Source organism: Petromyzon marinus, chromosome 34 (genome assembly GCF_048934315.1).
Source record: "Petromyzon marinus isolate PM22_M1 ecotype Great Lakes invasive population chromosome 34, UKy_Petmar_22M1.pri1.0, whole genome shotgun sequence".
In the NCBI taxonomy this organism is placed as follows: Eukaryota; Metazoa; Chordata; class Hyperoartia; order Petromyzontiformes; family Petromyzontidae; genus Petromyzon; species Petromyzon marinus.
This window is the reverse complement of record NC_133700.1, coordinates 12459755-12569965: the sequence shown is the minus strand read 5'-3', so window position 1 is coordinate 12569965 and position 110211 is coordinate 12459755. Positions and strand designations below refer to the sequence as shown.

At 48.3% G+C, this 110211-nt stretch overlaps 2 protein-coding genes across 6 annotated transcripts; both read left to right on the top strand.

Annotated features, from left to right (window-relative positions):
• The first annotated feature begins 2851 nt into the window (after positions 1 to 2851).
• On the top strand, positions 2852 to 22857 carry BARD1 (BRCA1 associated RING domain 1). Of its 3 annotated transcripts, XM_032965762.2 has the most exons (12): positions 2852 to 2997; positions 4811 to 4867; positions 9451 to 9641; positions 10136 to 10812; positions 11136 to 11297; positions 11920 to 12000; positions 12375 to 12547; positions 13204 to 13315; positions 17336 to 17462; positions 18806 to 18901; positions 19438 to 19559; positions 20621 to 22857. In XM_032965762.2, exons 1-12 carry the CDS (start codon positions 2915 to 2917, stop codon positions 20954 to 20956), a joined length of 2217 nt encoding a protein of 738 aa, XP_032821653.1. In that variant the 5' UTR covers positions 2852 to 2914; the 3' UTR covers positions 20957 to 22857. The 3 variants fall into 3 exon arrangements, with proteins under 3 accessions (XP_032821653.1, XP_075927839.1, XP_032821654.1); XM_076071724.1 differs by lacking the exon at positions 4811 to 4867; XM_032965763.2 differs by lacking the exon at positions 4811 to 4867 and having other exon boundaries at positions 2855 to 2997; positions 9497 to 9641.
• Positions 22858 to 37310: 14453 nt separating this feature from the next.
• Positions 37311 to 109901, top strand: LOC116948735 (zinc finger protein Helios-like). Of its 3 annotated transcripts, none has more exons than XM_032965760.2 (8): positions 37311 to 40715; positions 70204 to 70265; positions 71979 to 72065; positions 92464 to 92718; positions 94542 to 94709; positions 95249 to 95380; positions 101862 to 102002; positions 103639 to 109901. In XM_032965760.2, the coding sequence occupies exons 2-8, from the start codon at positions 70214 to 70216 to the stop codon at positions 104397 to 104399; spliced, it is 1596 nt and encodes a 531-aa protein (XP_032821651.1). In that variant the 5' UTR covers positions 37311 to 40715; positions 70204 to 70213; the 3' UTR covers positions 104400 to 109901. The 3 variants fall into 3 exon arrangements, with proteins under 3 accessions (XP_032821651.1, XP_032821649.1, XP_032821652.1); XM_032965758.2 differs by lacking the exon at positions 37311 to 40715 and adding an exon at positions 62180 to 62544; XM_032965761.2 differs by lacking the exons at positions 37311 to 40715; positions 70204 to 70265; positions 71979 to 72065 and adding an exon at positions 82014 to 85260.
• The last annotated feature ends 310 nt before the right edge of the window (positions 109902 to 110211 follow it).

Here is a 110211-nt window from a genome sequence, read left to right as displayed (position 1 = left end):
TAACATGTATTTATACTTAAGTAAATAAAAAATGACTACAAGAGATTTAGAATTGAGTAGATGGAAACATCACAGCCAGTTATTACTTAAACTGGTTGATGACATCCAATGATTACCGTGTTCGTCGTGCACATAAGGCAGATTTTAAACACGGGAGGACCCCAACACTTCAGCCGTGGCTGATCATTGTTTTAATGCGGTTGGCTCACGAAATTTATTTCTCTAAGACGAAGGTACTTTGCAAGCCCACTGGCTATCAACAGTGATTCGTTCATGAAGCCATCCATATTTACAGACACAATTTCAACCGAGAGGATGGGTACAAACTCAGCGATCATTGGAAGGACGTCATCAACCAGTTTAAGTCATAACTGGCTGTGATGTTTCCACCTTGTCACCTTCCGATGTTAGTTTTATTTTACTAAAGATGGGACAAACAATTCCAGTCCCTGCGGTGTCGCCCTTGCATTGGGCGTACCACAAGTTGTTCAATTCTCCACGGCTCGTGCGTCTACCCTTTTCTTGCTCTCCGATCTCACATTCACATAACCATCACCGCTTGTGCTGGTCCCAGGGCACTTGTGCCCCGCCCACTTCGTTCTGATACCAGGACACTTGGGTTACAACAAATTGTTAATTAACATAACCATCACCGCTTGTGCTGGCCCCAGGGCACTTGTAGCCCGCCCACTTCGTTCTGATACCAGGACGCTTGGGCTACAACAAGTTGTTAATTAACATAACCATCACCGCCGGCGCTGGCCCCAGGGCACTTGTAGCCCGCCCACTTCGTTCTGATACCAGGACGCTTGGGCTACAACAAGTTGTTAATTAACATAACCATTACCGCTTGTGCTGGCCCCAGGGCACTTGTACCCCGCCCACTTCGTTCTGATACCAGGACGCTTGGGCTACGCCCATTATAAATCTTTAAAACTGTTTCCCCCTTTTTTACACCTGATGTTGCGATCATAGTTTTTTGTTTACTTTTTACTTTTTTTACCTATCTACGTGACTTACCGAAAGACCCAAAGAATATGAATTCCTGCAGTCACGAAAGTCAAGATGTAATCTCTTACACATTAGCCATGGGTGAAATAAATTTATTTTGTAGGATGGTACAGAGGGGAAAAGAGAGGCATAAAGTTCGCTATCCCAGGAATTTGGCAGGAACCCACTGACCACTCAAGCAACTGCTACTTCTACATGGTGGACCCTTCCAAACGTCGGACTGGCAAGAATGCACCTGCTATCACGTATCCAGACCTTCCTTCATCCATCCCCCCAGTGCCACACTGCCATGAGCTCCCTGTACCCACTCCTCCGGAGAGAGAGCAGCCGTCTTTAGAAGAGAGCAGCAAGTCAGAGAGCGAGGAAGACGTTGTAGATCCAGATGACAATTTCAGAGGTGGAGCTGAGGAGAGAAACCCATACTACCCCAACCAAAAATACCTCAACGACTTGATCAGAGATCTTGGTCTCAACAAGTCCAATGCGAGCTTTTGACGTCTAGTCTCAAGCAAAGTGTGCAAGTCACAGATCAGAGGAAGCGTCACCAACCTTATTACTGCAGCTTCTTCACCCGTCAAGATGGGCTCTGCTTCTGCCACAATGTGACTAGTCTGTTCGAGGCAATCGGAATCGCATGTAACCAGAATGAGTGGCGCCTCTTCATTGACAGCTCATCCAGGATCCTCAAAGCCGTGCTGCTCCATAATTGTAACAAGTACCCGTCTCTTCCCCTGGCTCACTCGGTGCACCTAAATGATGATTACAACAGCATGAAGACCTTACTGTATGCCTTGAAGTATGATGAGTATGGCTGGGAGGTCATCGGAGACTTCAAAATGGCGGCATTCCTGATGGGTCTCCAAGGCGGTTTTAGCAAGTTGCCCTGCATCTTTGCCTTTGGGACAGCAGGGACACCAAGGCGCACTACCACAGGCGGGACTGGCCACAGCGGACCGAGTTCTCTGTGGGGAGGAACAACGTCAAGTGGGAGCCACTGGTGGACCCCCGGAAGGTGCTGATGCCACCACTGCACATCACATTGGGCCTTATGAAACAATTTATCAGAGCTGGAGATAAGGAGTCGGCAGCCTTCAAGTACCTTCAAGACTTCTTCCCTAAGCTGTCTGAGGCAAAGGTCAAAGCTGGTGTCTTTGGCGGACCACAGATAAAGAAGATCCTGGAGTGCAATGAATTCCCCAAGAAGCTCACTAGTAAGGAGAAAGCGGCTTGGAACAGCTTTGTCGCAGTGGTTCGTGGCTTCCTGGGCAATCACAAGGTCGAAAACTACGTGGAGCTGGTTGAGACTCTGGTGAAGAACTACGGCACAATGGGCTCTAGGATGTCCCTCAAAGTCCATATCCTTGATGCTCATCTTGATAAATTCAAGGGGAACATGGGAGCGTACTCGGAGGAGCAAGGCGAGTGCTTCCACCAGGATAGACTGGACTTTGAACGCCGCTACCAAGGACAGTAGAACGAGAACATGATGGGAGTCGACATTTGGGGGCTGATTCGTGAAAGTGATTTACAGTATAATCGTAAATCTCGACAAACTACTCACTTCTAAATCTTTTGTTTTTTCTGACTTTATGTGAACGAAAAGACACAAATTCGCCCGTTTTCTCATTGAAGATAGGTAAATTTCAAAATATCACTGTCCTGGTCACAAAAGCAAAGTTTGTGGGGAATAATAATCATTTTCTATGCTTTTTAGGCATAAGCAATTCGGAAATAACACTTACTACCCAGGAACAAAAATTGTGTACCAGAGTGTATTTGCTCAGAGGTCAAAGTGACGATATGACGCCACTGCGCATGTGTAAAATGACGTCATGTAATACATGGGGTGACGTCGTTCTGCGGGGGTTTTGGCGCGAATGTCACATTTTAAGAAACGGCGACGATGATGGAGTCAACGATCATCTCCTGGGGAGCCACGGCGGGCGCGCTCGTCCACCTCGAGGAGCTCTTGGGATGCGCGCTCTGGTGAAGTCGCTGAGATTTTCATTATTCATTCGAATTTTGATCGATGCGTCCAAATGGCGAATTGTTTTTTGGGGTGGGGAGGAATAGCGGCGCGCATTCTTGCCTAGTTCTCCCGCGGAGTTTGGTCGCCCGTTTCCGGCTAAGCCGTAGGCACCACGTCGGTGTAGGCCTGACCCGTCTCCCACTACAACGCAATCGCTGTGTAGCAAACCTCAGTAATTATTAGCACAAATGGTCACAAGCCTATTGCGAAAAGTAGTGTTGTAAATAGTGAAATACGACTGTTGTGTTTAAGTATACACAACTCAAACCGCAATACGCTGACGTTTTACCGCTTAAGCCCACTTTAGAAGTTACTGCGATGTCTATGAAAAGGCAAATTACATAAGAGCTGTAGGGTGCATGTACAGTACTCGTGTAACATACTTCAGCACATTGAGAGTATCAATGTCGTAGGTATCGCTGCTATTGCTGAAACTTGCAACACGCATTCACCGCATCTGTTTGTGGTTTATGTTGATGTCAATATTAATCAGAATGCATTTTGCCAAACATCCCAATGCAAGACTCTCCTGGAAACGTCTCTTGGCTCATTGAGGCCTTTATCGACATATAAATGATAATAAAAATTACGCCCAACTTACGATTAATGGGTTTTGAATTGCATTAACTGTACTGTACATTGATGTTTTACGCAATAACGGTAGCGTGACGTTTGCATTGTTAATGGAGCTTAACATTTTACCACTAAGTTATGTTTAAAGTAAGGGGTTTTAGAAGCAATTTTCCGTATCTTATCACCAATGCCTTCAACACCAGAGGTCGTCACTTGCACAACTAGAAGCGTGATGTCAACTTTTTGACACTGGCACTATCTTTACATACATTGACATTGTTATTTAAAACTAAATGTGTTATTGCGTTTCGATTTCAAGCTTTCGTGACTGCAATGATTCATCTTCTTTGGTTCTTTCGGTAAAGTCACGTAGAATGAGAATAAAATAATAAATTGATAAAATAAAATAACACAATAATATTCTCACGACGTTTCGGCCACAACACAAGCGGCCTTCATCAGGTGAAGGGACGAGACTGTCTGGTAGGACCTGATGAAGGCCGCAGGTGAAGGGACGAGACTGTCTGGTAGGCCAGCGCTGTCCTACCAGACAGTCTCGTCCCTTCACCTGATGAAGGCCGCTTGTGTTGTGGCCGAAACGTCGTGAGAATATTATTGTGTTATTTTATTTTATCAATTTATTATTTTATTCTCATTCTACGTGACTTTACCGAAAGAACCAAAGAAGGTGTTATTGCGTTGTTTTAACAGTTAAATATGTTCTTGTATGCTTTCAAATAAGGCTTAATATTTAGCATTTTACAGGACTGGAATTAATTACGAAAGTTTTACCAATTCTTTTTTAAGGATTGTTTTGTATGACAGAAATCCGAGACACCCCGCTGGCTGTACTGTCTCCTATCCACCTTGCAGCTCAACTACTTAACAGATTTGGGAATTTTATGAATCCCAAATTCCCAAATCTTGTTTGTAAAGCGTTGGATTGCAGGCGTGCGACCTTCACGCCCGGCTGAATGTGGGCGATAGTACGGTACTTAACTGCCACCTTGGCAAATAATTCATGATGAAACAGGGAAAATGCGATCCCAAATAATTTCCAACTAAACATCAGGGCTTCTTTTTGTGCAGCTGTTATGTTATCTTCGTCCAAGTTTGGTTGCATTAAAGAGCATGCATTTCCTACGGATTCATGCTTTAACTTACTTCGTGACGCCCGTCTGCCTTGTGGCGTGCCAGTGGAGGCACGCTGTGTGAGCCGTGCAGCTTGGGAGGCTGTGAACACGTTTTCTGCCGGTGAGTTTCATTGATTTCTTACACGGCTTCATTGGCACAACTTTTGTGCCTCCCATTGAATCCAAGCAAAGAGCAATGCCTATGCTCGCTTCCACCTTGTATTTCTTCCATGTCATTGTTAAAACGTGATATGGTAACATTGTTTTGGCTGTCATTTTATTCAGTGTTGGGATTTATTGTTACTCTTATGATGTAAATGTATAATATGTTCTCCAATGCCAGTCATCTTTCCCCCATGATTTGTATGTTAAACGACTATCTCGTTACTTGTATGACTTAATTGCTGATAAAGGAGAATCTTGTTTTGCATTACCGGTCACCGCGTGAAAAAATGGTAAAAACAAGTTAACGATTTGCAGCACATAAAGGAGCTTCTGTGGTGTAATGGTTCACACCAATGCATTGAACCCAGCTGGTTTTCACCGCTTAATTTTTGGAGCATCAACTTGACCCTCTATCTCTTCTTGTGTTCCTGGTAATAACTAAAAAAAAGTCTGCAATCTCTCGTGCGGTGGTTCTCGGGGACCACCAGTGATCGGTCCGCGACGGTCCTCCACGTGGTTCTTGGGTTGTGATGCAAACGCAAGTTGATTCGGAAATAATGACAATGTTTATACCTTTTGTTTCAGACGTTAATACATTTTTTACTTTTTATTTTAAATTAAAAAAAATGAAGTTGGTAAACTACTCCAATAATAAACCTACCATAACCCATCTAAATCCCCCCCCCCCCCCCCAGAAAAAAATTAGAGCTGCGTTTAAAAGAAAGTGTTTATGTTCCAATAATATGCATGATTTCGTATTACTGAAATTTATAGAGATAAGTGAATGCGTTTTGACACCAGCGGTGGGGGACTGGGTGGTCCGTGGAAATTTTGAGATCGGCTGAGCAGTTTGAGAAGCACCACTCCAAACCAGTGCCACTCGAGGCCACCTTGACCATTATCTCTCAGTCACGAGGTGAAACGTCTTATGCACAGCTACTTACTAGGGCAGTAAACGAATCTGCACGTCGTCGAAGCAAGGGTTGAGGGTGAGAGTCAGTGATATAAACATAAAGTCCAGATGCACAAAATAGCGATTTGTAATAGTGAATTGTTAACTAGCGATAAGTAGAGGCGACTACACAAAGATTGAGATAGTCCATCAGGTAGATATGAAGGATGCTGAGCGTTGTATGTTATTGCTAACCATGTTTGTATTATTTTATGTACTGTGCTTTAGTGCTTGCAATTATACAAACACGACGACCAATAAAACATAGCAATACACACTGCACAGATTCCCTCATCTTTCATGATTATTTTATTGATTAACATGTAAGAAAGACAGCAGTTAATTCTATAAAATGTACATGAAAAACATGTATTGTCCTGTACAGCGCTTTGAGATCCTTGATGAAAAGCGCTCTATAAATGTAATTATTATTATTTAACTATTTTACAGTTTGTCTTTGCGTCTCCCTTTGTGTCTCCATCTAATCGCTTCTTGCAAGTTGCAACAAACATGGGAAAAACACAAGCCTCAAGTTTATCTATGGGACCTTTTTGCCAGTATCCAAATGATGAAAAATAAGAATAGGTTTACACTTTCTGGCACTGAAACAGGTGTTAAGATGTAAAAAATGTATTAGGTGTTTGAACATCTTAAAACCTGTTTTATTACCAGAAAGGGTAAAACACATTCGTATTTTTCACCTCAACTGTAGCCTACATGGTCGCATGAACGATAAGCTACACGGGAGTTCTTTTTTTCGAATTTAATATCTAGATGTGAACTTGTTCAACCTGGTTTTTGCAAATGATGAACCGAAATCGAAATTTAAAAGGCCATTTTGATCTAATTGAACCGTATCCAGTTCATAAGCTTGATTCCCAAGTTTGCACGCTACACTTACAAAAACATCCGCAGACTACCTGCTGGATCTCCTCTCTGTTTCAAATAACAAATTTGACCTAAGGTCTTTGCTCATTTACCAGCTTCACATTTCCTATTGCCGTAAAAAACTGGAGGAAGGGCCTTTGCTATTAATGCCCCCAGGGTCTGGAATGAATATTGCCAATGAACTGCAACTTGAATCACTACTTATGAGATCTTCACTCAAAACTGCTCTTTGGGAGTTGTACACCCCTAGCTGCCACTGCTATTCAGTGGCCTAAAATTAAATAAAATGTTTCGCTCCGGATGACCGCTGCAAAGTATTATCTGTGTTTTGATTTAGTGTGCCTGTCTTAAAGGTGCATTGAAAAATGTGATACTCCGACCGATGCTCCTGTTGTTGTGGAGCGACTCATGCAGCAGGCTATGGCTCCAGGATTTGGTGGTACAGTGAGGGGAAAAAAGTAATTGATCCCCTGCTGATTTTGTATGTTTGCCCACTGACAAAGAAATGATCAGTCTAATTTTAATGGTAGGTTTATTTGAACAATGAGAGACAGAATAACAACAAAATCCAGAAAACCGCATGTCAAAAATGTTATAAATTGATTTGCATTTTAATGAGGGAAATAAGTATTTGACCCCTCTGCAAAACATGACTTAGTACTTGGTGGCAAAACCCTTTTTGGCAATCACAGAGGTCAGACGTTTCTTGTAGTTGGCCACCAGGTTTGCACACATCTCAGGAGAGATTTTGTCCCACTCCTTTTTGCAGATCTTCTCCAAGTCATTAAGGTTTCGAGGCTGACGTTTGGCAACTCGAACCTTCAGCTCCCTCCACAGATTTTCTATGGGATTAAGGTCTGGAGACTGGCTAGGCCACTCCAGGACCTTAATGTGCTTCTTCTTGAGCCACTCCTTTGTTGTCTTGGCCGTGTGTTTTTGATCAGTGTCATGCTGGAATACCCATCCACGACCCATTTTCAATGCCCTGGCTAAGGGAAGGAGGTTCTCACCCAAGATTTGACGGTACATGGCCCCCCGTCCATCGTCCCTTTGATGCGGTGAAGTTGTCCTGTCTCCTTAGCAGAAAAACACCCCCAAAGCATAATGTTTCCACCTCCATGTTTGACGGTGGGGATAGTGTTCTTGGAGTCATAGGCAGCATTCCTCCTCCTCCAAACACGGCGAGTTGAGTTGATGCCAAAGAGCTCCATTTTGGTCTCATCTGACCACAACACTTTCACCCAGTTGTCCTCTGAATCATTCAGATGTTCCTTTGCAAACTTCAGACGAGCATGTATATGTGCTTTCTTGAGCAGGGGGACCTTGCGGGTGCTGCAGGATTTCAGTCCTTCACGGCGTAGTGTGTTACCCATTTGTTTCTTGGTGACTATGGTCCCAGCTGCCTTGAGATCATTGACAAGATCCTCCCGTGTAGTTCTGGGCTGATTCCTCACCGTTCTCATGATCATTGCAACTCCACGAGGTGAGAACTTGCATGGAGCCCCAGGCCGAGGGAGATTGACAGTTATTTTGTGTTTCTTCCGTTTGCGAATAATCGCACCAACTGTTGTCACCTTCTCACCAAGCTGCTTGGAAATGGTCTTGCAGCCCATTCCAGCCTTGTGTAGGTCTACAATCTTGTCCCTGATATCCTTTGAGAGCCCTTTGGTCTTGGCCATGGTGGAGAGTTTGGAATCTGATTGATTGATTGCTTCTGTGGACAGGTGTCTTTTATACAGGTAGCAAGCTGAGATTAGGAGCACTCCCTTTAAGAGTGCTCCTAATCTCAGCTCGTTACCTGTATAAAAGACACCTGGGAGCCATAAATCTTTCTGATTGAGAGGGGGTCAAATACTTATTTCCCTCATTCAAATGCAAATCAATTTATAACATTTTTGACATGCGTTTTTCTGGATTTTGTTGTTGTTATTCTGTCTCTCACTGTTCAAATAAACCTACCATTAAAATTATAGACTGATCATTTCTTTGTCAGTGGGCAAACGTACAAAATCAGCAGGGGATCAAATACTTTTTTCCCTCACTGTTTATGTCGTTTATTGTGAAAATTCGGTGACAGTTCCTTTGATCACTGTTACATTGCCTTTATGGCTTCATTTTGGTGATTTCGAAAAGTTTTTTGGTTTGGCCATGTTTGTTGTAGTACGGAGTTAGACTGATGGCCTTAATCTAAGTTGTCTTGTGGTTGTTGTTGTTTGTTTGACTTGCATCTCACTGGGATTTTTGCACACAGCGTTGGTGTACGGTGCTTTTTCTGGAATATTTTGCTGTTTTTTCCTGGATTTTCTGTTTGCACAGTCACATAGTCACTTTAAGATGTTATCTTGTTCATGTTTTTTGTTTGTTGCGGTTGCACCCGATTCAAGAGCCGATGGCTCACAGGGCTATACCAAATAAATGTAACTGAAACTAAAACTGAAACACTTGCAACCCAGAGGTCGCCGGTTCATTTCCATTGCCTGTTGCGGCAGTGGAGACAATGGATGGATGCCATAACTCAAACTCGGGTTACTATGTTCACAGCACAGCCACTCCCCACAATGAATGTGTTATCTTGGATAATTTGCGTCATGATGTACATGTGAATTTTGGCAAACATGAAAAATTTAATGGAATAAAAATGCACCTGTGCAGTCGCTTAAAGCCATGTCCCTTCCTGTGTTCATGAACGAATTCCTCAGGCTTTGCGTGAGCGATCATGTCGGCAACAGCTGCCCCATCTGTCAGGCACCGTCCTGGGTCAGAGATCTGCAGGCAAATCGGCAGCTTGCCGGTATGGTGACCCTGTGCCGGCAGCTGCGTGAGCTCCTGGCAACCGACACTCCACCCTCTGACAAAGCGTGTTCACTCTCCCTACAGCAACCAGGGCCACGTGAGTTTAAACATGCATATATATCCATTTACATGGAGATGCTGGCAGGTGGAGTGCAGGGCAGAAACATCTGTTGTACTGAACTAAATTAATCCTGCGCTCGCTGCCTTCACCAACCCGGACTGACCAGTGTGGTGAGGCACGATCAAATTATCCCAAGACCTGTACGGTGTGGAGAGGCCCCTGTCCATCATTGGTTGACAAAGGGCTGTATGTGTACTGTTTTGCCTAAAATATTTTTGCTTTTATTTTATACCATAGTCTTTTTAATAAAATATTTCTGTTGAGTTCATTGAACAAATACATTTAACAACATTGAATGACCCAGCAGCAATTGAATGTAAAATACATATATTTGAATCAGAATGTTAACTGTATGAATTTAAGTAAATTGAGATTACCAAGGGGAAGAGATGTATGCAATCTCATCCTTCAGAGAATGGGAGTGAATCACTGTGGATTCGTCAGATGTGACACTCGTGTTTATTACACAGGAGAGAAAGATATCAAGCCATCACCTGAAATTATAAAAACGCCGGAGCTGACCAAAAAAGCCAATGTGGTCAGCATGCAGTTCAGTCCCCGCAGTGGGCAGGTGCGTTGCCACATCAAAAAGCCCACTCGGCCACTTGAGGACAAGGAGAATGCCAAGACCAGTGCTGCAGATGGAAGTTACGCATCGGTGTACGACTTCCAATCCTCCCAGTCGTCTCCTGATCAGACACTGATTCATCCACCACAGCCCAGGCGTCTAAAAACGGTACGGAAGAGGCTATCGGCCATTAACAAGTCATGGGGTTTTGGCAAAAAGCGGAAGAAGAATACAAGCGAGAGCACAGATGTTGCCAGTAAGATAGAAGTTGTACAAAAAGATCCGGCTGATAACCGCCTCATCTCGTTTGGCCCCGAGCAAGTGTTTCTAATCGATAGCAGTAATGTGACATGTAGTGCTGTAAGCGGGAGTGCCACTCCGTCCCCGGACGCTAACAGTGCCGTGGCCGCTGGAAGCACAATTTTCCAGTCATTGTGGAGCCCAACGATGTCGGGAGAGTCGGTCGAGAGCAACCCATCAGGCAGAAACTCGGAGTCAGAGAAGACGACAACTGACTCTGCCTTGGGAGCGATGAGCAAGCGGGCCTTGGAGCGGCCGAGCGGTGCAAGTCCTTCCAAGGTGCGGCTGTTAGGCGCACAGTTGACAGATACAACGGTTAAACTCATTGCATTTAGATACATCATTTGATGTAACTTAAATGCTAAATTTTTTACATCGTACATTAACACCTGTCTCATTCTCACTGCCGATCAGTACTCTTGTCACTGCCTATACCTCGCTATTAGAAAATATAAAGTAAGTTTATTTTTGTATTTCATTGCATGGAATTTCACTCGTACTTATAAATGTAAAGTGAGGTACGTTGACCAAATACCACTAATCCCTCAAGGTCCAGGGGTTGCTGTGTACCAGTGTAGGCACTTTTTTATTTTTTGCTACAGAAAGCAAAGAGTTGCTGGAATGGAAGCATTCTGCAAAAGTCGCCCCCTGGCGTTGGCGGGAGGAGGAAGGCCGAGGGGAGTGTGGCTGGCTCACCCGGGACCTCGGAGGTCCTGAAGAAGAACAGAAAGGGCGAGACACCGCTGCACGTCGCTGCCATCAAGGTTCCCAGACTTAAATAATACTTTATTTCCTCTAAGATGAACAAATGTTCGTTACTAACTTTACACATAGAAGCCACGGCATTCAATTTCAAGCACTTGTTTTTTGTTACTTAACATGGGCAGATTATATCGAGGTTGTGGATTAACTGTTATTGCAAAATAAAGACCAAGAAATATCAAATCTGCAATTCCACGCTAATTCGTGCCTTTTACACATGCTGGTGCTATTATTAGCTGCTTGCTAACTCGTGTCAATTACCTTACGAAACAACACAAACGACACATTACACCTTCACCCACATATTTTGTAGATAATGGGCGTTTTACACCCGAGTTAACATGTTTGGCATTGTCGGGTTTTTTTTAGCCATGCTATCCCTTCCCTCCATTGGCCCAGATAATTTTGAGTTTACTGGAGCATTTTTGTGTTAAAAGTGTTTTAAGTGCCAATGTTAAATTTTGCTGTCATGGTTGGTGAGCAGATCTGAAATCGTGGGAAACTTCACAAGCAAAAAAAAGAATCCAGTGCAGTAAATGACACTGCAATGTTGTCAAGCCCTCGTTGGCAGGCCCTCGTTTCAATCTGTTGCGTTGCGGTCCACTAATGTGTCTTGTGTGGCAGGGTGATATTGATGGAGTTGAACACCTTCTTGAGAATGGTGCCAATCCAAACATCAAGGACAATGCTGGATGGACCCCTCTGGTAAGTTGAGGAGAAAATTATCGCTCTATGATCATTAAAGCCAATAGCAAGTTTATGTAAACCTTCTCCATTGTGTAATATTTAAAGCCACGTTAAAATTAATGTGTGGTGCTGTTTACCAATGAGGTTAAAGGTATCTCTTATCATTATACTGTATCATATTTACTTCTGAAACTATAAATTGGACTGTATCACTTTGTCATCCTATACCCAAATGGCTATATATATCAACAAAAATTCAAATGTTTGAACCTCCATACATGGCGTCATCCCCTCCACGTGGTTTATTTTAATCGCACTTGTGGATGCATTTGTTTCGTTTCATAATTGTTTTATTCTGTGCGCACGCGCGCCCTTTCATGCCGCCCGCACAGCACGAGGCGTGCAACCACGGACACGCGCGGGTGGTGGAGCTGCTGCTGGACCATGGCGCGTTCATCAATGCTCCGGGCTACGAGAACGACTCCCCGCTGCACGACGCCGTCTCCAACGGGCACACGCACGTGGCTGGCCTGCTCGTGGGTCGCGGGGCCGACCAGCACGCGCTGTGAGCGAGCACGCACAGCACAACCCTCACTACCTCTTTTTTCCACTGAACCAACCCAAGGTGTGCCGTGCCAGTCCTATGCCGGGTTGTTTTCCCACTGCTGAAGCGGAGGTGTACCGTTGACATAACGCGCAATGATCGAGTCCAGACACTAATTAACTAACTATTTTTATTTTACCACTAAGGCCCACTGAGCTATGTAGTTCTTTTTTTCAGAAGCGACCTGGCCACAAATTATAGGCCAACAAACTGGATTATCATGTGGACATTTATTGAAACCAAATAAATACTCTAAATGTAAGGAGATGACAGCAATAATAATACTTTCATTATAAATATCGTCAATCATGCCAACAGCATCCCACAACGCTGTACATACATTTTACATAGACCAAATTCCATATATGCGGTTGGCTACATATGGTACGAAAGAGGGCCAACACACATACATACCAAGTAAATGAAAACTCTACTGACAAGGAAAATACTTTTTTTTTATAAACAAGTTAAGAAATTGCATCAAAATAAAACGCTTAAACAAAAAACGTTTTCACAACAAGATTAGCGCCACAAACATTTATTTACCAACTGACTCCTCATGTCTTGGGTTTCACGTTATTTTTTGTTCAATGTAAAATGGATTTAATCCTATGCAGGAACATGCTGGGCTTGAAACCGCTGGACTATGCCAATAGCGAGGAGATGCGCATGGTGTTCACCAGCCAGCCGTTCGAGCCCAGCACGCCGACCTTCAGTCTGCCCGCGAGCGTACGTACCCTCTTCACACAGCCTCCCGATGCCTCATCTCTCCCCACAGGCAGCGAGCACTGTAGCGTACAGAAGCTTGTCCGGGATGGCTCAATGCTGACTGCTGTTGTTATAATTTTTAATCATCGTCAGCCATTGTATATCCACTGCTTGATGAAATGCCTTCCCCACGCCATTGACATCCCTCATTGTCCAGGGCTATTGCTATCCATCTCACTCCTGCGCATGAGCTGAGCTCATTACTCCATCTCCATGATGGTCACCCACTTGGGTGCATTCTCTCCATCGGCCATTTTTTTCGTCTGCATTCCTTATGATCCCAAGCTCTGTTCTCTAATCCGTATGTTCCATATTCTGTCTCTCAGTGTAATTCCAAGCATGCATCTCTGTAATGCATACATATTTCGCATAATTACAGATATCAATTGCTAAGCCGTATGAATATTCAGGTACTGTAGTGCAGCAGTCATAAAACCACAGTACCAGAAGAGACCGGCAGAGGGGGTGTGCTTATTTTTACCGCGCGATAACAAGCTGCCTGACTTTAATCTGAAAGTGAGTTACCGTTGAGGATTGGTAGACCAGAACAACTGGTTCCGGTTGTCGAAAATGTCAGGCAGGCTGCTTTAACACGACGTTTGGAATTGATTGGTACTGTAGTAAAATAGCACTAAAGTTGCACCGAATTTGGCATAGCCAAGGATTTTATCGGAAAGTTATGATTTAAACATTGCATTTAAGGGGTCGTGTTGGTGTATTTAGTTTTGTGCAGCCATGCACCTCCCATTATAACCAACATTTAAATGTCTTTGTGCACGCACGTCTGTGGTGGACACTGTGAAAAGATCGTGAAATAGTGCCGTGTTACACCTAATAAAGCCGCCCATTACCACTGTAGACAAGAGGAGACAGTGGAAAGATGATACGTGTTGCTTTGAGAAATAAACAATGCATTGATGTCATGTGGTGCGGATTGATGCATAAACCTCTGGGAAAATCTTTTCCATCAAATTTCTTAAGCCGCCCATGAATAGCCTGTTGCATTTAGGAGTAAGGCAACTGCTTACGGGAGAATCACATATTTTGAACACGGTAAGTGGAGCGCAAGTAGCCAGAAACAAATGGCTACTGTAGAACCAGTTTGTTTTATTTCGACAAAATAGAAAAGTTGAAGGAATACTGCCGTTCCAAGCAGCTGGTAGGAGGGTGAGTGTACACCATATCGCCGGCAGTACTGTAGTTCCATGTGATAACACAATTCTTTGTACAATGACAAGTAATGTAGTTGAAGCTTGTGGATATTTGGAGTTTAAAATAAAAATTTGTCTGCAAATTATCCCTCACTACGTCTAACAGCTTGTATTTTTATGCATCGACACAGAAAATATTACATGACACCTCACTGACTTTGAGAATCAATCATGAGTTTGATAGTTGACAATTTAATGGCCTTGTCTTATGTGCTCAAGTGGTTCACAGTCATTTTTACAGAAACATAATAGCTGGAATGAAGGTTTTTCTTTTTCAATTATAAACATATCACCTGTTACAATCTATGCGTGGTGAAGGCCTACGCAAGCTGTCTCCATCGCTTGTGACCTTGCGGCATCACAGTCCGTTTTCACGTGGGCCTATTTCTGACTTGTTCGCTCCTTTGGCTGCCACTCCGTCGTTATCCTCAACCATCGGCCAGCAGCGTTTCATACTGGAGCACAATTACCTTAGTGGCGTCCTTGTTGAGCCCAGCCATGTATCCAGACAAGGAGAACGTCGGGTTCTCTCTCCTGGCTCCAGTCTGGGATTCCCTTCCTCCGCACACTGTGCACATCCACCTCTCTCACTGTCAGTGTTGTCCCTCTGTCAGACTCTGACTTTTTCTTGAATATATTCTCCCACGCCTCTGAATGTCCTTTTGAAGTTAAATTGGTGTGTTATAAAACAGTTAATGAATGCCATATACTACTGTATTTATTTTGAAAGGATGTTTTCTATATTATGCTGTTTTTGAATATCGTTGAGCACTTATATATGCATGTGGCTTTGAGCATGAAAAACGAAGAAGATATCGCCCATCCTGAATAATTGCATCGCCCCTCAGTTAATGACTTCAGAGTTTAAACGATTCGAGGATACGAGTTATATGATATGACAAATTCAATATTTGAAAGTGCAGCCTGTTTGGAATCTAGACAAATATATTCCTTCCAGCCACCTGGCCGGACACATTTCTAGTTTATGTTTAGTATTTAATGGCACAGATGTCAAACATTGAAATTCTACCAAGGAGTATGGTAGCCATTCTTGTTTGTACTGCATTTCAATAAGATACAAATGTGGATACATTTTCAGTTAATAAAACAATCAGTATTTAATGTTTTGAACTAATTTTAGTCATTATTTGAGTCTTTAAAGTATCTCGATTGTGTCTCGTGATCAATATTGAATGCGAGTGTTTCCACGTCACCTAACTTTGTTCATAAACGTTACATAACATCCATTTACATTTCAGGTATATTACAAAGTATATGCATCAGTTTTCCAATTCATAATTTGCAAACTTAACCAGAAAGATAACTTGAGAGTTGGAGAAAAGTGACGATTTTTTTTGTTGTTGGAAATCTGGCACATAAGACGAGGTATCTTCCCAAGACTATTACTTAGTTTGAATGTCAACCATCTATAAATAGTTCTAAAGATACTTGTCATTATTTGAGTGTGTATGGGCTGTGAAGATCAGTAAAATCAAACCAGAGTCGGGCGTGGTGACACACGCATGTGTAATCCAGCACTGGAGGCAAAGGTTGGTGGATCGCTTGGATTTGTAAAACTTCCAAACTGTAAGGGGGCTAAAATAGTACAGTACAGCAAATTAGATTGCCAACCTACCTGGACATACCTTAGTGTGTTATCTTGTATGCATGTGGTTTCTCTGGCTACTCCGGTTTCCTTCCACACAAAAAGCAAATTATAATCAAATTATCTGATCATTCCATTGGAGGACCCTCCTGAAAATAATCTTGATACTCGGTGAGGTTTTCCTGTATATTTATATATTTTGTAATGATACTGCTATTTATTAAGTGTGTCATGGCCACTCGATCGTGTGCCTTGATAGCTGCAGTGCAAGATGCTGATATTGGTCAATGTGGCTGAAAGACCACCCAAACTTTTGCTTCACAGAAGTTTGTCCAAACATCGCTACGGGTCCTCCTCACCCCTCTTTCTTGGCTTGCCCTCGCTGAACCACAGTAGTGTAACCTGGTGGGCAGCATCAATTCCATAAACATTTAATCGGCAGCATTAAAACTTTCTTCTCAATTATAGAATCAGCTAAGAAACCTTCCTCCATCGTCTTAGCGAGCCTGATGGCATTACAGTTGTGGATGTAAAGTGTAAGCACATAAAGTGTAGCCCTAGTGGCAGCTCGGGTATTTTATCGTTTTTTTTATTGCTCATGACTCCACAAGGTTACGTGCAATAAGTAACCAGGCAGGTTCTGAAACCCGGCCATGTGGGCCCATCTTCCCTATCTTAGCCTTGAAAAGGACATGGAAGAGACACACCCAGTTTTTATTTTTACGCCTACGATTTGAATAGATTGTGTGGGCTGCTGAAGTGTACCACAAAGCCCAACACGAGATGGAATTTTTGAGATTGTAATCACTGCCCAGCTCATGCCAATTCTGAATGTAAGGCAGTTCATTTTACTTTAAAGGTGTATGTGTGTGTGTTGGTATGAGTGGGTGTGTAATATGTGTGTGGGTGCGAGCAGTAACACAGCATGCTGTCCTGCAGTCCCAGTCAACTGGATTACATGCTGTACCAACAGAGTGAATTGATAGTACTTGGCACAAGCCTTCTCTCAGTTGACCGTGTCTAAAATGGGCATGCAAATGCCAGCGACATTGAACGTCTCCAATGTATGCATTCCAATCAGATGTTCGCTGATAGCATACATCCAAATAGTTTAACCAGGATAAAAAGGTTAATGCGTGTGTGTTTGTGGTTGACCTGTTTCAGCTTCCGAGTGGTCCCATTGGCCCCATGGTTTTGCTGGACAGCAGACTATCCGAGCATCAGAAGGAGTCCCTGAAGAGAGTTGCCACAACACTGGGAGGACGAGTTGTCTCCACGTTCAACAACTCTGGTGCGCTATCTCTCACTACAGTCTGCAGTCTTGAGAATTCCTGTTGTTAGCAGAGGAGGTTGGGTGCCTCGCGGGCTGTAAAGGAATGTTCGAGTATTGTGCCAGCACCAATCAGAGCTTGGCTTTGATTCCTGGGCTCCCACCCACGTTTGAACTAGGTTCAAAAGTATGACCTGTTAAGGGTCTCATCTCGGTCAATGATAAATACGTAACATTTCCCGCATCTTTCTTTTTTGATTCCCTCTAGGAGTAACGTTTCTCCCAGCCCCCTCGGGTTCCCATGCACTGCTTTCTACAGCTCGCCATCCTTGAAAAATCCTTCCATGCACATGCTCCTACAATTCGGGAAAGTTATACGAGTCACTGGGAGCCAGGTCTGGAGGAATAGGCAGGATGCCTGGTCTCCAGTTTCCTTGAAGCGGCCTCTTTCACTCTTGCAGTGTGTACTGCGACACTGTCATTCAGAAAACACAGTGTGCTTCTCATCTTTCCGTGGAAGTTTTCTTTGATCAATTCATGTGGTCGGTGAAGCACGTCTGTATCATAGTGACCTTTAATCATCTTCTCAAAGTCAATATGAACTGCACCTTTAGCATACCAAAATTAGGTGCAAGTGATCTTGACTGCATTGTGTGCTGACTTGGGATTTCTTGCGTGTTGGAGAAGTTGGATATTTCCATTGCATCGACTGCTATTTGGACTTTGGAGTCATAATGGTAAATCCGGGTCTCATCACTGACAATAAATTGATCCCTAAAGCTGGCCTAGTTTGCCTTCCATCAGACCAAGATATTCATGTGAAGTTATCAGACGCTCCCTCATAGTGTCACGTGTCAGCATGCTGGAGACTCGTATTTTTAGTCGGCATTCGGAACGATTTCCTTTGTTTCATGTTATCTAGCGTCATACATTTTATGACAGGAAGATAATGGACTTATTTGACATTTAGCATCTATCATTGTTTACCTGCAATAGATGACATGTAAATTATGAACAAAACAGTCCAGAATGTTGTTCCCAAGTTGTTTGGGTATACTTGTGGACTATAAGTAGCTGCGACATCGGTCGTCTCTGATTTTACTTCTGTATTCGGCTCGAACTTTTTGTACCACCTATGTCAAATTATAAGAAAACTCGGCAAGCTTTTGCACATTTGTAGTAATTACATCTGATACACACAATGGTCCAACGATTAATTACAACACAATTTAATTCACGGTCAGATTTTTTGTGGAAAATGTTTAATACCATATATCTTCGGGCTGTATACATAAAACAGTTTGAATGTACCTTCATTCTTCTTTGTGTAGAACTGTAAACCTTTGTCCTTTCCCTGTCAACAGCAACTCACGTCATCGTCGACTCCACAATGCAAATTCCCCGCACCATGAAATGCTTCTTGGCCATCCTCAACGGCTGCTGGATTATCGGCTTCCAGTGTAAGCATCACCTGCACGCCTCTCCAGTTGCTCGCTGTACAAACTGAGCGCGTTTGCTCTGAAGCTAGGGGCAAAGCTTGGTTCACCGACTGCTGCTGCGTTGATCAGGGAGTTTGCACGCTGCGGCACTCTTGTGTGGAGGAGCCAAGCAGAAATGCACAGTTTGTGTGTCCAGAGTCTTAAAGGGAAGGTCATCGGAGGATATTGTCTAGCTCTGTGTGCAGTGGACATTTGTGGGCTCCATTGTTTGTCATGGGATGATCCCTGTAGGTTTAAAAGACAAACATAAGTTAGTTTCAAAATCTTTATTTAATCGTTCTGTTCTTAATACATAATTTTTGAGGTCACATTTTGCATTCAACAGTTTGTGCCAAAATGTGCATTGTTTGCTATCGAGCACTATGCATAATTGCTTAAAGCGGACAAACGATAACATTTGAGATGCCACATTTTTTTGTATCCCGTATAAATATACATTGAATTAAGTAAATTTAAATCAAAGGATTCCTTGTCATCGTCACGTTTGTTTGTTTCAGGGGTGCAAGCCTGTCTGGCGAGGCACGAGCGCGTGCCAGAACAGGACTTCGAAGTGAGGGGACGTGACGGCTCCCTGCCGTGTCGTGGTCCGGAGAGAGGGAGACTCAACAAACTTCAGCAGGTGATCATCATCATCAGCCGTGGTCAATCCACTTCTAGATGAAGGCCTTCCCAAGCATCTGCCACCTCCCATGATCCTGCCATGCAATAATCCACCTTGGACCTGCATTTGAACTAATTCGGTGAACATGAAAATGGCCAAAATGGTCTCTGGTGACGTCGCAAGGGATTGTGGGGGTTTTCTATGATGCCGTATCCTTAAATATCTTAAACATGAGCATGTGTTTCAAGGCATTACATGCCAATGGGTTACTACACAATTATACATTTATATCTGGGTATTCGTAGTGACTTGCAAATGGCCTGTTGTACTTTGGCCTGTCATAGTCGGGCGTGGTGGCGCACGCCTGCAATCCAGCACTTTGGATTGGAGGCAAAGGCTGGTGGATCACGCACACTTCGCCTAAATTGCTGGCCTACGAGAATGACCATACAGTAAATGTGTTCCTGAACCTACCTCTGCAGACCTTATGGTGTGTAAGATTCTCAAAAGTGTCAGTTTCCAACCACACGCAAAATTCTTCTGAAAATGGAAATCGGGCAAATAATCCTAATGCTGGATCCTGATGAATAATAGCCTTGAGATTTGGTTAGACTTCTAGTATAAATATATAGATGAACTTTATATCCAGTAAAAAGACCATTGAAACCATAAGTCTCGTTTTTAATGAACATAAAGATAAAAGCTAGAGGTACAGCCCTACAATTCCTTGCTCATGACACTGCTGGCACAGGGGACTCCACTAGATGGAGCGCTATAGAATCCCTCGAGAGGGTATTTGACCTACTCTGCACTGACTAGATGTCTGAGAAGAGGTGGGAATTTTCCACGCTTTTCCCCACCACACACGATCTACCGATCGACCAACTCTGGGTGTATCCATTTAATTTCTGCGCCTGTAGATCAAACCGACGACATCTGGATTACAATTCCAGCGTGCGTACAATTACAACCGCAGCAGCATATTTTTTGTTCATGAACACCTTGGAGACGAAATAACCAGAACAAATAAAGAAAAACAAATCCGAATGCTGCGCTGCCGGTCTTGTGCGCGGGCGCAGCTTCCGGGCCTCTTCGACGGTTGCTACTTCTTCCTGGGTGGCCCCTTCGACGAGCCCAGCCGCTTCGACTTGTCAGAGATGGTGCGCGTGGGCGGCGGGCGCATGCTGTCGCGGCAGCCGAAGGCCGACAGCGACGTGACGCAGAGCGTGCGCCGCGCCGCGTACCACGCGCGCCGCCACTCGGACCAAGAGTTCTGCACGCACTACGTGGTGTACGACGGCGCGTGGCTGGGCGGCCTCAGCGGAGTGTCGCGGCTCGGCAAAGTGTGGACCGTCCCGTCTGGGTGGTTGGTGGAGTGCGTGCTCGCGTTCGAGCTCTTGCCGTTTGACGTGTAGAGGGGAGAAGAGGGGGCGTCACGAGAGTCGTTGGGTGAACACGGAACAAGCTCTGTGGTGACGGATCGATGTTATTGGGTTGTTAAATTTCGTGTGCACGAAGCCTGCCAACTATTTTTGTCCTTTTGGAAAATTGTCTCTAACTTGGCTTTGACCATTAAAGGCAGGTGATAAGCACCTGGTTGTATGTTGAACTTCTTTCATACCGTACGTAGCCAAACATTGCTAATTGGAGGTTGGCTGTTAAAAAGCAATGATGGATTCATCAATTGATGTAAGACGTGCAAACTCTACTACGTTTAAACAACATTCCACCTTAACCACACTTTGTTCAACATTATCTGTGTCGTTAATCACTTCACAGCTTGGAAAAAAACATGAGACACAAACCTGAAGTCATGTGATTGCAGTGGGGGTATGTGCAGTGCATCTGATTTTTGTTATACATTATTGTCACGTGATATTTGTGTGGAAAAGGGTTAATGAAGATCACAAATTACATACTTCATAGTAATACAGCACTGCTTATCAGAAGTTTTGACATCACATTTCCTACATATGCGATACACATGTCACAGCCAGGCTATTGATCTGCTTTATGTAGGAGTACTGAATTTATTATAAAACAACATTTAGGACTTTAAAATACATTAACTCGAATGTCTTTTATCTATGCCTAATTTACCAGTAGTAACTTGTTTTGTCTGGGTGTATTTTGAAGTTATTTTGCACCGTGCTAATCGGAGGTGTCTGGATGTCCACTGAGGAGATGGAGCAATGAAATCAGCTCAGGTGCTAGGTGGAGTGTTACATCTCAAAGCTCTTTGGAGAGGCCTTCATCCAGCAGTGGATTGATAATGGCTGATTGTGATGACAAATGTCTTGTAATTACTTTGAAAATCAAGCTTGCACTTCAATAGTAATTTCCAGCTCTTGTCAGTCCACTGCTAGATGATGGCCCCGCCCCACTCTGTGTCCAGTCATGGGGGTTGTTGGACCATACCTCACCAAGCTGGTCAGTGTGGGTGGGTGATGAAACTCGTACAGTACTCTGTACTGAATATTTTACGTTTGATTCATTTTTACGCCTGGAAATTGTCAGCCGACTGGCCGGTTGCCCTGCTGCTGCTGCTGTACAAACCAAAGTGGAAGTCGCTCAGGCTCCGGCAGCGATATCCCACCACAGGATGGCTGAAACAACTTTTCCAATGGAAGAGTTTGACGGTGCAGAATTTGCAGCATGTTTTTTTGAGGTTTTACAACTGCCAAGGCAAACTGGCATGGACAGCAAGTCAGGTGTGAATTGGGGTTTTTTTCCATGCATTTAAAATATTTTGGAGGTTTTTATCTTCGTGTTTTACTTACTCAGGTTGCCTTTTAACCAAATACAATGTTGGAGCATTAATGCATAAAATGCATAATAAAAAAAAATTGCGTTTGGAAGTGACTTTACTCATACAGCTGGCATTTCGACACTGTCCCTAAAACTTGACACAAGCTCCCACGTGGGGCACATGGTCATCAACAGCCATGATCAATCCACCGCTGGATGGCTTCAGAACATCATTGCTATTCGTCAGTCTTGTGAAATGAATCTTGTTCCCACTTCAGCTAATCTCATCGCTGCATCTCTGCTAGTTTTCCTCTTGGCTGGGTCTTTGCCTGCCATGATCATGTGTCTTGTCTATATGACGTCATCCCTCTTAGGATGTGTCCTGCCCAAGCCCTCTTTCCAAACGGTCAATATATCTAATTTGTTTTTCTCTGATGTATGTGTTCGACTTCATCTGAAATTTAATGTTGTCCATGTGTCAGCAGACAATTTGCAGTGATTGAAAACTTTCCTCTTTAGGCACTTTAGTGATTTTTTTTGTTAGTTTTCAAATAAAGTTTTAAAAGCACACCCTGCCTCTGTTTGATTCTATTGTATTTTGATCACGGTTTGCCTTCAATCATTCATTGGATGTGCAGTACCTCTACGTATGCCGTGCGTTTCCATATTGTTCCTCCAACTTTTAATGTATCAAGTGTATTCATACTTGTTATTAGCACTGCCCTGTATACTTTACAAATCACTGGGTTTCCAATTAAAATAATCCATAATACAGGTTTTGGGTTAGATCGCGTGTGTGCTGTACTAGTGACGAATTGGCATGTTCTGTTTACGTGACAACCAGGGGCGGAGCCAGGATTTTGACTTTGGGGGCTGACTTCAATATTGAGATATCCAGTGTTTGTTTTCCAATGGGCGCCACGAATGTATAAAACACATTTTATTGGATTTGAACACTGAGTTAATAGGTCGGAGCCGCTGATGTGGCTAATAAATTCGATAAGTTCGAAAGGCTGCCGCTCAAGCAGCCTGCAGGGCAGCACGAGGTGGCAGCCTGCAGGGCAGCACGAGGTGGCAGCCTGCAGGGCAGCACGAGGTGGCAGCCTGCAGGGCAGCACGAGGTGGCAGCCTGCAGGGCAGCACGAGGTGGCAGCCTGCAGGGCAGCACGAGGTGGCAGCCTGCAGGGCAGCACGAGGTGACAGCCTGCAGGGCAGCACAAGGTGACAGCCTGCAGGGCAGCACGAGGTGGCAGCCTGCAGCATTTTGCAGCAGCCGGATATCCGGTTATCCCGATTACCGACTTTCCCAAAATTTCAGGGGGGGCTCAGCCCCCCCCCAACCCCCCCCTGTGGCTCCCCCCCTAGTGACAACCCATAATGGTTGGCTGTGGCGGGTGGTGGCAGGTTTAACGACACATTTACGCGATCTAACCCAAAACCTCTTATGGATGATAAACCAATTAAAATAAGTTAAAGTTTATTTTCTTTAACACGCTGAGAACTCAAGAGACTGTGGTGGCGCATGCCTCTAATCAAACACTGGAGGCCAGGGTTTTGGTGGATGGCACAAATGTGATACTCCCAGTGGGCGTTGAGGTGCCATACCCTGGCTCACCATGAGAAGGCAGTAAAGCGAGTGGACTGATCGCCATCTGTTTCCATCGCCACCGGGATAGTGTTGCCCCCTTGCGTGTGTGGGTGAGCTCCTGTTTCCTCCCACATGTAGAAACACGTCAATTGGCTGAAAACATCTTAAAATGAATACCCAAGAATTCCTCCAATTCAGTGGAGCTATCTTGGGTAAATAAGTAATTAAGAGACGGATCAGGATGAGTTTCATTTGAAATAGTGACGGGTTACCAAAATCAAAAGCAATATAAAACAGTGCAACAATGTGGAAAAGAAAAAACTTACATTATAAGTCGAAAATATTGCAGAAACAAATCAACATTAAATAATAACTTGCATGGTTTAACCTATCGTGAAATTGATTAAGTCGAAACAAAGTGCATAGGAATAAATGTTGAGGTTTCAAGAGTTAGGCTACGTACGTTTAATTTATCAGAACATTTGCAAAAACCATGCAACAGACGCCCATGATCAAATCGCCTTGAATACGCCAGATTTCGAAAAAATACTGCTAGGATGGGCGACCACCAATGCATACCACAGGTGACGCAGGCTGCTGCGGGACTTGTGGGTAACAGTGCAACAGGGGGAAAAACATTGTACTGTACTTCTGTGCTCCTGGACTTTAGCACCAACCCTCTCTGGCCGGCGGGTGCAGTTGGGTCAGATAACCACTCACGACCCGCGTACGGCGTGAGGAGGCCGGATCGACACAAACGGTGCAGCAGCACGATACAGCACTTACCAAACAGCGCTCAATGCGAGCAAATTATCTCATTGGATCCCCCCCCCCACTCCGATTGACGGAGTTTCCTTTTGACCACGAGTAGAATGAATGAATGAATTGGGAACGGGCATTGGTGCTGCTAACGAGCCGAGAGGAATTGGGCGTGAACCATCCAAGTGTGGGAGCCACGACCGGCGCTGTGCGTGCGAGGGAAGGAAGCGCGGGGAACGACGATCTTAGTGGAGTGGCGGTGGAGGGCGGTGCCACGCGGTCCACTCGGCGCCCTCTGAGCCCCGCCGGGACGGACCCCGCTCCACCGCCACAGCCGGCAGCGGCGGCGGCAGCAGCGGCAGGTGCAGCAGTAGCGGCGGCGGCGGCGGCAGCGGCAGGTGCCTCCCGTGCCTCCCGTGCCGTGTGCCCCCCGTGTCCCAGGGCTGTTCCGGGAGGAGGCGGTGGGAGGCGTCGCGCTCTCGGGCCGGGGCACACGGAAGTGCGGCGCGTGCACGGCACGGCTCCGAGGTACGACAACGGACACTCACACATACACTCACATACACTCTCACACACACTCTCACACACACACATATACACACATACACACTCACACACATACACACTCACACACATATATACACACAACAACAACCGCCATTCGCCACTAAGTGGCGGTGACGTCACCACGACGCTTGTGCCAGGCTATGTGCACCCTGAGGCCACGTGAAGTGTCGAACGCCCGCTGGCAGGAGGTCACGGGGCAGACCCAGGTGCCACGGGTCGACTGACTGAGATGACTGGCTGATGCACCACCTGTGCCCCCTACTGTGCCAACCTGCTGTGCTTTAGCCACCCGGCGCTCCGCTCGTTGTTGTGAGCGTCGCTCCTCCGCCCTCCGTTGTTGCTGGAGGGCGACTACCTCCAACTGCCCAGTAGCATCCTTCACGAGCCTCCTCCACAGAGGTCGATCTTGATACCGCTGGTACCAGTCATCGGCAAGTCCACTCAGCTCCACGTCCTCCTGTACCACATCACTCCATCTCTTCTCCATAGTTCCATAGTTCATTTATTTGGTATAGCCCTGTGAGCCATTCGGCTCTTGAATCGGGTGCAACCGCAACAAACAAAAACATGAACAAGAAAACATCTTAAAGGGACTATGTGAGTGTGCAAACAGAAAATCCAGGAAAAAAAACAACGCTGTGTGCAAAAATCCCAGTGGGATGCAAGTCAAGTAACAACAACCACAAGACAACTAAGATTAAGGCCATCAGTCTAACTCCGTACTACAATAAACAAAAGCATGGCCAAAACAAAAAAAAGTTTTCGAAATCACCAAAATAAAAGCCATAAATGCAATGTAACAGTGATCATAGGGACTGTGACCGAATTTTTTACAATAAACTACGTAAATAAATTATAACACCAAAATCTAGAGCCATATTTTAGGCCACTGAATAGCAGTGGCAGCTAGGGGTGTACAACTCCTCTAGAGCAGTTTTGAGTGAAGATCTCATAGGTAGTGATTCAAGTTGCAGTTTATTGGCAATAGCATTCCAGACCCTAGGGGCATCAATAGCAAAGGCCCTTCCTCCAGTTTTTGTACGGCAATAGGGAATGTGAAGCTGGTAAATGAGCGAAGACCTGAGGTCAAATTTGTTCTTTGAAACAGAGAGGAGATCCAGTAGGTAGTCTGCGGATTTTTTTGTAAGTACATCGTGAATAAATAAGATCTGGTGCACAAGCCGTCGAACATTAAGAGATGTTAAGTTTGACCCAATGTAGAGATCACAGTGTGGAGTCCTATATGGGCAGTTCAATGCAAATCTTAAGGCCGAGTGATAGATGGAATCAAGCTTCTTCAGTACAGTACTTGGGGCTGATTTATACACGATGTCACAGTAGTCAAGTAGAGGCAGTATGGTAGCTTTTATCAATTCAAAACGGAACATTGGGGGGAAGCAGCGCTTGTGTCGATACAGAAAACCAATTTTTGTCTTTTTACCAATATAATCAATGTGATCTTCAAAATTAAGTTTTGAATCCAGGATGACCCCAAGATACTTATAGATATTGACTTGCCCTATTTGATAATTATTCAAGGAATGTAATTGGGGAAAAATAACTTCCTGCTTTAGTCCCGGTGAGAAGCATAGCACCTTGGTTTTGGAGGTATTCAGGACTAGTTTAAGAGAAACTAGCTGATGTTGTAGTTTGTTGAAATCACCCTGGAGCTTAGCAATCACGTCATCTGGAGAGTGGCCAACAGTAATCAGTATCGTGTCATTTGCAAAAAGATTTACCCTGGAATGATCCAGGTCATTGCCCAAGTCATTGACGTTTAGCCCCCTCGATCCGGCCGAACAAAAGCTGTTTCGGCATGCGGTGGCTGGGCATGCGGGCTACATGACCCAGCCATCGCAGCCTTGCCCGCCGGAGGAGCTCACCAATGGGACCTTGCCCAGATCTTTCAAGGATTTGTGAGCTCTTCACACAATCCAGTCTGGTTGAACCCAGAATGGATCATAGGTAGGCTAGCCTAATGTTTCTAACCGGCGAAGATGTTCCATTAGGGGGGTCCACGTTTCGCAAGCGTAGAGAAGGGAGGGAATGACCGTGGCCGAGAAGACCTGAAGCTTAGTGCGGAACGACAAACCAGGTAGCTTCCACACAGCGTTACGCAACCGATGAAAAGATATTGCCGCCCGACTGATTCGGAGTGAGACCTCTGCCGCCAAACTGGAGCCGGTCATAAGCACACTGCCCAGGTATGGGAAACTCTCCACTCTCTCCACAAATGCCCCATCACCAATTGGGAGTTGTGGGGGTGGAGTGTCCGATGGTACAAAATACCCAGGCAGGTGCTTAGTTTTGGTGGGGCTGATGGTAAGGCCCCATCTGTTAGTGGCACGCTCCAGTCTCAGCAGCAGCGTCTCCAACTCCTCCTCTGAATGAGCAGCTATTACCAAATCATCGGCATACATAACGTGGTTGAGCAATAGGGAGCCATCCCTTGACCGCACCCGGGCATCGATCAGCCTCCCATTATATCTGTACCATATGGAGATTCCCCCGGTACAGCTATTGAAGGCTTCACAAACTACGTGATCAAAATAGATGTTAAATAATGTGGGAGCCAGAGGACATCCCTGTCGCACCCCAAGGTGTACAGGGAATGGCTCGAACTCCCGGCCACGTAGTTTTACCCGGGCCCGCTCACCATCATGAAGGTCCTTAATGATCGTGAGCAGAGGGTCAGGGACTCCAAAAGCACGAAGAACAACCCAGAGCCCAGGCCTACTGATGGTATCATAGGTCTTGACCAGGTCAATAAAGCAGAGATGTAGGTCTTGTTGGAATTCCCTACACCTCTGCTGTAGCAGATGGACAGAAAATATGGCATCTGTGCAGGACCGCCCTTTCCTGAAACCGCATTGGGGCTCCGCAAGCCTCTCCTCAGCGTGCCTGGCAAGGCGATGTTGAATAATCCTTGCCAGGACCTTTCCCGGCACACTGAGGAGTGAGATGCCCCTGTAGTTGTTACAGTCTGTGCGGTCCCCCTTCTTAAAGAGGGGGACCACCAGGGCATCCTTCCAATCCTGCGGAACCCGTCCAGTGGTCCAGACTGTTGTTATGATGTCATATTGGGCAGTCTGTGCACAAACGCCACCCTCCCTCAGCATTTCGCTTGGAGATCATCTCTGTCCGCTGCCTTTCCTGGTCTCAGACTCCGGATCGCCTTCAGTACTTTCTCAACAGATGGCACTTCAGCCAGCCACTCACCGGGGGTGTCTTCTTCCAATATTTGAGGCACCGCAGCCTCAGCAGGGTCATCCTCACTTTTTGCCACAATGTTTTCCTGGCTGAGGGATTTTCCCTCCCCCAGGACCTCACAGAAATGCTCAGCAAATCTGCAAACCTGTTCCTGGGGGTCGGATATTGGATCACCGTTTTTCCTCTAATGATGGTGATAGGTGTGGCACTGCAGATTACTTTTTTGATGGAGTTAAATAGAGATTTGTGATCGCGGGCCACTGAGGCAGACTCCATCTCCTCAGCAACCCGCGACCACCACTCATCCTTTCAGTGCCTCACGGCTCTCCGAACCTCCGAGCGAAGGCTGCAGTAAGCCTCCTCGTTCTCTGACGTGGGATTCTGTAGCCGATGACAGTGGGCCTGTCGCTTTTTCTCAACCATCCTGAACACCTCCTCTGTCAGCCAGGGTCTCTGGGGAGGTCTGGACCGCGTACCCAAAGCAGCTATTGCAGCTGCATGAGTCACAGTCCTAAACCTCGCCCATTTACCCTCGACATCAGGAGGAGTGGGGGATGATCCCAATCCTAGCCGCAGGCGATGATGAAATTCTCGCTTGCAACTCTCATCAGATAACTGAGACCAGGCCACTTTAGGTTGGAATGGGGTCCTGGGTGTACACTCACCACCGGAGTGGAAGAATGGCAGGCGCATCTTACAGATTACAAGTCGATGGTCAGAGGGCTGATCAGCTCCACGGTAGGTCCTGGTGTCAAGGACATGGGCTACTATGTAGTCCAGCAGATGTTCTTGCTTGGACCCGGCATGCATCCATGATGTTGTGTGGATGCGCCGATGCCGGAACAGCATGTTGGTAATTACAAGCCCATGGGCTGCACAAAAATCTAGCAGCCTCCTACCGTTGCTATTGAGCTGATCCGGCTCATGCCCTCCAATCACTCCAGACCAGGTGCCAGCATCATGACCAACTCGGGCATTGAAGTCACCCAACAAGATGACTCTATCCCGAGGGGCCACTTTAGCCAGCACCTGTGACAGGAGGTCATAGAAGGCATCTGACTCATCGGCTTTGCCTGCATCCCTCCACGGATGTTCGTCTTCGGTGGGGGCATAAGTAACCACGACCACCAATCCTCGCCTCCGATTGATGGGAAGGCGAGCCCAAAGTAGCCTGGGGCTTACAGCTTCCCACAACCCACCGCCATGCTCCCACGCCCCCTTCATTCTTTTGTTCAAAAGAAGAGCCACACCCTGTTGTTTGGCAGTCTGCTGCCCCGAGTAGAGGACTGTCCACCCCTCATGGTGGCAGGAGCCAGAACCGGTCCACCGGACCTCCTGAATGCCACAGAGATCCAGGCGGTACCGGTCCAGCTCCCGACAGAGGAGTGGCAGCCTCTCCTCCACAGTGAGCGTTCGAACATTCCACGTGGCCAAACGAAGTGGCTTTTCGTTGTTTCTGGAGGAGCCCCGAGGGTAGAGATTCAATCTCCTGGCTCCGCCAATTGGGGTTTGGCCAGGAGACGTCATAGATGTCTGTCCCCCCGGGGCCTCCGGCACAAGCTTATTAGTTACATATTTAAGTCGTAGTTTCGTGGTAACTTTTTTGAAGGTGGAGGGGTTACCAGCCCCTCGCACCCGTCCAGAGCCCCCGTTTAGCCCCTGTGGTGGTCACAGACGCCATGAGGGGAGAAGCCAATCGGAATTGGCCCTCCCCCCACAGCACTGTCCACGACAGAGTTGCTCGTCCGGCACCGCGAGGAGGTAGGGGGTTGTTTTGCCGGACTAACACATACACTCTCACACATACAAAGACAAAGATCCCCCATATAGCCTGTAACAGACTGTAGGGGCAAGTGCTGTTAGCGAGCACCTATGAAGGCCGGAACGGTACACGAGGGGGTGGGTGGCCAGGACCACGCCCGACCGACTTTGTCTCCCTAGTGGCAATGTTTACACACCGCACCAGGTACTCATTTTAGGCTGAGTCGACCTAGGGGAGGCCCGGGACCGGTTCAGATAATCGTCACTGGTGTTGGCCGTGAGCGGGAATCGAACCCGGGTCGCCAGGTTCATAGCGCAGCTATGAACCTGGCGACCCGGGTTAACCGCTACACTATCGCTCCCCACAAACACACATACACTCTCACACACATACACACACTCTCACACATACACACACTCTCACACATACACATACTCACACATACACACACTCTCACACATACACACTCTCACACATACACACACTCACACATACACTCTCTCACACATACACTCTCTCACACATACACACACTCTCACACACACTCACACATACACTCTCTCACACATACACACACACTCACACATACACTCATACAACAAACACTCTCACACATACACACACTCTCACTCTCACACACTCAATGTACATTGTGTACATGGTATATACACACGGTACATATGCATTGTGTACATGGTATATACACACGGTACATATGCATTGTGTACATGGTATATACACACGGTACATATGCATTGTGTACATGGTATATACACACGGTACATATACATTGTGTATACGCGCGTGGTACATACATAAAGGGTGCACACAGTGCCTATACATAGGGTACATAGTATACACACTGAGTATAGGTTATAGGGTACATGGTATGTGTGCATACAGTACACGCATACACAGTGCATACTCATGCATAGGGGGTGTACGTTACATACTCTACATATTTACATATGCACATGATACAAAATACTGTACATGCTTAATACTTGCACACACGGCATACTCAGAGTACACAGCAGATTTACACAATACAAATATACAGTATATGGTATACACAACACAAGCAAGCCTGTGCATCACATACACAACACATACTGTGATTAGTGCGTGTACAATACTGTAAATAGTGCGTGTACAATACTGTGAATAGTGCGTGTACACACCGTGAATAGTGCGTGTACAATACTATGAATAGTGCGTGTACACACCGTGAATAGTGCGTGTACAATACTATGAATAGTACGTGTACACACCGTGAATAGTGCGTGTACAATACTATGAATAGTGCGTGTACACACCGTGAATAGTGCGTGTACACACCGTGAATAGTGCGTGCACACACCGTGAATAGTGCGTGCACACACCGTGAATAGTGCGTGTACACACCGTGAATAGTGCGTGTACACACCGTGAATAGTGCGTGTACACACCGTGAATAGTGCATGTACACATTCAGTATTTGTCCGAGGCCCAAGCCCACGTGGTGGAGACGCGTGCGCGCCGTGGTGGGACAGTGAGCACCTCCACACGGACACCTCCGCACGGGCACCACCGCACGGGCACCACCACACGGACACCTCCACACGAGTCCCGCTTCACGAGTCCCGCTTGACGTGCCACACCGCACGTTTAGCCACGGGGAGATCTCGGTCGAGACACCACAAATACATAATAGGAGATCGATCGATTATTATCTAACAAGCCGCGTTACATTGAACACGCTCTACGCGTCTCTCGCCAATCTCGATCCAGACGTTACATCTTCTCACACTGTGAAGAGATGTGGAAGCCAATCGTGTTCACGATATTTGTCAGCTGCTGACAAGACGGTCATTAGAATCAGTGGGGTACCTAATAGGGGCCATCCATTAGGGGCCATACATTGAGTCCGTACGCATGGAGGGTGGAGGGGGGTAACACAAACGCGTTCGTGTGCGAATGGCGGGGGGGGGTCTACTGACAATGTTCGCATAGGAGACGGGGTGTGTGTGGGGGGGGGTGAAGCCTCGATAATAATTTGTCTACATTGGCCTTCAAATGAGTTAGATAGTCCGGCGGTGGACTACCTGAAACGCATAAATATTAGTAATCCTTGATTGTTTCTGCGTGGATTAAATATCGGCCGATCTGTAGGGGAGGGGGGGGGTACGTCAGTCGGAAGTACTCAATTGGGGGGGGTACGTCAGTCGGAAGTACTCAATTGGGGGGGTACGTCAGTCGGAAGTACTCAATTGGGTGGGGGGGGGGGGCTGTAAAAATTCCGCGTGCCGACAGCGAGGGGGTGAAGGGGTCGAGGGGTCAAGTTGACAGATCTTTGTGGACCGACTCAATGGATGGCCCCGTAATAATCGACGGCTCACCCAGTATGCATATTACACCTGCCATTATTACACATCGCTACCAAATTACAAACCATGTAGACATCACGAATGCGACATGCACAATGTTTACAGTCAGTCCCCACGGTTAGACTGACCATGACTCCCATGATAGGAATGTGGAATTTCCTTCACTGGCGCTCTATTGTAGGGCCCGCCAATGGATGGCTAAGGGTCGTGAATGCACGCGCACTGCTATAATGTCACGCGCATGTATCATACATATGTCTGGGACACCGGTGTGTGTGTGTGGGTTGTGAGTTCAAATCCTGCTTGGTTGGGGATGGAGTGACTCGGCCCATCAATCATCCTGGATCGATAACATATGTACCAGTTTGTGGGGAAGGCAAACGGTTGTCCTATTGGATAGACTCGCCGCCGCCAAAAGGAATGTGGAACTTCCACTCCTGAGGGTTGTCAGCGACAGACGATCACTTGAGCAGGACATAACTTTTAGGTGTTTCTTGGTTAAAAAAAAAACCTCGCAAATTCCCATGGAAATGCTTCACAGTCCGTATACAGCATCTCTGGTGTACCTTGGGTCCTCGTGCACTATTAGTATTGTTGTTCTTTCGTTTATCTACTCGGAGAAGCCACACTACTAAGTCTCAACACCTTGTCAAGATCTCGCTGTAGGGGCGACTTCGCTGCTCGCCGTGTGCCCACTCGGTAGTTTAAGTCGATCTTTCAGGATTGAGATTGTTTGGTCAATACCATTTACATTGTGCCTGTTTTTATTCAGCTATGGGAGCTCACCGGATAAACCCCGAGCAGAACAGGGGGAGAACTTTCAAACTCCACACAGAAGGGCGCCCGAATCGGGAATCTAACCCAGACCTTTCTTGGTGCGAGCCACCAGTGACATGCTACAAGTGACGTGCCACCAGAGACATGCCACCAGTGACATGCCACAAGTGACATGCCACATGTCACTTGTGGCATGTGTGTAACTACAAGACTAGTGTGTGTGTGTATACCTGGAGTGTGTGTAACTACAAGACTAGTGTGAGTGTGTATACCTAGAGTGTGTGTAACTACAAGTGTAGTGTGTGTGTACCTGGAGTGTGTGTAACTACAAGACTAGTGTGTGTGTGTACCTGGAGTGTGTGTAACTACAAGACTAGTGTGTGTGTGTATATACGTGGAGTGTGTGTAACTACAAGACCAGTGAGTGTGTGTATACCTGGAGTGTGTGTAACTACAAGACTAGTGTGTGTGTATACCTGGAGTGTGTGTAACTACAAGACTAGTGTGAGTGTGTATACCTAGAGTGTGTGTAACTACAAGTGTAGTGTGTGTGTACCTGGAGTGTGTGTAACTACAAGACTAGTGTGTGTGTGTATATATATCTGGAGTGTGTGTAACTACAAGACTAGTGTGTGTGTGTATATATACGTGGAGTGTGTGTAACTACAAGACCAGTGAGTGTGTGTGTGCCTGGAGTGTGTGTAACTACAAGACTAGTGTGTGTGTGTATATATATCTGGAGTGTGTGTAACTACAAGACTAGTGTGTGTGTGTGTGTATATACGTGGAGTGTGTGTAACTGCAAGACCAGTGAGTGTGTGTATACCTGGAGTGTGTGTAACTACAAGACTAGTGTGTGTGTATACCTGGAGTGTGTGTAACTACAAGACTAGTGTGTGTGTATATACGTGGAGTGTGTGTATACCTAGAGTGTGTGTAACTACAAGACTAGTGTGAGTGCATATACCTGGAGTATGTGTAACTACAAGACTAGTGTGTGTGTACCTGGAGTGTGTGTAACTACAAGACTAGTGTGTGTGTGTATATACCTGGAGTGTGTAACTACAAGACTAGTGTGTATGTGTATACCTGGAGTGTGTGTAACTACAAGTGTAGTGAGTGTGTACCTGGAATGTGTGTAACTACAAGACTAGTGTGCGTGACAGTGAGGGAAAAAAGTATTTGATCCCCTGCTGATTTTGTACGTTTGCCCACTGACAAAGAAATGATCAGTCTATAATTTTAATGGTAGGTTTATTTGAACAGTGAGAGACAGAATAACAACAAGAAAATCCAGAAAAACGCATGTCAAAAATGTTATAAATTGATTTGCATTTTAATGAGGGAAATAAATATTTGACCCCTCTGCAAAACATGACTTAGTACTTGGTGGCAAAACCGGTGTTGGCAATCACAGAGGTCAGACGTTTCTTGTAATTGGCCACCAGGTTTTCACACATCTCAGGAGGGATTTTGTCCCACTCCTCTTTGCAGATCTTCTCCAAGTCATTAAGGTTTCGAGGCTGACGTTTGGCAACTCGAACCTTCAGCTCCCTCCACTGATTTTCTATGGGATTAAGGTCTGGAGACTGGCTAGGCCACTCCAGGACCTTAATGTGCTTCTTCTTGAGCAACTCTTTTGTTGCCTTGGCTGTGTGTTTTGGGTCATTGTTATGCTGGAATACCCATCCACAATCCATTTTGAATGCCCTGGCTGAGGGAAGGAGGTTCTCACCCAAGATTTGACGGTACATGGCCCCGTCCATCGTCCCTTTGATGCGGTGAAGTTGTCCTGTCCCCTTAGAAAAACACCCCCAAAGCATAATGTTTCCACCTCCATGTTTGACGGTGGGGATGGTGTTCTTGGGGTCATAGGTAGCATTCCTCCTCCTTGATGCCAAAGAGCTCCATTTTGGTCTCATCTGACCACAACACTTTCACCCAGTTGTCCTCTGAATCATTCAGATGTTCATTGGCAAACTTCAGACGGGCATGTATATGTGCTTTCTTGAGCAGGGGGACCTTGCGGGCGCTGCAGGATTTCAGTCCTTCATGGCATAGTGTGTTACCAATTGTTTTCTTGGTGACTATGGTCCCAGCTACCTTGAAATCATTGACAAGATCCTCTCGTGTAGTTCTGGGCTGATTCCTCACCGGTCTCATGATCATTGCAACTCCACGAGGTGAGAACTTGCATGGAGCCCCAGGCCGAGGGAGATTGACAGTTCTTTTGTGTTTCTTCCATTTGCGAATAATCGCACCAACTGTTGTCACCTTCTCACCAAGCTGCTTGGCAATGGTCTTGTAGCCCATTCCAGCCTTGTGTAGGTCTACAATCTTGTCCCTGACATCCTTGGAGCTCTTTGGTCTTGGCCATGGTGGAGAGTTCGGACTCTGATTGATTGCTTCTGTGGACAGGTGTCTTTTATACAGGTAACAAGCTGAGATTAGGAGCATTCCCTTTAAGAGTGTGCTCCTAATCTCAGCTCGTTACCTGTATAAAAGACACCTGGGAGCCAGAAATCTTTCTGATTGAGAGGGGGTCAAATACTTATTTCCCTCATTAAAATGCAAATCAATTTATAACATTTTTGACATGCGTTTTTCTGGATTTTTTTTGTTATTCTGCCTCTCACTGTTCAAATAAACCTACCATTAAAATTTTAGACTGATCATTTCTTCGTCAGTGGGCAAACGTACTAAATCAGCAGGGGATCAAATACTTTTTTCCCTCACTGTATATACTTGGAGTGTGTGTAACTACAATACTAGTGTGTGTGTAACTGCAAGACTAGTGTGTTGGTAATTGGAGTGTGTGTAACTACAAGACTAGTGTGTGTGTATACCTGGAGTGTGTGTCACTACAAGTGTAGTGATTGTGTACCTGAAGTGTGTGTAACTACAAGACTAGTGTGTGTGTGTGTACCTGGAGTGTGTGTAACTAGAAGACTAGTGTGTGTGTGTATACCTGGAGTGTGTGTAACTACAAGACTAGTGTGTGTGTATACCTGGAGTGTGTGTAGCTACAAGACTAGTGTGTGTGTGTGTGTGTATACCTGGAGTGTGTGTAACTACAAGTGTAGTGAGTGTGTGTGTATACCTGATGTGTGAGTGTATGTAGGCCAGCAGTGTGTGTATACCTGTAGTGTGTACCTGTAATGTGTGTACCTGTAATGTGTGTACATGCCTGTAGTGTTGTATATGCCTGTAGTGTTTATATGACTGTAGTGTGTATATGCCTGTGGTGTGTATATGCATGTAGTGTGTGTACCTGTGGTGTGTATATGACTGGTGTGTGTACCTGTGGTGTGCATATGCCTGTGGTGTGTATATGCATGTAGTGTGTGTACCTGTGGTGTGTATATGCCTGTGGTTTGTATATGACTGTGGTGTGTATATGCCTGTAGTGTGTGTACCTGTGGTGTGTATATGACTGTAGTGTGTATATGCCTGTAGTGTGTGTACCTGTGGTGAGTATATGCCTGCAGTGTGTGTACCTGTGGTGTGTATATGCCTGTGGTGTGTATATGCCTGTGGTGTGTATATGCCTTTAGTGTGTGTACCTGTAGTGTGTGTACCTGTGGTGTGTATATGAGTGTGGTGTGTATATGCCTGTGGTGTGTATATGACTGTAGTGTGTATATGCCTGTAGTGTGTGTACCTGTAGTGTGTGTACCTGTGGTGTGTGTACCTGTGGTGTGTATATGACTGTAGTGTGTATCTGACTGTAGTGTGTGTACCTGTAGTGTGTATGTACTTGTGGTGTGTATATGCCTGTGGTGTGTGTACCTGTAGTGTGTGTACCTGTGGTGTGTATATGACTGTAGTGTGTCTATGACTGTAGTGTGTACCTGTAGTGTGTATGTACCTGTGGTGTGTATATGCCTGTGGTGTGTATATGACTGTAGTGTGTGTACCTGTAGTGTGTGTACCTGTGGTGTGAGTCTATTCAATCATCGCGTTCAGTAGCCTCTCTCCGCGAGAACCTGACGCATTGTAGTGTGCGGTTCCCATGGCGAGCCTCTAACACACACACACCGACACACAACTACACGCTGACACACACACACACCGACATACACAAATACACACCGTGAGACACACTGACACACACACACACACCGTGAGACACACTGACACACACACCGACACACACCGTGGGACACACTGACACACAACGATACACTGACACACCGTGAGACACACTGACACACACCGACACACTGTGAGACACACTGACACACACACCGTGAGACACACACCAACACACACCGTGGGACACACCGACACACACCGTGGGACACACCGACACACACTGAGACACACACCGTGAGACACACTGACACACACTGAGACACACAACTACACACCGACACACACTGAGACACACACCGTGAGACACACTGACACACACTGAGACACACAACTACACACTGACACACACTGAGACACACACCGTGGGACACACCGACACACAACGATACACTGACACACACACCGTGAGACACACTGACACACACACTGACACACACACTGACACACACCGTGAGACACACACTGACACACACACTGACACACACCGTGAGACACACACTGACACACACACTGACACACACACTGACACACACCGTGAGACACACACTGACACACACACTGACACACACACTGGCACACACCGTGAGACACACACTGACACACACACTGACACACACACTGACACACACCGTGAGACACACACTGACACACACACTGACAGACACACTGACACACACACTGACACACACCATGAGACACACACTGACACACACACTGACACACACCGTGAGACACACACTGACACACACACTGACACACACCTTGAGACACACACCGTGAAACACACACTGACACACACACTGACACACACCGTGAGACACACACCGTGAGACACACACTGACACACACACTGACACACACCATGAGACACACACTGACACACACACTGACACACACCTTGAGACACACACCGTGAAACACACACTGACACACACACTGACACACACCGTGAGACACACACCGTGAGACACACACTGACACACACACTGACACACACCATGAGACACACACTGACACACACACTGACACACACCGTGAGACACACACTGACACACACACTGACACACACCGTGACACACACACCGTGAGACACACACTGACACACACACCGGTATGTTTCACAGACACACCGACACACACGGATACAGTATTCACACAAAGCTCCCCCGTCTAGCCTTAACAGACTTTTGAGCAAAGTGCTATTAGCGAGCACCTATTAAAGCCGGTACGGTAGACGAGCGGCGATGTTTACACAGCGCTCCAGGTACTCATTTAAGGCTACATCGACCTAGGGGAGGCCCAGGACCGGTTCAGGTAATCGGTGTTGGCCGTGAGCGAGAATCAAACTCTGGGGGTGGCCGGGGTCGTAGTAGCGCAGCGGCGTGGCGTGGCGTGGCGCTACGCGACCGCTCCCCAAGCTCGCCCGCCCCACACACACAGAGACACAGAGACACACACACAGAGACACACACACAGAGACACACACACAGACACACAGAGACATACACAGAGACACACACAGATACACACACACACAGAGACACAGAGACACACACACAGACACACAGAGACATACACAGAGACACACACACACAGAGACACAGAGACACACACACACAGAGACACAGAGACACACACACAGAGACACACAGACACACAGAGACATACACAGAGACACACACACAGAGACACACACACAGAGACACACACACAGACACACACACACAGAGACACACACAGACACACACACACAGACACACACACAGAGACACACACAGAGACACACACACACAGACACACACACAGAGACACACACACAGAGACACACACACAGAGACACACACACAGAGACACACAGAGACACACACAGACACACACACACAGACACACACAGAGACACACACACACAGACACACACAGACACACACACAGAGACACACACACAGAGACACACACACAGACACACACACAGAGACACACACAGACACACACAGAGACACACACAGAGACACACACACAGATACACACACAGAGACACACACACAGAGACACACACACAGACACACACAGAGACACACACACAGAGACACACACAGAGACACACACACAGAGACACACACACAGACACACACACACAGACACACACACACAGAGACACACACACAGAGACACACACAGAGACACACACAGACACACACAGAGACACACACAGACACACATACACACAGAGACACACACACAGACACACACAGACACACATAGAGACACACACACACAGACACACACAGACACACACACAGAGACACACACACAGAGACACACACACAGACACACACACAGAGACACACACAGACACACACAGAGACACACACAGAGACACACACACAGATACACACACAGAGACACACACACAGAGACACACACACAGACACACACAGAGACACACACACAGACACACACAGAGACACACACACAGAGACACACACACAGACACACACACACAGACACACACACACACAGAGACACACACACAGAGACACACACAGAGACACACACAGACACACACAGAGACACACACAGACACACATACACACAGAGACACACACACAGACACACACAGAGTCACACACACACACAGACACACACACACGGGGCTCTCATCACCACCACCACGTCCCTCCCTCCCTCCCTCTCTCGCGGGAGCTCAGGGTTACCTGCCGTCGTTACCCGCCGCGGACTGTCGGGGGCCATCCCAGCAGCAGCAGCAGCAGCGCCAGGGAACCCCGCAGGGCACAACGGGGCCAGTTGGGCGGCAAGCCCCGTGAGGAGGCAGCCCCGTGAGGCGTTAACCCCGTGAGGAGGCAGCCCCGTGAGGCGGCAAGCCCCGTGAGGCGGCAGCCCCGTGAGGCGGCAAGCCCCGTGAGGCGGCAAGCCGCGTGAGGCGGCAAGCAGCGGCAAGCCGCGTGAGGACGCAGCCCCGTGAGGAGGCAACCCCGGGCGGCAAGCCCCGTGAGGAGGCAACGTCGCCGGCTGTGAGCACCGCGCTGGCTACTGGCAGCAGCAGCAGCAGGAGGAGGAGGAGGAAGAACAGCAGCAGCAGCAGGAGGAGGAGGATTATGAGGAGGTGTGGACCCTGATTCGCACACACCTGCTGAGCCACATTCGAGTCACCTGAGTTCGCATCGACCAGGACGCGACTCGAGTTGAGGCGACTCGAGTTGCGTTTCGCTGATGGGATTCGCTCCGACTGCGTGAGAGATCGGTTTCGTCTGCCCGCCCAGACGACTACACAGCCGGCACAGGTGAGACAGACGGACAGACACAAAGACACAGACTAATAGACACAGACTAATAGAGGGACAGACTATGGGGAGTGCGAAAGGGCGGATGTGCGAGTGGACAGATCTTCTGAACGGATTCTGTATGACAGGACTTACTCTATATGTGTGTGTGTGTGTGCCGTACAGGTGTGTAAGACGGACACTGTCATAAAAGTATAGCTGTGCAGGAGAAGTGTGTGTACAGGTGTGTGTACAGGTGTGTGTGTGTGATACAGTTATACCGTATGTGTAAAAACAGGTGTGTAACAAGTATACAGGTGTCTGTGTGTGTGACAGGTGTGTATAGAGGTGTGTGTGTGTGACAAGTATACAGTACTGTGTGTGTGTGACAGGTGTGTATAGAGGTGTGTGTAACAAGTATACAGTACTGTGTGTGTGTGACAGGTGTGTATAGAGGTGTGTGTGACAAGTATACAGTACTGTGTGTGTGTGATAGGTGTGTATGGAGGTGTGTGTGTGTAACAAGTATGCAGTACTGTGTGTGTGACAGGTGTGTATAGAGGTGTGTGTGTGTGACAAGTATACAGTACTGTGTGTGTGTGACAGGTGTGTATAGAGGTGTGTGTGTGACAAGTATACAGTACTGTGTGTGTGTATGACAGGTGTGTATAGAGGTGTGTGTGTAACAAGTATACAGTACTGTATGTGTGTGTGACAGGTGCGTATAGAGGTGTGTGTGTAACAAGTATACAGTACTGTGTGTGTGACAGGTGTGTATAGAGGTGTGTGTGTAACAAGTATACAGTACTGTATGTGTGTGTGACAGGTGTGTATAGAGGTGTGTGTGTAACAAGTATACAGTAATGTGTGTGTGTGACAGGTGTGTATAGAGGTGTGTGTGATAAGTATACAGTACTGTGTGTGTGACAGATGTGTATAGAGGTGTGTGTGTGTGACAAGTATACAGTACTGTGTGTGTGTATGACAGGTGTGTATAGAGGTGTGTGTGTAACAAGTATACAGTACTGTATGTGTGTGTGATAGATGTGTATAGAGGTGTGTGTGTGTGACAAGTACACAGTACTGTGTGTGTGTTTGACAGGTGTGTATAGAGGTGTGTGTGTAACAAGTATACAGTACTGTGTGTGTGTGACAGGTGTGTATAGAGGTGTGTGTGTTATAAGTATACAGTGCTGTGTGTGTGTGTGACAGGTGTGTATAGAGGTGTGTGTGTGATAAGTATACAGTATTGTGTGTGTGTGTGACAGGTGTGTATAGAGGTGTGTGTGTGTGACAAGTATACAGTACTGTGTGTGTGTGACAGGTGTGTATAGAGGTGTGTGTGTGTGTGACAAGTATACAGTACTGTGGGTGTGTGTGACAGGTGTGTATAGAGGTCTGTGTGTAACAAGTATACAGTACTGTGTGTGTGTGACAGGTGTGTATAGAGGTGTGTGTGTGTGACAAGTATACAGTACTGTGTGTGTGTGTGACAGGTGTTTATAGAAGTGTGTGTGTAACAAGTATACAGTACTGTATGTGTGTATGACAGGTGTGTATAGAAGTGTGTGTGTAACAAGTATACAGTACTGTATGTGTGTATGACAGGTGTGTATAGAAGTGTGTGTGTGTAACAAGTATACAGTACTGTGTGTGTGTGTGACAGGTGTGTATAGAGGTGTGTGTGTGACAAGTATACAGTACTGTGTGTGTGTGTGACAGGTGTGTATAGAGGTGTGTGTGTGACAAGTATAAAGTACTGTGTGTGTGTGTGACAGGTGTGTATAGAGGTCTGTGTGTAACAAGTATACAGTACTGCGTGTGTGTGTGACAGGTGTGTATAGAGGTGTGTGTGTAACAAGTATACAGTACTGTGTGTGTGTGTGACAGGTGTTTATAGAAGTGTGTGTGTAACAAGTATAAAGTACTGTGTGTGTGTGTGACAGGTGTGTATAGAGGTCTGTGTGTAACAAGTATACAGTACTGTGTGTGTGTGACAGATGTGTATAGAGGTGTGTGTGTAACAAGTATACAGTACTGTGTGTGTGACAGGTGCGTATAGAGGTGTCTGTGTGTAACAAGTATGCAGTACTGTATGTGTGTAACAAGTATACAGTACTGTGTGTGTAACAAGTATACAGTACTGTGTGTGTGTGACAGGTGTGTATAGAGGTGTGTGTGTGTAACAAGTATACAGTACTGTGTGTGTGTGACAACTATACAGTACTGTGTGTGTAACAAGTATACAGTACTGTATGTGTGTAACAACTATACAGTACTGTGTGTGTGTGTGTGTGACAGGTGTGTATAGAGGTGTGTGTGTGTAACAAGTATACAGTACTGTATGTGTGTAACACGTATACAGTACTGTGTGTGTGTGACAGGTGTGTATAGAGGTGTGTGTGTGTAACAAGTATACAGTACTGTGTGTGTGTGACAACTATACAGTACTGTGTGTGTAACAAGTATACAGTACTGTATGTGTGTAACAACTATACAGTACTGTGTGTGTGTGTGTGACAGGTGTGTATAGAGGTGTGTGTGTGTAACAAGTATACAGTACTGTGTGTGACAAGTATACAGTACTGTGTGTGTGTGACAGGTGTGTATAGAGGTGTGTGTGTGTGTGTGTAACAAGTATACAGTACTGTGTGTGTGTGACAAGTATGCAGTACTGTGTGTGTGTGACAGGTGTGTATAGAGGTGTGTGTGTGTGTAACAAGTATACAGTACTGTGTTTGTGTGACAAGTATACAGTACTGTGTGTGTGACAGGTATGTATAATGGTGTTTATAGAGGTGTGTGTGACAGGTGTGTATAGAGGTGTGTGTGTGTGTCTGTGTGACAAGCGGTAGTACAACGGTTAGCGCGCTGTGCTACGAACCCCGCGACTCGAGTTCGATTCCTACTCACGGCCAGATAATTATCTTAATCGGTCATGGACCTCCCCTAGGTCGACTCAGCCTCAAATGAGTATCTGGTGCGATGTGTGAACATCGCCACTAGGGAGACAAAGGCTGACCACCCCCACCGCCTCCTGTGCCTTGGCGGCCTTTTATAGGTGCTCGCTAACAGCACTTGCCCCAACAATCTGTTAAGGCTATACGGGGGATCTTTGTGTTTTGTTTGTGTGGCAGGTATACTGTATGTGTGTGTGGGATTATACAGGTGGTGAAGACAGGTGAGATAGCTTTATACAAGTATGTAAGACAGGTGTGTGAGGCAGACCTGTGTGCGTGAGACAGTTGTACAGAGGTGTGAGTCAGGTGTACACAGGTGTGTGTGACAGGTGTACACAGGTGTATGTGACAGGTGTACACAGGTGTGTGAGTCAGGTGTACACAGGTGTATGTGACAGGTGTACACAGGTGTGTGTGTGTGACAGGTGTACACAGGTGTGTGAGTCAGGTGTACACAGGTGTATGTGACGGGTGTACACAGGTGTGTGAGACAGGTGTACACAGGTGTATGTGACAGGTGTACACAGGTATGTGACAGGTGTACACAGGTGTGTGTGTGTGACAGGTGTACACAGGTGTGTGTCAGGTGTACACAGGTGTGTGAGACAGGTGTACAGAGGTGTGTGAGACAGGTGTACACGGGTGTGTGAGACAGGTGTACACAGGTGTGTGTGTGACAGGTGTACACAGGTGTGTGACAGGTGTACACAGGCGTGTGTGTGGCAGTTGTACACAGGTGTGTGTGTGACAGGTGTACACAGGTGTGTGTGTGACAGGTGTACACAGGTGTGTGTGTGTGTGACAGGTGTACACAGGTTAATTCCACTGCGTGGATTTCTAGGAACTTTTCCCCATCTTGAACCTTCTGACAAACAAGGACATCTCCCATCTTCCTCCGGCGGTGGCACATTCTTTATTTCCCAATGCCTGACACTGACCCTTACTTATTTTCTTTGAACCTATCTACGTGACTTTACCGAAAGACCCAAGAATATGGATTCCTGCAGTCACGAAAGCTTTAAGTCAAGACTGACCCTGACCCTTACCCCAAGAGTCTTCCTTGGGCTTAGCTCGAGAGCCACTTGACCAGACGTGTTTTTGTGGGCTGTGCGCGCGCACAGGTGAGCGTGATGGGGTTTGGCGAAGTGTCTGCGAGACTTGTTACACACCCTGATGTATACGGCATATTCTGCATGAGCAATATCAACCAAGACCTCGAGAGCTTTGCTGTTGTAGGGAGTATGCATTAGAGTGTGTTGTAGTGAGTTACATGCCATGTTTGGACACCTGGATATAGTAGTAGTGTACAGGACATGCAACGTTAGGACAACGATAAACATGACACTCCCTAAATGTTTATGAAGCTGGATTCTCCTGTTCGTTTGGACTAAAATGCCCAACAGCAATGTTGCTGTGTGGCTTCGCAGATGCTTTGGTGTAGAATTCTACTGATGCTATTATGGTGGTGAATCGGGTGGCCCATGGGTTGGTAGTGCACTGCACTTATAAACCCGGCCACCTGAGTTCGATTCCCGGCCTCCGCTATCACCTGTTTGCGAGTGGTATCTGAAGTGCTCCTGGGCACTATCCCATTTAACAACCAAGCCGCACTGACCATCGTGGTGAAGTATGGCCTTTTTTGTGATTTGAGAATGACTGGAATATATGATCTATAACAGTTTGTGTTTATACATTTTCCAGGTTTTTTTTTTTTTACAAATGATCTCTTATCGATGACAAGTATAAAACGTTTATGGTCCCTGTAAAATAAGATTGTTTATACGTACGCTAAGCTGGGTTTAATACGTGCCCTAATACGTACGAATACACTAAACTCCTATCCGTTATATCTAATTGGCCAATATATACATACAATGTATATATCAGTATTTAAATATGACCTGTCATATTTTATCGCGTGCGTTACGCCGGACACACACAGACACCACGTGGTCGCTGCTCTCAGCTCCGATCCTTGCCAGTGATGGGAGGAACTGGTAAAGAAGAGGCCCGTGCCATTTTCGTCTGAATCCAAACGAATCGTGGTGCGCGCCTGTGTGCCCGTGTGCCAACAACACATTGTGACACGGCTATAGGGGATGGAGATCGCATACTGTACACAGCAGCTGTGTTACAATTCTGTACTTGAAGCCGCATGCAGAACATCTGTCTTGTCGTGTTAAATTTTCCCTTTCCAGCTCCAGGCTCGAGTTTGCTCGCAGGGTTTTTAGCCCCATAAATTACTTTTATAAAGACTTGTAGTAACCTTTGTAAACCTCTACACTTTTTTTGCGTTTAAGTACTGTACAAGTTTGACCAAACGCACTTCCCTGTTGTATTCTCTTTGTAACGCTTCCTGCTTCGCTGTCCGTGTGCTGTGGTCGTGGGCCACAGCCATTGGTTTATCCTCTCCGTGTGGGACAAGCAGCCGCCTGTTGTTACTGGAGAGGGTGCCCTCCGTCAGCTATCGTGTGTGAAGTTCAATAGGTCAAATGAGTACAAATTTCATTTTAAAACAAATAACTGATCGGCGTGGCGGGTGTAGGGCGAATGAGTTCGTGTCACGGCGCGCCTCTGGCCCGCCGTGACGCGGTGTTGGGGTCGCCAGGAAATTGTTTCACCCACGGGTCCCACTCCGCTGTTCACGTGCAGGGCGGTGGGTGAACGAGAAGCCCCGCGTCTCGTTTGACCATGGAGGCAGCCCAGTCTAGAACGTCACTGCCAGAGCCAGGAGGGGCACGCAAGAAAAACCAGCCAGCCCTCTGACCACCACCTCACTGTGGCACTTGATAAAGCAAAGCTAATTGATGATTGTGATGGTGGTGTGAGTCTGGCTGGAGACAATCCCTGGCTTGCCGTGGTGCCACGTTGCTTGCGAGGTGCCCCATCAACTGGCACCGCCTTGTGAGAGGGCACGGAAGCTCCCGGCCTTCTTCGTCGAGACCCCGCTCCCTCCCTCCCTGAGAAAAGGCGGTTGTCCGTGATGCCGTACTTGCTCCTTGTCTTGTTTGCGTTGCTGCGCCTCCCTTGTTTTCACAGTCCGACATTTAACATTGCATTCGGGTGACCTAAGAACATTAACATTCTTCTTGATTCAAACAGTCTCGTTTTCTACACAATTGCTTCGATCCCGAGCGCAGCCATAACCTCATGGGTGCAATAGTCATATCCAGCGCCTTTAATAGTACAGTACTAATCGGCACTGCCGTTTATACAGCAGTCGAAGCCATTGCACTTTGCGCCCACGTTAAACTTTTACACTTTGACAATTGGGTTATTTTTTTTAAACTGCAGAGTTTATTTATTTTATTGCATTCTCGTTTTTTTATTTATAGCACATCCCCGCTCCGTCCCTCTCTGTAAAGCTCTCTTTGTACATTGCGGTATCGTGGAGACGTGTAGGAGCTGTCGGACCTGTCGGTTTATGTTTGGAATCGGTGGGATATCTGTGAAGATCCCAGACTCACAGTCTCACGGGTGTGGCCTAGGGGAGGTCCGGTGCGTCTGGCTTTGCGAGTGGTTACCGCTTTGCAAGAGGTTACCATTTGAGCTCGGTGACCATTTGCATAGCTCAAATAAATTGATTTGAGCTTTGCCTGGACCAGCCACGTGGATTGATGATGAAGCACTTGTCTTCCAGGGGTTATGTTGAACCCCAGTTCTTGCCCCTTCTAGGGTTATTACTATTCATAATTATTGATGAGTGTGGGGCGGTGGCACTTTGGTTTTCACAATGCACGATGAGCTCAGACGCAACGAGTTCGATTCCTGGCCAGTGCTGTCGTCAGTGGCAAGTGATATCTGAACGGATCCTGGGCTCCCCATCAATCACCAACTCGCACTCACTAGTGTGGTGAAGTATGGTTAAACAACTACCACTGGCACAGCATGAGGGAGCTCCTCGTCCACCACTGAAGGATTGAAAATGTGATTGCAGTCGTTTGTAAAATATATTTTGTTAAGCCCTCTCTTTATGTTCATTAGTTAGCCTTGAAGTTATGATTTATAATTTGCTGTGTATTCTAGGCGGTCTGTTGAGGCCGCTTTGAATTGGCCAACGCACCACACAAATGTGTGCAGGGATAAGTTCAACTGCATGTCGGATGCCCCAGTGTCTCGTCTGTCTCTCCGTGTCTCTGTGCTTCCATAACTGCACTTAACTAGGGTGTAAGATTTAAATATATATACACTTTTAATCAGGCTCGTGGCTCTGTGGTGGAACACTCATCTCACAATCGAAAGGTTATAAACAAATTTCCTGTTCAAGGTTCATTCATAATCATCTACACCATCCCACCAGGATCAATAAAATTAGCACCACTTAGTGGGTAGGCAGCAGTGCTTGTTCTGTGGACGGACTTGCCCATACATTGGGAATGTGGAATTTCCACGACTGACTCAGGGCTTCCAATGAAGCGGATCACCACCCAATTCTTGTGCAAGCATGGAGAGATACTTTGGGCCCGGTACACATATTGGCGAAACGGCCAAACCGCATCTCTTTGCCGATTCCCATGTTTGTCGGTGAGTGATGGAGACATTGGCACACCTCCGAAAAAGAGACACCACCTCCCGGTTGGGATTATTTTACTCTTTCTACTTTTACGAACCAACCCAGTCATTCTGGAAAACACCCCACGACTGCCAATGCTGCTGATTAATTGCGAGTTGGGGACTGATCGGCTTGCGAGCAGCAGCCCCGTAGCTGGGGCATGTACGTGCCCTGTGCCACGCCGAGCGTCACCCGCGGAGTGTCCTAAGAAGCCCTCGCCACCGCCGAGGCGTCACCGTGCCGCCGAGGGTAAAGTTCCCGCGGAGCGCGTCCCGGGCAGTGGCAATCGCGTGCTGTATCAGGGGACGCGCCGGCGACTCGTAAAAGCTAATATGTCTCCAGCTTTACGTGACCGGCACCTCGACGAAGGATTAGAGTGGAGATAGCGGGCGGGCGGGCGGGCAGGCGGGCGGACGGGCCGTGCTGGGTGATGTCGGAATGTGGTCGTAGCTGGCGCCCGCTTTCTATTCCTGTCGGGACTTCACCGCCCCTCGTGTCTGCATGAATGAAAAGCTTAGAAATGAAAAAAATCCTCTCCTGATGCAACCGGTCACCTTTTCTTTTTTAGTTTTTTTGTTGTTCACGCAACTGCTTTAGGCTTGACGGTTTTTGTCACAGGTCACGCTAATGAAGGGCGGTAGTAGGATCACGAAGGTGCGGTGACGGCGCACTTAGCGGCGCTGCGGTTCCAGTTTGCGCGTCAGCATTTGATTCACGTTAAGATGAGTTCGGGAGACACTTCAAAGTTAGGTTGCTCATGGAACGGAAGAATAGGGAGTACTTGTGCTGACACCATTACGTTCTGAACTAGATGGCCAGGTTATGTCCCTGTATTCCTACATCGGGTGATTATCTTCATCTAAATTTAGCACTTTAAACAAAATAAACAAACAAAGCAATGGCTGGTTTCAGCCAGTTCCTACGGCACAGCCTGAGAAGCCAAGGATTCTTTCTGACCGGTGTCTCCAGTCCGCACTGTTCCACGCTGTGACGATAATGCCCTTCATGTATCCAGGAAATCCTTGCCGAGTCTCAAGACTTGTTTCCAGAGATGTTTGGCTAATTCCAATTTTCAAGTAGTGCTTTGCATGTGGGAGGACACTGTCGTGCCCGGAGAAAACCCACCATGAATATGAGTGGATACAACTCACAAGTTTTTTATTCAGACAAATTCATGAACCCATTTGTTATACTGCCATCTCCTCTCTACCGCATAGCCCCACCCGTTTCTTGAGTTAAATCTACTGGATTTACCAACTTTTGTCTCCAGAGCTGTGGATTACAGCCATGTGCCATCACGCTCCAGCTGCTCTGCGATAGTGGGGGGTGAGGGGCAGTAGAGCTGGTATGTGGGGGGCCACGATAATAACGGCGATTGACCGCTAAGCAGAGTGAACTCAGCTGGTCCAACATTTGGTGGCGCAGGGCTCTCCCCAGCAACCGCCAGGCATCGGCCTTGCACCACACTGGGAACGAGGTGAAGGTCAAAATTGGGTTTGAGAAGCGTGTCGGATCTCGGCATGTCCAGATTTCTCAGACGCGCACACACGCGGCTCTGTGTACGCAAGGAGCAGGTGATGTGTTTTGATAACGCGACGCAGAAAAAGTCCCGCGGAGCCTAATGCACGTCTGGATGCGTGGCCCCGTCTCGGTAATTTGACACGTGCTACGTGTTTTTGGTCTTACCTCAGCAGCATGTTCGGGTCGCCGTTTCGTAAAGTAATTTACCCCGTACCCGGTAAAGCGAGCACGATTTTCAGCCTCGTTGCCTGGGTTCAAACGCGCGCTGCGCATGGCCTTCCCAACAAGAGCGCTCGCGCTCGTGTTTACCACGCGTATCAATTTGCCGGTCATCCTCTGCTCACTGTTGGCCACGGCCGACATGTCTCACCGGCGCTGGTTTTATCAGGAAAAAGCACCGTCGCCGATTCTCCACAGCCAAACTTTACTTCAAAGGCCGCGGCACTTCTGCCGTGGTATGAAATGGGCTCCCGTGATCATTCCTACGGCTGATAGCTGCTCCGATATGAGATGCTGTGCAGGGAAATGCAGGCAAGAGTGTTAAATGTCGGAAAGTTAAGCAGGTTGTTGAGTGTGTGCCACCTTTGCGGTTTGTGTGGGTTCAGTGTGCGTGTTTGTGTGTATACACGTGCGTGCGTGTGTGTCTTTGTGTATGTGTGTGGGGAGCGATGCCATTGTGGTTAACTTACTGCACTACGAACTCGGTGACCTCAGCTCAATTCCTGTTCACGGTCAACATCCGTGTCAAATACCTGAACTGGGCTTGTGCCTCCCCTAGGTAAACTCAGCCTTAAAATAATACCTGGTGCGGTGTTTAAACATCACCACTGGGGAGACAAAGGCGGCCGGGCGTGTTGCTGCCCATCACCCCCTCATATGTCGTGTCAGCTTACATATGTGCTCACTATGCACTTGTCCAAACAGCCTGTGTTGCCTCTATGGGGGATCTTTTTACGTGCATGTGGACGATAATTCCTCATCGTCATTTTCTCGTCAAGGAGCATAAACCATCACGTGGACTCTGGTCATCCTCGCAGCGGCTTGTGACGAGCCATCAGATGCGCTTCTGCGGCCGTCTAGAACGCTCTTCCTTCCCATATTAGGAAGCCACTAGAGCTACACACTTCTAAATCTTCTAGATTGTCATTTCTTTAGAACTGTCTTTTGTGTTTAGTTTGTTGTCCTTCCCCGCAACTCCGATTAATATATTTGGCTACATACGGTGCGAAAGTTCAACATGCATACAACATACATCATGCGCACTCGTATAGTGCCGAATGGTATTTTAAAACCAGCTCAGGTCTCTCCTAAGTTGGCTCGGTCCAAAATGAGTACTTGGTCTACTGTTCCGTGCTGACCAAGAAGTATTGGAAGAGGAGGGAGTACCCACACTCTACCACACCCGACCTGTCCATTGACTGTGGTGTTCCCATTTACACCGTTAAATGGACAGAGGCGGTGGTGAGGGGGGGTATTTAAGAAACTTGCAACGTTATTTAAACTGCCACACCGGCAGATCGAACTGGCGACCTCGGGGTCACAAGTCCGGCGTGCCACCGGTTGCACCGCTGTGGCAGCGTCCCCGCACGCCGAATTGGCACAAAGCCGCTTGCTTCATTTGTGCTGCGCTCGGAGCGATGTTTGTGACGTCGCCGGGGCGAACGTCGTCGCTCGGTGGGAAGTGACACTCAAACAACGACTAATTAACTCTGCTGCATACCCGGAACTTTAATTGACAGCCAAAGGTCAGTCCACAAGTCGTGGCCACTTTTGTCTTTATGACGCTAATTATCTGTCGTTGTGAATCCCTATAAAGATATGTAGCACAAGCCGTAGAGTGTACTCATTATGTACAGACCTTCAAACTAAACCGGCAGTATTACAGCTTACACCACCGTGATGTCGAATCGCAGGGCCCCCCAAAGCGTGGGGCCCAGGCAGGTCGCCCCGATTCGCCGTACCCTAGGCATGGCTCTGAGGGCGGGCGTGACACAGAGAAGTGCAAATGTTTCTGCGAATAAATCTGTGCGTTTCCTGGCACAGAGTAGGAGTTCAATTAGGAGGGGATGTGGTGCGAGTGTTGAAGCTGTGAATCTGTCTTTGGCGGAATCACAACACATGTCAATGACTATGTGGTCCTGAAAGGAAACAAAAATGTATTTCAAAGAAGACATTTTGGGCGATGCCTCTTCTTTATAGCGGAGAGTTCGAGCTCATACATTTTCCGTCCGATCGTTTGCTCCCTGCGTTGTGGCCATGGAGATCCATTGAGATTCGAGTTCGTCGTTGACAACAACACCAACAACAGCGCTCATTCATCAGATGCCAAATCACCAAAACAAACGTCTCAAGCGCCGCACGATCGGCGGTGCCGATGGCAGTTGGAGGTAAAGACGATATCCGCAAGATCGGTGCCCAGTTGCGTCTCCACGCACTCTTCTCTAGCCCCCTTCCGTGTTCTTGTTGGGTTGTTGTTGGGGCCGCTCGAGGCCTCTTTCCCCTGCTCCTGCGTCGCAGCAGCCTCACGGCTTCCTGCACTCGTCGCCCTCTTGTTGTTCGAGATCACTGGTCCCCCGTGTCGATGCAGCAGGCATCTTAGCTCCACCTCCATTTCTCTTTCTGTGTGCTGGTGCAAGCGCGTGCGTACGTAACGCCACGTGTGGTGTTCGTTCTGGACTCGTGTCCATGCCACCGGAGTCTCCGAACATTTCACCTCAGCTCAAAAACCACCGACAACAGACAACGCGCACGACGGTACATGCAATCATTGCACGTGGCCCACCTGCACAAACATCTGCTTTCACCAAATTGGTGAGAATTTTTTTTTTCCAGATTTGTTTTTCCCTCCTTGCATGATAAATGCAGAGCAGTTACAAATAGCGTGTTTTTATATATTTAACAATTTCCATGCCTTATTTTTTTGTTTGCTACTGTGTTCTTCCTCGTAGCAAATCATAGCTTCTCTGCTGCTTCCTACTCGGGGGTAAGGGGTCATCGCAGAGTCACGTGGGTGAGTGGTGACAGCTCCCTAACTGCTGCCCCGCCACTCACCCGCCTCTCCCTCGCATGTCCCATCTTGCATTGCTGCCTATGTTGATTTTGTGGTGAGCCCTAATTAGACGATTATCCGTCTAATGGCACATAATCACTACCGAGGGCTCGTCGTCCCATCTGCCCCGTTGGCCTGCGACTTTCTGTGACCGCCACACTCGACGGAATCGGTTGACTGACGAGACACAAAGCAGTCGAAGTCGGCAGCTTGCGGATGGCTGGGTGGCAGTGAGTGGGCACAGCGGGAGGTGTGAGCTTGCCCGCGCTGCCCGTGGTCCGGGCCTTTGCGGAGTGTTGTTGATCGTCCAGGAATCTCGTCTGGTTTCAGAGGGGCAGATCTAGGAGTTTGGACGAATCGCTCAGACACTTGAGACGTGTGGCGATTGTGAGTGCGATGGCTTTGTGGCATTTTCCCGACTGAGTGCTTTTAAGAACTTTATTGTTCACTTCGCATGTTTCCTGAACCATTGTAGCGATATTCTTTGAGAAAAGTCATGTAGATAGAAAAAATATAACAATAAAATAATAATAAAATTAAAATAAAGTGAATAAAAAATAATTGTAATAATTTGTATTCACTTTATTTTAATTGTTTTCATTTTTTTATTTTATAATGTTATTGTTATTCTTTTTTCTATCTGCGTTACTTTACCGAAAGACCCAAAGAATATGAATTCCTGCAGTCACGAAAGCTTTAAGTGAACATTGTAGTGATTATTGCGTCATTTATTTAGCTATTCGTATCATTATAAAACATATTTGTTTTCCGATGTGCGTTATGGCAAACCAGTTGAGAATGAAACACCGCCGATAATCATAATAACTAGAACAGCAGCAGCTGTCTGCTGCCTCGTTTCCAAGCAGAGTCATAAGAGATGCGGTTCGCGCACGGACCGTGGGGGAATAACCGGAGAGCGTGGACGAGAGGCTGGGCAGTGACTCGCGCTGTAATTCCCCGGCCCACAATGCTGCACGGGGAGAGGGGGGTTAGCGGTGCACCGGCACGGAGAGGGAGACGCCCGGGCTCACCATGTTCCATCCTCACGTGGCCCGCCAGCCTCTCGAGCGGCCGGGTTTACGCTCGGCGAGAGCCAGCTCTTCCGTGCCCTCGCATTCTTTAATAAAACTCCCCGAAGATCGTTGTTTACCGAAAAATAATATGGCACCGCTTCAAAGAATGCCAACCTGGCAGCATATTACAGCGCAAGAAGCCAGCTTACAAATGCAGCCCGGCGGTGGCAGCGGTGGTGGGGAGGGAATCTGTGCAAGGGTGTGATTCCTCCGACAAGATGTCACAGCGTTTTGATATAACAAAGACAGCACTGGCATTCCCAGTTTCTACGACAGAGTCGTTCTGAGTAATTCTGGCGGTTTGTATTTTGCCGTCAAGAAAGGCAAAGCGTGGATTCCTATCGCGTGAAGTTGTCACTTCCAGGTCTCTCTACCAGCGCGGCCACCACGAGATGCCTCCGCACGCGCCGCACCTCCCGGTTTGCGCCACGCATCCTGGTTTGTTTTTCTGGAAACTAAGCGCGGGCGTTGCCGTGAGGTTGGTGGCTTCTAGAGTCCTCGATAAACGCCGCTTCGCGGTTATTTCTTTTCATAAATTCCAGTTAGCTCTGTAAGTTTAAATTAACATTTCAATACAACCCTAGCACAGTTTATCCAGGTACAATTATTAAACCGATGCATCACGTCCACCGTGGTTGACGCCTAGGGTTTTTGCGACCGCTATGAAACTGCATTACACGTTTTGAACAGGTACATTTTTTTGGATGGTGAATGGAGGGGAATCCATTGACTCTTATAATAAAAAAAATCAACTATTTTTGGTTTGCTTCTTAATCGTGAACGAGTCGGTTTCCTAAAAATTAAAACTTCCTGTTTTAATTTTAGTTTCTGCCACTCGAGAGAAGCTCTGCACTCGCTGGGCACTGGCGCCGCAGCTGCGCCGCCGACAGTGACGATTTAATTAAGTGTCATCAGGCGTATATTATCTTAAGCGGGCGATTTATTTAATGCACACTCTCGCGACCGCAAATCATTCGGCTTTCTCTCCGCGGCAGCCCGATGCCGAGTGAGCGTTATTATCGAGCTCGTGCCCGTAGGTAAACGCAACCGCAGCACCGGGTCTCTAGGAAGGTCACAAGGTCAGGTCAGCGCCGAGCCACGGGCGGGGCGCTCTGTGCTCGCTAATCTTGGGACGTGTTCGGTTTTGTTTGGCATTTAGAGAGAGAGAAAAAAACCGGCTGTTTTATAGGAGCATTCTATTCCATTGTAAATCTGCAGCATGGAAATGGAAAGCTCGGTGACCGCACAGACCTTATCAGATTCGTGCTATTGCTTATTTGTTTATATATTTAAACATTTTAATAAGGGGAACCGTCACCCGACTTTACTTCAGCTGCTGTCGCCTGCTGATGGTATCGCGCGCGAGCGCGTGCCAAGCGGAGCACACAGCTTCTGGGTGCCTGGCTGCCATCCTCCGTGTAAACTGCCAGCCTCGCCCGTCATGACGACTCGAATCTCTTGCGAATGAGTCTTTGGATAAAAGAAGGGATCAATACTGGGGCAGGGGTGGGCAGCGCAGGTGTGGGTGCAGGGGTGACTTCACAAAGCACGTCGGCAGCTGGGCAATACGCAGAGCCCGCTGCGGTGCAATGTTATTATTATTACTATCACGCTTGTTTACCAGCTGAGTCTCAAGAATATTTTTCAAGAGGGTTCTGCCTCTTGAGTTCGGTATTTGCAATAGGGGGCGACGTTGCTACGTGTTAATCCCATTTAAGTGCATTTGGAGGTGATTTTTGACATTGGGATGTTTGGCAATTAGCAGACGACAACTACATTAATGATTAATAAAAATACAGTTTATAATGCGTGCATATTTCTCGAATTGGATGCAATTCTTTTGATCAAGCACTCGGAAGAGCAGAGCCAGAGCTCACCGTCCCTCGTACTCCTGCCTGAATACGTTGCGTTGTGTATGTATGCATGTTGAACTTCTTTCGCACCGTACGTAGCCAATCGTACTAATCGTGCTAATCGAAGATGTGCTCTCTATAGCGATGGGAGGAGGAAAGTGGAGAACCCGGAGGAAACTCATCCAGGACAGAGGAAGAGCTATGCAGTCTCCACACAGACAGGCGCCAAGAGCCAAACCAAAGTCCCATCTTGCTGTGAGGCACGGAGTGTTGGGCACTTAGAGAGACCAGAGAGAACGAGGGGATGATAACAATTGGAGACTGCACGAGTTTACGCCATGGGGCCTGATAATGATTGTTGTAAAATATTTACTTTTGAGCAGTTTGTAAATTGGCACACGGATAGTTACCTACCGTAATCGTAGCTATTACATAACATCTTTAATAAAAATGAAATAAATGAGTACGATGAAATCATATAACTGGTATGAATTCATAAAATGTTCCCGGTAATTATGGGAGGACCGGTTGTCGTGAGGTCAGTGGAGCCATCATTCGCATCATCCACTGAGTGACTCGCTCGACAGCCCTCGACTAAATCACAGTGAACTCATGAAGTTCAAGTGGAGTGTGGCGTGGAGTTTGATAATAAAACTAATTAAGCAGTTTTATTCAATTATTTAAACTATAAAACTATTTTTTATTTTATCAGGTAAGGCCCACTGAGGTATATAGCTCTTTTTCAGAAGCGACCTGGCCATGCGACTATGGAGACAACACGCAAACTTCAAATATAGAGCAGGCGTCAGGGTCGGGATCGAACCCACAACCTCCTACATACCAAGTGAGGAAGTTAACATTTCGCCACCGTGGCGCCCCTTCTGTATAACAAGGCCTGATTAATAGTATTGGGCAATTATACAGAAAGGCACTAAAATCGGGAGTTGAACCCAGGGCCTTTTTGTTGTGGTTACAAAGTGGGGGACTTGGCCAGTCTGCTCTCCGGTACCGCACCAAAACTTGCGACGATCTCCAGCAAAACCAAAACAGAGTCCACGGACTGCCTGTGGTCATGTCGATTTATCTCCAGGGCCTCCGGTTTAGAAACATGCGTTTAGAGTATTTGGCTGCTATAAATTTATACATGATAAGCCACTTCGTTGAGCTGTCATTTGTGGCCAGGTGGATTCTGAAAAAGAGCTATATAGCTCAGTGGGCCTTACCTGTTAAAATAAAAATAGTTTAATAGTAAACAATTTTAAAACTGTAAATGGTTCGAGAGGAAAGGTCGAGCAAATAGTCTCAAAAAGCAGCGTTCAGTCGTGGTAGGATTTTGTCACTGTGTTAATAAAGCATGATAGGGATAAACAGGCGCACGCACGCACGTGGGCTGAGATAGAGACATTCCGTGTGGTTCACTATTTCCATGGAACGCGTTGCTGCCTCGCAAGCGTTGACAACTGGCAGACTGCACCCGGAAGAATGCTTTGTATGGAACAGCCCCGCTCGAACGAGCTGCAGCAGCAACAGCAGTCGCAGCGGTAGCAGTAGCAGCATAGGCAGCAGCAGTCACAATAGTAGCAGCAGCAGTCACAACAGTAGCAGCAGCAGCAACAATAGCAGTAGCACCAGCAAAGGCAGCAATCGCAGTATCGGTAGCACCAGTAGTAGCAACAGCGGTAGTATCGGCAGTAGTAGCAAGAGCTGGTGCCCCCTTCCCCTCTCTTGCTCCCCCCCCCCACCTCAAGGCCGGAGTTACTTCGTGAGGAACACACAATTGTTTTCTTGTTATCACGGTTGCTGAGCACAGGGCCCAAAGGTCCAAAACGCCAAGCGGTCGGTGGAAAACAGCACTCATGAAGGTGTAAGAGATCAGGATTTATTTGTTTCCTGAATTTGAGGAATGTTGTTTTCATAAGAACTTTGTAAAAGAGAAGATGAAGCGTGGCAGTTGAGCACCGTGTGGATGAGATGAGCAAGGCGGAGAGTAGACCCAGTCTTCAATAGGGCGGAGGAATCGGTGAGTAAAGTTCATGGCTAACGTTTGGCCGGAGTTGCCATTCAGGTTGAATGTTTTCCGGGTCGCTTGTAGAACGGAGTATGCGGCACGTTACTAACAGCCACGGTGAGAGAGATACTAGATGTGATGTGCCGGATGACGAAATATTTTCCATATCGCCAACTCTGACCGACCCGGCTGGTTTGAAACCCTGGATTATGAAGACAAGACTCTGTGCATGAGTGTGTGACAAGTGTTTGAAGAGGAGGTGGTGATTGCTAATGAAGGGGGGGGGGTGACGCTCGCAACAACGAGTGGAGCCCCGGGGCGGCTAGAACACAGAAAGGTGGCACAGTGGGGAGTGCATTTGGTACATCTGTCAATCATCTCAGTGACCCCATAACAGCCGGGCCTGCTCCGTTACCTCCAGGGTGCCTTCGACACTTCACTTGGCTTCGAAGTGTACCTAGTATGGCACAAGTGCCTTGGTGACGCAACCTTGCCGTTGTGGCGAATGGTGGTTCATGTTGTGTAAATGTCAGTTAATACATGGAGTGTGGTAGTAGTAGTAATATATGGAGTGTGGTAGTAGCATGTTGTGTAAATGTCAGTAAATATATGGAGTGTGGTAGTAGTAGTGATGGGGCAAGAGGGGCTGTGACCACGAGTCCAGGACATGAAGGATCTGGGGCAACCGGGTAAGACCAGGATGCAGAGTGATGATGGAACTAACCTGGGGTTGCGACCTGTCTGGGTTTGACTCGTGCAGTCCAGAAATTGGCATCTGTGTTCGGGTGGCAGCAATTGATTCGTACGGCGATTTGGTACCGGTGTTGTGTGGAACTTTATCACAGGAGGCTGCACGGTGTTGATAGACCTGGTACTGACTGAGAAATGTGTCAACGAGAATGGCTCACTGACGAGTGCTGGACGGATTCCCTCGATGCAATCTTTGCGAGAGCCCACCGAGATGGTCCGTCTCTTCTTGCAACGGAGCCGCGGAACTCGGATCTCACGACATTGAGTTGCTTCTCGCTATCATCAAAGCTCGCTTCAATGCGCGTCAGCGGCTCCTGCCTTCGCCGTGGATGTGGGGTTGAAACGTGAGATGGGCTCGGCAGCCGCGGTTGTGCTGGGAACAGCTAAACCAGAGATTAGTATCAGCCAGGTCCATCCGGGGGAGTAACGCAGAAAAATATGTTTTCACCCGGCACACCACGTCCAGTATACCTCTCGGGTCGGCAACTTGCAGCTCTTTAAGGACCGCTGAGTGACGTTATATATTAAGGACCATCGTCTCGTATTCACGTGCATTGAAATATCGAGTTTTCTTTTACCGAATATAAAAACAAATAGCTCTTCTTGTTATTTTGATTGCCGAGCCTCGGTCTAACCAGTCACGTGCCACCTACCCCAGGTCTACCGGGCAACCTGAATATATCCGATGAGAAATGAGGCATTGGGCGAAGTGGCGCGTTGTTGCGCGCCGACTGGCACGAGCAGGCTTTGTCGTATCCGGCAAGCGCCGTCGAGTGCCCCGAGTGTGCAACAGCAGGGAGCGGCAGCAGTCCGGGCAGAGCACCGGCTGGCGTGGCAGAGTAACACGCACGCGCGTTATAGCCATCGCGCATCTCGGCTGAGTGCTGTCATATCTATATTATAATTTTATAATAGAGGTTTCTGGGTTAGATCGCGCGAATATATAAATGTGTCGTTAAAACCCGCCACCACCCGACACAGCCAACGAGTAAGGGTTGTCAGGTAAACAGAACGTGACAATTCGTCACTAGTACAGCACACCGGTGTGCTGGAGAGCCAGGCCACAACATTTACAGTCTGAGTACGACGTTTCACCAGTAATTACAACTAGCTTCATCATTGTAAATGTTCTGGCTCTCCAGCACACCGGTGTGCTGTACTAGTGACGAATTGGCACGTTCTGTTTACGTGACAACCCTTACTCGTTGGCTGTGTTGGCGGGTTTAACGACACGTTTATATATTTACGCGATATAACCCAAAACAACCTGTAATGGATGATATTGGTCGCAAAAGCCTACATATTATAATTTCTATGAAGCGCTTCTTGTTTGCAACATACGGAATAACATTCACATGAGTGGCACCCTTTTTTTGTTAAGTTGGTTCAGTTAAACATGCAATATTGCACCCGTGTGCACTCTTCGCGCTAATGCCGGATTCGCGACATCGTAGAGCGCGTTACGTGATGGAAGAAAATTGGACAAATGCTGAAAAGTGTGCAAAGAAGCAAGGAGAAACGCGTGCTTGGAATTTTATTAAGAGAGAGAGGAGCACACAGGTGAGGAACTTCACATTGACCGTCAGGATACAGATGGGTTCTTGCGGGACGCGTCGCTAGCAGGGAAGGTGACGACCGACTGTCGAGGATAATGACGGAGTGGGAGCCGAGAGAGGAAACGCGCCCGAGGGACGTTCACTGCGGAGATGGAGCCATGAGATCGGCTAGCGTGCGGCTGCTCGGTAGGATAGCACATCGCAGGATCGTGAGAGAAGGCAGCAGTGGTGGCTTGGGGGAACTCTTCGTCCGGCAACGGATTGAACACGGCTGACGACGACGATGTTGGATTTGCGGCGGCGATATATTACAGCAGCAAATGAATAATGAACGTATGTCAAGAGGCGGCGAGGCGATGCGCCGTGTATCGGCTCGGCATCTCTCTCGCCTGTGCTGCACGTCTCGGCTCGCGTGAACACGCGCGCACGCACGCACGGTACCGTGCTGGCACGGTTGGTAAACATTCAGCGGCGAACAACGGCAGCGGGAATAATAAAACGTGGCTTCCATCGTCGCGGTCGAGTTGCGACATTGTCGGAGCTCGCGGAGGGGTGGGGGAGGCAAGCAACCGTCTCGTGATGTCACCGAACGCCCGACGGACGTTGGGTTGGCGCGGCGCTCAGTGGCTTGGCCAGGTACAGGCGTCAGGCGACAACCCTCACGTTCCGAATTACTCCGCTGCCACGGCTGCGGAGACTTCGCGCGGCACGGTGGGATGCCGCTCCACCGTCTAAGCGCCGGTTATTCCGCGGGCGTGGACTGCACCCCTCCCTGTCCCCAACCCCAGCGATACGAACGTAGAATCTCCACCCCTGGCGTTAAGGGCAGCCGGTGGAGATGCGTGCCGACAAATGCTCGTTTGAGAGGAGGGAGAAGGCGTGATTGGGTTTTCAGGTGTAAGGGTGGCGTTAGGGGTTCCTTGTTTTTGTCTGGAATGATGGCCGGCTATTTCGCGGGTTACTGTTCGGGCGTTCGTTTAATACCTTTACAGGCTTTACGAAGACGCTCGCCACCGTGCCGCGTGCTGGAGAGTTTCGGTAACTCGGGGTTCGTTTTCGCGTCCGCGGGGATTTGAGGAAGGCGTTTTTCTGGTGCCGAATTGCAGTGGTGTTGTTCGCTCTTTCCAGTTTGACTGCCTTCAGCGAGAAGCTGAGGCTGCGGGTTTAGATTTTTTTTGCCTAAAATAACCCTGCCGCGTACGCGGACACGGATGCGCCCCGAGTTAACGCGCTGCCGTGGATATGCACGCATCCCAGACGTCGACGCGTCGTTCGTCTGACGAAAATTGACTCGCCAACCAGAGCAGAGGCTTTCAATGTCATCGAAAACTTGGGTTAAAGATAATATGACAACGATGTCATCTGACTTTGCGTGCCGTACCTTGCTTTTATATAGATATTCTAGTTTTAGCGAAAAATATGTTTTTACCTTTAGCCATGGATACTGAGAGGAATTTCCTAAGAGAGAATTTAACGTTCAATGAAGAGGCGGCTGGTTGGTGACTCCAACGCGATATGACAATAGATGTGGAATGGGAATCCCCAGCGAGAAATCCGAACCTGGCCATGACCGCCACATCCATAATTCACGGTGGGGGGGGGGGGGACCTCGAGACCTGAAAATGAATTCCCGAGAGAGCGAGCGGCAGAGAGGTTGAGAGTCGTTTTGCAGTCTCTCATTCGACGAAGGAGCCGCTGCCAGTTGATTGGTACCGCATTACGCCATGACTGTCAAGAATTAATCCTCGCGTTGAATGTCTTTTCACATTGATTATGTATTCCAATGGCAAAAATTCACTTGAACTTTATCCGCGACCTCAATCCCTTCTGGAACCTAACCCTGGGACGCCCGTTAGGGTAGTCCTCTCACGGTGTTGGTCGCGTTTTGCAGCTCGTTTTTTCGTGTTTTTTTCACTGGGATGATGGGGGGTGAAGAACGGCTCCGTGGCGGTGTCGGCGCAGCGCCTCCCCTACAGGAGGGGGCCGTTTGGCCCCCGAAGCGAGCGATGGAAGCGAGCTCTTTGCTCCTCCACAACGACGACGAGGAGGAGGAGGATCCGTATTGCGAACTCCGTCACCGCCCCGTGTCGGATCCCCCGAGGCAAAAGCGCAGAGAATTAAATTAAAGGTGTTTCGACATCTTGGCTGGCATGCGATGCAAATTAAACAATTTCCACCACTTGCCCACAGCGAGCCGTCTTGTAGCATTTTTCCGTTCCGCCCCGATATATGTTTCTGTGCGCGCGCGCGTCTTTTCTGCCTGATCATGGAATGTTTCGGCCACTCCTATGAACAAAAATATTCCACCATTCCGGCTCGGCGGGTTCGGGCTTGGGGCTGCTGGAATAAGCGTGGAGGCTGTGCCTGTCTTACGCTCGTGTCTGGGTTTTTTAATTATTTTCTATTATTTTATATTTTATTTTAAGAGCGAAGAAGCTAGGTGCCGGCTGTGATTTTACCGGACCAGGGAATTGTACCGATTTAAGAAACTCAGAAGTACCGTCTCGAAAGCTTAACATCTTTGGCAGGTACGTTTACCGTGACACACAAGAGACAGTGTTGTGTTGAACTTGCTGTCATGTGAACGTCACGGAGGGGGGTCGTTTGTCTATTTTCTATCGGCTTAGGCGCTGCTTGATTTGTACGGGCATTTTGTGAAGCTGGCTGAGAGCGTCGGTCAGCGTCGGTAGTTTTACTCACGAGCTCTACAGATTTAATCGCGAATGATTAGAAAAGCAAGAGAGAGAGGGGATAACACAGCAACGTAAAAAAACTCTCAAGCTCAAGTTCGCCGGGCTCGGGCGCTGCAAGATTTTTGCCATTTCGCGTCCGTCCGTGCGAAGGGTGGACCGCGCGGCACGGCAGCGATCACCGATAGCGAGCGCGCGTCTCGGCGCTGCGGTCGACGAGCGCATTTACCGGGGCCGCGCGTCTGCTACGTTCCGCGACGACGAGGAAGGGGAAACTCGCCGTGCCCTGTCTCTGTGCCGGCAGCACGCCGCGAGCACCCCCGACCCTCCGGCCGCCGCCGCCGCCGCTGCCGCCGGTTGTTTGCGTCGAACGAGCGCCGTGGCGCAACCGCGTAATCTTTTGTTTGCGATCTTCGATGAAGTACAGTGACTCGCTTAAAAAGATTTGACTGAGAGATTTGAGGAGAAGCCCAAAAGACTTCCGCCCGCGCTACACCCGCTCTGCCGTAAGCTGCGCCCGCTTGAAGTGCCCCTTAAGGCACCTGAGCAGTCGCTGCCGTGGATTTACAAACACGGTTCCAGCACGTCACCTTGAGTTTTACTGTTGCGTTTCGCACGTGCCTCTGATGATAGTTTTTTTTTCTTATTTTATAAATCGTTGTGGAGCACACCGAGCGAGACGTCCACTTCTATTGAACCACCCTCGAGTCAGGCTGCTGCCTGAGGCCGGGGGGCGTCTCAGACTCTCCCGGCAGCGCAATGTTCGATTTAGAGTCTGCGTTGAATAATAGTATTTGCATAGCTAACTGTACTAATCACAGGTACGGGGGAAGGACAACAAACTTAACACAAAAATAATTTCTCAAGATATTCATTTTCAATCTAGATGATTTCAGAGTCCATAGCTCCAGTAGCTTCCGAATATCGGAAGGAAAGCGCGCGATGTAGTGACCATCTTTATTCAATGGTTACCTAATGATAATCATAACAATCATTGTGTCATTGTGTATCTTGGAATACCTCCCCGGGTCTCACACCTTGAGGGGGGAAGGTCCTGCATTGGGATGTTTGTGAGTCGACGTCTTTCGCAAGAGAAGATGGCATCGTCGCAGGACCGAAATAAATACTTTAAATAATTTTCTCCACTAAAGAATGATGACAATGTCGAGATCTCTGGACAAGTTAGCAGTCGCTATTTCATCAGGGGCACGAGGAAACAACTGAAGACAGAAAAAGGAGGTGAGGTAAATTACGGCAATGCTATGGACGCGTGGGTGACTCACAGGAATTTCGTTTTGGGAGCGCAGGCTCAAAATGCCAAGTGACCAGCAACAAACAGCACTGTAGTGGGTGCAGTAGATAAGAGATAATAGGTTTGCAGAGTCGAGCGAGGTCGGTATAAGAACTTGGCTTGAACACATCGTGGATGAGACTAAACGGTCAGGGGCTGGCAGTGGGACAAGTCCTTAAACACCGGTGGCGGAAATCCGCGAGTGAAGTTCATGGCTACCGCTGGGCTACAGTTACCGTTCGGGTTGACAGCAGTGCTGAGTTTCTCACTGAATATTTTCCGGGTTGCTGCCAGGCTGGAGTAGCCGGCACGTGACTCGTAGCCACAACCATAGCGAGAGATATACTGGATGCGGTGTGCCGGGCGCGGAAATATTTTCTGCTCTCGCCGACCCAGAAAACCCCGGTTTGTAGCGACAAGACGTTGTGCGCGAGTGGGCGACACGTGCTCGAGTGGGTGACACGTGCTCGCAGAGGACTCGTGGCTGTGAATTGTAATTCGCGTCTTGGGGCCAATTGATGGCGGCCGTCACATTTCACAGGTACACGAGGCAGAGCGAGCTCACGTGTGTTTTTTAATCCGACACGTGCTCGGTTACCCGTGCCGCTAATTGGTGAGGCTCCAGTTGTGGAATTCCCATGAAACATGCCTGCATGAAGGTCATCGTTAAGAATCCACACTCGTGCAAACTAAGCTCCCACTTGTTGTTATTGACGGTGTTTTCCAGCGGTTTCCGTAATCCACGTTGATGTTGTTGTTTTGATTTAAAGCTTTCGTGACTGCAGGGATTCATATTCTTGGTTCTTTCAGTAAAGTCACGTAGAAGGGAAACAATAAAATAATAAAACTATAAAACAATAAAATTCTCACGACGTTTCGACTGTAACACAAGCAATCATCATCAGGTGTGAAAACCACAGCAAGAAAATTTGAAAAAAAGTGGCGGTTTTTTTTTACGTTAGCACCACGGAGAGCGATTTGGCAGTTATTCAGAAGGACGAGTCCATCTATGTTCGGAAAAGAGGAGGGGGGAGACGAAAATAATGGATGCGATCTGAAAGCCACCGTAAGCGTGAACAATCAATTAAGACCCGAAATGGAATATCAAATCCTTCCAATGATTGCTAAGCCAGAATCCATCTTCTCGGTTGAAATTGTCTCTGTGTTTGTATATGTGGATAGCCTCATGAACGAATCTCTCATGGTAGCCAGATGGCTTGCAAAGAACATCTGTCTTGGAGAAGTCAATGTCATGTGAGCCTACTGAATTATAACACGGCCGAGGTGTTGGTCCTATCGTGTTTTAGGTCTGCTTTGTGTTCGTGTGTTTTAGGTCTGCTTTGTGTTCGTGAACACAAAGCAGACCTAAAACACGGTAGGACCAACACCTCGGCCCTGGCAGATCACTGTTATAATTCAGTAGGCTCACATGACATTGACTTCTCCAAGACAGAGGTTCTTTGCAAGCCATCTGGCTACCATGAGAGATTCGTTCATGAGGCTATCCACATATACAAACACAGAGACAATTTCAACCGAGAATATGGATTCTGGCTTAGCAATCATTGGAAGGATTTGATAAACCATTTCGGGTCTTAATTGATTGTTCACGCTTACGGTGGCTTTCAGACCACATCCATTATTTTCGTCTCCGCCCTCCTCTTTTCCGAACATAGATGGACTTGTCCACCTGAATAACTGCCACATCGCTCTCCGTGGTGCTAACGTTAAAAAAGCCACTTTTTTGCAAATTTTCTTGCTGTGGTTTTCACACCTGATGATGATTGCTTGTGTTGCAGTCGAAACGTCGTGAGACTTTTATTGTTTTATATTTTATTATTTTATTGTTTCCCTTCTATGTGACTTTACCGAAAGAACCAAGAATATGTTGTTGTTGTCTGCCCGTCACCTCCTACTGCTGGGCAACAGCCTCCCCCCATTTTGTTCCATTCCTGGAATAGCTCCTGCTCGGTCGTGACCTCCCAACTCTGCGATGTCGTCTCTTCCGCCATCTCCCTCTGCTTCCCTTCTCTATTCGGCCTCCACTCCGTGCTTCTTCTCTCGTCTCTCATCAGCGGTTCTCATCCCGCGTCCTTCTGTCCATTCCTTCCTGATTGCTGTCGCTTTGACACCGGCGAAGTCGGTGAGCGCTACTTCTCTATTTCTGAGCCCACCTCGCCGACTCACTCACTCCTCACGACCTTCTCTCCACACATCTCTTGCAAACCTGTCGCGTGTGCGTACACGTTCAGCCAAGTGACGATAGCCAAGTCGAATGAAAATGCATCACCTTGGGGACTGCGCTCTGGATAATTTCCGTTTGTGGTAAAAATATAATGTTTTATTATTCGGTGAGTAGAAACAAGCACCAATGTCGCCCGTTGCTTGAGCTGTAAATGTTTTTAGTTGTGAAAATGTGACCGCTGGAGTTAAATCAGTGGCACAGAGTGATTAACATGGGCTCTGGTGCAGATAATTAAATGCTCCTCCCCTCCTTCCCCCCCTCCCGACCAATTTGTCCCTCTCTTGGTAGCCCAGCACCTGAGGCCTTGTGCAATTGCACCGCCTGTGCACTCCAATAGCTGTGCCGCTGTTCGACGTGTATGCTCAGTTTAATATTTAAAACTAAACTATTTTTACTTTACCAGTGCTCTATAGCTCTTTTTTCAGAAGTGTCCTGGGTATCACAAATGATAGATCAACGAAGTGGCTTACACATTGAAATGTATAGCGGCCAAATACTCTAAACGCCTGTTTCTAAATGTGGAGAGAATAACCGCGACCACAGGGAGAGAACGTGCGCAAACTCCAAATATACAGCAGGCGTCAGGGTTGAGATCGAACCCACGACTCCCTGTATTCCAGGCGAGGTAGTTAACATCTCGCCACCATGGCACCCAGTTCTTCGATGCCAGCACGCTTGGGTGCTCTGGACCCATTTCTCGCCTGCAGTATGGGCACGGCGCTCTCCTGCCGCACGTTCAGCAGTTCAGTCTACGTGGTCGCTGTCGTGCGATGCGTCTCAGCACGGCGATGCTCTCCAAGTGATTGAATTTCACTCCTCCCAACGAACGCCCTTCTCGTGCGGAGGAACCGCATCGATGTTATTACTTGGCACCAAACTTGCCAGATGAAGCGCCCACTCCCCGGCCGTCCGCCCGTCCACCCACCCGCCTCTATCTCTCACTCTCTCCATTAAGCATTTGCTCAATTGGCCTTACCGCATCCCTTTTGTTAAATAAGCAGCTTTGGCAGTGGTGCACAAGCCACGATCAACAAATACTCAACACATTCGTCAATGTCGCTGCTCTCAAATGAAAACGTACTGTAGACGGCGTTTCGCGCTATTACCCTTTTCTGTAGCAGGGATCTCTGTGCAGAGATCGCAACTTGTTATATATACAGAATATTTTTTTTCGTTTTGGAGCAGTGTTATTGATGCAAGTGTTCAATCATACTTTTCCTTCTACCATAGTGTCGATTCCCACTCTGGTCCATAGGTAGCATCTATTTCCCTCTTCCTGTTTAAACCACCCCCCTCCCCTCCCTCAGACTCTGTGCGCGTCGGGTTGAGTTTCGGCCGCAGTTCGAAGCTTCGTGAATCCACCCTGTCTCGCGTGCGCTCGCTGTCTGCCGTGGCGCTCGCTGTCCGCCGTGGCGCTCGCTGTCCACCGTGGCACTCGCTGTCCGCCGTGGTGCTCGCTGTCCGCCGTGTCGCTCGCTGTCCTTGGGGATGGGGCGCGTCATTGAGGAAGGGAACGGTTTTTGCATGAACACGAGAGGCATCGCGGTCGTTTGAAGGCTCTGGTGCATTGCTGCATTTATTTAATTTGTGCATTTGGTTGAACTGTCTCCTCCCATGTGTGGGTGTCATTCTGGTTTCCTTCCACCGCCCAAACACTCGTCAATGGAATTGGCCAAACGTCGGCGTGTCTCAGGACCCTCCTGAAAGAGTCTTGAAAATTAACCATGATTTCCTGGCTACATTTCTTTTAACCAAGCCTTTCTGGCTAAAAGAGCGTATTATCCTCGTCATAATCATAATCGTCATCGTAATATTTCTACGTATGATATTTCTACTGCAAAGTAATTGCTTTCCTCTGCATGTCAGCAGTGAAGTAATTTACCCCAAAGGTCATGTAATATGCCTGCACACAACACACACCATTCTTTTAATCTCGTTGACTTATCTTCATTTATGTTTGCTCGGGGACACGCACATCCGTTAATCAGCAGTGGCATGGCTTTGTTCATATAATCACCCAGTTACTCAGTTGGTATTGCTTAAAATGATTACGGTGGTATTCATAATATCGTGAGATGATTTTATTTATCGTACAATGAATAAAAAAGTTCCAAACTACAGCCGAGTGGAAACTGTGTAGCCAGCCAGATAGGGGTGGGAGGGGGGGGGGGTAACGCAGGGATTTAGGGTGCGAGTGGGGGGTAATGCAGGGATTTAGGGTGGGAGTGGGGGGTAACGCAGGGATTTAGGGTGGGAGTGGGGGGGTAATGCAGGGATTTAGGGTGGGAGTGGGGGGGGGGTAATGCAGGGATTTAGGGTGGGAGTGGGGGGTAATGCAGGGATTTAGGGTGGGAGTGGGGGGGGGGTAACGCAGGGATTTAGGATGGGAGTGGGGGGTAATGCAGGGATTTAGGGTGGGAGTGGGGGGTAACAGGGATTTAGGATGGGAGTGGGGGGTAACAGGGATTTAGGGTGGGAGTGGGGGGTAACAGGGATTTAGGGTGGGAGTGGGGGGGTAATGCAGGGATTTAGGGTGGGAGTGGGGGGTAACAGGGATTTAGGGTGGGAGTGGGGGGTAACAGGGATTTAGGGTGGGAGTGGGGGGGTAACACAGGGATTTAGGATGGGAGTGGGGGGTAATGCAGGGATTTAGGATGGGAGTGGGGGGTAATGCAGGGATTTAGGGTGGGAGTGGGGGGTAACAGGGATTTAGGATGGGAGTGGGGGGTAATGCAGGGATTTAGAGTGGGAGTGGGGGGTAACAGGGATTTAGGGTGGGAGTGGGGGGTAACAGGGATTTAGGGTGGGAGTGGGGGGGGGGGGGGGTAACGCAGGGATTTAGGATGGGAGTGGGGGGGTAATGCAGGGATTTAGGGTGGGAGTGGGGGGTAACAGGGATTTAGGATGGGAGTGGGTGGTAACGCAGGGATTTAGGATGGGAGTGGGGGGGTAACAGGGATTTAGGATGGGAGTGGGGGGTAATGCAGGGATTTAGGGTGGGAGTGGGGGGGTAACAGGGATTTAGGGTGGGAGTGGGGGGGGGGGTAACACAGGGATTTAGGGTGGGAGTGGGGGGTAACAGGGATTTAGGATGGGAGTGGGGGGTAACGCAGGGATTTCGGGTGGGAGTGGGGGGTAATGCAGGGATTTAGGGTGGGAGTTGGGGGTAACGCAGGGATTTAGGGTGGGAGTGGGGGGGGTAACACAGGGATTTAGGGTGGGAGTGGGGGGTAACAGGGATTTAGGGTGGGAGTGGGGGGGGTAACGCAGGGATTTAGGGTGGGGGGGGTAACAGGGATTTCGGGTGGGAGTGGGGGGTAACGCAGGGATTTAGGGTGGGAGTGGGGGGTAATGCAGGGATTTAGGGTGGGAGTTGGGGGTAACGCAGGGATTTAGGGTGGGAGTGGGGGGTAATGCAGGGATTTAGGGTGGGAGTGGGGGGGGGGTAACGCAGGGATTTAGGGTGGGAGTGGGGGGGGGGTAACGCAGGGATTTAGGGTTTTCAGATCCGGGGCCTCGAATTTTGAGGCCCACAACTCTCCTGAACAACAATATAGCAGCAGCACTAAACTATAGCTCAGCACTGTAGTTTGCATATCACAATGTAGAAACTGGAACTGAAATAACCAAGGTGACCAACAGTGGAGTTACTGTAATGGGGCATGGGTGATGGTTAAAGCAGTCAAGGGAAGGACTTAAACCTGCAAAGAGGGAGTGTGTAGTGCATCACCTGGAGGAGTGAGTAGTGCATCATCTGGAGGAGTGAGTAACACTCCACCTGGAGGAGTGAGTAGTGCATCACCTGGAGTAGTGAGTAGTGCATCACCTGGAGGAGTGATTAGTGGATCACTGTGATGGTGCTGCACCGGTGTTTGTTTTCCTACGCAGGTTGCGCCATCTGAAGTACGAGAGAGGTCCCGGTGCTTTATTTATTAATTTGTGCTTTTTGATGACTTTCCAGGTGTGTGGATATGATAATGGAAGCAGACAATGAGAGTGCCGCAGGCAACCAGCCACACACAGGTACGGTCTCTCCCTCTGCCCCGCACAAACGCATCGCTACCCGACAGTCCGCTTCCCACCGACGTCTCCCGGAGACCTCGCCCTACGCTCACGATTGGGGACACTCCTAACGGCAAGCCACAAAAACGCGTGCCCAGCGCGCGGTTGACGCGTCCGTCGTGGACGCATCTTACTCCAACGTTCAGGGTTGTCGGCGTTGATACAAATTTAGTGCCCGGCGCGATGAGCCTGTGGCGACAGAAGGCTAGCCAGCGTGCCGCACGTCTCGAGGCAGCGCCGCGTGTCGCCTGCTTGAGCAGTGGGAGGTGTGATTGGGCCGACACCCACTGCAGCCAACCCTCGGAGTGACCTTACGGAGGCTGTTCAAAATCAAAGGCCTCTTCTTCGACATTCGTGTCTTTCCACCGAGTAAACCCCCGGGATATTTCTAATCCGTCTGTCCATTGTTACGAAGACCGAGTTGTATCCATAAACACTCAGATGTGAGAGAGCGAGAAAAAATATATTTTCTATGGAGGGAGGTAAGAATTTCAGACGTCGGTATGCGACGTTAATATTGCGTGACGGCTTTCAGATTCTTTAGCACGCATTTCCTGAAAATTCTCGAGGCTGCGTCTGTCAGCAGCGAGCTTTTGTACCTGTTCATACTGCCAATGCGGCCATTTTTAGTCCGAGTGCTGCCACTTGTCGCACTCATTGTTACATTTATCAGCAGCAACGCCAAAGCTATAACGACCTCCACTAAACGCGGGGTGCGGTGACGCGGCCGATACCTTGACCTGATGTTTTCAGTTCCCACCGGCTCGCCACGAGAATGAGTCATCGTGCTACCACTTGTGCCGTGTTTGCGGTGGCTGCATACGGGAAAATTTTTGTTCAGTTTAATTTTAATAAAGCACTTTTCGCTTGCGTATGAAATGCATTTGGAGCACGTGTCAATTGCGAATGCGTTTTTGACGTCGGTGCCTCCAGTTTTGTTCAGCTTACTGATGATGCCCCGTATTTAGTGTGGCCTTTTTTATTTTCTCGTGTGCTTTTTTTTTATTAATGTATTCGCTTCTGAAAGGTTTTTGCTACTGGAAAAGGAGGCCTCATGATGATACAGACGCATGTCATGTATAACTAACGCGTAGCGTGTATCCTGACACCCGTGGTGTCTGCGCGCTCCGCGGGCCGTAGAATTTACCACGACTAGTTTCCCACGGCCATGTTCATGCACCACTGCCCGTGCGAGATCGTCGTTCAAGACCTTCATCGGGGTCCGCACCAGTCACCTGCGCTCCCTTTACTCGTGGCGAACTGACGGTAGCTAGTGATGGCAGCGTTATCACAATCGTGGCTCGACTCGGCCCATCGTTATTTTACCACCATTCCGTCACGGTCGATAAAGTCGGTACCACTTAATGGAAGATGGATCACGACCGTCCCACGGGGGGAGCCTGGCTTGCACCACAGGAATGCGCGATTCCTACAGTTGGCACAGATCCATCAGTGGACGTGAGCACTCCCTTAACGCTCGTTTGAGCGAGGAGAGACAGAGAGGGAGAGGTACGCATTTGCCATTGGGACAGCCGGTTTGCTAATGCATCCGGAGCCCCTTTGAAGCGTGCGCCTGTCATAGTCGAACATGAGCTGATTGCGCGTGCGTGCCTGTGCGCGTGTGTGTTTGTGTGTGCGTGTTCGCACTTGCGTGCGTGCGTCTCTCTGGCGCAGAGGGTTGGACGGACGGAGACCGAGCCGGTGCCGCCTCCTCCCCATCGCCCAGCAGCCCCCCGGGCGGCTCGGATCACATGATCCAAGGTGAGACGGCAGGCAGGCCAGCGGGCGAGCACGTGTCGGGTTACACCGAAGCGCTCCGTTTCTGTCGGAGGGAATGAAAATTTGTGAGCGGCCAGCGGCGGTCTGCTGTGAGCGGAGCGAGACCAAGCGACTTGTCTTGGGGGTTTCCCTTGTGCCGGTTTCGTAGCAGCGCAGGAGGCGGAGTGTGGGGGTCTTCTTCGTTATCGTTTCTCTTGTTATTAATTATTACTAATATCTGCGAAGATATCACGGAGACGTGTTTGGCTGTGCAGCGCTGAGAGGATTGGGCAAGGCTGTGCGGTGGGAGGATCGTTGGCTCATCCTGTAAGCCACACAATGCTTCGTCTCTCCGCTGAGTGATATCTCGGGATCTGTTAATGTGTGCATGCGCACGCGGGCTGGGCAGCGGGCTTAGCATCCCGTCTTAAAGCTCCGAGGACTACGTTTCCTTTCACATAATCACCGTAAAATGTTTAGCGTGCGCATGCAAGGTTGGGTTTTTTTTAATCTTGATGCCATGGTGAAATATCTCTTGCTTATTGCTCAAAGGGAACACAATGGTTTGCGGTTCCCCGCTCACGATATACAAATGCAGAATTACAAATAGAAAAGTTAGCAGCTGAAAGCCGAGTCAACAAGCTCTTAGCATTCTTCAGTGAGCCGCAGCTCGTAATGCTGCACGCCGCGTATATAGGGGGCGCCACGGTGGCGATATGTTAACTTCCTCGCCTGGTATACACAAGGTCGTGGGTTTGAACCCAAACCCTGTCGCTTGTATATTTACAGTTTGCATGTTCTCCCCATGGTCGCGTGGAATTTTATCCGGTGTCATTACCACTTTTGGCACCGTGGTGGGAAGATGTCAACTGCCTCACCTGGTATACAGGAGGTCGTGGGTTCAACCCCACAATCAGAATCTTTATTTATACTGGAGGAATCTGATGAGCTACAAAGCTCTGTATATGTGGAGTTTGCATTTTCTCCCCGTGGTCACGTGAATTTTTCTCCGGGTCCTCCAGTTTTTATCTACGCATTTAGAATCAACGTCACGTGTTTGTAGGAGTATTTAGCTGCTATCAATGTCCACGTGATAAGCCACTTCGTTTACCTATCATTCATGATAGCCAGGTCGCTTCTGAAAAAGAGCTGTACAGCTCAGTGGGCCTTACCTTGTACATTTTAAGTAGCTTAGTAGCTTAGTGGTTTTAATAGTTTTTATAGAGTAGGCACGAAGCAATGTGTGTGCGGATATTCAGGGAATGGAACCGGTCGAAAAGTGGAATATGGTGCCACTCGAGCACCACGAGCTCCTCCATGAGCTGCGACCGCCTACAGCGCCTCGTGTTCACGCCCATCCATCAGACTCAGAATCTTTATTTATCATTTATTTGACCAAAACGTCGACGTGGTGGCCGTGAAGCTGTGGCCCTGTTTCCATGGGAGGGACCTCCTCCTCATCCACCTCCTAATAAGGAGTCATATCTCAGTGACGGGTGGGAACGCTGCGGGATTAGACTCGCCCACGCACGTACTCGCTCGCTACTCGCTCACCCACCCATTCGCTCGTGCGCTCACCCATCTATTCACCCACTTGCTCAGTCACTCAATCACTCGCGCGCTTCCTCAATCACTTTCACTCTCGCTCGCTCCCTCTATCGTTCACTCACGCTCTCGCACATGCCCTCACTAGATCTGCTTCCTCTCTTATTTCCTCACTCGCTAATTTACTCATGCGCTGACTTGCCTCCTCGCTTACCTCACTCATTCCCTTGCTCACTCGCTCATTCACTCGCTTACTCCACTAGCTCACTCATTCACTCGCTCGCTTTCCCATGTAAAATCAAGATTGTATTGTACGTTAGTGCATGAGTCGCCGTGCAAATCCTTTGCTCTCCGTGCAAGTCTGTGATTGCCAACGCCTCTCAAGCTCCTGGGAAACTGCCCAGTGGCGTATCGTGGATGGCGTGGGCTCCGTAGCGAGGAATGAAACGGTACTATTCCCCCGTCGCATTTCCCCATTTTGTTCGTAGCACGGCGCTCAGGCGCCCCTACGCCCCGCACTCTCTGCTGCGCCGCTCTTACCAAGCCGATTTCCGCCCGCTGCATACCCGCTCGCGCGTTGGGTTATTTACGGCGCTGTTTCCCCGCTCTGAGATTCCCCCGCGCCGGCAGTGCGTGGGCGCGGCCGCCTTGCGCAACGCGGTCCGCGTCGCTCCCCGGCTCTCGGGGCAGCCCGCGGGGCCGACTGACCCCCGCCGGGGCAAAGGTCGCTCGGCGGGGGGGCGAAGGTCGGTCGGCGGGGGGGTGGGGTCCCCTTATTTCTCTCGTACGTACGTGACGATCGCCGCCCCGGACTGGGTCGCTCCGTACTTATATATGTGCTTGTTGAACTTCTTTCACACCATGCTTTGTGAAACCGTGCTAATCGGAGGTGCGGGCAAAGGGCAACAAACTAAACACAAAACTCATTTCTGAAGACTAATTTCTCAAGAAATTAGTTTTGGATGAAGGTGATTTAAGTGCATAGCTCCAGTGGCTTCCTAATATCAGGAGGAAGAGCATTCAAGACGACCGCAGAAGCGCACCCGAAAGCGCTGCGTGATGTTGCAACGACCGTGTTTGTTCAAAGGCTCGCAATCGCACGCCACACGTGCAGCGGCGACGATCACGATGCGTCGCGGCGGTTACGACACGACAGGTGCAGTGGCTGAGCTGCGCTCACCGCACCTGCACCCACCGCACCTGCACCCGGCCGGCCGGGCGGGCGGGCGGCGAGGGTTGCTGGCTCGCTCGGAGATAACGGCCCCCGTGTGCTACGGGGCAGTACAGCAAGTAGATTTCTGACCCGGCTTTTGTGAAGTTTCCATTTTTTTTTCTCCTCTCACATATTTGGGGCTCTTCCAAGCCCTCTGGTGCCCTCCCACGCAGAAAATTTCTCAAAAATAAATTGGCTCGACCTTCCTGCCATGGATTTTCAGATAATTGAGGCTCGGTGAATGTTCACTGAACAACGGCTGCCGACTCCAATAGAGGCAACCGCTAAGTCTGCTTCTTGCACTCCGATGCTCAATGTATATGTACACAAACTTGCTTTTTTTTTACGGGGACCCATCTTGTATATGGAGTGCTCTCTCCAATAACGCCTATAATTCAGCAGCATTGTGTAACAAGGCTCGTTCTGTTGATGGGACCCAGAAAGTTCAAACCTGTCCAGAATTTTCTTGGTTAAACAAATGTTGCTTGGTGACATTGATCTGGGAAGCCAACAGACCAGGCTGATGGCGATGATGATGACGACGCAGACCAACCCTTGGTGGGAGAAGCGCGTAGAGGAGGGCATGGTCAACGGGATGGCATCGTGCTACGGAGGCAAACGTGGTCGTGACGCATGTCACGTCCTGGCCCAAACGGCGGCACGGGCAAGGGCCGTGCGCTTCCACGGACGGCACCGCCACCGCAGGGCACGGCCGAGCGTCTAGCCGGACCAGGTGTCCGGCTTCGGCAGTCGGAGGAGAAGGGAGACCATCGGGTAACCTGCCCTCGTTTCGGTTAACTCGGCCTCACCCGAGGCCCGCACGTTTGCGTTGCCGTTTGCCGAGCCGTGCGCCAGTCAGAGGAGAAGGAGGGCATCTTCCTGCAAACGAACGCGGAGATTTTGCCAAGAGGGTTAGAGAGGCATTAACAGAGCGAGACGGAGGCGATGTGAGGCCGCCGGGCCCGGAGCGCGATATGCAAGGCCGTGCGGAGGCTGCGATTCGTAGGAGAGCCGTTCCCACTCCCGGATTCGCGTCCCAAGGTCAGTGCCGCTGTGCGAGCGTTTTTCGTCGTGATGTCTACATTCCGGGCCCATCCCTCGCCGCTGTTTTGTCTTCACAGCAATGAGGGATTGTGCTCGGTTCGGAGCGCATTCTGGCGCTGGTGCCAGAGCGAGTTTCGAGGCGTTGACCGCCATACGGCTTTAGTGTGGGGGGAAAAATCGTGCCGTATGGAGCAGATGGAGCATTGAAATCAGTTAATGTGCAGGTGCTTTGTGCATCTAAGCGGTAGATTTCGTTTTGAAACTTGTTCATCAACTTAATGGTGAGCCGAAAGAATAATAGTTGCCACGTTAAACACTTGCACATGCGGCAATTCGTATTATTTGGCGGTGGTGGAGGGTTTGAACAACACAAATTTGGTCGTATAATTACGTGGCCTCATCCAAAAAGAAATTGTGCAGCAGATGCTTGGTGGATTATTACATCACAGGATAGTGACAGCTTGGCCTGGCCTTCATCCAGCAGTGGATTGATCGTGGTTGAGAATGATGACGTTTTAATAGGTTGTACCGCTTATTTAGGTATAATGTATGACATTTCGCTCTGCGTGCTGAATCCAGTTCCTGCAAAAGCTGCCAGTTACGTGGTGCGAAACGCCGGACTCCACCAGGAACAATTCGCAGTGCTCTGAAAACGCATCGGAGAGCTGTGCAACACAGCCACAAACACCTACGCAGTTAGAATATTTTTTTTGGGAGGGGTATTTTTTTAGGCCTATCTTGGCTTGCTCGTGTTTAATTTTGGATGCTATGCGCTGACTTTTGAGAAGTGGCTGGACTGGGTAAGCAGTGCCGGACTGAGAGCCGGGCCAGTGGGTGGGCGTGCTGGCCGCACCTTGCCCTGGGAGCGAACTCTTCGCTTGGCTTTGTGAGGCCGTGCTCGGGGGAAGGGAAACGCAGGGAGAGGGCGCAGGCACCAGGTGGTGAAACACACAGCTCGAGTGAATTTGTTTTATCATGTGCGATATTGGTAGGAACATAAGACGTTGCTGAAGGATGGCAGAAGGTTATGCATTTTATGTCTTATTTATTTTTCGAAATTGCAATTTAACTGCATCCCGATGGTGCGTTCTGCATCACGTCATGAGGGGAAACACATTTTATGAACTCTTGCAAAGCAGAGGCGACCCTTCATGTTAAAGAACGGCCCACGGAAGTAGATGTCACAGAGCTACTTTTGAGATCCCTTCCAGTGACCTCTGATCCACACACAGTAGGGGGCAGCACTGTGCCACGCGCTCTGCTATATGAGAGTAACGTTTGTTGCCCGATAACATAACCGATATATATTCTCTATTTCGCCAAATTAATTACAAAACCAAATTTTGTGCGATGAGTTTTGTATTATTATTTTTTAAAATCATTGGTGACCGGGCTGACTCGGGCGGAGAGCACCAACTCGCATGCACGTTGGGTCACCTGTGATGTAGCCGAACGCAGCTTGATCCCAGGTGACCTTTGAGCCAGCTGGCCACCTCCACAGATGTTCTTTTCTCTTGCCAGAGGTGTCATCAGCTCTGATTGGACAAGGACCTGCAGGCAGGAGGCTGCCTCTGCACGTGTCAGCGCTCCATCTGTGGGAGATGAAAGTCATACATTTGCCTGGCAAAATAACAATGTACGAATGTACAGAAGCAACGTTTCATTTGCAACTATTACAGTGCAACGTTGTTGACTAATTAACCACCCTCACCCAGTGCAAGTGCTTGCACTCGGTGTCGCCATGGTTATTTTTACAGATGTTTACAAATCTGACATCACAACGTAGCGACGCGTTCTCAAAATTGCGTACATTCGCGTGCAGTACTTTCAAAGTAGAGCATAGCAGTAAATTTTCCCACGCTTAAAAGAAGCTTGCGCTCCAGCAACCTCCACGTGCAAGGTCGCCATTTTGTTTGTATAGATATTTGCAGAACCGACGTCGCGTACGGTCCCCGGGCCAGCCGCGTGCCAGCCGCGTGCACGCAACGTAGCCTGCCGTGCATCTAAAACAGTGGAGTGTCTCCGATCTCAGTATTTTCGAGCAGATTTGGTAAATTGTGTTTCAGCGAAGACACCGAGCAAACGAGTTGGACACCAATCCAGGGCAGGTGCATGACAGGTACAGTTTGTGTCTCAGAGCTCTGTAGGGTTGGGGGGGGATTGGGGCTTGGAGGGAGGAGGAGTGGCTGTCAAACGAGCCGGTTGGTCGAATTGCACCAAATTTGCCCCGGGCTTTTGTGAGTCAGGCGCCGATCCCGTGGAACTGGGGGGGGGGGGGGGGGGGGCGAATCTCTGGCGCACGCAGCGCTGCAGTGGTCCCCAACGTGTCGAACGTGTCACGAATGTTTGGCGGTGACGCATTCCAAACAAACACAAACATCGTTGGTGCTGGGGGGGGGAGATAGGTGTTTGGTATTTTTAATCGAGCCCGCGTGGATTTTTTAGAATAGGCCTTTCGTGTTTATTAATAATAAAACAATGACCTCATGCAGAATTTATTTTCAAATCTATTTTAGTGAATTTGCTGACGCATCAAGGGAAGAGCTTTTTTAGCAAGCATAGGCACAGAGGCCACCCAGTGTTGCCTCTTCTCAGGGTGAATGGCTTTTTATTTCATTTCATTTTGTTCTCTGCTGATTCTAATAAACCATAAACAATAGCATACTTGACTTAAAGCTTTCGTGACTGCAGGAATTCATATTCTTTGGGTCTTTCGGTAAAGTCACGTAGATAGGTTAAAAAAAATAACAAAAAACTACGACGTTTTGATCGCAACACAAGCGGTCGTCATCAGGAAAAGGTGGTTAGCTTCTAAAGGCAAACTGTTTATAAAGGTTTGAAACAGCCAATGTTAATGTAAGTGGTGGGCACCTCGGTAACCAGATGGCCACAGACTTCACTCTTGGCCAGTGCCAGGCTGCAGCCAGCTTGCTTCCTCGCTCCTGCCGCTCCTGGCATGCTCTTGTGGTCCCAGATGTCCCACCAGGCCCTGGTTCAATCCCCAGGTCGGCCGCTGGAAACATATAACAATAATAATGTCACCGAACGTTTCCCTATAAAATATCTACGTACTATGCCACAGTATGTGGTTTTGTCCATGATGACTGTCGCATTACCCTTGTCGGCTGAGAGGATGACGATGTCATCTCTCTAAACCATAGAGCTTGATGTATTTCCGACCATCACCTAGCCAGTGAACTGAAACACGTACACCAAGGTCTCAAGATGAATGGATATTCAGACTACACAATCCGTAAAGCTATCACCCCAACCGTTGGCAAAGAACCATCTGAGGACCTTAGCAAAACCATCACCTTGGCAAACATAGCAGGGGTCAGCAAAAAGATCTCCAAAATCATGAGCAAACACAAGATCCTGGTTCGATTTGACACAGTACATAAATTTCGTGATCTGATCCCATCTGTGAATGATGTGATCCCTGACATGCAATACCCCGGCGTCTACAAACTAAGCTATGTCTGCGGCAGTAGTTCCATTGGAGAAACTAAGCGACATGTCTCAGACCGTGTTCGTGAACATAAGGCAGATCTGAAACACAGTAGGACCAATACCTCGGCCGTGGCAGATCTGTTTTATGTGGTGGGCTCACGCGAAATTTATTTCTCTAAGACGAAGGTACTTTGCAAACCCACTGGCTATCAACAAAGATTAGTTCATGAAGCCATCCATATATACAGACAAACACAATTTCAATCCAGAAAATGGGAATAAACTGAGCAATCATTGGAAGGACGTTATCAACCAGTTTAAGTCATAACTGGCTGTGATGTTCCCATCCTACCACCTTCCGATGTTGTTATTTTCGGCTCTTTGATTTGGCATTAACAGGTTAAATTTCGATTTAAAGCTTTCGTGACTGCAATGATCCATCTTCTTTGGTTCTTTCGGTAAAGTCACTTTACCGAAAGAACCAAAGAAGATTAACAGGTTAAATTTCTCACCCTAACACAGCCACCGCGCTCGCTGAGCTCGAGGTTGCTGCTCTGCGTTCTCCCATTAACATGTTAATCTCTCACATTAACATTCTACTCTCTCCCATTAACATGGTAATCTCTCACATGAACATTCTACTCTCTCCCATTAACATGCTAATCTCTCACATTAACATTCTACTCACTCCCATTAACATGGCAATCTCTCACATTAACACTCTACTCTCTCCCATTAACATGTTAACCTCTCACATTAACATTCTACTCTCTCCCATGACCATTTTACTCTCTCCCATTAACATGCTAATCTCTCACATTAACATTCTACTCTCTCCCATGAACATTCTACTCACTCCCATTAACACGCTAATCTCTCACATTAACATTCTACTCTCTCCCAGTAACATGCTAATCTCTTACATTAACATTCTACTCTCTCCCATTAACACGCTAATCTCTCATTAACATTCTACTCTCTCCCATTAACATGCTAATCTCTTACATTAACATTCTACTCTCTCCCATTAACATGCTAATCTCTCACATTAACATTCTACTCTCTCCCATGAACATTCTACTCACTCCCATTAACATGCTAATCTCTCACATTAACATTCTACTCTCTCCTATTAACATGCTAATCTCTCACATTAACATTCTACTCTCTCCCATGAACATTCTACTCACTCCCATTAACATGCTAATCTCTCACATTAACATTCTACTCTCTCCTATTAACATGCTAATCTCTCACATTAACATTCTACTCTCTCCCATGAACATTCTACTCACTCCCATTAACATGCTAATCTCTCACATTAACATTCTACTCTCTCCTATTAACATGCTAATCTCTCACATTAACATTCTACTCTCTCCCATGAACATTCTACTCACTCCCATTAACATGGTAATCTCTCACATTAACATTCTACTCATTCCCATTAACATGGTAATCTCTCACATTAACATTCTACTCACTCCCATTAACATGCTAATCTCTCACATTGACATGCTACTCTCTCCCATTAACATTCTACTCTCTCCCATTAACATTGTACTCTCCCATTAACATGCTACTTTCTCACATTAACATGTTACTCTCTCCCATTAACACTCTACTCTCTCCCATTAACATGCTAATCTCTCACATTAACTTTCTAATCTCTCATATTAACATTCTACTCTCTCACATTAACATTCCACTCCCATTAACATGCTAATCTTTCACATTAACATTCCACTCTGCCATTAACATGTTAATCTCTCACATTAACGTGCTAATCTCTCCCATTAACATTCTACTCTCTCCCATTAACAAGCTAATCTCTCACATTAACATAACCACCTCAGGGCGCTGAACGTGGAGCATGTTACATTAACGTGCTCATTTTTTACTTGCCAGCCCTTTGATTGGTGGAAAACCCACCACCGTTGTGGTCGCTGCCCACCACCAACATTGGCTGTTTCAAACCTTTATCAACAGTTTGCCTTTAGAAGCTAACCCCCTTTTCCTGATGACGACCGCTTGTGTTGCGATCGAAACGTCGTAATGTTTTGTTGTTATTTTTTTTACCTATCTGCGTGACTTTACCCGAAAGACCCAAAGAATATAATAAAATACTTATTGTTCACAAGGTTTGCTTATAACCCAAAGACCATTCCCGTAACGAGTCTATGGATAAAAATTGCGCACGATGTTTTTTTTTATATCGAGCCATCTTACACCCAGCTTCCCTAAATCCATAGCTTCAGTTACTATTTAACATTTCTTAAGGCCCACAGAGTGATAATGTTCTTTCACAGTTATAATAAGTGTGACAATTTACTTCCTCCCATGAAACAAAGAGTTATGGATTGTGTTTTAATTCAATTCAGTAATCTTTTTTTTTTATCTCATTCGTGTTATTGTCTTATGTGAAGATTTCTCTTGCCCCATTATCCTACATTTTAATACAATTTTCATGGAATTTGTATGCAACGTTAAAAAAATATATCAATTCTCACACGTAACATTAGTCGCGCATCTCCTTAGCGTGAATGCCTGTTTGAATAAGTGCATCGTGATATGCTAATTATCTACGTACCATAAGTGACGATGTCAAACTTCATTAAACATGGTGGCTGGGTAGGTCATACGTCAGAACGTTGAGCTGACACGACTGAGCTCCTGGGTTCGAGTCACCTGTGATTAACCCGTAATGTCAAGTCTAACTGTTTTTATGGGCTTAGCCTGGTCACCAATGGCTTCCCGAAAACCGCGGCATGGATACCGTGCAGGAGAAATTTCGAATGTGGGGTGGGGGGCGGAAGGTGAGCCCCACGTTGCGGCAACAAGACACGCCCGCACTGCAGGTGTGGGCACGCGATCTCCGAGTAAGGGGGGCATTGGTGGCATTGGTTGTGTGTTTGGGGCTGGGCAAGGGGGCCGCCGGGACCGGCGCTCTTCACTGGAGACCACACTTCCCTCAGCGCTTTTTTGAGGAAGCGACGGTCACTGGCGCGACGCTCGCCAGGGGGGGCATCTCAGGACACGGGAGGAGGGGAGAGAGAGAGAGAAAAAATAACTCGCCGTTGCCCAAAAACGTGGCGCCCGCTCGCAGCCCTCGTGATGGATTATATTTGCCACGGAACTGGTCCACACGCCCCTTTGATGTGACTTTTGCTCCACAAAATATCCGGCTAAACTGGACCGGAGGACAAAGAAGGAGACGCGCAGGCCATTTTGCGTCGCGCCCGATTGAGAAACGCCCACCACGAGCTTTTCCGAGAGGCCTCGTGGACAGCAGGACCCGTGGATAAATCATCGGCGCAATTACACTCGTCGGCGCTCCGTCGCCTGCTAACTGGCCGGGTCACGGAGGGGCCATCCCACCCCAATTACGCTCAATTAGATTGCGTCCCCTTCACCGCCACCGCGCCACTGATGGGTACAGTTAATCACCGCTGGTTTTTATAATTTATGTTTCACTGAAGCAGGTGAGGGTCGTGCCGGACGTTTTATCTCATGCAGTGAAGCCTGCGATGAATCGCAGTGAAAACTAAATACGAATGTGAACAGAAGTGTAAGATAATGAAATATGTAAAGATCTCTTTATTTTACTGTACTTCCTTACGTACATTGGCTGCAAGTCTGTTTGTTCACTGCCAGGGTTTGACAAACCACTCCAGCTCAGTGGTGAGTGCGCCGCGCTAAGAGCCCAACAGTCAGAATTCAACGCCCGGCGATGGCTAACATCAGTGATGAGTGATGTCTAAAGGGACCTTTACCAACCCAGACTGAGCCGAATGCTATGGTCAAATAATTCCATGGTCAAATAATCCCCATGACCGATACTGTGTGGGGAGGCCTTCAATCCAGCAGTGGATTGATAAAGAGATGTAAATTAGATTATTAACTGTACACATTTCCCGAGTTTGAAGGTATCTTCTTTTGTTTGCAAGGCAGAGTTTGACAAACCGTTCTGCCAATGCCAGTTCTACTATACATGTTTTGACAATGTGGGCACTTTTTTTAAATGTGGCACGCTGTTCCAATCCCAAGTCGTGTTCTAACAGCATTACATCGCTTGGTGCAGAAACTGCAAACACGAGCAAATAATGTGAATGCGATGTGGCTTGGGCCCCGTAGACCTGCAGTTGGCCTTCACGAGCCGACGCGACGTTAAAATGAAGTCAATAAACGCAGAAAATCGTGTACACGCAGTCACAACATTAAAACCAAGAGCGCATCTCTGCTTTTTCTCTGATTGCACAACAGAAATAATATTATCGCTTTGGCCCAAGTGGCATTTATTGCAAAATAATTGCATTTATATCTCCCGATGAGGTCCCACGCTAGTATAAGGGGCCTCTTGGATTATTTATGTCGGGAGCAGATGCAATGGCTCTGGTTTGTAGGATTTGGTTTGGCGAGAGCGTTTGTCGTTTATCCGGCATGGCGTGCGGTGCTGTTAAGTTAGGCGACGTGTGTACGGGCCCTGTGCATGTACGGGAAATTTCTATTTCCACTTGGATTGAGTTTTTTTTTTCTTTTTCAAAAACCCCAATGAAAAATGTTTTTTCGGAAGTTTCCAGCCCCGGTGGCGAAATTTCATAGCGGTGAAGTGGCCGACGCGGTCGCTCAGAAAGAAACCAGAAGCCAGCGGTGGCAGGTGCCTCATTGTTCCACGTCCCACGTCCCACGCTGTCGCCCCACGTCCTCAACCCATGCCTCTCACCACAACCCCCTCACCCCATGTCACTCACCACATACTCCTCACCCCATGCCCCCCTCACCATATGATCTCACCCCATGCCCATTACAGAGTGGTCCCACATCCCATGCACCCCCCTCACTCAGTGCCCCCTGTACCCGATGGAATGGGCCCCCCCACTGAGACCCAGTGGGAGAGAGCCGTGGGTTTCTTGAGCAACTCCGCGGGGGACCCGGGACCGGATTTTCCAGCCGAGGTTTCCGGGGGGAAGCCAAGGCGCGTTGCGCAGCAGCAGCTGAGGGACGGGAGTTTTTGTGGCCACTGTTGGCGTGGCGCCAGACGCATTCTGAATTTAAAAAAGTTCTTAAAATAGACGTATTCCACAATAGCGTCGTTTTGTGCGGAGCTTTTGTGCATAAACGTGCACCGTGTGTATGGAGCATCACCGGGCCCATTGCTTTACGGGCGCGAAGTTGCCGCAGTGAGAACCGTGCTTGGGAACTTTATCACTTGACTTTACAGGGATAATTTGTTTAAACCATTCAGTGGAGAGGCAAAAGTAATTTTTTTCACTCATCTTGGACATTGCTTTCGGTAAGATTGGACCACCCTCGGTGCCAAAGTTGCCAATTCACTTCCGGCTTGTTCATCTGCAGCGAATGCAGCTTCGCCATCTTTCCGTGGAATCTCAAATTGCGCAGACAAACAAGTTCCGTGCTGCGACCAAACAGCGCGCTTGAATGCGTACAGCAACAAACTGCTTCTGACGAACCAAAAAAAGACAACAAGTTGGGGAAACCCAAAAAAATGTCACACTCGGCAGAGGGCACCTGTGGTGCAAACCCTCGTTTCGTGCCAGTGTCGGTACAGTGAGCGGAACGGCGTAGTGGAATAATAATAAAAATATGCCCGTGATTGGTTGGTACGCGCCTCCCACCCCCCAACGGCAATGCAGCCACGTAGGAAAGGGAAGAAATTCTCGGGGCTCCCGGCGAGAGGGAACCTCCCGCTCTCCCGCCACTGTGCGGGCCGTGCGCAGGTTGCGCACTCGCTTGGAGCGCGGCCGGCGGACGAGAGAGAGCAGCGAAAGGGCGCGCTAGTTTTTTGTCATGCCTTGGATCAGTGAGGTTTTGCGTCGTGAGCGATATGTGACCCGATAAGAATTCGAATTCGGCGGCGAGTCTCAATTCAGCAGCAGCACCTCAAGATGCCGGACAGCGGCAAGGGAGCGCGGGTTGCGGACAAAGGTGAATGGATGGATGTGTGAGAGGGCGGAGGGGATCTGTGTGACAACAGCGACAAGAAGCTGCGCTAAGGTGTAGCGGCAACAGCGTGGAGCATAGGCGATGGTGGGGGAGATGGACAGAGGGGAAGAGGAGGATAGTTTGGAGCGCAGATGGGGCGCCGAGTGTGAACTGAGGAAAGTTATGTCAGGAAGTTCGTCTGTTGTTACTGCATTGATATCGAATAATTGTAATTATTTCAGTGTTGATGCCTGTGGCCAGTGCATCCATAGGGCACGCTGCACAGGAAGCGGTCTATGCATTCAAGAGAAATAACAAATGTTGTTGTTGCAGCATTATTAAGTTGTGTCATAATTATTTCATGTTGCGATCATGGCATGTTATAGGCCACGCTTTAGTTCTTGCCTTGTGATTTGCATGCCCATTGCTCTGTGGGGTATGTGGTAGAGCATGGGCACCCTCCTTCGAGAGGGGTCATCAAAGTTCACGCCGTAACGTGTACCAACAACATTACCCTGCAATGAAAATCAGCCCCGTGGTAATCGCGCGGTGCACAACCCTGAACGAAACAAACGTACGCGCCATTTACCGACAGTGCTCTGGAATTAATCCACGAGAAAATGTGGCCTTGACGCCAAAAGTGGTTGTAGCTGAAGAAGACCGTGGCGTCATCCAACGCAGAAAAATAGATGTGAAAAGTTGGTCGACCATCGTTCGAATGCTCGCCATGGGTCGCAGGCCGTCTTTTTGCCGCCGTCTTCTTAGATCTGTCTCGCGCGTCCTCGTCTGGGAGCCTCGCTTGCCTTCGTAAATCTGTGCGCACATCCGTGGAACGGAGGTCGACAGTCGAAAAGGAATTTATGATTTTCGTCCAATTCTTTATTGCAGTGTCCGAGCGGCTGCAGTGTGATTTCTTTGAAAATGTTGGGAAAATAGGACCGTGTTAGGAACACAAATATCCATGGAGTGCGAAGAGGGCCATGGTTTAAGGCCACGGATGGATTTAAAAGACGGTGTCATGGAGGCCTTGGGAAAGACAGGACAGGGTGGTGAGGACAGAAATAGAAAGCATGGAGAAACATTGTCTGTGACCTGACCCTGGGAGTAGCGCCTGGACACAGTGACCAACAAATTACGATGATTTAGTTAATGGGATGCCACATCCAGAAAATGGAATGCTGTGACTGTGGCTCAGAGTGCTGCGGTGAGCAGAGGTGTCATTTGGTGTAATTAAGAGGAAGTTGTGTGTGGTCAGGACAGCCTTGGGAACACAGATCCCAGGCTGGCTCGCATGGTGTGTGTGTGCGTGTCCTTGTGTATGTGTTGTGGGGGGCGGGAGTGTAGTGGTTAGCGCACCCGGCCCCCGGAGTTCAGTTTCTGCTTCTGACCAATAACAAGTGGGGAATATGATTTAAAGCTTTCGTGACTGTAGGGATTCATATTCTTGGTTCTTTCGGTAAAGTCACGTAGAAGGGAAACAATAAAATAATAAAAAATATATAACAATAAAATTACCACGACGTTTCGACTGCAATTTTCTTGCTGTGGTTTTCACACCTGATGATGATTGCTTGTGTTGCAGTCGAAACGTCGTGAGAATTTTATTGTTTTATATTTTTATTATTTCATTGTTTCCCTTGTACGTGGCTTTACCGAAAGAACCAAGAATATAAGTGGGGAATATTTGAAACATCGCCACTGAGGAGACAAAGGCGGCCGGGCATGGTGCTGGCCACCCACCCCCAACAGGCGATTAAGGCTATAGGGGGGTCTTTGCCTTTGTACGTATGGGTGCGAACATGCATGCGCACGCGATGTCACATTGATGATGTAAACCTGACACACCGGTGCCATGTGAGTGCTATGTGAATGCCATGTGAATGCCCATGTGGGCTTTTGGTGACTTTATGAATGGAGGACGATGTTCCCACCCAAGTCGGGGCAGCGGACAGCTGCGAGCCAGGTCTGCAGGGCCCTCTGTGGTGAACGGGGAAATCCGTTCAGAAGTTAATTTGTACACAGTTGACGTGCGGCAGTATATATTTATGTATATATATACTGTATAAAGCAATAGGGAAGCAATGAGCCCGGTTTGACTGCAGAAAGTGCCGCCATTCCTCAGCTGAAGCAAGGGAAGCCTTGACATCTGTTCTCACAAAATATTTTTGTATTAATGACGAAGCACAAGGACATGTTTCAGCATTTTTGTGAGCCTGGCCAATTCGCTTTTTGAAGCAGCATTTAGCGTGTGCGAGAATAAATCTGAGTACTGCACGGGAGCAGGTCGGCTGTTGTGAACCGTGAGCACGGCCATGTGACGGTGGTGATGGGGGACTTCTCGGCATGCGAGGGGACGCCACTCAAAAGGCCCGGCCCAGCAGCAGTTGCCACTTTGGCCACGACCCCTTGACGAGCAAGGTATATATATGATTGATGTACGTTGCTCTTCTTTCGCACCGTGCTACTCGGAGGTGCGGGGGAAGGACAGCAAACGAAACAACCACTCGTCTAGCTGATCACGTCATTCGGTGAGAAGAACAAAGCTCAAAGTGTCGTTTCTGTCGGTGGTTTCTGTTTCTTCTGCGAGTGCGCGAGCCGACGATGTGAAACGCGATTTGTCTTGTGGGTTAGTGGATGATGAAGGTTTAGATATTGTAGAGGGGATAATTACATAAAGTGGTGTGTGTGTGCGCGCGCGTTTTATTATATAACAAATTATTAGGGCAGCCAAGTGGCTCCCTCGTCCCGTAGTTGACTTTGCCTCTGTTGAGAGAATACAGGCGGGCAAGAGGTGGAGGTAACTTGCGTGGGTTTCTAGAGGAATGCCTGCACAGGGTGCTGGCAACAACCGCGAAGGTTACGCTCCCAACCTCGGCGGAGTTTCCGTCTTGTCACGCAAACAAAACGCGGCGTTAAACAGCCGCGCGGGGCTGTTTGAGCTGCCGTTTGCGTAGCTGAACTGGAGGCAGAAAATTTAAATTGTGTCGAAGATTTTTGGGGGGGTTTTTTTTTTCCTAATTCCGCTGGGCATCGAGGTAGAGGCGGGTGTGAGGGTCTCGGCGTGGGCTTTGTTCGAGAGAGGTTTATGCGTCGTGCGTGCGTGCACGCTCAAGACAACAGTCGATGTACGGTGACCATTGTCCCTCCGTTGTCGTCGTCATCGTCATCATCGCCGTTGTCCTCATCATCATCATCGCACTCATCTTGGTCTCTGAGTGGCGTCCGCAGGTGAGGATTCCGAGTTATCTCCTTCAAATGTTCGAACGTCTCTCGTATATAAACCTTCACACCCCAGGCTCAATTGAGCGATCGGTGTTTGCTCATCTCCATCACTGGTGATGAGACAGTGGTGGGAATTCAGTATTCTTCTGACAAGAACCAGTCTGTCCACATGGCAACCACTCATTGATTTCCCACAAAGGGGTACTTAATTTATTCACTGCGGACGGATGATGATGATGATGGGTTGAGTCGATCATGGACTCGGCTTTGAACTCCTTGACCTTCCGCTCGTAAGTTGGGCATTCAGCCCTTGTGCCACCTGACCAGAGTGGTGTTCAGCCACTCAAAGGTCCTTTACAACAACAACTAAAAATGGGAATCTTAAAAGCCGCGGGGGCACTTTTTTAAAGGCGCGATTATTTATTTATTTAATCAAGTTGCTGGCGACCCCAAAGCGGAGCTTTCTCGCTCGATCACTCACCCCCCGCCTGTGCCTTCTCCGTGGCAGCGATTCATTTTTGTTTTCCCGTCAACTCCCGAGAGCTCCGTGCGGGTCCAGCCAGCGGATTTGTTCCGCTGTTCCCAATTATCCTCATTGTTCCGCTGTTATACCATCTCTCTTTATTGTTCTGCTGTTATACGAGCGCTCTTTATTGTTCCACTGTTCCCAGTGCTCTTCATTGTTCCACTGTTCCCAGTGCTCTTCATTGTACCACTGTTCCCAGTGCTTTTATTGTTCCACTGTTCCCAGTGCTCTTTATTGTTCCGCTGTTCCCAGTGCTCTGTATTGTTCCACTGTTCCCAGTGCTCTTCATTGTACCACTGTTCCCAGTGCTCTTCATTGTTCCACTGTTATACCAGCGCTCTTCATTGTTCCACTGTTCCCAGTGCTCTTCATTGTTCCGCTGTTCCCAGCGCTCTTCATTGTTCCACTGTTATACCAGCGCTCTTCATTGTTCCACTGTTCCCAGTGCTCTTTATTGTTCCACTGTTCCCAGTGCTCTTCATTGTTCCACTGTTCCCAGTGCTCTTCATTGTTCCACTGTTCCCAGTGCTCTTTATTGGTCCACTGTTCCCACTGCTCTTCATTGTACCACTGTTCCCAGTGCTCTTTATTGTTCCACTGTTATACCAGCGCTCTTCATTGTTCTGCTGTTCCCAGCGCTCTTCATTGTACCACTGTTCCCAGTTCTCTTCATTGTTCCACTGTTATACCAGCGCTCTTCATTGTTCCGCTGTTCCCAGTGCTCTTCATTGTTCCACTGTTCCCAGCGCTCTTTATTTTTCCACTGTTATACCAGCGCTCTTCATTGTTCCGCTGTTCCCAGCGCTCTTCATTGTTCCGCTGTTCCCAGCGCTCTTCATTGTTCCGCTGTTCCCAGCGCTCTTCATTGTTCCGCTGTTCCCAGTGCTCTTTATTGTTCCACTGTTCCACTGTTATACCAGCGCTCTTCATTGTTCCACTGTTATACCAGCGCTCTTCATTGTTCCGCTGTTCCCAGCGCTCTTCATTGTAAGACCCACGGGCCACTGGCGGGCCCCTGGTGTCAAACCCGATGGTTTCAAACGTGTGGCGGCCCTCGCACTGACGATGTCTTATCGGCGAAAGTGGCCCCCTCTCCTCTGAAGAACACGGCTCTGTCCGATACTCGTGTCGACGGCGTTCCTGTACCGCCTGCCCGTGCCACTCGGCCGGCGAGCCCCAGTCCCAGGTGTCGCCTCGTCCCGGGTTGCGCTGTTTGCCGGCGGGGTTGTTTTGTGTGCGGGGCCGCGCCGAGTCCAAAGGTGCGCGGCAGCGCTGAGCGCGACCGCTTTGCTTTTTATTTGTTTGCGTTTCTCTGGGAATTTCAAACTTCGGTTGTGTGTGTGTACAGTACGCCTTTTACACTCTTCACAGGTTCCATAGAACATTTTTTTAATGACTGTAATTAACGCAGGATTATTCATGGATTAAGGAAACAGCCTCCTATGTTTTATTTTGATGGAAAGTGCAACGTATGGGGGGTTGGTCGTTATTTCATGGTGAAATATATATTTTAATACATTTGTATGTATCCCTGATCACCGGGGAAATGTGTGCATCGGTTATGCGTCCATCGTGTTCTCGCTACTGGCCACATGTGCTTTGTACCGGGGTGGTCCAGATGTATTGTGACCCCATTCAATTCTCTTAAACGTAAATGTTTTCGTATACCGATTGGTGTGAAAACAGAAATGAACAAACAAAGGAGACAAATGTTACAGCTCAATTAATTGTGGGTCACGAGACATCTGGAACACCATCCTGACCAATGCACACCCGTGTGCTGCTGTGTGCGATACATATTCACGTAACGTTATTCTCGTTAATGCATCCGTGTAAAGTCCGCATGTTTACAAATGTGGTGTCCACAATTTGTGCACTCGTGTCTCGACATTTGCTGCTCGTGTACTGTTGTGTATGAAGGCCGCTTGTGTTGTGGCCGAAACGTCGTGAGAATATTATTGTGTTATTTTATTTTATCAATTTATTATTTTATTCTCATTCTACGTGACTTTACCGAAAGAACCAAAGAAGATGAATCATTGCAGTCACGAAAGCTTTAAATCGAAATGTTGTGTATGCTGTTGTGTAAACTGTTGTGTAAACTGTTGTGTATGCTGTTGTGTACACGCTGTGACTGTATTTTGTCCACTTTGCGTTTATCTGACGTGTTTATGCACTGTGACCCAAAATTCAAAACACATGGGATTGTTATATTTATTTATTTTAACACATTACATAGGGTTATTTAATATGTTCTAATAAATCGTCATACGGACTTCCAATAACAGTAATGCACACATGAATTATCTTTTGAAATTAATTCAGGATTATTTTTGTTGTTAAGGTGACAGCTGTGTAATCTGTGTACATCATCATCCCATATGTTTTGTTGTCTCATATTTGAGGTGACCCCCACAGGAAGAAGAAGAAACGTAGATATCAATAATGATAATCGATAAAACATTAACTTTAATACTAAACAGTTATAATGTTTTAATGCCAGTGTTAAAGCAAACGTACGTATTGTTTTACTTCTTTCGCACTGCACGTGTTCAACCGCGCTAATCGGAGGTGGGCAGGAAGCACAAGAAACTAAACACAAAAAGCACTCGTAGATAAATTAGTTTTCAAACTAGAAAATAAATAACCCCATGTGCCCTGACTTTTGGACCACCCTGTATGTACAAAGGGCTCTACTTAAATGTTTATATACACACGTGCCCTTACGTGTTCACGCACACTTGCCGTTGTATCGTGCGACAGACTAACAAGGTCGATTTATACAGCGGTGTCTGAATCGCGACCGCATCTCAAGACGCCGTCCCGAACCAGCGGGCACGTAGACGTTATTGGGAGAGGGAGTCGGACATGGGCAGAGGACGAGAGGGAGGTGTCGAGTCTGGACTTGAACGGGGTTAGAGGGAGGAGTGGTAAACCGGGCTGTGCTGTGGATGAGCGAGACCAGCGGTTAGCGTCCTACCTGACCATTACAGGTGATTGTCCTATGGACGGAAGCAGGGAGTGGATGGCACGGGTGCCTGGGGGAAGGGAGTTCCAGAACATGGTGTGTACAGAAATGTATTGTTGAATCTATCCGTGCAATCCTTTGAGTGTTTATGCTCTAGTACGCGAGGGTTTTCTTGCACTCAGGATTTCTCCCACAAGCAAGGCACTCATTCATTCACGAAATTGGCCAAACCTCCCAGGCCTGACTCTTGCTGAATTCAGATTGGGGGGAGGAGTAGTAGAGCTGTTGTAATGGGAGGCCACAATAACAGTGACACATCGCTAAGCAGAGCGAAATCGCGAGGGCTAAACGGACCTTTGGTGCAGGAACCCCCCCCTCCCCCCCCTTAGCACTCCCCCCCCCCCCCCCTTGCACAGGCCTGCCTGAGACTCCAGAGGGAGCCTGTGCATCACAATGTCCGTGCGCGCATGCGGCCCCTTCCCTCCCCTAGCGAACACCATCAAGGTGGAGGCGCCGAGCGATGACGAGGAGCTGGAGCCGAGCGCCGGCATGGCGGCGCCCGGCTCGCGACACGGGGGAGACGCGCGGTGGAGCGGCGCGCGGGAAGCAGCGGGAGGGGAGCACGGAGCCCTCGACGGAATCGGTGGCGGTGAAACACCGGGGAGCGGCAAGTTGGCGTGCGACATCTGCGGGCTGGTGTGCGTGGGGCCGAACGTGCTGCTGGTGCACAAGCGCAGCCACACGGGTGAGTGAGTGCGTGAGTGGGAGTGAGTCGTGATTGAGTGGGAGTGAGTGGTGAGTGCAAACGAGTGAGCGATTGAGTGGTGAGTGAATGAGTGTGTGCGTGTGTGCATGCGAGCGAGTGGTGGGTGAGTGAGCGAGTGGTGAGTGATTGAGCGAGTTGTGTGTGTACATGCGAGCGAGTGGGGAGTGAGTGAGCGAGTCATGAGCGCGAGCGAGCGAGTGGTGAGTGAATGAGCGTGTGGTGAGTGCGAGCGAGCCGATTCCCGTGATAATAATAATGGGGCTGTGGCGTGGCCCAGCCGTAGCGCATTCCCCCGCTTGTTTGCAGAGGTTCGCGGTTATAATTTGGCAAGCCACCCCGGTGAATACTGCGGTGGGTGTATTCATCGTAAATATGCGCAGTCTGCTTCACAGTGGGCGTTAATGATCCCGTGACGTCGTCGTTCGAAATGAATCCACCATTGTTTGCCAGTTACTCAATTGGGATCACACGGCAATCATTGCCGCCCGACTGGCAGGCGAATGCCAACTTCCAGGCCAAGTGCTGAGTCGCCTTGTGTCGCCGCACACCTGCCCGAGGGTGCCATGGAATATTTGAGATGAGTTGTGATGTGAGGCGCTTTGAGCTGCCGAGGAATGTAAGCAGCTCCATATGAATACAAAAAATATTCTTAATGTGAACAGTGACGTTGAATCTGATCGTGATGTTGATTGTGAAGCTGATTGTCATCGCCCCGTAGGAATCAACGTCACAGTCAGCATCGCAATCTGACATCGTCGTTAGAAGCAACGTTACCTTTATTTTCGGAATTGTCATTGTAAGATCGATGAGTATAAGAGTCGGTATCATTGTCATGATAATCATCATCAGATTAATTGTGAGTCATCATCAATATCAGAATCATCATTGACGTCAGTAAAAAGTATTAGAATGCCCAGGTCATCATTGCTTTTCATAGCAGGGTGCTTGGGAGAGTGCAGCGCCACCTAGTGTATGGATAAGAGAGATAATTTTTATTTAAAGCTTTCGTGACTGCAGGGATTCATATTCTTGGTCCTTTCGGTAAAGTCACGTAGAAGGGAAACAATATTTTTTATAATTTTATTGTTTCCCTTCTACGTGACTTTACCGAAAGAACCAAAAATAAGAGAGATAATGTTTAAAGATCTCATAAGTCATATCCCACTAGGGTGCAACGTTTAGATTTCTCTCTCGAAAAAAACAATAAATATTAATCATCCTTTTATGTACAATCGCAACATGCCCATTATCTCCCTTGGTCTGGAGTGTCTTCGGTGGTGAAAAATGCTCATTGTTCCATAGGAAGGGTGTTGGTGGTAATAATTGGCTGCTGGTTGTGATAATGATTATCATCATTAGCACAGTTGGCTACGTATGGTGCGAAAGAAGTTCAACATACATACATGATAGGAATTGGATGATAAAATGCTGATTGATCCATAATACAGTTTTTTTGGGTTAGATCGCATAAATATTTTAATTTGTCGTTAAACCCGCCACCACCGACACAGCCAATTAGTAAAGTTTGTCAAGTCAACAGCACACGCCAATTCGTTAGTAGTACAGCACACATGTAGTATGGGTGATATCACTCACGAAAGCCTACTTGTTAAACTGATGCTGATGGATATTTGGTAACGATTATTACGAAGACGTCGATAGTCACTGGATAATGATGAAAGGTCATTGGATCATGATTATTATAATGACGATACCGGGCATCGGTAGATGTTTGGATGATGACGACGATGGTGGAATGTCTGTGACTCACTGCTACCGCCGCCTTGTTTTATGCCACGCAGGCGAGCGCCCGTTCCAGTGCGGGCAGTGCGGCGCGTCGTTCACGCAGAAGGGGAACCTGCTGCGCCACGTGAAGCTGCACTCGGGGGAGAAGCCGTTCAAGTGCCACATGTGCAACTACGCGTGCCGCCGTCGCGACGCGCTCGCCGGCCATCTCAAGACTCACGCGAGTGCGTCGCCCGCCCGCCCGCCCGCACGGGCTCACACGGTCACGCTCGGCTCGGTTCCTCTGGAGAACGGTGGTCTCGATGAGGCCCGAGAGTTTGCGTGCGTCCGGGACGCTTCCCGGCGTGCCACCACGCCGCTCGCCGGTGTAGCTCGGCTGCAGCGACCTGCCGTTGTTGCCGGTGGTCGGTGCGGCGAAGTCGGTCCTTGTGACGTTCTCACCTCCCCTGCAGGACATCTGTGAAAAAGAGCTTTCTAGCTCGTCTGATTCCTCCAGCATAAATAAATATTCTGATTATGATTCTATCGTGCTGTATTAGGTTTCAGGAGTCTTTGCTCCTCGCGTTCAGCAACCCGCACTGGCTAGCGTGGGTCCACTCCGATCGATTGACCTCCACGACCTGTGTGGCCGGTTTAAGGCCCTCATCGAGGAGTGGATCGCACCTCCGATTAGCGCGGTTGGCTACGTACGGTGCGAAAGAAGTTCAATGTACGTACGGCAGCGAGACGTGCGGCTGAGTTTTGTTGTCATCTCTGCCCGCAGTCGGGAAGCCCCACAAGTGTGCCTACTGCGGGCGCAGCTACAAGCAGCGCAGCTCCCTGGAGGAGCACAAGGAGCGCTGCCACGCGTACCTGCAGCACGCGGCGGTCAACGGCCCGCATGCCGCACCACCAGGTGCCGCCCCCCACCCTCGCTCGCTCGCACCCACACGCGTCCACCCACCCACCCTCGCTCGCTCGCTCGCACCCACACGCGTCCACCCACCCACCCTCGCTCGCTCGCACCCACACGCGTCCACCCACCCACCCTCGCTCGCTCGCTCGCACCCACACGCGTCCACCCACCCACCCTCGCTCGCTCGCACCCACACGCGTCCACCCACCCACCCTCGCTCGCTCGCTCGCACCCACACGCGTCCACCCACCCACCCCACCCACCCTCGCTCACACTCGCACGCACGGATGGCTACATACAGAGTGAAAGAAGTTCTACATACATACACACCCCGTTCCCGCAAACTCACTCACACCCACAAAGGTCCGCCCCCCTCCTCTGCCGCGGGGCGAGGAGAGGAGGAGCGGTGTCGGCAGGAAGGAGGGCGCGTTCATCCGCGCACTGACCGACGGCGGAAGTTCTGTTGGGGCAACGTGTGGTCTGGGAGCGTGGTCTGAGCGTGGACCGAGTTGTGGGAAACGTGTGTGGCCCGGCCAAGGCGCTGGTTGCCGCTTGAGTGTGGCCGTTGGCGAGGTGTGGGGTGGCATTAACGGTTTTGGCCATCGTCAAGTCTCAATCTCGATGGCAGTGGCAGTGAGACGTTCACCATCTGCGGTTTAGTACTGTGACTGAGTACGTAGCAATTAGGTATTGAAGAAAATCTTCATTACCTCATGAATTAATTAAGCAATTCCTCATGACATAAGAGTTACCTCTAGATGCATTTTGTTGTGAGGACACCCAAGGCACTTCCTGGGTAGGATGAGGTCCGTGGTGTTGAACTCTGTGAAAGTTTTTTCTACATTCCTCATACCTTGATACTTGAAATTACGGCATCCAGACAATTTTTATTGTTGTTGCAAAACACCATATGTAACGCGATGTGTACTGCAGAATTAAACACACACTTGGCAAGGCAAAGTGTTCTAGATGTGATCGGCAAGCGGAGGGGGTAGTGATGGTTGGCACACGTAGTGTGAGGGTGGAGGAGGGCAGGTCACTGAGACGGGCATTGGAGTGGGGACCGAGGGGACGACCTAGAGTCAGACGATGGTGATGAGGCTGTAAGAGCGATCCTCGAACGATGCATCAACTAAAACTATATGGAAGATCTAAACTATAAAATAAACTTTTTATTTTACCAGGTAAGACCCACTGAGCTATAAAGCTGTTGTTCAGAAGCGATCTGGCCACAAATGAATGCTCAACGAAGTGGCTTTTTGTAGTGGAAATTTACAGCAGCCAAATACTCTAAACGCATGTTGTTGATTCTAAATGTGGAGGGAAAATCCCAAGGACCTGCAGAAAAATCCACGTGACCACGGGGAGAGAGACACACAAACTCCAAATATACAGCAGGCGTCAGAGTCGGCATCGAACCCACAAACTCCTGTATACCAGGCGAGGTAGTTAACATCTTGCCACCACGGTGCCAACGCCAGATGGTAGTGGTCATGACCCTGGAGGACAAGTCTTAGAGGTTGGCTGTAACAACTGCGTGATCTAGCAGACGGAAGCTATCGCTCTGGGTGTGGTGGCATCAGCAGCACTGGGCATGATGACCTATTTACCTTGGCCATTCATTGTTAGAATAGTGTCAGAATGAGACTATTCACAAAAGCACCTTGACAGGGGCTGTGTTCGTTGCCATGACTCACAGTGGCCGATGGGGCCATGAGAAGAGGAATCTGGGCCTCGTGAGTGCCACTTTGGACGTGGTCTCCACCAGTCGGATCGGCCCTAGGCAGTTTCAGCGCAACAATAATAACAATGAATGATTTAGTTCATTTGGTAATTATCACACCATTGTTACAGTGCAAGGCTATCATGAAGGCGCTACTTTTCACAGACATTGTTTACGATAGTTACAGTAGAAAGCGACGATGCTGCTACGTGTTACCCCGGTGTAACTTTTCTCATTTGGAAAATTTGGACCGTGACGCCGGCACACAATGACCTTCCACTTGTTCCGAATGACGTCAGGAGATCTTTAACGTACACTGTTAAGGAGACGGCGCACGTCATACTTTAGCTTAATACACCCACCGCACTATTAACCAGGGCGGCTGCTGGATTCGAACCGTGAGCCTCTGTAACAAGCGGTGAAGGCGCTACCGCCGGGCCCGTTCACCGCCCTGGTGGACCAGATTTTTAGAAACGGCAACACGCAAGGTGCTGTGCTCAAAAACAGCAGGAAGGCACAACTCACATGATGCCGTGCATGCATACCATGTGACCACCACACTGCATGTCCAATGCTGTCAGCCTTGTCTCGGGACCACCTGCTGAAAAAAGAGCTGAACGTGTGGCCATATTTGTTTCCAGCCAGTGCGTGTTTTGTCCTGTTTCACGTCTGCCGTCCTGTTTCTGATGGTTTTATAATCACTGAATTCGCTGTGACCGCGTCACTTGCAGAGCTCGCGACGCTGGAGCCCAAAGTTGGGATGCCACAATCTCACTCGCCGTGACACTCACAGGGTCACGTGTCCGCGGTAGCGGTGTGTGAAAGGGCGGGGGTGGGAGGTGGGGAGTTTTTATGCTTGTCAGGTATTCAGAGATGTCAGCCCAGATTAATGACGAAATGCATTCTGCGCATGCTTCCTTAAGGCACAGGAGGTTATTTTGCCGTTTGTGCGCGCGTGTTCGTGTGTTGTGCTCAAAACAGGGTAAGCAATAGCGTGGGTCCGCACGTCGCACTACGGAGCCAGTAGCTTGTGTTTCCGGTTGAGTTGAGGAGCACCAGGTCATTCTGCAAATGAGACCCATTCGGGTCTCTTGATTTCTCACCTTGTTAAAAAAAAAACCTTGACTTGATTTCAGGTCCTGGCCTCGGCTAACGTCGGTGGCGAGTGGCGTCAAAACTTGCCTCGGGCATGTTTTAGGTTGACTGAGCCTTAAACGAGGAGTGAGTGCAATGTGTGAATATCAGTGGCGGTGGAGTCACAGGTCTCACACACATGCCGGCCTTAAATGGGTGCTCGCAGCTCTCGCCCCAAGTCTGAGTGGCTGCCGAGGGGGGTGTTTGATCTTTGTCTGGTAGAATGGGAAGGAAATCATTCACCCGGGTCTGTTGACTCACAACACTTTTGTCTGTCCTGAGACATCCTATCAGTGAGCTTTAGCCACGCTATGTCAACTCAAAGTACACCTAGCCTGGCACAGGGATATTATGACATCACGACAGTGCCTGGCAGCTGGCATCTGTTTGTTATCATAAAAGTCCTCGGCAATGTGAAGCTAAACGTCGGACATTGTTCTGAACAAAAACACGTGGTGCAACCTGACCACACAGCGGAGAGCTGTTAAAGCCCTGATATTAATTTGGTGCATCTTTACACACGCACGTACACCCTTATACCTGGTTCTCTTGGTAAGCCGATGCTCTGGTGGTGGTGGTGGCACGATGTTTTCCGGCTCATTCTGCCAGAGCCGGTTGAGTTTTTTGTAACACACACGTGGCCACATTCCCATGCGCGTAGCCGCTTCCCCCAGGCGATCCCATCACCTCGGTGTAAAAAAAACGACTTCAAAGTTCCTGCAGGGTGACCCTGAATTTCCAAGAAGTGAGGCCGCTGTGGGCCGTCGATTGAACTCTTGTCCAATCACCAGCAGCCACCCAACAGATAGATTATCTCAGCAGCCAAGAGGAAGACAGGTGCGGCACCCCGAGCGGGCATTGGCAGCAGGCAAAGCACGGTGGATGCGGTACATAGCCTTTAAGATACAAGCCCTAGTCTCTGGATTGTATGACTCTGCAAAGTTAGAGGACACCCCAAACTTGTGCCCGGTGTCAACAAAGTTTTACAAATCTGGTCACACACACACCCACAAGCACCTACCGGATCATAAGACGCACCCACAACTTCTGCTTTAAATACCCTGTTGAACACATTGCGTCTTATAATGCAGAGAATGTGGGCTATTAACTTTTCCCCATGACACCACTCTCTCGATGTGGATCATCGTTGTCACCGTGATTCATGATGGGACTTTTGGGTCAGGCCCTGTAACGATCTGAGACCAAATCTCTGCCATTAGGACCCTCCACCACAAGACACAGCCAAACATATTCAATTGTCACGTGGTGTTAAGGCGTTTAACGACGTGCCAATTTTTTTCTCTGGATTATGTGACGCACTTTGTTCCCTTGAATTTTAAAGCAGAAGTTGTGGGTGCGTCTTATGACCCGGTAGGTGCTTGTGGGTGTGCGCGTGACCATATTTGTATAACTTTGTTGAAACCAGGCGCAAGTTTGGGGTACATCTTACTTGCCGGAGCCTCTTATGATTTGGAGAATACAGTTTCTATTTGTTCAAAAGTTTGATTAGCAACGGTCGCGCGGAAACACGTCATGATCATACCAGCAGCTTCACGTTGCCCCTTGGCACTACAAATGCAACCAGGTCCATGTAAACACTTGTGTCGCCGTCCAACCTCAATTCAGCAGCGTCGATAGCGCCAAACCATGGACCTCGGCCGGGTGCCATCATTCAAGCCGCCGCTCGTCCACTTGCGGGCTTTGCGATGAGACACGGGCGTAATCAATCAGTCGGTCAACTTAGCGACCGCCCAATCGATAGTCACCCGGTCACCGCGCACCTTAATTTTACATGGCGCGCAAATTATGGGCGTCACAAGACGAGTGACGTGCGACCGCAAACAACACCGCGATGCGTGACTTTGCGGCGAGGTGAAACACCCGCAGCCGTCCACCACGCGCTCCCTTTGCAGGGGGTTGGGAGCTGTGGGCCTGGAGAGTCGCCCCACCGCTTGAGTCGCCGCCGACGCGTTGTACAATGAACAAGCCCGGGCACGACAGCTTGATGTTGACAAAGGCCACGAGACAGAGCGACACTGACAGCGCCTATGAATAGCTCTCATTAGGTGAACCCTAAATAGAATGCGGCACTATTCTTTCTCCGACCAAATAAATAAAACCAAACTCTGCACCCCACACCGCACACCACAGACAAAATAAAATACAAAACGACAAGAACGGTGGTGGTCTCTACGTCTCACGGTTGTCATGTTGCGGACATTCTCTGTGTTGTGCATCCGTGGTGTTGACTGGGTGAGCTTAACAAAACCCACGGCCGTTGTGTAGAATGACGCCGCCTGTTTGAGTCACGGTCGTCAAACAAATCCACGTTCCACGGCCCCCTTAGGGATCCCGCTTTGCATCCCCTTCAAGGTCTCCCGATTGGCGAGGGAATTCGCGTGGAGCAGAGAATCGCCGCACACGCGCTGGCTCCTGTAGCGCGCGGCGCGTCTACGCACGTGCCGTACGGTGCACGCCTGGCGCAGAGATTTGTAACACTCCCAGAAATCCCCTGCCGGGCTGTGAAGGTAGCCAGGGGACAGCAGCGCGGCGAGTCTGTTCATGGATCCTCGCTTGCGGGCCTGTGGGTGCCGTCCCCTCGCGTCGCTTGGGTTTCCTCTCATGGGCACAGCGGTCCTTAAAACAGGAGTCGGTCAAACGTGTGAGAGCAGGAGCCTCAAAGCACGATCTTGAGACTCAGCAAGGCTTTCCTGGGGGAATTAAACGAATGAGCAAATGAATAAATGCCAGACGGTCGGTGGCTTGCGTGCGGCTCACACGGAACAGGTGCAGAGGGACACGTACCGGGTCATGGTGAGATCACGTGAAACGCGTGATTGTCAATTAGGATTCCGCACCTGTGGTCGCTTGAGGATTATTCTTCCATTATTTTATTTTCATAATCGTTTGCTCTTGCAGTTTTAAAAAAAGTATTTGTGAGTAATTGGTACGTATCATACGTGTATGGTTTAACCAAAAGTTTTTTCAACTTTTAGGTAATTCAGCAAATGTCTGTTAGTGTTTATTTTATTAGATTAGCATATCATAGATTTGGTTTCATGCGTTTTGCTCATGCTGAGTGTTTGCTTGTCTTGTGCAGCACTTTGGGACTCTTGATGAAAGGCGCTCTATGAATAGAAAGATGATTGTGTTAATCTGTACCGGACGTGTCACATTGATTGGCAGCAATAGAAACACAACAGTTAAACGGGAATCCTTTGCCTCACTGGCGCAGGTATCACCAATCCAGCCTCGCGATGTGTTTTAATTTGTCTCTCTTTGTCAACCGGATTGGCAAAGGGCAGCAAATTAAAATCAAACTAAGCTTGAAGAAACGCCTGAAATAAGAGTGGGGGTGTTCCCGGTGTGGTTCACGAATGTGGCCACAAGCAGCACAAATGCCCACCAGGGGCCCCCCGGGCCGTTGGCTCGACACCTTTTGGGAATCCGGTCGTTGTATCTCGCGCATTTAAAACCCCCGGGGTCGAACCCAGGCCTCGGCAGTGGCAGCGCCTCTGACGCGGCGTCATCCCCTGTGGGCCACGGTGGCCGTTCCCCTTGGGATTGCGTCGCGGCTGACGAGTGGATTCTGTGTGCCGCTCTCACGCCGGGGGCCTTTCCCAGACGCCGAGAGCCGCCCTGCGCAAGAAGGACGCGGAGCCGAGTCGGAGCAGGAGCTGGAGCGTGGCGGCGCCGCGCCTGCAGACCGCACTCCCGCCTCCAACCTGGGCAAGCGCAAAAGCTTCACGCCGCAAAAATTCATCGGTGAGCGGCGGACGAGCGTGGCGCTCGGCAACGTGGCGTGGTGTGACGTGGCGTGGCACAGTGTGACACTCAGCGGGGTGGTGTGGCGTGATTTGACCTGGGATGTAGTAAAGGGGAAATCTTTTTCGGGTTGTCCCCTTCTATTTGTGGGTGATCTCTGGGCATACCCGGATGTGCCGATTCAGACATTTATGGATAAATAAAGATGTTAAGCAGCATATAAGATTCATAGAGAATAAAATAATAATAATTCACAGCCCTTTGACCATGCTGGTCAGTGCTGGTTGGTGACGTGGAGGTCTTTGGACCGTAGAGCAAGATGCGCATTTGGCCGTGGCACGCGATGGATATAGTGGGGGACGCGGAGAGGGCGCGACACCAGGCCCCGTCTAACATGCGGCGTCACGTACGAGGTGCCGCCGTGACCTCCCGGTGACCTCCCCGCCCCTGCCGAGCCCCCATTACCCGTGCGGTCGCCGTCTCCTGCCGCTGGCCATCAAACGTCCTTCATCTCGCATTTTTATCGCGCGGTTTTTCCAAACGGGCATTGTTGCCGTCCCTTGGGCGGACGGGTTAACGGCCAAATCAGCGCCGTTACCGTGCCGTTTGACACCGCGGCACGGCTTCTAATGCGCGCTTCCCATTGGATCGCACCGCTCGTGCATGGAAGGCAGAGCAAATCCCGTTACTTTGGAATTTGTAAGTGCGTTTTTTTGGCACTTGCGTAATGTCTGGAGTGTATAAAGCTGCCCTCGGAACGTAGTCATCATTTCGGCCTAAGGTGTCATTATATCCACTTAAATGTAGAAATTGCCGGGGACCCTGATCCCTAACGGCGCTCCCAAAGCTGCCATTCCCACCGTCTGCACACAGATTACGCCAGTCTGTGCCACAAACAGATGTGCAATATATAATTAAAAGAGCAAGAGACCAAAAAACATCATCACGTTACTTTATTACTATGGAGAGAGAAGCATTATAATTCGTGGCCTAATATTTGTATTTTAATTTGTTTTGCTTTAGATGAATTTAGTTTAAATAGTACAATTTACATCATCACTACCGTGTGCTCATTATTTTACCATTACTGAATGCAAATATAATCCCGGGGGCTGCGTTGTTAGCATCGGAGAAACGCGTTGTGCAAACTCTTGCCGCTATCACCGTCAGAAAAAATACAATCTCCTTTGCCCTAATGTTAGCATATTTTTAAAAAATATTTTTCATTGCAAGGTGGTGTTCGGTTTATTCTAAGCGTTTTATAAAACCTACGATACATGGATGAAAATATGGACGGTGCCAAAGACAAATCTGAAGAGTGCACAAACAAGCATGGAGAGCTGCGTGCTTGAAATTACACCGAAGGACAGAGGGGAACATGAATTGTAGAATAATTACCGTTGCGTGGCGTTGGGCAGATCACATTGCTAGATGGGACGATGGCTGGTGGTCGAAACTAACAATGAGAGTGGAAGCCAAGGGCGGATGGATTGTGGCCTATGGCGATGATTTTATAAAACATCGGTTCGCCGCTAAAAGTGAGCGAGAGCTACAACGACAGCGGGCGGCGGCGCTTTGACGTCGCGCCTGACGCCGTGTCGCCCCTCGCCCCGTGTGTCGTCCCACCGTCCCGCAGTCGAAAAGCACTGGCGGTCGAGCGGCGGCCCCGACGTGCGCATCCCTGCCCCGCAGCCGTTCCCCAAGGAACAGGAGCTGGTGCCGCCGCTGATCATGTCCTACCTGGGCGCGAGCGGACTGGCGGGCGACCTGTCGCACGGCCCCTACGCCGGCATGATGTGCCAGCCGTACGGCCTGCCGTTACCGCTCCCTCCACGGTCCAACACTCCGATCAACCGCGGCGGCGCTGTCGACGGACACGGCGGCATCGCCGAGGGGCTGTGCTTCCCAACAAAATCTTCGAGCCGCGCGGCCGCGGCGGCCGCCGCCGCCGCGGCCGCGTCGGCGGCGGCCGCTGACGCGTCCTCGCCTGACAACGGCGAAAACAACAACAACAACAACAGCGGCGGGGCCTTCAACAACAACAACAACAACAGCGGGCAGGAGTCGACGGACGAGGACGGCAGCCTGGCAGGTGACAGGAACGGCGTGCAGGAGATGAAGGACGAGGAGGAGGGGGCCAAGCAGCAGCGCAGGCCCCAGCGGCGGCGCGACCGCGACGTGTTCCGCGTGTTCCGCCCGGACGGCACGTCGGTGCGCAGCTACCGCTGCACGCACTGCGAGGTGCTGTTCCTCGACCACGTCATGTACACCATCCACATGGGCTGCCACGGCTACCGCGAGCCGCTCGAGTGCAACGTGTGCGGACACCTGAGCCGCGACCGCTACGAGTTCTCGTCGCACATCGTGCGTGGGGAGCACTCGCGCTCGCTCGACTGACGGCGACGAAGACGGCGTGAGGGAGGAGGAGGTCGTTGGTGTTGTTGTCGTCTTTTTATGTTGGTGAAGGAGTTTGTTAGGGACTGGCAAGATGAGGTGGCGAGTGGATGGACCGTGTGCAGGCCTGTTGGCGAGTAGAATTTGAGGCAAGAAGTTTCCTTTTTACTGGAATGAAAAAAAAAATCCTGGTAGATTGTAATATTCAGGTAACTGTTTTATGTTGTTGCAGATTGCTTAAATCAACGCAATGTCTCTGGTGGGTTTTTTACGTTTTAATCGTTGTATGGTACTTTCATATCATTGGCCTGAGAGGCTTTTGTCGGGACTATCCGTGCTCTTGCCTGTGGTGGTGCACAGGCGTCATAGCTCGTTTCTGGAAAAGCGAGTGACCAACTTGGGTGCGCGCGTGCTGACAATCTCAAAAAGCACAATCCGTCCGCGCCCGTTGCGTTGCACAATTGCCGTTGGCAGTTGTTGACCATGAAGGTACGTCGACCAAAACAAAAGTTGATTATTCTTTATTTTAGGAATGCATTTTCCATTTGTAAGAGAAAATAATATATACTGATTTGATTGCTACTGTTCTTAGACGTTAATGTGACGTCGTTCACCACTGTTTTTGTGTTGTGATATCGGTTAGGAGTTGCTGATGCTGCAGGTGAGGATGCAGTGCGAGCTAAATGGTAATGGATATTTGAAAAAATCATGCCAAAAAAGTCTAACGCCTATGGGATTGGGTTCACGTTAAATAAGTTTGTTAGACCGAATTAGTTACATTTGACTCAATTAGCGCTACTCAAAAAATCCTGTATATTCAGCTCCTTAAAATGATCAATTTACACTTATTGGATCCCTCTTCTGGTATCTCACAAAATGGTTTCTTGCGTCCGTACGTATCTTAGGTGTTACTGCAAGTCGTATTTTCCCTCCAAAAGTTGACAATCACAAAACCCTTATGGTGCTTCTGCGGTAACCGTAGAATGAGCAACATTTAAAGAAAAATGCTGTTATCACAATAGTTGCACACAACCCTTCAGAATAATAACTGGTACAAAAGTGTATTACCTATCAGTAGGCTTATAATTATCGTTGTTATTTTCTTCTTCTGTTAAGCTGGGATATCAAATTATTTTAGAAATCGATTACTCTCCCCATTTTGGTTTTATAACTTCGGCTCATGGGGAAACAAGTATCCACGTGTACCTCTGGACGGGAGGTGATTGGCGGGGCATGGCGAAGGCCTCATGGCCATCAACCGCGTCACGCTGGCCGTGGCTTTTAGGGGGATTCGTGCCTTTGGAAGGCAGGATTTCGGGACTGGCTGACCTTTGTAAAAGGGCCTCTGTAATCGACCACAAAAGAGAATCTGATTACAATTTTTTTTTTATCGATAAATCCGCTCGTCCCAGCTTAAATTTTTTGCACGCGTTTCCTTCCACATTCTCCTGCCTGATTGCGTAGTCGGTGGACTCTGCCAGCATTTGGGCCAAACTTAGAGGGCTTTTCTCAACCAAACCTGACTTGGACCTTGAGGATGATCACCTGGTAATCAAGTACTGTAGTTTTTAGTGCCAGAATTTTGTCTACCTGTTGAGCACCTTTTATACTGTTAAGGCCTTCCTCCCTCGGGCCTCCTTTGGCCTCTGTGTAAGAGAGGTCCTCAGACGGACTTTGTGTGGACCAACTCGAGTCACCATTCCGCTCACCGGCTGGACGGCACGTCAGGCAGATTTGCTGCCACCAAACAATATTTGTCGTCTTAGTACGCACGAATCCCAAAGTAATTTGCTTGCGTACGAAGCAACCCAAAAGGCTATTGTGTGCAGCACATAGAAGATTACGTTTGATTGATATAATGTATATATTTTCTATATCAGTCCTTGACTAGTGGTGTTGCTAAGAATAAGCAAACTAAGAAAATGTTTACCCCCCCAAGTAGCTCAAGGGGCTTCAGGTTAAAATAGAGGTGCACCAAATATCAGTTACAACTCAGATCCTTATCAAATACAATTATTAAAATGATGCTATTAAAATAATAGTAATTAGTTTATTTCCTTAATGATTTCATGCAACTTGAAAATAAGTACGTAATGCCACTTGGTCATTGTACAGTGTGCGTAGTCAAAGTGACGCACCCAGAAAAGGCTTTGCTGAGTACCCTAGCACCACGATCGCCCCTGACCCAGGACTTGATTCCCACATAACCAGAACGCAGCAATAGCACTGGTGGCGAACAGTGCCTTAAATCTGCGCCGTCGCAACCCGCGATTATATAGTTCGCTCGCACTGTTGGGCTACAACTACTGGTTACATTCCTAAAGCCCCCTGTACATCGGCAGTTTCCACATCGTTAATTTATAATCGCTGTTGCGGTGGTTGTCGATTGTTTAAAATAAGGAGAATAGTTTGTGCAGTTAAAAAAATCACCAGAAGTGCTGTTACTGGGCAGTCGCGATGTACGCGATTGGCTCAGGGTGGTTCAGGAAGTTGCCTTTCTATTCCAGTCGGCCACCAAGCTGGCCACACAGCCAGCAATGTAGCTCGCTGTCCTGTCAGTCGCACAGCTGCCCACACAGTTGGCCAGTCAGCTGTTTTCCCCATGGGCCACACAGCTTTTGCCCCATGGGCCACACAGCTGGCTGTCCCATGGGCCACCAGAAGCGCAGAATGAGTCTGTCTGGGCTCCCTAAACACACAGTGACTCCTCGGGAAGATACAAGGGTGTCTTGTAATATAACTTCGTTATTTAAAATTTAAACTAAAGGTGTGAAGTGTACAAACCATTCCATTAGGGAACAAAAGTATATAAAATGTAAAAAAAAACTTTTTTTGGACATTTTTTTGGATTTAAATGTGTAAACCGCATTTCTGGTTGGTGGTTGTTTGTAAACAGCATTAATATATGATTTGGGAAAGGGGTGTGAATTATTTAGAGCGGGTATGGTTTCAGACCATTTTATTTTTAAACGGTTAGCCTTTAAATATCTCATGTTATGTTTTTTTTTTACATTTTTGTATACTCGTTGCCTTATCTCCGCGACAGAAGAAGAAACGCTTTTCACAGAGCGTCATTACTGGTCGAACGGGTGCCGCAGGTGAATGTGTGTGTGCACGAGCACGCCTCGCGTACAAACACGCAGGCGTCGTTTGAAGGGCTACTACGTAATGCACTGTGTACCCTGCGTCATGATTACCTCTGAGTTCCTCCACGAAATAACCCACGATGCCTCAACAAGGAGGAGGAGGAACATCCACACCTGCTCAGCACACTCAGGGAAGAGCGTGGTTCCGCTGTGACGTCTGCCCCCCTCCCTCCCTCCTCCCCGTGGCCTGGGAGATTGAAGTCTGGCAGGAAACAAACAAAAACAGAAAACACACAAACCCACGGTTGTTGAAAGCGAACGAAAACCGCCGCTCACGTTTTTAGAGCGAGGCGGACAGCTTGCGACCCCGCTGCTCACACGGGGACAGTTATGTGTGTGTGTGCGTCTTGGCGTTCTGCTGAGAGATTGAGGCCTTGATAACGTGAGCGGAGAGAGAGAAGACCGCGCCCGTGTTTCACTCTCACGGCGGGCGAAAGGTCTCACTGGCGGAGGTCACCTCTCGATGCAGTTGATCGGGTTATATAATGACTTAAAGCTTTCGTGACTGCAGGAATTCATACTCTTTGGGTCTTTCGGTAAAGTCACGTTACGTGACTTTACCGAAAGACCCAAAGAGTATTGATCGGGTTGTTTTTATAAATTTGTGTTGGAAGCAACAAACGTAGGAGTGGGGTTTTCTGTTGTTGGAACTGTTGTCCTTGACCTTTAACATATTCACAGGTTATAGAATAAGAGGTATAATCAAAAGAGGCCCATTTTATTTAAAGCGCTGTACATAACACGCATTTTAATGCAAACACTCAAACCCGGGGGTTTAACACGGAACGCAAAGTTTATTTAATATATTCACCAAAAAAACTCAAACGTATAAAATAATGTGGTCTTAAAAAAATTGTACCTGCCTTATAACAATTGTGATTTTGAAAGGAATGTGGATTTTAAACATATGGCACTTAATTCAAATGTTACCAAAAAATCCCCCAAAACACTTACAAGCACTTACTCTGGGCCTTGGACCATTTGAGTCGTTGAACCTGCTTAATGAGTATTTAGTAACCGTCGTTAATCTTTGCATATTTACCGGAGACACAAATCTGTGCCATCAAACGTGGCTGGGAGCCTACAATCGCTGGCCCGTCTTGGGTGCCTCTCCGTATCGGAACCGATGCCATGGTCACCGTACCCCGTGACCTTCACTCCGCGATTCCTTCTCCCACGTCGAGGGCTCTGTCTACCGGATTGACAGTTTCGTCTCATGCGTACTGCGTTCAACCAAAGTTCGTACAATCTTGCTGAATTCGAGAACCGTATTAACTCTGATCTATTCGATCTTCAGAAATGCTGTTTGGGCCTTTGAGCCTGTGCGCAGCAACCTTGATAAACAAAAAAACGTCGCTCTCAACATGAAGCAGGTTCCGTCTTCGCCGTGTCACTCACGGCGATTCACTCTTCTGGCGGGGTGGGGGGCGGGGGGAAGAGAAACCCACAAATTTTATTTCGAATTAAGTTTTTTTTAATCGTAAATAAATGCTAAAATGTGAAAGGAATTACCGTACTTTGCTTTTGCGACACTTTAAAAGGCGCAGGCCTCCCTTACTTGTCGTGGGGGTGCGCGACGTGGCAGTGCGGACGCGGCGGTGGTGGTGGCGGCGGTGGTGGTGGTGGCGGTGGTGGTGGTGGTGCGCTGCTTCCGAGCCGCGCAGCAGTAGCTCCTCGCGTCCCAACGCCGCCGGCTGAAGCGTCGCGTCCCAAATCCATAGACGCACTCCTTGCCACCGACTCGGTTTTGTTCTTTTTTTGTGGAGTAAATCAAATACTGTTGTCACTCATAATTTAGTTTGTTTTACTTGCGCATCCGTGATGTCATCACGGTAAATAATGTCGAATCATTTTTGTTTTATCCCAATGCTCTGAGACAAAGCTACATTTTGTAAATTCGTCGTTGGCTCCTTTATCGCACATTCTGCTGGTCACGACTACCAGCTGAAGGAAGAGATATACAACTACAATCAACATTGGAATAGATTGTGGGCACCCTGTGGCTGATTGACTATTACACAGTATATAACTGTATTATATACTTACATTGCTTATTTTAAGTAAATACTGGCCAAAGTCCAAATAGAGGTGTCTGCTTTTTTTTGTAATTTAAAGAAAGTTGATAGTGCAATAATTCATTGATGAGAGAATGTGTTACTAACTGTATACCTTATAATATAATTGGAGATTTTTTTGTGGGTTTTATTCGCTAAGGCTTAAACCTTTTACTTTGTATTTAAGTGAACATCGTCCGACTGGGAGACATCATCTGTATATATTGGGTAATCAAGGGAATTAAGCCAAAGAGTTTTCTCTGGCAAAAACAGGCTCGCAATAAAAACCACGGTTTTACAAAAAACTAAGTTTATCGACTTTTTAATCTTTTGCTGGGTTTTTTTCTGATTAATTATTTTCTCTCTTAAGATAATTTCAACAAAAAACATTTTAAGGCCATGATGATGATTATGTTTTGTGTCCATATCGAGCAAGCGCCGGCAATCAAAATAACAAGAAGAGCCATTATTTACGAATTTGGTACAAAACTCAATATTTCAAAGATCTGCAATGCGTGTGAATACACACACATACACGCACACATACACACAGACAACAACAACCGCCATTCGCCACTAAGTGACGGTGACGTCACCACGACGCTTGTGCCAGGC

Bases quoted from the DNA above. Each gene is read 5' to 3' on its own strand.
- BARD1 (XM_032965762.2), top strand. From the start codon at position 2,915: ATGATGGAGTCAACGATCATCTCCTGGGGAGCCACGGCGGGCGCGCTC. The intron at 9,642-10,135 runs GTGAGTTTAAAC...TTTATTACACAG, and splicing joins CCTACAGCAACCAGGGCCAC to GAGAGAAAGATATCAAGCCA. The intron at 12,001-12,374 runs GTAAGTTGAGGA...CCGCCCGCACAG, and splicing joins ATGCTGGATGGACCCCTCTG to CACGAGGCGTGCAACCACGG.
- LOC116948735 (XM_032965760.2), top strand. From the start codon at position 70,214: ATGATAATGGAAGCAGACAATGAGAGTGCCGCAGGCAACCAGCCACAC. The intron at 70,266-71,978 runs GTACGGTCTCTC...TCTCTGGCGCAG, and splicing joins AGGCAACCAGCCACACACAG to AGGGTTGGACGGACGGAGAC. The intron at 95,381-101,861 runs GTGCCGCCCCCC...GGCCTTTCCCAG, and splicing joins CCCGCATGCCGCACCACCAG to ACGCCGAGAGCCGCCCTGCG.